Source organism: Vipera ursinii (genome assembly GCF_947247035.1).
Source record: "Vipera ursinii genome assembly, chromosome: 6".
In the NCBI taxonomy this organism is placed as follows: Eukaryota; Metazoa; Chordata; class Lepidosauria; order Squamata; family Viperidae; genus Vipera; species Vipera ursinii.
The window spans coordinates 59,114,442-59,236,337 of record NC_139515.1 but is presented as its reverse complement, the minus strand read 5'-3'; the positions used below and the strand labels follow the sequence as shown (position 1 = coordinate 59,236,337).

Genomic DNA, 121,896 nt, shown 5'->3' with positions numbered 1-121,896 from the left:
GCAACTCTCTAGTGTCTGGCAATACAGAACAACTTTACCACCCTTTAAAAGCAGAGTAAGCAGGCAATGATTCTTTCTTCAAGAATTTCATAATTAGTATATTATTACTGAAAAAAACATGTACTGTATAGCGTACGAAACCTTTTTAGTACTACACCTATAATAGAACTGCTGCTCTTTATAGTAATTTAAAGTGAAAAAAGGCACTTTCAGATTTCTTGATTGTTCAGGGTTTGTCAGACAATTTGATTTGTGCTCAGTAACAAACAGGAAGCTAGTGAAATTGTTTTCATTCCCAGAGCAATGAGATCTCCAAAGTGTACGTCTGCTATTGTATTTTTTATTACCTTTGATTTTCAGACATCTTTCAAGGCAACAATCCACATTTGTCTTATTGAAGATTAGGAAGAAGGTTCATTCACAATAATACATCCATCTGCTTATTAAGATCCATCTGGTATGTACTGGGTGCAATATTTTAATGGTATTAAACAGGGCATTCCCAGAGATAGGCAATCAGAATAAGTGATCAGGAAGCCACGTCCTCTTGGGATGTTGAATGCTAGATATATTTTCAGCTTGGAAAAGAGTAAGCAGATAAGCTATTCAAATAGACAAGTGAGAAAATCGAAGATGAAGCTTTCGCTCTTGGTTCAGAGCAGTGCACTGACGATGCTGATTTCATCAGATGATGTTACACACTAACATTAATTTATATAACAAATGAATGCCAGTTCCCTGTCCAGTTTACAATCTAAATGTTGAGGTGGCCTCATGAAGATACACTCTTGAATACTTTTTCTTCCAAACTTTGAAATGTCAAAATGAGTATTTAACTGATAGCTAATTCAACGTTTCTTCCAAATTTGTGTATTCGGTCCCAAAATCAGTACAGCTCTTGATCTAGTTGTTCAGATTCTAAACAAATTTTTTTTTAAAAAAAAATTGGAACTGTTCCTTTTGAAGTATGCTTTGCCTAAATCTTTTGGCACCAAACCTACAAATATGATTGGGAAGTATTACTAAATACAATAAATATTTATATATAAATATAATAAATATATAAATAGGCTTTGGTATTTGAGACCAACATGTGGGATAAAAATAGGAATAAAATCCTTTTTTTGCTGAATTGTAAATTTTACTTCAAACATTTTAAAATATAAATGTTTCTTAAATCAGTTTTTAAGAAAAATACATTATTTTTTCTTCCACAGGGAGACAAATATTTGATTTTTTTTTTATTTTGGAGTCAAAACTGTTACATACTAAGCTTTATTAACTTGCTACTCATTGCCAAACATGTTATTCTTGCAGTCTCCAGAGGATTTATGAAATTTTGGTTTTTGTGAATATATTCTGTATTTGAAATTAGACCAAAATCTATTCATTTGCAGTGACTCCAGTAGGATTCTAATGTAATAAAATCCTTCGATCCTAAATTGCATGTTGACTTAAGTAATGGCTCGTCTTTTCACAGTTTTTTTTAATTATTGCCCTTAGTGGAACTTTGGCAAAATGCAATTACTTGCAACAAAAAGATAAAATGTATGTCAAGAAAGTAAAGGAAGAACATGGTGAAAGTGTATAAAGTACTGCATGGATAAAAGTAGAACAACTAGAAATCCATTATTTGGTCCTAAAAACCTCAGGTAAATAACTCCACAGGTATCTTAAGAGGTTGGTTTTTGTTTTTTTGCAAACTATAAATGTTAATTACAGTTAAAAATATGAACATTATTAAATACAAGCTTGAAGAAAAACAGTATTGACTATATCTAATGTTCATTAAATGAACTGAATTTTAATTCAGTTTTGTTTTGGTTCCGGACACTGCTTTATTAAGTAGTGCCACACAAAAGCCAAGTGTGATGATGCTTGGCCTATATTTTGTAGAAGAAAACAAAATAATCATTTTTACAAACATAAGCAGAATCTGGGGCATCAAATAACTTTTAAAAACAAGAAAAAAGTTAAATTATGAGATTTCAGGCAGAGATTACAGCATACATAGAGGGTTAACACTTCTCTCTCCAGTTGTATCTGCCTCTTGGAATCATGGAAACTTTTTTAAAAAGTTGTGGTAGGATATTTATATTCTGCAAAGTCTCCCAGAACTCAGAGCAATATCCTTAACCTTCCCCTCACTAATCGGGTGAAGTGATGAGACAAGAGATAAGGACAGCCCTAAATCATCTAACGAGCTTCATGAAAGAACAGGGATTGGAACACTCATCTGCCCAATCTTAGTCCAATATTCTAACACTAGCTTGCACTTCAGTTGGGACTAAGAAAAGGACACTTGAAAACCAGACAGGAATGTTCCTCCACCTGTATTTTAAATGAAAGAAATTAGAGGTTTATTGGCATCAATGTAGAATCTGTCTTCAATCCATCCCAAAAGAAGTATGGGGAAAGACTCATTTTAAATACGAGTAATAAAACGAGTAATTCAAATTATAAACAGCAATCGTGGAAAAATGGCTTGTTCACAAAGAAGTGAAATACATTAAATTCCACAGATAAAATTAGGTTAAAATGAAGTTTATTAGGTTTTTTGTGGGTTTTTCCTTTTAGTTTTTTTAATATATATATGTATATATATATAAAACTGTTTGTGAAACAGCTATTTTATTCCCATGGCAGAGTGATCCGTGAAAGATGCACTAACCCCTTCTTAAGGCCTTAACAAGAGAAAAAGTTTTGTTTTCTAAAACTCAAATGTTTAAAATTACACAATGTACAAACAAAGAAAAAATAACCACGTGGTGTAGGCTGCTAAATTGACATTCCCCCTTCCTCCTTTTTGGAAACAAAAGAAGAGAAGGGCTAACTGAATTTTCCTGGACAGCTTAACACACACTGATTATATCAACATTCAAACATCTGTTGAATGCCCCTTTCCAGTAGGCAAGCCTCATATAGACTGCCTTCAAAAAAGGCAGCAATTCCTTGGAATGATTTGGGAATATTTGTCAGTGGCCAACAATGACCCCAATCTCCCACCTTTTGGTACAAAGTTATGTATATAAGGTTAAAGTATCTGAATATGAAGCAAGTAGAAGACACTCTTTATTTCACAAACCACATGACATAATAGTCTTCTGATGCTTCTCAGGCTTTTCTTAATAAAAATAAATAGTGTTTTTCTTTTTTTTTTTTAAGAAAAAAATGCTATTCACACATACACAAATACAAGCACCCAGCAACCATTCATTCCCACTCTCATCCCTGCAGACAATTTTGCCAGCAACAAAAAACTTGTATTCTTTAAAACCTGGATCTTCTATTGTGGAAAATGGAGCAGAGAAACAAGTTTGATTAAGAAAGCTCATTAACTCCAACACTCCTTCCGAAAGAAAAAGTGATTACATTGTAAAGGCCTTTTCTGACTTCTAGTTAATACACGTTTATGAGCAACTTCAAATCTATGTGGGTCCTACAAATGGAATTTAATGCATAAAAAGGGATAGCGCACCTTTCATTTAAAAGAAGTCTATCAAGACTAAAAATAGATTTTTAATATATATATATTTATCTATATATATATTTTATCCCTCCCTCTTTTATTCTCCCACTTTCTCTTCTTTTCCCTCCCCTACCCATAGTCATTATGAAGAGTGTGTCCATGAAAATAGCTGGTTCAGACTCGTTTTCTGTGTTGTTGTCAATCAAATGTGATGAAAGAATTGATGGAGGAAGTGCTGGCATTGGTAGGCTTGTCAAAAGAGGGACACGACTACACAATGGGAAACAAACGAACTAATCTTGAATGTCCATCGCTTTTATCTCAACAGCCTAACCTGTAAAGAGAGAAAAACAGAATATTACTAACATTGCCAGGTATTATATATCCCATTAATGACAAGATTTCTTCCTTCAGCTTAAACACCATTGCATTTCTGAAGATTGCAAGTAGCTCACAAATAACATATTTTTTAAAAAAATATCACCTATTAGGATGCGTATGTGTGTGTGCATGTATTGTTACTGAAATACAATATGAAGTGGAACAAATTTAAAACTATCTGATAAAGTAGATAAGACAACCTCAAAGTAACCACAATAACACAAGAAAAGTGATAGAAAAAAAATCAATTAAAATTTACTCCAAACTATAATTTCAGAAAAAATAGTACAAAATTTTATTGATATGTAACTCCGTGAATAATTACCAAAGTAGAGAAATCATATATCAGTAAATGTTGGAAATACTACAATGAAAGAACATTCCATTGTATGGTCTCATAAGAAAATCCAGAAGTACTAGAAAGACATACATCAACTTATTCAGAAAATTTGAAATGAACACAACTATTTTATTAAGTATAATTTCAGAAAACATAGGTGAAAAATACCATGGTTTGTTAAGATACATGCCAATAGCTGCAAGAATAAGTTTGGCATAACAGAAAGAAGAATCCTTGGCTACGATACACAATTGAAAGAGTAAAATGGCAAAATGGTCAGGGTATAACCTTAATAAAAGTTTAACAATTCAAGCAAGAATGGCTCTCTTAAATATTGCACTTCACATAGCAAGACAAAATCAGGTATTTGGAATATGGGTTTTAGGAAAAGGGTCATGAGACAAATTAAAAGTAATACAGTCCTCGACTTATGACCATAATTGGGACCAGAATTCCATTGCTAAGCAAGGTGGTTGTTAAATAATTTGTGCCTCATTTACAATTGAACAACTGTCACAGTTGTTAAGCAATCACTGTAACTATTAAATAAATCATGAGGTCTTTAAGCAACTCTGTTTCCTCCCATTGATTTTATTGGAAGCTATCATGAAGGTCATAGTGATCTTGTGGTTCCAGGGCACTACAAGCGTCACAGACACATGCCGGTTGTAAAGTATTCAAATTTTAATCATATGATCTTGGGGATGCTATGAAAGTCATTTAAGTATGAGAACTGGTTGTAAATCATTTTTTTCAGTCGTGTTGTAACTTTGAATGGTTGCTAAATAAGTGGTTAGTAAGTCAAGGACTACTTGTAGATAAAATGACTTAAATAGCAGTAATAGCAGATAGATAATAGCAGTAATTTTCAAACATTCAATGTTTAGTATAAAGTACAAATATTTAGGTGTGGTTAGTGGTTAGGGAAATAAATAAGGGGAGAATGCATCATTAAAGTTTTTCCACAATAGGTTTTTTTTACTCAAGTTTTATTATTGGGTTTTCCTTTTCCATGATTCTTTGTATTTTTTTTTTCTTGGGTTTAAAAAAATTGTTGTAAAATAGTAACATGGAAAAGAATCTTCAAATATCCTCAAGTGTTTTTCTGAAGAGCCACGTTTTCATAGATCTTCAAAAAAGCATTAGGGAAGGGAAACATCTTTCATCCTTCTGCCTTTCAAACAATTAAAACTTAACCAAGGTAGCATAATCATTCAGTTACTGGATCCTGTGTTGGTTCATTATGTATACTTCCTAGTTGATACCTGGTGGGTTAATAGAATATTAATTTGCAAGGTAGTCTTTAGATTTGAGATCCTAGATTGCATAGGGTAACATGAGCATACTTGGGGAAAAGCTGGGATTTGGCTCTGCTTATTGCATGTAGTCCGAAACTGATGTCAAAACTGTGCCAAAACTGCATGTTGCATTGGTATGACTAAGATTGGTATCTGATTGGTATCTTGACAACAAAAAAAATTGCTATTGGAAATCTTGTCGGACAGTGACGTCCAATATTCCATAGGATCTTTTTTGGTAATTTGAGAGTTTGGCAAAGACTATGAAAGAAATGTGGATAAATTGTTAGAGAAAGGGGAAGGATATAATAAATGAAGATAGTCTGATCCTATGAAATGGAGTTGAATATCAGCTACAAGTGGAGGTAGAAGTTTCACTCTGAAAACATGTTAAAAAATGCTCCAGTGTAAGGTGATAATCAAAGAACCATTGATGAATTTTTTGGGAAAAAAGTTTGCTCAACATTCTGAATACAGCGATCAGGGGGGAAACGTTATTCTATTAGGTGACATGAATGGAGAGATGGAAACAAAAAGAAACTACAGAAAACAGATGATTTAAGCACACCATATTTAAATTCTATGGCAAATAGAATATTTATCCGACTATGATTGATTTAAGATAAAAGACTGGAACAATTAGCAAAGGATACAAGGATGGTAAAAGCTTCTGAATGTGACACAGAGCTTTATTTCATACTTTCAAAAGTAGAACGAGGGGAAAAAACAATGAAAATAGAATATTAACAGTATAAGACCTGCATGAAAAATTATTAGAAAATAAATTAATTGTCCAATAAGCTGAATGGAAAGTGGTTATAAGAAGGCAGTTTTGGAAACTGAAGCACAGCAAAAATGATTATTTGATTGGTATCCCATCTTTTCTCCAGGAGCATAAACAAGTAGGCATCAATTTTGTCTCATAACAATCCAGTGAAGTAGATTGGGATGAAAGAGGTGACTAACTATATGACAGAGTCACAGAAGTCTGTAAAGTTACTGAAATGGGAAAAATAAAAAAACATGCTTGGTGAAATTACATAGATGAGAATATGAATAGACTGGAAGAGTGAAGGGATACTGTATAAAGAACAGAAAGGAAAAGATGGCTGTAAAAATGTAGTCAAAGCAAAGGGAAGATGAATGTTAAAAGACATAGAAACTGCAGTTGTTCTGACAGAAATAAAAAATTGGAATTGGGCAAAAAAGAATAAAAATGCTCTCTGACAGTAATATGCTTTTATTGTTCTCTTATACACAGAGAAAAAGAAGACAAAAGCTACATTAGAATTCATTTGTTAACTGTGCCTGGGAACAGCTTGGCAGAATTATGGTTGAAAGAATAAGGAAAGCAACAATAACCTAGGGCAGGGGTGTCAAACCCGCCATGTCACGTGACGTGTTGTGACATTTCACAACTTTTTTTCCATTGCCGGCAATGGGGTGGGCACGGCTTCCATATGATGAAACCGGCCCGTGGGCTGGCAGTTTGACATCCCTGACCTAGGAGGTGCAGCTTGACATCAAATATCTGCCTGTCAGATTTCTGCCTTTTAGCAGTAATTGAGAAATGTACATAGCCAGTATTGTGGTGAAGGTTGATTACAGAATACAGTAAGAGGAATATGATGAAAGCATATGTGAGAATAAATTGAGGAGGAGGTCCTTGGTGTTCTCTGAGCTTGCTGTTTTCTTGCAGAGGTTTCATTACCCAAACTAGGTAACATCATCAGTGCTAGTCATTTTAGCACCGATGATGTTACTATTTGGAGTAATGAAAGTTCTGCAAGAAAAAAGAGAACACCAAGGACCCCTCATGTCAACCCTGAGCTACAAATGAGAATAAATTAAATGCTTAGCAAATGATTCGTCAAGAATTTGTTATACCCATGCCTTAGTTGTTTAATATATTCGTAGATAATTATATTAGAGAGATGGTGCTGAGATCAGAGATATATTGGTTGGAATGGGAATGCCCGTGTACATTTCTATATAAATGATCCTGTGCAGTTTGTTGAGAACATAAATGTTAGATGTTATCAAAGTGCAAGCAAAAAAGTGAGTAGTAGTGAGCAAAAGAAATTAAAGGTATGAGAAAAACAAAGGAAATATAGATAAAACTAATTTATATCAACTTCTTTCATTTTATCTCTGTATAAGTCTATTTATTCATGTCTTTGACCAAATCAATATATTAATTTATATAATGCTTTGTATTCTTCTCACCTCTTCTTTTGAGGACTTCATAGGATAATTCAATAACAATTCTCTTGGTCTTCTCTTTCCTCTCAGTCTTTTTACTTTTCCTGCATATATTTGTTCTGCAACTCAGTAATCATTCCTTCTCTCTAACCAAATCAATTCATCATACTTCTTTTATGGTTATTTATTCAGTACTTATTCTTGACTCTTTCTCAATAATTTTCAGACCTTTTACATATCAGAAACTCACTCCCAGACCAAATATATTTCTCTAATTGAAAAAGCTCATTATTGAAATTAAGCAGAATTGTAATAATTTCAGAAAAATAAAAATAAAAGAAGAGAATGACTGGCATTCATAGTTATTGATTTTTCTGTTCTTTCTGGAATAATTCAGAATATAAAAACAGAAGTATAATAAAGTATAAGAGATGTGAAATACACAGCATTTTTACTGTTCTCTTTTTCCATTCTTGAATCCAGTTCAGAGCAATAGTCCCATTTGCGTTTCGTTTTCATTATATTGTATAGGACTCCATCCCTATCAAGTTCTTAAGTACTGCTTTTATAGGACACATACATAGCTAAATACCTATGTACTAAATCGAATACAAATCATTACAGGGTGTCCTCATTTATTGATCATTTGTTCAGCAAACGTTTGAAATTATGGCTGCTACTGCAGCATCTCCACAGTCAGGCAATCAAAATTTGCATGCTTGGCAATCTGCTCAGACTTACAACGGCAGGAGTATTTCAACTCCCCTGACTTCCTTACCTCCCCCTCCATTTCTGCCTTTTTGACCACCCTGCACTCTGACACATACCCATCCTTCCCCCCCCCCCCGCACTGTTTCCCCGGCTGACCTTTGCTATTTTCTTCTCCTGCTGCTAGCCTGGGAATCCAGGCATTGGGCAAAAATGTAGTCTTGGGATGCATGTGGCAAGCAGAGCTTAGAGGCCCAGTTGGGGAGGGCGTAGCAGAATGGGATGGTAAGGTATGGTACTCTCTGCCACCAGATAAGTCAGGAGAAGTGGCACCAGCTCCCAAGCAAAGGTGAAGGCTGTTCAGGAGGCACTAATTGGGATGGCAGCAGAACTGAAGGAAGTGGAGTGATGAGGACTTGATATACTGTGCACACTGCAGTTGTGTTGGAAGTACTTCTGGAAACTTGGCCTGTGGTCTTCAGCAGTGAACCCAGCACCAACAGAACTGACCCACAGGCCATCTGCTCACTCCTGATCCAGCCTTCTTGCAAAGCCTCATGAAGGACCAACATTTTTCAACGTGAGGGCATGGTAAGAATAGGCAGCAGAGTACAAGGTGGCCCAACTGTAGTGGGGGGAAGATAGGCAGGTGGCAGGGGATTTGAAGTGCTGGTGAGTGTGACAAGGCAGAAGAAGTGAGAGGTCATGTGCTATTTCTGCCTAATGACTGTTTCATTTAGTGATGGAAATTCTAGTCCCAATAACTATAGGACTACCAAGGACCTTGGTGGAGCAGTGGGCTAATGCCTCCTTAAGTAACACCAGCTGCCTGCAATTAGTGCAGGTTCGAGTCCCACCAGGCTCAAGGTTGACTCAGCCTTCCATCCTTCCGAGGTAGGTAAAATGAGGACCCAGATTGTTGGGGGCAATAAGCTGACTTTGTAATAATGCCGCTTGGGGGTGTGTGTGAAAGCCCTAATAAGCAGGCATATACATAGAATGAAGGCTATTGCTAAGCACACTGATTTGTGCTTTAGATTGTAAGCCACCCTGAGTCTTCGGAGAAGGGCGGGATATAAATGGGATTAAAAAAAAAAGGACTACCCTTAGTTATATTTGTTGCCTTCTCTTTATATGTACAAACTCCAGTTTCTCAAGTCTGTTTGCTGTTTATGGTCTATTTCATTTTAACTTTTTGTGTTATCATTTATTATTGATGTCACAATAATGATTTACCTGTTTAGTTCTACTGCCTTGAATGTAAAGTTCCGCTCCAATTGATCTGCATAAATACTAAATGCCTCTATCAGGCCCATGAAAACTGACTTGCTTTCCTCCCTAAAAACGATCCCATAAACAAGGTATAGTACCTTCAGCATGTAAGATAAAACCATAACAGATGATTTTGCAATCATATGAAGTCCAGAACAAATATATCACATTATAGCTAAGCACTATGCATCAAAGCTCATAGAAACTATTTAACAGCCAAAATATCCACCTTTACAGGAGCTGGACTATATAAAACTAAAGGAATAAATCACACAATTAGTTAATGTCTATTTAATTCAATCCTATGTAACCTGGTCTCTTCCAGATATTTTGATTACAATGACTATCATTCCCTAGTTAGCCATACTACACATCTTGAAGGCACCAGTCTTAGGAAACCTGATCCAAAATCCCCTGCTAACTAATGTGACGTTTATCCAATTTAACTAATCAACTAAATCAATCTTCACTATACAGTATCTTTTCAAAGTATTGGCTCTCAATTTTCCACTGAGAAAGCTGAATGTGAATTAAAAATAAAAAACACCTGGAAAATATCAAGTTAAAATAAAACTTGTAACAAATTTTTTTAATGCATTTATTAATTTAATCATATTGTGTATGATTCAGACAAAAAAAATTGGAAATGTACTATTCTCACTCATTAATTTTTGTCCAGTTGTGCACACGGCATTTTTTTCTGCAGTTTAGTACTTTCCTATTCCTATTGTTTCAACGCAAAAAAAAATTGTGAGAGCTTTTTGGAAGCCAGGAATTTAATCCAGATTTGGAAGAGGAGAGAACCAATAAATACGTGCACAAATGTCATTAGTAGATTTGTATCATTGTATCTAGATAAATTGCAAAATTGCTACTCTTATTTCTCTGCTGCTGCCAAAAATCAATGAATGTCTGCAATGTAAGGTTTTAACAACATTTTAGAGACTTCAATTACCAGAACTTCTAAAGAATGAAACATACCAATCTGCATTAGAAATGACATCAAAATGAAGATATACCTACAGCAGACATGTCAAACACAAGGCCCGGGGGCCGGATCCGGCCCGCGAAGTGGTTTCATGTGGCCCGCGAAGCCATCATGGAAACAGTGAGGGAACGGCCCCCACTGCCTTGGCCCTGGCCCAGAGACCCTCCTTCTGCCAGAGACCCTCAGATCTGTCCCACTCCTGCCCAGGCCCCCATAGGCACCCTTGATGCGAATGATGTAGAGCTGGCCACGCCCACCCAGTAGGCCATACGCACTTTAGCCACGCCCACCCAGTAGGCCACGCCCACCCTGGCCATACCCACCCGGCCCCCTGAGGGCAACCGCAATGCTGATGCGGCCCTCAATGAAATTGAGTTTGACACCCCTGACCTACAGTAAGTATGTATCATGAATCAAAACCCATTTCTTGTACTAGATTTCCTTAGCTGTCTACTTAATGTGGGGGGGAAAATCCCTTAATAGTTATATAAGACAACAGATTCATTATCCCTATGCTGAGAGACTTGAATAGATGGAATTCAGCTTTGCTTCCCCTATCTCTCCTATAGAATCCCATTCATACAAAAGTAGAACTGGTGAAAACTAGACTGCGCCTTTGTAATTCTCAGGTCAGATTTAAGATATATAATTTTTAATTTGATGTTCAGACCAAGACACATAAGAGTGCTATATTTAACCGGACAAAGCAATAGTCTCTTCAAAATCCACACATTTATAAAGTGCTCATAGAAAGAGGAGGAGGAGGAGGAGGAGGAGGAGGAGGAAAGCTACATATAAGCAGATTATTTAGATGCTCTCTTCCCAACTATCTTTTGTTTACAATGCAATGAATATGTGTTAAGTACAAGGAGTAATAAATAAATATATAACCTAGGCTGGATTATTTTGATTTGGAGATACGTTAGTGTATGTGTGTGTGAGAGAGACTGTTGCCTTTTCTTGCTTTCCTTATATTTTCAATTAATTCCTTTTTATATCTATATCTTATATATAGACTTGGCATCATCCATTTTAGAAGGAAATAATTAAAACCTTCAGATGCAATATTGCAAAGTCGCATAGCTAACCCTTGTATTTCAAGAGGGATGCATGGTTTGTTAGGTTTTGCATTTCTGAGCTCTGCCAGGAGGAGATAAAACACTTTCCTTTTCAGTTTTCTAGTTGGGCTAAGGAAAGAAATCACAGGTAGATCTTCCCAGCTGGATAGTGTATCAGTAGTTTCAGCCTGGCAGATGGCAGCCTATTGTAATGATTCTTTTTCTGAAGAAAGAAGAGGCCTGCCAAGAAAATTTTAAATTATCTCCAGTGATGATTTAACTGGGAAGCAGCTACTTTTTTCCTATTGCATGGACAGAAAAGAGTAAGAAGTCAATATTAAACTATCCATAAAAAAATACAGCTTCTGGGTTTACTAAGCTAAATCATATACCATTGTGAAAGATGATTGCAGGCCTTTATTCTCAGTCCCCTTCATGGATTACTGCCTTGTCGTGGCAAAAGGGCTTGCGTAATTCAATGAAGCTATGAGCTATGCCATGCAGGGCCACCCAAGACGGAAAGGTCATAGCCGAGAGTTCTGACAAAACGTGATCCACTGGAGAAGGAAATGGCAACCCACTCAGTATCTTTGCCATGAAAACCCTATGGACAGTACCAAAAGGCAAAACGATATGACGCTGGAAGATGAGCCCCTCAGGTCGGAAGGCGTCCAATATGCTACTGGGGAAGAGCAGAGGGCTAGTACTAGTAGCGCCAGAAAGAATGAAGCGACTGGGCCAAAGACAAAAGGACGCTCAGCTGTGGATGTATCTGGTGGTGAAAGGAAAGTCCGATGCTGATTTATTCTCCATAGGAACCTGGAATGTAAGATCCATGAATCAAGGAAAGCTGGACGTGGTCAAAAAAGAGATGACAAGACTGAACATCGACATCTTAGGTATCAGCAAACTAAAATGGACAGGAATGGGTGAATTTAATTCAGATGACCATCAGGTATACTACTGCGGGCAAGAATCCCTCGGAAGAAATGGAGTAGCCTTCATAGTCAATAAAAGAGTAGGAAAAGCAATACTGGGATACAATCCTCAAAATGACAGAATGATCTCAGTTCAAATCCAAGGCAAACCATTCAATATCACAGTAGTCCAGGTTTATGCCCCAACCACCAGTGCTGAAGAGGATGAAATTGACCAGTTCTATGAAGCCCTACAGCACCTTATAGAATTAACACCAAAAAATGATGTCCTTATCATCATGTGGGATTGGAAGCCAAAAGATAACAGGCAAGTTTGGCCTTGGAGTACAAAATGAAGCAGGGCACAGGCTGATAGAATTTTGTCAAGAGAATATGATGGTCATAGCAAACACTCTTTGCCAACAACCCAAGAGACGGCTCTACACATGGACAACACCAGACGGTCAACACAGAAATCAGATTGACTATATGCTCTGCAGCCAAAGATGGAGAAGCTCTATATAGTCAGTAAAAACAAGACCAGGAACTGACTGTGGCTCAGACCATGAGCTTCTCATTGCAAAGTTTAGGCTTAAACTCAAGAAAGTAGGGAAAAGCACTAGGCCACTCAGGTATGAATTAAATCATCTCCCTGTTGAATATACAGTAGAAGTGACAAATAGATTTAAGGAATTAGATCTGATAGACAGAGTGCCTGAAAAACTATGGACAGAGGTTCGCAACATTGTAGAACAGGTAGCAACCAAAACCATCCCAAAGAAAAAGAAATGCAAGAAAGCAAAATGGCTGTCTGAGGAAGCTTTGCAAATAGCTGAGGAAAGGAGGGAAGCGAAAGGCAAGGGAGAAAAAGAAAGATATGCCCAATTGAATGAAGAATTCCAGAGAATAGCTAGAAGAGATAAGAATGTCTTCTTAAATGAACAGTGCAAAGAAATAGAAGAAAACAACAGAATAGGGAGGACCAGAGATCTTTTCAAGAAAATTGGAGAGATGAAGGGAACGTTTCATGCAAAAATGGGCATGATAAAGGACCAAAATGGCAGGGACCGAACAGAGGCAGAAGAGATTAAGAAGAGGTGGCAAAATTACACAGAAGAACTATACAAGAATGAGCTTAATGACCCTGATAATCACAATGAGGTGGTCACTGACCTCGAGCCAGACATCCTAGAATGTGAAGTGAAGTGGGTCTTAGAAAAGCTGAGCAACAACAAAACTAGTGGAGGTGACAGTATTCCGGCTGAGCTATTCAAAATCTTAAAAGACGATGCAGTAAAAGTGCTACACTCAATTTGCCAGCAAATTTGGAAAACTCAACAGTGGCCACAGGATTGGAAAAGATCAGTTTACATTCCAATTCCAAAGAAAAGCAGTGTCAAAGAATGCTTCAACTATTGCACCAATTGCACTTATTTCACATGCTAGTAAATTTATGCTTAAAATCCTACAAGCTAGACTCCAGCAGTATGTGGACCGAGAACTACCAGAAGTACAGGCAGGATTTCGAAGAGGCAGAGGAACTAGAGATCAAATTGCCAACATACGCTGGATTATGGAGAAAGCTAAAGTTCCAGAAAAACATCTACTTCTGCTTCATTGACTATGCTAAAGCCTTTGATTGTGTGGATCATAACAAACTGTGGCAAGTTCTTAAAAAGATGGGTGTACCAGACCATCTTATTTGTCTCTTAAGAAACCTATATGTGGGCCAAGAAGCAACAGTGAGAACTGGACACGGAACCACTGATTGGTTCAAAATTGGGAAAGGAGTCTGGCAAGGCTGTATATTGTCGCCCTGCCTATTTAACTTATATGCAGAGCACATCATGAGAAAGGCAGGGTTAGAGGAATCAAAAGTTGGAATTAAGATTGCTGGAAGAAATATCTACAACCTAAGATATGCAGATGATAACACTCTAATGGTAGAAAGTGAAGAAGAACTAAAGAGCCTCTTGTTGCAGGTGAAGAAGGAGAGTGCAAAAGTTGGCTTGAAACTTAACATTAAGAAAACCAAGATCATGGCATCTGGCCCTCTCAATTGCTGGCAAATAGATGGGGAAGAAATGGAGGTAGTGACAGATTTTATTTTCCTGGGCTCTAAGATCACTGCAGATGGGGACTATAGCCAAGAAATTAAAAGACGCTTGCTCCTCGGGAGGAAAGCAATGGCAAATCTAGACAGCACACTAAAAAGCAGAGACATCACCCTGTCAACAAAAGTGCGTATAGTCAAGGCTATGGTCTTCCCAGTTGCAATGTATGGCAATGAAAGCTGGACCATAAAAAAGGCTGAGCGCCAAAGAATTGAGGCCTTTGAACTATGATGCTGGAGAAGACTCCTGCGAGTCCCTTGGACTGCAAGGCGATCAAACCGGTCAGTCCTAGAGGAGATCAACCCTGACTGCTCTTTAGAAGGCCAGATCCTGAAGCTAAAACTCAAATACTTTGGCCACCTAATGAGAAGGAAGGACTCACTGGAGAAGAGCTTAATGCTGGGAAAGATTGAGGGCAATAGAAGAAGGGGATGACAGAGAATGAGGTGGCTGGATGGAGTCACTGAAACAGTAGGCGTGAGCTTAAATGGACTCCAGAAGATGGTAGAGGACAGGAAGGCCTGGAGGAACGTTGTTCATAGGGTCATGATGAGTCGGACATGACTTCGCAGCTAACAACAACAATTATTCTCAGTATTTTCTAAGCACAGACAAACTCTTTGGAGAGATATAATTTATTTATTGCAATTATGTAACCCCATTTTTATTATGCAAATCCCATCAAGGTAGCTTTCATGTGACATTAATATTTATTATTAAAATTAAATTTTAAGTAAAAGTAATATCTAGAGCCCTATCTACCTTTACCCTCTCTCTTTTCAGGGATTGTTTCTACAGAGTTGTTAATAGTAATAGATCTATTTGAAGAGCAGGGGGCAGAAAAAAATCAGCAAAAAATCAGATTCTGAATGGTCTTCACCAGCCTTCTGTTTCTTGACAAGGATTCAAGTCCAAAACACCAAACTGTGACTTAGATGATATGCCACAAAGGCTGCTTCCTAAATATCCAGTTAGTTAGCTGAGTTACCTTTCTATAATTCAAGTACTGTTGAACTGCATGAACTACCTTGCTGAAACTGCTTTGTTTTCTGTCAATTAAAAAAGCAGATGATTTGATGTTTTCTCAAATCTACATTTATTCTTCAAACAATTATTTGTGTTAGCAAAAATAAATAAGGCAATAGTTCAGGATACTGAAGCAAAGTCCCAAAGTCACTGTTGTCCCAAACTAATGTATACAACTATTAATTATGAAATAATTAGATGACCAGCACCCTAAAGAAATAAACTGCAAGTTAAGATATATGCCTATTTCTCCCTTAAACTGGAGAAAAGGGAGGAGGGGCAACTCAGTATCTTTCCCTCCACTCACCTGTGCTTGCCTTTATTTTCATTCCCACGAACACACTTCCCCCCTCACCCCCGCTCCGACTGCTCTGTGCTGAAGCTGCCTTTCACCATCTTGTTCTGCAAGGGGGGAAGAGAGCAAGGGAGGAGGGGCTGTTGTCCAATACACCAAGGTAAGATGAAAGAGAAAGAGAAAAAGAATATATAGAGCATGAAAGAGATAAAAAGCAGCACCAGCACCACTGTCAGTTTTAGAAATAAATAGATTTTTCAGGCAAGATCTCTGCAAGACAGCATTTGGTATTTTTGAAAATCATGGAATTAGAATACATTATTTCAGTAAAGATTAACATTAAAATTGAAAAACTGAGTCCTTCGGGAGAAGGGCGGTATACAAATTAAATTAATAAATAAAATAAAAATAAATGAAATAAATTTTAAAAAACAGATTTTAGCGATTTTGTTGAACTGACTGCAGTCTCAAATCTTCAACAGCAAACTTTAATGCGCTCTTACAAATCAAACACTAAAGCTCCATTTTTTGTAACTTCCTCCTGAATATCCTGAAATTACTTTTTGCTTGCCTCAAGAACAAAATATTCAATTTTGCTATTTAATTCAGGCACATAAAACTGGAAATAGTTTCATTTTGTGGATAATTCATTTATGACATAAACATTAATATCTTTTAACAATAATCTTCTCCCTCTCAGTTATTTTGAATTATAACTCTATTTTAAAACAGCAACCCTCTTTTCCACTTTAAAACAGCAAGACTTTTTTTTAGTAGGACATTCTTGTAAAAAGCACAAACACCTTAGCATTCCACTGGAACAAATTGGGTTCCATGATATTTCAGTCATGAGCAAAACCAGAAAAAAGTAAATATTGATATTGGCAAAAAACTCAGACAATATCTTATTTTTTCAAACAAATTAATGAAACAAGCACTTTCAAGCAAATTAGTGAAAATGAATGCAAATTTCAAACTCTGTTCAGATCTTTAGCATAAACAAAGATGGTATAAGTTTACAAGCTATTGTATTAGGAGATAAGGCATTGAATATTCTGGATAACTCAGCAAAATAGTGCAAAATTAGAAAATGCAGTCTTACTGCAACAAATAATTCACCATGGAATTATGATACAGATTTGATTTTTAAAGTACGGAGCAAAATTTTTGTAACTGCTCAGTGAAACGGTGTATGTTTACAAATGGAAAATGTTCTTTCAACACCAATATCAATAACTGCTCAAGCTAAACGATAATTTCTTACCAAGTTTCAAGAAAATCTCTACTTCGTAGTATGTTACAGTATTTTCTAATTTACCCTGAAAATGTACTAATTTGCTTCAAAAATTCCATTCTTATTGGAAAATTATCAATTTTGTGTAACAATAGTAGTTTTATAAGAGTTAATATTATACGTGTCAAATGGTTTTTAAATCATATACAGAACCTCTCAATTTGGCAAATTAAGTTTATTCTCTCATAATATTATAGATTTCATTCACCATGACAGAAAGCTGGTCATCAACAAATCTATTTTCTGAGATAAGAAAAAGAAATTCCAAGTATATATTTTATATTAAAAAACATTATTAACCAAGCATGTGCTGAAGAAGCTTCTTGGATAAGTCAAACATCTTCAAAGAAAAGCAAGAAAGTCCAGCTGCTTTGTGAAAAGCATCTTTGGGATTATGGAAGTATATTTTTAGCAAGCATTATAAGGCAACATTTAATCCTGAATCCAAGAAAGGGCAACAATTTAGTTACCTTGTGCTTGGGGCACCTCACTGAGAAATTATCTTCATTTAGTAAACAATCTAGAAGAGAAGATAACAAAATATCAGAGTATGTCTAAGATCAAATGGAACCAAACAATTTCACAACCTGCAGGAAGAAATCTTAAAGGAATATTTAACTATGGCACTGAATGTTTTTCTTCACCTATAAAATAACTGCAGCATAGTAAAAAGTAACATTTAGAGAGGGGAAATGTGCATCTCTAAAACCATGGTAAGCATACATTCAAGCTAATTGTATTAACCAATGTGCTAACTGACTAGACTGGTTCATATACAATTCTGAAACACAGTCTGATGTTACTTTTGGCTTGGTATAGTACATGAACCAACCCATTATAACTTCGCTTCAATGTGCAAACCAACCATTATAGCCTATTTAAACTTAAAAAACCTTGGCTAAGCATTAAGTGTGAACTCAGTAATTCACCTCTCTCCTTAAATATACTTTGTTAGGTCAAACAGAACTTTACAAATAGATCTCCCCCCCCCACTTCAATGCTGTGACAGAAGGGTTTTTTAAAATAGTCAGATTCCATGCTCAAACATGCAACAATAAAAATGAGTATCTTAGGCATTCTTTTCTCAAAATACACTTTCAGATCAAGCTTTAAAGATTTGTATATAATTTTTTCCCACCTGTTCTCTAGGCTGAGCTGAATCTAATGCTAGTAGACTTATGGAATGGAGGCAGTCCTTGCAAAACCTTACAACCACCAGGCAATTTTCATGGTGATTCAAAAAAAAAAAAAACACCCATGTGATATATCACATATAATTATGTGATTTAATTATACCTTACTGCTGTTGGAATCTTTTGTAAAAGTTATAAGTCAGCATGAACCTGGCAAATAAAAATATATAACCTCTCTGATCCTGGCTCAGCTTTGCTTCATTATTATAAAATATATGTTATATATTTGCTTTCAGCTGTAAAAAGAAAGATGGCAAAAGTTAAAAAAAGTTTATTAAGATAAAATTTCTTTCAGTTGGTAGCTAATTTCAAAACATAACATTAGAGATACTAAATGATTCTGTAGTTTGCAGTATGATATCATACACATAAAGAGTTTTCACTAAACTGGAATCTTCAAAGGTATTTATTACATTCTCCCTGTCCCAGAATATTATTATAATTTAAAAAGTGATGGAAACTCAAGTATTTTGAAGCATGGACAATTATAAAATAAATCTGATCAGCACAACAATCTTTCTAGTTCAAACATCATTTTTAAAAAGCCAGCAAATAGGTCATTATCAGAAACTTTTTTCCTACCCTGATTGTTTTCAATTTCAGTACACATTTTTTCTTTCACATGGATGATTTGTTCAAATACTTTTCCTTTAAAAACTCTATTTTTTCTAGGAAACCATTTTTTCCTAAAACGTTTTTCCCATGACTCCAATTAGCAGCAATTAGTTGCTTGAATTAAAGGCTGACTCACTTTTTAATAAATGACTAATAAATAATAATCTATTAGTAGAAAAAGTTTAAATTAATGATGAATCAAAAAAACACTTCTACAGGCTAGCATGAAATGTTTAAAAATATTTATTTTAAAAAAGAGCATTTTCTAATTTTTTGCAAAGCCAAGATACCTAAACTGAAAATGCCAGTTTAGGATTGTAGAAAAACCAATTAGTGTTAAACACTATTTCCTCCTAGACCAGCTTTCTAAACAGAATTTCTAAAATAATTAAATCCTTTAATTCTTCTTGACTGTAAATGTCAATATTCCAAACACAATTATCCTACTGAATCTTCTCTGCAAATGAAATAACTTGGGTATCATTAATTCCAAGTTTCAGTGTGCTGGTTATGAAGTGGAAAAATTAGGCTTGTTGAGTTTCATGTTTAAGTCAACTTCAGCTGTGGGGGCAGTGTTCTTGGGTCAGTTTTTGTCTCTCAGTCCAAACTACCTCAGAGGGTTCTTATGGAAATAAAACTGGAGGGAAAGATACGTAAATTGCAGGCTCCTACAGGAAAAGCAGTATATAAATCTAATAAATATATAGTTGTTACTGCAGATAGCAATTCGCAACAGATTCCATCAACTATTCAATTATTTTTTAATGTTCCAATCATATTTACAAGTTGGATAAGAATCCACAAATGTAAGATATAGTTTGGGGATACGGTTTTATTTCTGGTAGGACAATGCCCTTATGATTAAAATACTAATACAAAATTATATTTTAGCTTTTTTCATATGAGGAAGGGGAAAGGCACAGATTCACAAAATTCTGCCTTTATATCTGGAAGAAGACCTATTTCTATATAAAATACTGTCATGTTTTAATCTTCACTGTTACATTTTAAGTAATACTTTAAAATGAACAGTTTTTCATAAATATTTGTAAATTCTTATATAACATGCCATGTTCTTTATGTAGCATACCATGTTCTTTAATTTTGTCTTTGTAAGTCATTCTGTGTCACTTTAGCAGCAAACAACTTTCTCTCTCTCCCTCCCTCCGTCTTCTCATATTTTCATATCAGTAACTTCATTTTTTTTACCTGCATCAATGGCACATGGATAATGATACCGGAAAGAGCAGCCTTTGTTGTAGCAGCCTAAGGTGGCTCCTGGTTCCTGGCAATGAGAACATTTCTGGAAAAAAAATGGAAATATAGATACTAGCTTATATAAAAAAACTATTTACGTAAGCCATTATGTAAAATTTCACCTGTTGAGTCACTAAGTTCATCATACTTTTTTCTTTAAAACATCAAATCACCTCTATTTCCTTGTGGATCCATCTCTGGATCAGGTGGGAGGTAACAAGAATCTTTTAAATTATGGTGTCCTATCATTACTTTTCCCCAGGACACTCACTTAGTATATGTTGATTTAAATGTAACTATTATATGCTTTCCCTTAAACTACAATTCAAGAAATATTGTAATTACTAAATAATTGTCACAAAAAAGTAACAACGCAAATATTTGAATTACTCATATTCCTTTATTATTGTTCAAAGAATGCTGTCTGGATATCCACAATTCCACAATGAGAACATTCACGATGCTAAGGGGCGGGGTGCTTCATAACACAGAAATTGCCTTGATTGTGGTCTTGGATGATGTGTAGAGAGAGTTAGGGGATTTGAACCCTCCTGGTCCTTCTTGTTCTCTTAGCAGTGTTCAATATCATTGACCATGGTATTCTTCTAGGCCAGTGGTTCCCAACCTTTTCTATACCCTGCACCCCTAGAATGCTTCTGATATATTCTTGCACCCCTTAAAAAAGTTCAGAATAACAGCAACGAATTATGCATATACACTATAATTTTGAAACTTTTAAACCCACGTTTTCACATCCCCTGGAATATCTCACACCCCCGGTTGGGAACCCCTGTTCTAGACCATCTCTGAGGGACTGGACTGAGGGACACTGTCCTACAGTGGTTCTCCTTCTTTCTGAAGAGATAATTCCAACAGAAACTTGGAAACCTTACTTCTGATAGCATTTCTGCCCTCCAGAATTTCTCCCATTTGCTTATGATAAATAATTGCTAGCTTTGTAGTGATTTTGATCATCAGTGGAAAAAAGGCTTGTGTTTGGCAATTGAGCCTGTTCATTATGTTTTCTGTGAATTAGTGGAGCTATTAATAGGGAGCCTTCCATCATTACGTATGAAAAACATTGGTGACCCAACCTTGATATGATGGGAACAGTAGATACATTTTCTTTTTTCCCCTTCCCAGTTTGCTATTATCATTCATTCAATGAAACAAAATAGTTCAAAACTATGGACCACGGTATCCTTCTAGACCAGGGCTTTTCAACCTTTTCACAGATTGTACCACTTTTAGGATATGACAATATTCGAGTACCACCAGTGCTTAGCAAGGTGTCAAAAACTTGATGACTGAAAAAAAAGGGGGGGGATTTTGGATTTCGCTGCTTAGATTCATTTGTTGCTTATAGAAATGGCTAGTTTATAATATTATGGAAAAGTAAAAAGTTGAGGTTCGATGTTAATGCTTCATTCTACTGCAACAGAGGAAGTCGGAAATCAATGCCTTTTCCTTTCCCCTTCTCCTCACTTTTTTTTCTTTTTTTCCTCCCCACTGTGTCCTACTATTTGCTTTTGTATTTTTGTATTTTATTCCATAATCTAATAAAATGTTACAAACTGTAAAAAAATAAAGGAAAAAAGTACCATTTTTAATTTCTTTGGTGGTGGTTCCTTTGCTCTCAGGCAACGTGGAGGACCCCCAGCAGTCTAGGCTCATGGTGTGTGCAGGAGGGCAAAATGTGTGGGTCAGAGGGAGGCTCACTCCCTCTCCATGCAAGGAGCCAGCTTTGTAACCAAAGCATCCTCAGCTATAGGATTGGAGACCACCAGGAGAGTCAGGAGGAGGGAACAAGGGGATGGCAAAAAGGCAGCAGGGCTGGTCGTGGCCAAGTGCTATGGCAGGACTTCCCTCAGACTCTCCCTCCCTCTTATTATAATTTCTTTCTTTCTTTCCTTCCTTCCTTCCTTCCTTCCTTCCCTTTTTTCCTTCTTTTTCTTTGTTTTTTCCTCTTTCCCTTTCTCCATTCCTGTCCCTTCTTGGATGCTCAAATGCAAAAGGGGAAACATTTCTCAATGCCTCCCTGCCTTGTGATCAAATGCCACTTTTGCTAGTAGTTTGTGGCCACTCAAAAGATTGAGAACAAACCAGGCTCAGTTTATCCCATGCTTCCATTTTGTGGGGGCATCTACAGATAACAGTACAGCAAATCTGTCAAAATGGTGGCTGCGATAGTTGATCAGAGCTCCTCCGTTTTTTATGTGCAACAGCTTTAGTGTTTATGAACAGTGGTAGCTTAGTTGCTTTTCTATTAATATCTAATCCTTAAAAGGGCTCTCTTGTAGGGACCCTGCCTTGGTCTAATTCAGACTGGAAATATAGCAAGAAAATATTTTCCCCACTCTGCTTTGTCCTGTTTTCCCCACTAGAAATGGCTGTTAGCAACAAACAAGGAAGAGATACTTTCCTAAGAGCTCACAATTTAAGAATAGCAATGTTAACTTGGATTGCCAACAAAGTTCTGTCTCTGACAAAACAGAACACAAAATGGCTTTCTCCTTCGAACTGGAGCATTTCCAACCAAGTTGCCTGCCTTCCTTCCTTCCTACCCTGTTTTTTTTTTAAACTACCAGAGGCTCCGGGCAGAGGTGGCAGCAGGCAGGCAGTGGTGGGCGGAGGCTTCACATTTTGATTCCTCCCCCCTTTCATTGCCTTTGCGTGGCTCTCAGCTCACCTCTCCCAGACGTGTGTGTGCGTGCACACGCGCCCGGAGGTCTCACCCCTTGCAGCCCTGCACCCTCAACAGAGACCTTCTGCAATGGCAGGCTGCCAACTAATGAAAACTGGTTTTTTTTGGAGTCCTTGTTTCTTTTTCTCAATGTGCCGCTGATCGCATCGAGCCCTGCGCCCCTCAGCTCCTACCCCCAGCCCCTTGGAAGGCTGCAAGAAGCTCCCATCGCAGCTTCTCTTACCTCTCCCGTTCTTTTCCTCCCCAATATCACAGTGTGGGGCTGCAAGGAGTGAGAACCCCCCCTCACATGTGTGTGCGCACGCGCACACACACACACACACAAGCGCAGGTCTGGGAGAGGTGAGCTGAGAGCCACGCAGAGGCCCTTCAGGCATAGAGACATAGATGGGGGGAGGGGAGGGCTGAAAATGGGAAACTTCTGCCTGGAGCCTCGGGCAGCTTTAAAAAATGAACCTGCGAAGCGCTCAGAAGGCAGTCCCTTTCCCAGCTCCTTCCTTCTTTCCCTGCTTCTCTTTCCTTCCTCTGCGTTCAGGAAGGGATGGCATGAGGGGGAGAGATTGCCAATGTTGCCAGTGGCCATGCTGCCGCCGGCCGTAGCTATCCCACAGAGGCAGGTGCAGTCCTGGTGAAAGGGAAGCCTGGTGGCTGCGAGGCTAGGTCAGCGAGTGGGCGTGGCGCTGATCTACTGGTGTGGGCCATCAAAACCAGAATGCGCTCAGCCTTAGATCCACAGGGAGCTCTGGAGCCAGTGAGGGCCCCCATGCTTCCTCTGCCCCATCCCCTGGGATGCAGAGAGAAGGCAGCGAGCGCTTCTCTTGCCTTTTTCCTTTCTCAATGGTCAGCAGGGATGCTGGGCGCTTACCACCTCTTCGCGCACCCAGGGGGCGGAGCAGGACAGCCCCTCGTTGGCCCTTTCCCACCAAAACCTTTTATATCCTCTCCTCTCTCTCCCCCCTCCTTTTCTCTTCAGTGCACCTCCAGATCCCGGAAACGCTGATCAGCTGGAGCCTGGTACTGATCCTGGTGCCTCTCTCGAGCCTTGACAGCCCTACAACTCCAGCTGTCTCTCCCTCAGGCTTGTGAGGCACTGCCGCCACTTCAGCTCATTCTTCTCCCTCCTGCGGCCACTTCTCTAGGACGGTTGCATACCACCTGCCAGGCGCCAAAGTACCACCGGTGGTACACGTACCACCGGTTGAAAAGCCCTGTTCTAATCTAGACTATCTTCAAGGGATAATGCACAAAACCAATTACCTGAAATCCACACGACTTAATGATACTCTCTGCACACTGTGCTCTGGGGCTCCAGTTCCTGTGCCTTACTATCATCAGCAAATACTAAATAAATAGTCTTTTCTGCTAGCTAGCTCACAATGCCATAGGAAAGCTTTCTCCCTCATCCAATGTCATACTCTCCTTCTGTAGTTTTGGTTGACAAATATAAAAGATAGCCTTGGCTGAAAGGCTCCGCCCCTGTGATTCTGGAGAGATGGAAACCACAGAATATGTACTTGTTCATTGTTCCATTTATACAGACATTCAAATAAGATTTATCCCCTCTCTGATCAGCAGTTATCCTGATTGCTTAGATTTGACCTATGGCAGATGCTACTTATAGATGAATTGCTATTTATTACATGGCACATGGCTAGATTTTGTGCAGTAAGCATGCTACATCTGCCAGACCTTGGCAGTTCATATTTCTGCTACATATATTTTATGTAACTTAAATATTACCACAATTTATATATTTTAGGCATTAAAATTAACACCAAGGAGCCTTGGTGGAGCAGTGGGATGATGCCTCCTTAAGTAACACCAGCTGCCTGCAATTAGTGCAGGTTCGCATCCCACCAGGCTCAAGGTTGACTCAGCCTTCCATCCTTCCGAGGTAGGTAAAATGAGGACCCAGATTGTTGGGGGCAATTAAGCTGACTTTGTAATACTGCCGCTTGGGGTGTGTGTGAAAGCCCTAATAAGCAGGCATATACATAGAATGAAGGCTACTGCTAAGCTTGTAAGCCGCCCTGAGTCTTCGGAGAAGGGCGGGATATAAATGGAATTAAAATTAAAATTAAATTAAAATTAAATTTGTAACCTTGTTTCTTTTGAATTTATTAACATCAGGCACAAGGGATAAGTGTTGAGTTCAAAGCACTAAAGTTTTATTACTTGCTAACTATACACGTAATAAATAATTTGTGCTTCAGGAGAACTAAGTGCCTAATCCCAGTTTATTAATGAATTATTAGAAAACATTTCTATTGCATAGCCAATACATTTTCAATTCACTAGCTTTTGTTTTGGAAATACTTCAAACATACCAATAACATAACTTTCTTCAACCTTCCCAAAATGTATTCAAAATTGCAGAGTTGTTATTTGTGTTTCCTAACTTTTTATCCTTTACTTAAAAAAACTATCTAGACTTTGATTAAAAAAAAGTACAGAGATTTATATTTTTCTTTGAATGGTCTACTCAAGTTGCTGTATTATTAAAATTACTGTCATCTATCCATTCAAAAGTAATTCCTACTGAACTGCAGTTCCACAAACTGTACCAAGGACAGCTCATCTGTTGCTTCTTCCAGCTTCCCTGCCCTCAAAATAAGTCTGCAATTTGACAGCTATTGCTGTTTTCCATGGTTTCCTGACAACATAATAGCTTCAATCTCTCCAGTTCTGGAACCAGAGACCATTTGCTTCTCTCAATAAACTATGGGGCACAAATTTCCACACAAAATACTCTCTGACTTTGACTGAAAGGATTTGTTTAAAGCATCCTAACCTTTGTCCCATACCTAATATTCTTTATACATCAAACAAATAGCTCTACTTCAGAAATACCATTGATTTTAATCAGGGACAAGTATCCACTGCCTACTATATTAGATGAGTTGCATGACCTCCTCTAACAATTCCATATACTGCTAGTGAGGATACTTGCTAGTGCTTGTGTCAGTATGGAAGCAGCACCGCTATTTTATTTATCTGCAAATGTCAAGGAAGAATATTTGTATTTATCATGGTTACAAAATTTAGCAATGAAATTTTTTCAGCTGGAAAACAATGGATAAGTTGGAAGCAATGAATAAAACCTGGGGAAAGAATTGTTGATTCCTTTCCTCATTGAAACCAATTTTAGGAAAAACTGAAATATATCCAGAACTTATTTTTATCATCTGAGGTGACCCTTTCTGAATACATTATGATATGGATAATGCATTTTATAAAAACAGTGTATCTAAAATGAAAAACATAATTTATTGATTGAATTTAAAATGTTTTCATTTGTGCTGCAAATGGAGATGCTAACTGTTGCACTCTATAGCACCAGTATTTTTTTCCATATCAAACTCACAACTCCCTAAGTCAGGGGTCGGCAACCTCGGCTCTTTTATGACTCGTGGACTTCAACTCCTGGAATTCCTGAGCCAGCTATGCTGGCTCAGGAATTCTGGAAGTTGAAGTCCACGAGTCATAAAAGAGCCGAGGTTGCCGACCCCTGCCCTAAGTAATATTCAGTAGCCTACAACAATATGATTCCTGCGACCCTGCGCTCTTCTGCCCCAGATGAATTTCTCTGTCTTCTTGTTCCCACCACTGACCAAGTATGTTGGGAAGAAAAAAAGATACCAAAAGCAGCTCCAGAGCCATGATGCACACATTAAGTCCCTTTGTGCTGCACTCTTTGGTAAGGCTGGGCTAGGCTTTGGCTACAAAAGCAAAAAAAGCAAAAAGCAACAGCTTCCCTTGCAAAGACTTGCCTCTGGAAGTGCCTCCTGCAGAGCCTCTGTTGGTGAGCTTTCGCCAGATGCAGTTTCAGGGCAAGGCTTCCCAGGAGTGCTTCCAACATGAGCTGCAGGATGTGTGCTGTGCCTTGAAAAGCCTGCACCCCTCTACTTCCTCCAGTTGTGCCACCACCCAGAACAGCACTTTCCACACAGACTCCAACTCTGCCTAGGGAGCTTCTGGCAGCTCTCCAGCTTCGCCCACTAATGGGGATCCCACTGTTTCTCCCACTGCTTCCTCCATGGCTGGGCCTGGCAAGCTCCCTTTGCAGACAAGGCTGTGTTGCCCTGTCATGTGCACATCCCAGGCCTGCACCCTTGCAAAGCATCTGGATCCTGGGCCAGCAGCAGGACGAAAAAGATGGCAAAGGTCAGGTGTAGACAGTACGGAAGAGGGATATAACTAACCAAACCCCCATATTAACACCACTCTTTTTAAAATGGGCAAGCTGCCATGTCTTTTTTAACATTATACAACAACTGCAGAGGACAAACATATAAAGACACTTTTAAAGAGATGAGAACTAGTTTTGCAATTTGAAGCAGCTTTTTGATAATGAATCTGAAACACTCCATAACTCTAATACAGACATGTCAAACACAAGGCCCGGGGGCCAGATCTGGCCCGTGAAGTGGTTTCATGTGGCCCGCGAAGCCATCCTGGAAACAGTGAGGGAACGGCCCCCACTGCCTTGGCCCTGGCCCAGAGACCCTCCTCCTGCCAGAGACCCTCAGATCTGTCCCACTCCTGCCCAGGCCCCCATAGGCACCCTTGATGCAAATGATGTAGAGCTGGCCATGCCCACCCAGTAGGCCATTCGCACTCTAGCCACGCCCACCCATCAGGCCACGCCCACCCTGGCCCTACCCACCCGGCCCCTTGAGGGCAACCGCAATGCTCATGCGGCCCTCAATGAAATTGAGTTTGACACCCCTGCTCTAATAGATCCAATATACAGTAGAGCTTTTTGCTTATTCCTTAAGCCGCCCTGAGTCTTCGGAGAAGGGCGGGATATAAATGGAATTAAAATAAATAAATAAATAAATAAAATAGTGTAATAAATATTAACCACATATGATAGTCCTATACAGCTGACCCATCTTGGAAATCTTTAAGGTTCCTTAAGTCCAGAAAGCAACATGCATGCATAACATATTTTCATCCTAGCAGTTTCATTATAAGTTACATAACTAAGAAATTATACTGGCATTTGCTTTATTTACATATTAATTTATTTGTAATATTACTTCATGAGTTCAAAGTAACATAGGTAACTCTCTATCTTTTCCAACAGCCATTAGCAAAGGGTTGACAAACAGCAATTGGCCCAAAGTCATCTAATAAGCTATCTTATTTAAGGATGGTCTTCAACCAGGGTTTCTTAGACTGAATGTAAAGACAGCAACAAAGATGATTAGGGGACTGGAGGCTAAAACATATTAAGAACTGTGGCTGGGATTGGGTATGTCTAGTTTAATGAAGAGAAGGACTATGGGTGACATGATAGCAGTGTTCCAATATCTCAGAGGTTGCCACAAAGAAGAGGAAGTCAAGCTATTCTACAAAGCACTTGAGGGCAGGACAAGAAGCAACTGATGGAAACTAATCAAGGAGAGAAACAACCTAGAACTAAGAAGAAATTTCCTGAGTTAGAACAATTAACCAGACTTCCGGCTTTGCATCACGACGAGATGGGACGTAGGAAGGCAGAGCTCTGCCTTTCCTGCCTGATTTTGCCCTGCTACCCCAAAGAGGCGATGAATAAGGAGGGGTACCTTGTCAATCACAGAGATGGCGGTCTCTCTGTTCGAACCAAGGAGAGCACTCTAAACCAGCAGGGGGAAGACTGGCCACACCTCTGCAGCTGGCCATTAGCTGCTGACAACCGAAGAACAAAGCTTTAATTAGCACATCATAAATAGCATGTTTGGACTGGGTGAGAATATTGATCCTTTCTTTACTATTTTACAACTGAATTTCCTGGGAAAGGCTCCCATTCAAACCTCCGGATGTGAATGGAAGCGGTGTTTTAAATTTGTTATGGGGAACAGAAATACACAATACTGAAGTGAAAGTAATACAAAGCTACCATTTTGATAAATCTGAGAACTGAGATAATTAAATTTTCTCTTTTAAAAAAATTATTGAGGTGAAATATAAGAAATATAAGAAATCAACCCTTTGTTTTAAGAGTGGAAAATAGACTTTGACTAACATCTAGTGGTGGATTTGAGTACAGCACCATAACTAGCTCCTTGGCTGCTTGGTACAGCTGGCAATAAAGGAAAATAATTTGGCATATTTATCATCCAGACCTTCTTGGACTATAAATACCTAATGAGCTAGTGGGAGAGAAAGAAAAAAATAACTTTTGAATACATCTGGCTGCAAGGAGGTTGAGCATTTTTTTAAATTATTATCTCAAAAATTCCATTTCTGTATTGAACAGTGTGTTGTCTAGTTATAAAAGTATTAGAATATAATAATCATCACATTCATAATATCAAAATACAATCATATACTAGGAAGTAGCAGTCATATTATTAAAAATAGTATTTCCCACATTAATTGTGTAACTATCAAAGTATTTACTAAATAACAATGGCGACAGAGAACATCCTTGCCTTGTATCCTTAGTTATATGAAAGTTTTCTGTTAAGTCCCCATTTATAATCACCTTTGCTGTTTGTTTATGGTATATTGCCTTAATCGTATTAATAAATTTCTCTCCAAAGTCCATATACTTTAATTGTAAAAACATAAACTGCCAATTCACATTGTCAAATGCTTCTGTGCGTCAAGGAAGATCAGTGCCATTTGCTTTCCAGGATGCATCTCAAAGTATTCCAATGTATTCGAAATCATCTGCATATTATTTTTAATTTGCCTCTTAGGTAGAAATCCATTCTGATCTACATGTATAAAATCATTTAAAAACCTTTTCAGTTTCTCTGCTATTATTGAAATGTAGATTTTATAATCTACATTTAACAATGATATTGGCCTATAGTTTTTTATTTGTAATAAATCTGAATCTTCTTTGGGTATCAGTGTTATATTCACTTCCATCCATGTTTTAGTTATCTTTGCTTCTGACAATGCTTCATTATAGACTTCGAGCATAGATAGGCCTAATGTGTCTTGTAAGTGCTTATAAAATTCTGCCGGCAGGCCATCTGGCCCAGGTGTTTTATTATTTTTTTGTCTCCTAATTGCTTCTGTTAGCTCCATCATTGTTATTCTTTCATTCAACATGGTCTTCACTTCTTCAGACATTTTTGGTAATTTAGCTTTTTCCAGGTATTTTATTTTATCTTTTGATATTTTCTCTTGGCTATATAATTTTTCATAAAATTCCTTTATTATTTTTTATTAGCTTCATTTTGGTATTGAATAGTACCAGTCTCATCTCTCAATCTTTGCACCAACTTCTTTTCTTTCTTACACAAGAAAACTTTAGAAATGGAATATAATATTTGTATTGTGGGAGACTTCAGTACAATTGTTGATGTAAAACTGAACTATAAAAGTAGTAAAAAAAATAAAAAAATAGAACTTTTTTTAAAATGGTGGAAGAAATAGCAATATAAGATTTATGGAGAGAATTAAAACCAGAGAAAAAACAGTATACTTTCTACTCTAATAGGCTCAAATCATGGTCGAGAATTGACATGATATGGATGTCATCGGAGCGACAAGAAAATATACAGGAAATAGAATTGGAGCCGAATACCTGGGCAGACCATAACCCAATAAAAGTTAAATGGAAAGGACAAATAAGAAAACTAAGATGGACATTAAAACAGTCTATATTAAAAGATAAGGAGTTTATACAAAGAATGGAGAAAAATGGATTTCTTTTTTAAAGAGAATAAAAATGGAGAAACGTCCTTGCAAAATGTATGGGATACTGCCAAAGCATATTTTAGAGGATTAGCGATCTCTTATATAGGAAGAAAAACCAAGGAGAAAAAGCAAAAGCAAAAGGGGTTGGAAGGAGAATATAAAAGATTAGAACTAGAACTACAGAGAGAACTGCAAAAACCAAATCTTAAAAATCAAATGGAATTAGTAAAACATAAAATAAATATATTAGAGAAAGAGGAATTAGCACAGAAAATCAAAGCAGCAAAACAGAATTTTTGAAAGAGCAAAAAAGCCTAGAAGATGGCTCGCATACAGACTTTAAAAAGAGAAAGGAGGGTGAGCATTTTGAACACTTGGAACATTGTGGATTACAACCTTGCCAGACTGATAGTTTTCAGGATACTTGAGACAAAGGATTACCATAAAATATTGCTATTAGGACTGTATTATAAAGGCTATATATAAAGACCAGAAAACTAGAGGAAATTTTGTTCCACCCTTACTGAGACTGGTAATACCAAGGATTTCTAGGAATGATGCCTCAAGAAAAAACAAATACCTTTCAGAAGGAAATACTCTCTCTGTTACAGCAAATTCGTCAAATAATTGTTGCACAAAAAGAGGACATAAAAAGAAAACATAATGAGACTAAAAATAACCTAGAAGAGTGGTGGCGAACCTATGGCACGCATGCCAGAGGCGGCACTCAGAGCCTTCTCTGTTGGCACGTGCACTGTCACAACCAGCAGCAGGTCCATCAGGCCTCCACTGCTGCCCGGAGCAGGAGCCCTGCCCAGCACAAAGGAGGCGAAGCGGCCGACTAGCAAGCTCGAGTAGAGATGGTAGAGCAGAGGTCAGCAACCATTGTCGATTGGTGGACTGGAAGAAAAGGGAGGGGGAACCATTTTACATTCGTGCACGCGCGCATGCCGCCGCAAGCAAGCACATGCTGCAAATGGGACGGGGCTAGTGATGGTGTGATACTCACTAGCCTTGCCCAGTTCTTGCCTGGTGCAGTGCCTTGCAGCAGAGTGGCCCATTTTTACGCCCCTGGTTTTTGCGTGCCAGAGACGGGACTGCCCCCCCAAGGCACCATAATGCTGATGCGCCCCTGGCACTTTGCAATAAATAAGTGGGTTTTGGGTTGTGGTTTGGGCACTCGGTCTCTAAAAGGTTTGCCATCAGTGACCTAGAATCTAGATGATATAAAGGGCCAAATCTCCAAACTGAAGCCACAACTGGAAAGATCCCAGACAATGACTACAAAGTCTGAACAAATAAACCAGAAATCAGAGGATGTAGCAGAAGAAATGGATCTAAAGATGGAGGAGATAGGAGAAAGAAAATATGGACTGCCATATACAAATAAAATATTGCAAGACCTACCTATAACAATGAAAATACAAAAGATCCCTTACTTCCTTCTCCAAAATACACCTGAGGACAAGGAAGAAGATTCTAGAAAATGGAACATAGACCGGGTAGGGGAAATGTCTAGGGAATGTGGATGGGCAGGGTTCCCCCCCCCCAAAAAAATACTCTAACTAAAAATTGCCTTTCTCATGCCAAGCAGTTTGCACAAAAATAGAAAGAAAAATTTTGGGCGATTTAATTGCCTTGGCCTGGAAAGCTACTTTGCAAAGAAAGAAACTGAGAGTTAGACTTAAAAAATGGACGATTTGATCTATCAGAGGGGGCACTATCTGTTTAATATACCTGTTTGAATATGATTAAAAGAAAGGATGACCCTTAGATATAACTAGATTTTTTTAAATGTAAGATATGATTTAGAATTAAAATAGCTAATTGTTTTTCTTCTTTTGATATAAGAAATTTGAAAATAGAAGGATTGGTATGAATAATTTTTTTAGTTATATAAATGTAAATATTGAGAAAATCATACTGTAAATATTGATGGGATATCAAACTTTAATAAGAGCATGAAAAACAGGATATTGACTTATGAATTGATATTATTTCTATAATATTAGTAAAATATAATGAAGATGTGTCTATATCTAATTTTGAAAACATCCAATAGTACTAAGAATTGTAATTGTTTAACCAGGGGAAAAAGGAAAAAATATGGGGAAGAAAGGAAGATCAAGGAAAAAATACTGGATTATACAGTACTGAATAGATTTATATTGAAGACATTAATGTTAAATATGTAAATCCAAACAACATGTTGTTTAATAAGCTCTAAAGATTGGAATTTTATAAATCAATAAAACTTATTAAAAAAAGAACAATTAACTAGTGGAACTTGCCTCCAGAATTTGTGAATGTTCCAACACTGCAGCTTTTAAAGAAGAAATTGGACAACCATTTGTCTGAAACAGTATAGGGTTTCCTACCTGAGCAGGGGGTTGGATTAGAAGACCTTCAAAGTCCCTTCCAACTCTGTTATTCTATTCTATTCTATTCTATTCTATTCTATTCTATTCTATTCTATTCTATTCTATTCTATTCTATTCTATTCTATTCTATTCTATTCTCTTAATGATTTCCTAACTATTTTGGACTCATTTCACATGCTAGTAAAGTTATGCTTAAAATCCTACAAGCTAGACTCCAGCAGTATGTGAATCGAGAACTACCAGTACAGGCAGGATTTCGAAGAGGCAGAGGAACTAGAGATCAAATTGCCAACATACGCTGGATCATGGAGAAAGCTAGGGAGTTCCAGAAAAACATCTACTTCTGCTTCATTGACTATACTAAAGCATTTGATTGTGTGGATCACAACAAACTGTGGCAAGTTCTTAAAGAGATGGGAGTACCAGACCATCTTATTTGTCTCTTTAAAAATCTATATGCGGGTCAAGAAGCAATAGTGAGAACTGGACACGGAACCACTGATTGGTTCCAAATTGGGAAAGGAGTCCGGCAAGGCTGTATACTGTCGCCCTACCTATTTAACTTATATGCAGAGCACATCATGAGAAAGGCAGGGCTAGATGAATCAAAAGTTGGAATTAAGATTGCCGGGAGAAATATCAACAACCTAAGATATGGAGATGATACCACTCTAATGGCAGAAAGTGAAGAGGAACTAAAGAGCCTCTTGTTGCGGGTAAAGAAGGAGAGTGCAAAAGTTGGCTTGAAACTTAACATTAAGAAAACCAAGATCATGGCATCTGGCCCTCTCAATTGCTGGCAAATAGATGGGGAAGAAATGGAGGTAGTGACAGATTTTATTTTCCTGGGCTCTAAGATCACCGAAGATGGGGACTGTAGCCAAGAAATTAAAAGACACTTGATCCTGAGGAGGAAAGCCATGGCATATCTAGACAGCACACTAAAAAGCAGAGACATCACCCTGTCAACAAAAGTGCATATAGTCAAGGTTATGGTCTTCCCAGTTGCAATGTATGGCTGTGAAAGTTGGACTATAAGAAAGGCTGTAAAACGTTGTCCATGGGGTCCGCGATGGGTCAGACACAACTTTGCAACTAACAACAAACAAACTATTTTTTAATACAAGTTTTATTATTTTTTTTTAATTTTACATCCAGGTATTTGTGAAGCAATACGGTGGTTGGGTAGTTAAAAGTAAGGTAAAGGTAAAGGTTACCCTCCACATGCGTGCTAGTCATTTCCAACTCTAGGGGCCGGTGCTCATCTCCATTTCAAAGCCAAAGAGCCAGCACTTGTCCAAAGACGTCTTCGTGGTCATGTGGCCAGCATTACTAGATGCCAAAGGCACATGGAACGCTGTTACCTTCCCACTGTAGTGGTCCCTATTTTTCTACTTGCATTTTTACGTGCTTTTGAACTGCTAGGTTGGCAGAAGCTGGGACGAGTAACAGGCGCTCACTCTGTTACGCGGCACTCAGGGTTCGACCCGTCAAACTGCTGACCTTCTGATCGACAAGCTTAGCGTCCTAACCCACTGAGCCACCGCATCCCTAGTTAAAAGTAAACAACAGCAAATAACAAAATCTTCTGTAGATAGCTCATTACATCAACAAGAATTCCCTTTCCGATTCCCTTAGTTATGATAACATAATCAAATTAATACATTTCTAATTGACACAATCAATTAGAACAATTTTCAATATATTTTCACTTATATATATATCCATGTCCTGTTTTTGAATTTTACTTAATTGCAATAGAATATTTCAAAGTAGCCTGTAATATATAGAAGAAAACTTAATTTTCGGGTAACCCACATTTCCCCCATTTCATTATATAGTAATTATCCTGTCTAAAATACATACATTGTTCATTTCAGTGCATTCTTATTTTATACAAGTATATTCTGTTTATCTTAATAGTTCACCAATTACTGAAAAAATATCTTTTGTTCTATCTTTGCAGATTCTATAATATAAATCAATTCTTCCCATAGAAGTCTAGAAATCAAATATAAAATCAGTTTATCTTTTAAAGGTTCCCCTTAGCTCATTAAAAGAAATTTTAAGCTATAACATTACAACAATTATATTCTATTTATCATCTTAATAGTTCATCAATTATTAAACTAATGTTTTTATTATATCATTCCAAATTCTATAATATAATTCAAAGTTATGTTCTGACAGCTAATTTTGCTTTCCCTTAAAAATCTAAAACCTAAGTATAGAATCAGTTTATATCTTTTAGATTCTCCTTAGCCCATTAAAAGAAATTTTAAGCTCTATCATTACATGAAACAGAACAGAAAGACAAGTCCAAGTTTTTAAATCTAACTCTCGCCTTCATTTTATGCCAATCAGGCTTCCATATCGGTGCCTTTAGATTCTCAAATGTGTCTCCCTTTCTTCCTACACACAGTTTGAATCCAGGGAGACCATCCAATTGTCAGTTTTGCAAAGAAAGTGTCCCCTTTGTAATCATTGAGATGTTGCTTTAATGGATCAATTCTCGATGTTTGGTAAGGTATAGATGTCATTAGTTCAGTCTGGTCTTCTTCTTCCAATTCCATCTGGCTTAGGTAAGAGGTGATGATCAGTGTTATAGTTATTATTTGGTTGGCTAGGTTCTCAACATACTGTATTTGAGAGCCTTTGGTATCTTCTGTCTTAGTGTTGCTTTCTTCGGCTTCTATTGTTTTTTGAATTGTAGGTTTTATAATTAAAATCAAGATTTGGGCATCAAGGTTCTCAATAGATTGTTGTTCTTTAGGGTCTCCTATTTTGATGTTAATTTCCTCTTCTTCTATTTGTTTTTGGATTGTCAATTCATCATTTAAAGTCAAAGTTTCATTTGGTAGATTTAAGCTGTCAGATTTATTTTGCAGTCTGGCTTTCATTTGCTCAGTCAGTGCCAGAATTGTTTCAAGTAGTTTATAGTTAAGTGGTGGAATATAATCCTCCATTTCTTTGATGTTTACAGGTAGGTCTTTCGTGGAGGCTATTTTAATAAGAGTCAGTGAGTGTCCACTTCCACTATTCCTAGAGATTGTTTTCAATGCCAGGTGTTCCCAATTCTTATCTTTAAAGATAGTGTCAAAGACAAATCTGTGTTTCAGCCAGCTCTCACAATAAAGAAAAGGCTTACTTGCTATACCAGGTTTTGCCACAATAGCATATAAAATAAGATGTAAAATCTTTTTCCAGACTAATATGAGGCTTTTATCCAATTAATCAATTTTTTTTCTTTTCCTCTTCTTTCACAGCTTAAGCAGAAAATAGGGTAGTAGTCCCCGCAGAAATAACAAGCTTTTTAATAGCCCAGGAATTCCAAAAGTACAAATAATGTTGCTTAATTTTTTAGCTTAGTCATTTGGTTTCTTTTAAGGCTTTAAAATTTTTGTTCCCCAAGTAAGCAGTTGCCGATCTTTCAAAAGAGGGGGAGGAGATTCTCAAAAAGGTCGCACAGGAAAGTAGTTAGGGGAATAAGAAAGGTAAGGTCTCACCCGAATCCTCCAGATTGCTTCGTTGTGCTTGATAGTGCTTTTGGCTTTCAGCAGGGAATGGCTTAATGATCGGCCATCTTAATGGCCAATCTCTTCTTCTTTGGGCCAGAGAAGCTGCTCCAGATCAAACGGAGGGCTGCCTCCCTTCTGTGATCACAAGGAGGGTCTCCTCACAGTGGTTGCCCCTCCAGGGTGACTTTCGACCCTTCGGACAGCGGGAAGAGGGCTCTTTCTGTACGTCCGCTGGCGCCATGCACGCAAACCAGAAGCCAACAACAAACTATTTTTTGTGTTTATAAAAAAATCAACATGGATTTTTTTATACTACTGATCCTCTTGAGGAATCTTTTTGCCAAATAACAGGTTAATATAGTGTATTCAACAAATTTATTTATTTACCGAATTTTAAAACCACCTATCTCCATCAAAGAGGGACTCTGAATGGTGTACAAATACATTGTTAAAAACAAAACAAAACAATACACATATACACAAAGGCAAGCACTGTTAAAAATTCATTAAAAAGCATGGGGAGGGCTTTCAGGGTGCTAACCAGCCCCACAACTTCATGTTCCTCTGTCTACATTCTGAATTGGCTGAATCTTCTAGATACTTTTCAAGGGTAGCCCTATGTAGAATGCACTGCAATAGTCCAAATGGCAGATGAGCAGGGCATGAAGGACTGGAGAGCTATTCTATCCAGAAAAGGATGTAACTGGCACACAGCAGGAAGTTGCACAATAACTTTCCAATAAAATCCAATACTTTATAAGACACCATGGAATGCCTGACTTAGTATATTTTAATTATTTTACTTTTAAGTGTTAGGCATGTATTAAATAGAATTTCTGTGAGTACAAGCCTGCTGATTTTTTTTTTACTAAACTGGCTTTTATTGCTTAATTTTATTGGCTTTTATTGCCTACTACAAGTTAAAAGTTTGCATTCAAAATAACCAAAGATGGAGTCAACAGGAAACAAAATGAACTTCATAAATACCGGTAACTATTTATTTATTAAATTTATATGCTGTTCATCTCACATTGCAGCAACTCTTTGGGAGGTAGATCATCAGTAATGATCTTACTAAGTCCTTTTTTGGAGAGAGAAACAGAATTTTGGAATATTATTGACAGAGTCCTAGTAGAAAATAACGACAAAAAGAAATTCTGGTCTCATTTTTGAAGAAGATCAGGTACAAAAGAACATCAACTTTATCCTTCTAGTCTAGAGAACCCCAAACTTTTTTTCAAGTAGTAAGCTCCAACCACTGGAGCTTTTAAGTCTGCTAAAACAGACACAACATCACCAGAGAAGACAAGAATCAAGGAAAACATTACCCAAATTGATATCATCACTTCTAAGGTGGGTGGATGACTACAGAATTTTGGAAAACCTGAGAACATGTATGCAATGATAGATGAGTGCTTGAAATAGTCCAAGGATAGTCCAGAAAACAGTCCAGTCTCCAAAGTGTTTTAATTTTAAGAATGTGCATTATTTACAAATAATGCAAAAAAAAAATTAAAAAGTACTTTAAATTAATCTTTTTCTTTTGCTACTTGATTAAAGCCATACTATTACATGCTTCAGAGCTGGTTTGGTGTCATGGTTAAGGTATCAGGCTAGAAACCAGGAGACCATGAGTTCTAGTCCCACATTAGGCATAAAGCCTATTGGGTGACTATGGGCCAGTCACTTTCTCTCAGCCTTAGGAAAAGGACAATGGCAAATCATTTCTGAAAGACCTTGCCAAGAAACTGCAGGGGCTTGTCCAGGCACTCTCCAAGAATTTGATATGGCTCAACAGAAGAAAAAGATATTATATGCTTAAATGGATGTCTAAGTGAATGCTTCTGGAGAAGAGCCTAATGCTGGGAAAGATTGAGGGCAAGAGAAGAAGGGGATGACAGAGAATGAGGTGGCTGGATGGAGTCACTGAAGCAGTAGGCGTGAGCTTAGATGGACTCCAGAAGATGGTAGAGGACAGGAAGGCCTGGAGGAACATTGTCCATAGGGTCGCAATGGGTCGGACACGACTTCGCAACTAACAACAACAACAAAGTGAATGCTTAAACAATCAAATAATTCCCATGGATTAAAAAAAATCTTCAATAATATATGAGAAAAGGTGAGAGCAGCTTTCATTTAACTATTAGCATACAATTGTATCAGTGTAAAAGTTTTTAGACACACAAAATTTACCAGGTATTGTGCAAAGTAAATATGTAAAAAATTATATCTTAGCATTTTTAGAAATTTATTTATATGGAGAATGCTACAAATACATAAGGAACAGGATTTTTTCCAGCAGTCCACAAGTCCAGCGATGTTTTCCAATATTTTTTATTTATTTTTTTTTTTTACATTTATATCCTGCCCTTCTCTGAAAACTCAGGGCGGCTTTTACAAACTTAGCAGTAGCCTTCATTCTATGTATATGCCTGCTTATTAGGGCTTTCACACACACCCCAAGCGGCATTATTACAAAGTCAGCTTAATTGCCCCCAACAATTTGGGTCCTCATTTTACCTACCTCGGAAGGATAGAAGGCTGAGTCAACCTTGAGCCTGGTGGGATGCGAACCTGCACTAATTGCAGGCAGCTGGTGTTACTTAAGGAGGCATCAGCCCACTGCTCTACCAAGGCTCTTATATGAATGAGCTGGCTTCTTTCTGTGGCTATCTCCAACTTTTATAATTTGACTAATTTGTGGAAATTCAGTGTCTCCCGATAATGCAAATACAAATGCAGTTGCATCTACTGTTTAAATTATTATTTGTCTTCATCAGTAACTTCTGACTTTGAATTATTTTCTTCATTTTTCATGGCATTCTGCTTTTCTCCTCAATTTTGTCTCATACTGACAACAGTGAAAATACTGAAAATAGTAATAACCTAAATTCCACTGCACTAACGCATTTCTGAAAAGATATAATTATTTAGTCTTCAGATAGATAGAAGTTTCTCAATCTTTGTATTGTAGGAGAAACAGCAATGACAATTCAATTTTCCAATACGAATTTAGCAGTTTCTACTAGTAAGCATGAACCTTACCACAATTAAAGATATCAAGCAGTAGACCTTTGGCTATCTGTCATGAACGTACATTCCATAATTATTAATATTACACTTTCAGTGCTGATTTACATACATACATGAATGAAAGGAGCAATAATTGCTAGACATTATATTTAATGAAATGAGGCTGACTCTATCCAGGATGATTTTCTAGAAAGTCCTCAAAATTTGGTTGTGCCACCAGGTCTGGGTAACCCAGGGGACTGGTGAGATACTGAGGTAGTTGCATTGTTATTAACATCTGGTCTTTGAATAATTTTTCTCTTATAACCTTGACCATCAGTCAAATGCAAAAGCAGCTTTACTTGGAACAGCTTACATCCTTCAATACCTTTGACATCATCAAAATACATCTTCTATCTCAGCTCCTTGGGAAGGACTCAATAGATGCAAATCCAATCTAAACAGCCAGCTGACTGCAATAAACCATAATAATAACAAAACATTTGTATGTATAGTTTTTAGCCATGTTGTACGCCGCCCAGTACCACTTGTTTTGCAAGAAGGGTGGCCATAGAAAATTGATGAATAAATAAATAAATTTAAAATAACAAAAAAATATAATTAAGCAAGATGCCACACAAATCAGTACCATATTTTCCAGTGTATAAGACGACCCGGCGTATAAGACGACCCCCTACTTTTCCTGTTAAATTATAGGGTTTGGGCTATACTCACCGTATAAGACTACCCCTCTTCCAACGCACACCAAATAAAAATTAAAAAACATCAGATTTGATTTTAATATGGTAATTTTATCAAATGCTTATGACATGCAGGTGCTTAGTAGGCAAACTGTCACTTATAAACATAAGGCTGTTTGTCATTAAACATGTAAACATAAAACAGTGCAAGTGGATTAAACTTTTCCTAATTCACTCTAAAGCTGAAAGGAAGGATAAAGACAATAAACCCATGGGAGCTGCCATGCTCTTTGTTTTCTAAGCTGTCAACCAAACTGGAACTGATGATGATAGGAGGAAGATAACAAACAATAGAGAGAGAGCAAGTGCCGGGCAAGTCCCTGGCGAGTCAGCAACGCCCATCGTAATTCCAAGCTATTTTTACAGGATTTGCTGGCGTGACAGTTTCCCTTTAAAAGCCTTCAAAATCCTCCTCCTCTTCATCATCTGATTTCATTAGTACATCAATGACATCTTGTGATACACTTGTAAGGCAGTCATCGTATGGATCTAATTCCGTATCAGATGGTGTGGTCTCAGCTTCGGCTTCCTCTTCATCTTGCCACAAGTAGTCGTCCTCCATACCTTCTAATGAATTTGATATGCCACACTTCTTGAAAGACTTGATTACTGTTTCTGCATCAATATCATTCCATGCTTTTATGAAAAACTTGCACAAAACATCCAACTGTGGAGCACGCATGTTTCCTCCTTTTGTGAATGACTTTTCGCCGCTAACCATCCACTCATTCCACTGTTCTCGAATGCGATCTTTAAATGGCTTATTTAGGCACACATCCAGTGGCTGTAGCAACAATGTCAATCCTGCAGGAATAACTGCCGCATCTGTGTTCATTCTTGCCAGCCTTTGCTTGGTGCTGGGAGTTAAATGAGCCCTGAACATATCCCACACCAGTAGGATTTTGAATAAGTCCACCTGGTCGCCTGCTCCATACATTATCAAGCCATAGCTTTACCCCTTCTTCATCCATCCAGCCTTTTTCATTCACATGTACAAAACAACCAACAGGGAACTTGAGTTTTGGCATTGTTTTTCTTTTAAAAATAATCATTGGTTTCAGTCTGGCGCCATCAGCTGTGCATGCTAGCACCACTGTAAAATTGGACTTCTCATGTCCTGTTGTTTTAATTAAAATTGTTTTTTCACCTTTTGGATGGACAGTTTTATTTCCAACCATATCAAAACTCATTGGGGTTTCATCCATATTTCCGATACTACTTAACGCATAGCCATGTTTATTGCGCTGTTGTATTACGTATCGATGGAAACTAATTACTTTGGCATCAAGATCTGCAGGTAATTTTTGTGAAATTTTTGTCTTTTGCCTCAGTACCAGATTATGCCTTTCCAAGAATCTAGTACACCAGGATACAGTGGCCTTAAATCTTTTGCTGTGATCTGGGTTAGATTTGGCCTACTGAAGTGCAAACAAACATATTTTATTTCTTGTCACTATATAACCGCTTTGGCGATGCTCATTCACCATGTCTATTACATGTTTTTCAAGTTCTGGCCAATGTGGAGTGCCTCTTCTTAATGCACACTTACCCCTTGGCATACTCTTTAATGCTTTTTCATTTGCTTTCCAGTCCCGAACCATCTTTTCTGTTACTCCATATTGTCTTGCAGCAGCACAGTTATTATGTTCTATGGCAAACTTTACAACTTTAAGTTTGAAACTGGCTTCATATTTCTTTCTTCTTACTGGTGGAGCCATGATGGGGCCTTGACTGTTAGCCAGTTGTATGAACAAGTACAGATACTGGTGCTGTGCTGTACTGTATTCACCACCACATGTATCTGCTCACCAGACAAGACTACCTTCCCTCAGAATAACCATTCCCAGTATAAAACAACCAGCCAATCACAACAAGCAATGTATTTCCTGCATACAAAATCTGCTTGGATTGGGTGGGTCAGCTCTCCCTCCCTGCCTGCCCAGCCCTCCCTGTCTCCAAGACGATCTGAGCGGTAGTATGCAATGTGTCACAGGAGTGTTTGGGAGTCAATAAGCTGAAGACTTTGAGGAACCCTGCCTTATAGCAAAGGTAAAGAATCCCAGTTTTATAAAGAACCGGTAGCTCTAATGTGCTTCATTGAGAATTCACCCCAGTAGGAGGAGATGCAGATTCTATGCATATTTACGGTACACAGAAGCGAAAGAAATAACTCAATATTTCACTTCCTGGCACACAATCTGCGTATTAACAACTCTTTTAGTACCCTTTTTTTATAAGTGCCACGATGTTGCTAAAATAAAAGAGGTAAACTTCGTGACCCACCCAGCCCATGCATAAAACAGAAATCAAAAGTCTTAAGCCTTTTCGTTCCCAAATACCAAGGTTTCCCCCGAATTTTGCGCGGTTAAATAAACGGCATTTGCATATTGTTTCTCCACGGACCACCGACAAAATTCGCTCGAATTAAGGAACGTGGGGAGCTAAAGAATCGGGCTATAGGGAATGTCTGGCATGACGGGCAACCCTGGGAAACACGAGGACTGTAGTGGCACCCTCAGTTCGCACATTCCGATCCGGGAAAGCGCCCGGAGCCTCCTCCGTTATGGTATTTCTAACGGAACGTCTCCACGCCCACGTCACATCTGCCTCGCCTTTTAAATCAAGCTCCCTTTCCTCCCTGCTCCGTTTCCCTCCCTGTTTCCTTGCTCCGCCTGCTCTGTGATTGGCCCAGCTTTGCTCCTTTCCCGCCAAAGGGGTGCCTCGCCTTATTTTCTCTGAGCTCTCTCACCTGCTGCGCTGCTGCTCTCAGTTCCGCACTCCGTGACCGGGCAAGCAATTCTTCTGGTCGGCGCGAGTCAGGCAGTGCCTCGGCGGGAGCAAAGGCTCTCCCTTCCTACGGTCGAGCGGGGTGCCTCTGGGGACCGCCTGCCCGTCCTCTCGTCGGAGACCTGACAGCCAAGCATTGGAGGCGCCAGCATGGCCAGTCCTAGAGAGAGCAACGGTGGCGGCTGCAGTAGCCACCCCAGGAGCTGACAAGAGTTTGCCTTCCATCACCCGTTCGCCGTCGGCCACTTAACCACGGGTCGCCATCACCTGCCTCCATTCAGCCCAGGGCTCCAGCCGAGCGGGAGTCGTGTTTCTGCGAAGAGGCGGCGGCCGTGGCGGCGGCAAGGGACTCAAGAAAACTTCCTGTCGCTGGGGAAGGACGACAAAGTCACCCCCGGCAGCGGCTGCCCGAGACGACGGGTGTGGGCTAGTCCCACTCCTCTCATCGGGGACCTGTCAGCCAGCATTGGAGGCGCTAGCATGGCCAGTCCTAGAGAGAGCAACGGCGGCAGCTGCAGTAGCCGCCCCAGAAGCTGACGAGTTTGCCCTCCATCATCCGTTCGCCGTCAGCCGCTTTACCACGGGTCGCCATGCCTACCTCCATTCACCCAGCGATCCCGCTGCCCAGCAGAAAAGAGAAAAGATCCGAAGGGTTTTTTTTTCGGCGTATAAGACGACCCGGCGTATAAGACGACCCCCCAACTTTTGAGGTGATTTTCATGGCTTAAAAAGTCGTCTTATACGCCGGAAAATACTAAATCTAACTTCCCTCAGACAAAAATGTCTGAGTAGGAATGGAAGAAATTACTTAGCAATCTGTTAAGATGTCTTAAGACCTCTTAAAACATGCAACGAAAATCTATTTGCTTCTAAAGCATAAATTATCTAGACAAACCAAGAAACAGCTACAGCAATTGGCACAATGACCTCCCATTCACCTTCTGTGGAAAACAACAGCTTCACAGCACAAGAGTTCAGAAGTCCTTACAAGTTTGCCGTTATTATGTCAAGATGTCAGAAGTTATTTGCATTATGTGATTTTTAAATATATTCTCTCTTCCACCTTGGCTAATATCCGTTAGATCTAGAATCTGAAAAAAGTATTTCTGCAAGGAACAGAGCTAATAAAGTCTATCTTCTGCAGATCAATGAACATGTGGAATTTAAAAAAAAACCCCAACTCTCTGGAGAAGATAAAGCATGTGGCTGTATACACACAGATTCACAAAATCATCCAAGCTTAATTTCAAGTAATTAAAAATGCAAAATTACCCTGAAATGTTAGCATTATATAGAAGATAGTTGAATAATTTTGTTAACAATCTAAAGGTATCTTCTGGCAAATAATTTGCTTTTCCTTCTAATCCTTATATTTGATCTAAACTTTATCTTTTAAAATGTACTTCTTTCACAGATTTACCAGTCTGAGAAATAATGAAGATGTTTTAATATGCCAACAACAAATGCTTCTTTGTATATCAGATTATTAAGACCAGTTAACTGATTCCCATTAACTAAATTTGGCTGATCTAAACTAAATAGGACCAGTCCTGTTTATTATTAATATGTAAGACTACCAAGAAATTACAGAGCTGCAAGGTAGACTAAGAAGTGAAAAAAATATCTTGGAAGAAGGCAATCATATCTATACCTTTTTTGAGTATAGGTAGTCCTTCACTTACAACAGTTCATTTAGTGACTGTTCAAAGTTACGGCACTGAAAAAGGTGACATAATCATTTTTCACACTTATGACTACTGCAGCATCCCCATAGTCACAGGATCAAAATTCAGACTTTTGGCAACTGACTCATATTTATGACGGTTGCAGTGTCCTGGGGTCATGCGATCCCCATTTTTGACCTTCTGACAAGCAAAGTCAATGAGGAAGCCAGATTCATTTAACAACCATGTTACTAACTTAACAACTGCAGTGATTCACTTAACTATTATGGCAAGAAAGGTCATAAAATGGGGCAAAAATCACTTGTCTCACTTAGCAACAGAAATTTTGGGTCCAATTGTGGTTGTAAGATGAGGACTACCTGTACAGTACATGGACATATCATTATCATATCATATGAACAAACATTCAACCTGTCCAAAATGAAATGTTATCTTTTACAAGCATTAAGCCCTGCATTTGTTTAAGGAAATGTATAGCCTAATAGGAAAACAATTATCACAGCATACAATGATTCTATGAATTTCAATCCAAAATAATTCTGAATGATGTAAAATTACGATATTTGCTCACATAAAGAATCCATAAAATTACAGTGGGACAAATATGTTTAAGACATGGCAAAAGAAAATCAGAATGCAATAAATATCATGACATTTGTAAAAGACACATTAGATTGTGTATATATTAGAATACTCACCATCTCTTTAGCTATTTCCACAGCTTCTTGCAGCCCATAAAGCCTGCCACAGACTAGGTAAATCCCATTGGCCCAGAGAATACAGCCCTCATGGACCCAAAATTCATTGCTATCAAGAGGTAGTTCAGGAATTTGTAGCTCCAACTCAGGACCACCTTCAGAAGTAGGTATGGGGGGTTTAGAGTCTGAGGAAGTATTTTCACCAACACTGCCACCCTCCATGGTTGTTTTTTTACAAGCAGCACCTCTTGAAAGTGACCGAGAAGCCCCAGCACAGTCCTCAGAGCGATGTCGTCTTTTAAAACGTGGGTGGGCAGCCAGGCTTCTCTGTTCTTTTTGCTGTTGCTCCTCCTCTTCTTCCTCTGTGTCAGTCTTGGAACCATTAGAAAGACTTTTATGTCGTACTTTGATCTTGTTTTGCATCTCTGTGGACTTCTTAGGAGGGGGATTCTTAGGCAGTGTGGCTGCATAATCTTGTGGATAGAAAGGTCCAAAGAGATCACCCATGTTGCGATAGCTGGCCCATTTGCCACAAAGGCAACAGACAAGATGGCCCATAATAGACGACTCTGTTACAACAGGGCCTTGTAGCATAAAAGAGGAAATAGGCAGTACTTTACTCTCAGCATTGCTAGGAGGTGGCGTTGATGATCTCTGTCCTTTTCGACCCCTCATCAATTTATTCTGCTCTTCTTCTTCTGCATTAATTATTGTGCATACAGCACCCAGCTCACATTTGTTTACCACATGAATGTAAGGGAAAAAAGATTTATTCCTAGTATCAGTTTTATCAAGAGATTGAATAGCATATTTTAGTTTGATTTCTGGTTCTTGAGGCTCCACAATGGGAGCAGCTCGTCTTGGTTTCCGTTTTCGTGGCTGTGCTGTAGTTTTCCTCCTCTCTCTTCGCTGTCTCTTAGGTTTTGGTTCACCATCTACTGCCTCCTCTGATAGCTGCACTGCTTCTGGCACTAATGGAAGTGGTAATTGTTGTTGCTTCTTTTGCTTGTTTACACTACCGATAGGTCTTCCCTTTTTCTTACCAGAAGGAAAATATCCCTTTGGAGGAAAAGGATCTGGCTTGGGAGTCATAATTGTACCTCCATCTTTTTCTTCTGGTTTTGCACTTGTTTCAGGAGCCAAAATATTGGTTGGGGGAATTGATTTTGATTCAGAAAAACTTACAGATCCATCAATTCTTACTTGACCAACAGATTTCTGTGAAGATGCTGGAATCAAGACAGGCATTGAACCGTCTTTGCCAACAGTGGCATGGTCAGAAACCTCTTTTTTCACAATCTCATCTCCATCATCATGCCAATCTTCAGAAGATATTGTCCGAGAAATTTCGTTGGGCAGTACTTGAATTTCTCGATCTAACACAACTTCTTCTTTTATATTTTCTGCTTCTATCTCATGATTGGCCACATTCCCACTGTCTGGGCGGCCACTCTTCAGGGACAGAATGTCATCAAGAGTGACTGCATCTGCACCAGCCTCAGCACAATTTGAAGATGCACTCCTCCTAACACTGGGAGAGGTGATTTTTTGAACAATAGCTTCCAACTTTAATCCACGACCCTTTCGTGGGGGAAGAATTTTTGTTTTAGCTGGGCTTGTGATGGAAACACCAGAACAGTTTCTATTATCAGGACTTGGAAGATTCCTAGATGATTCTCCTTTTGAGAATGATCTACCAACATCTTGGTTTTGAGAGGAATGGGCATAAGAATTGAGAGTTTTATCAACTCCATCCTTTGATGAAGGGAGCACGCGTCCTTTGTCATCAATGCCACTAGTTTTCATTTCCTGCAACTGCCTCTTGCTTGGAATAGGAGAAATGAATGAGCGGACTCGCCTTCTCATTATTAAAGGATTTTGAGGAGACTGATCTTCTTGGCCAGGAATTCTTACCATGGCATTAGCAGATTTAAGTACATCACCAACATCATCACGCCTATGTGCATCGCTATTTTGTGAAATAAATCTCTTCTGACTTGTCCCTAGAGAGCCACTGCTCTTTCCAGGGGTTACCTGACGGGAAAGATCCCAACCTGATTCATGTTGCTGGATCTTTTGATTCATGTGTTTAATTTCCACACACTTATTCTGAAGAGTGCTTTCACCCCCCAATAAACAACGGCTGGTTTCTTGGCACCCCGCATCATGGTAAGAACCAGAATGGAGATACATCATTCCATCCTTGTCATTTTTTAAAGGACTCCTTACTCTATCTAAGAATTGTTGCTGTCTTGGGCTCTTTCTAGCCGTTTCCTGCCTATGCTGAGCTGCAGCAATCACACCCTGAGCAGAGCTGCTACTCCAATCTTTATAATCTTCTTGCTGTTGATGGTATAGCTGTCTTTTATAGTGATACTGAGAATTCAGTCCTTGATTAGGATCACCATAAACATGGGATCGAGAATTACCATGATATGCTGAAGCCAAAGATGAACTTTCAGAATTTGAAGAGAAAGAAGTATGTAAGGAACTTCGGTTGACCCTGTCAGAAAGCACCATATGTGGATTCATCTGGTGAAGATCTGTCCCCGGACCTCTGTTTCTTCCAGGTGACATCTTTAACTTTTCTGCCAGATCATGAAATTGAGAGGGAGATTTACCTCTCATTCCTTCCCGGCTGCTTCCTATTCTGCTAGGTCCTCGTCTCATCTGTGTTGTTCGGCTATCCTGTTGTAGCAGGTAGTCCGATGCAGAATCAAATGTTGCAGCTCCAGGACTAGCATTCCCTCGGTAAGATTCATGTTTAAAACTGGCATGGTGACAATGATCTCCCGATTTTTTGTTGTTAACGTTGGCAGAGGTCTTAGGTTCAAAATCCTCCTCCTTAATCTGCCCACTGTGAGACTTTAGCTTGGCTTCTATGGCTACGAGGCCACCAGGGAGGATGACTGATTGATTTAAACCAGAAGTCAGGCGGTCACTTCTTCCACTCCTGCCATCAGCACTCATATGCCCTCCAGAATGTGGCCCGGAATCTCTAGCAATCTGCCTCAAAGGTGATATATCACAAATAACTGATCTTCTCTCAGAGACTCCTCCACCTTCATGAGCTGTAGAATCTAAGTCAAATTTTCTAGGCATTGGATAGTCTACCAAATTTATCTGTTTCATCTCAGCTGTACTGCCGCTTAATTTTCTATCCCAGTGTCCCCAGTGTGAACTTTCCATAAGAGATCCAATACTTTTATTTAAAAGACCTCTGTTACTCAGTTCATTTGTTTGATTAACCAGAACATTGGGTCTCATGCTACTTTCTAAACTTCCACTGATTCCATGCTGATCTTGGGCATTTCTAGAATATCTCCTGTCAGGATGATGGTGATAGCCTTGTAGAACTTCCTGCAACAGACTGGGAAATTTTTCATTCCTGCCCTTTCGCTCACTATGCACTGAAAATTCCCCTTTATCCTGACCTGAAGGATATTGTGAAAAGGTACCAGAATTTTTTTGCATATTAACCCCAATACTATCTTTGAAGCTGTACCTCAAACTACCAGGGGATTTAGAAGGCTCTGTTCTGCTTGAAAAGCTAGAGCCAATAGCAGCATGACCAGGTGGATTATTTCCATCTTCATTATGATTAGTGGTGCTGTCCCCAGTTCTGCTCCCTTTATTTCCACCTTGTGGCTCTTGCTGCGCTCCTACAAGACTAGTCTCTTTCACTGCAGAGGCAGATGGCAGTACTTGATCACTTGTAGAAGTATCATCTTGCTGGGATTTATCCTGTCCACTTGATTTTTCCACTCTTCCTGACATAGCTTCTCTGGAGACTATCACGCCAACTGTCTTTTCATTGATCTTTGGGGGGACCTCCACAGAAATCAAGGCTTCTTTTCCATCAGGAGGGGAGGCCGCTTCTTCTTCAACTGCAGAGCTGGTAGTGATTTTTGCAGGTTCATTCTGAGATGGCGGTGCTGGTGATGACTGAGTTTTTTCTAAACTACCCCCCTTATAAGTGGTGTCAGAACTGGTGCTCTGACCACTCAATTGTCTCACCCTTTCTCCTTGATCTTCTGAACTACTGGAACAACCACCATCAATGGACTCTGCTAGTGGAGACTTAAGCTGTTCCTCTGCCTGAGAGGAACCTTCTGAGTTTGTGCAGCTCTCTGGTTTTTTTGATGATTTTTTTGAGCTTTTCTTCTGAGGCACCAAAGCATCTGAGAGTAACATGTGCTGAACTGTATTGGGTAGATTAGCTACTTGACTACTCAGGGCACTTAAACTGCTTAGTCCTGGATCTGTAAGTCTTTTTTCCTGCAAGCCTTCAAGCCCAAATCCTTTGAATCCTGCACTCTGAGCACTAGGGCTTGGCATCATGGATGGTGTTGGACTAAGCTGAGGCATCATTTGTAAAATGCGGTTTCTAGATGCTACTGGAATGTTGCTTTGTCCACATTGAAGATTCTCAGCACTTGGCATGAGAGGAGATGGTGTGGAACTGCAGCTTGGAGACTGAACCACAGAGGCAGCTGGTGACGGGTTAGATATGGGACTAAAATTCTGATGGAATTGCATGGGTGATCTTACAGGGACCTCAGCTTGATTGTATTGCCCCACTTGACTTTGAAGAGACAGTTTGGAAGTAGTATTTGAATACTGCATTACATGTTGTGAAGAAGCCTGCTGTTGTTGTGACTGTTGTCCCTGTCCTTGTGCCTGTTGACTCCCTTGGGTCAACTTTGACTGCTCAAAGTTTTTCATTGGCTGTGTCTGAAAGCTGTAAGTTGACTGAGTCCCATAAGCTTGTGCACTTGAACCAACAGCATGTCCTTCATACTGTGAACCAGTATTCACAGTATAATTACCATCATAGTTCTGTCCAGATTGACCAAACCGTTGTGAAGAAGGAAATGAAGAAGAGGAAGAAACAGGAGGCTGATAGTGCTGACTATACTGACCTATTCTTAACGGATAGCTAGAAGCAGATGAAGGCAGATTTGAAGGGCGTTGAATTGACTGCAAATGAGGTGTGTTAGAGGCAGATTGGTTAGAGGCCTGTGGTAAAGGCTGATGAGATTGATAAAGCTGCTGCCTTATTTGCTGCACTTGTTGCTGTTGTTGGCTAGATGTTGGCTGCTGGTACTGAGCAGTGCTAGGTGAAAAAGGACCAGTATAGTCCTGCTGATAATGTGTTACTCCACTAAGTGATGAATGTTGTGTTTGAAACTGGGTCACGTGACTTTCACTTCCATACTGACTCCCAAAGCTGCTGCCTTGGGGTGGTCCATAGCTCTGTACTGGTCCAGAAGGCCTACGCTGAGGAAGCTGTTGTCCTCCTCCGGCTACAGGATCCTTACCGGAAGCCATATAATAGAATTCTCCTGCTTCTTTTCTGAAACCTTGATAACTCTGATGCCCAGAGCTTTCACTACCCATAGATGCAGAGTTTCCTGTTGCTTCACGGCGTCCACTAGTGCTGCTACCTCCTCCAAAGCTCTGAAACATCTGAGCTTGCTGGCGAGTGCTAAATTCCTCTAGCCGGGATGTACCATGTACTTCCTGTGGGTAGTTCTGTTGGTTTCCGTGGTAACTGCTTTGCTCCCGAAAGGACTGCATGCTGTTCAGCTGCGTATTGACAGCTTAACAGCCTGCCTGAAAGAGAAAAAAAGATAAATAAATGAGCAAAACAGTGACCGTCCCCTAAGTCACAGAAATGTACATATTTTCAACTAACTGACCTAGTATTGTTTTCCCCTCAGAAAACTAAGAGCATGAATTTCTGTTATAAAAATAGGACAGGATGCCAATGACTGTATTTTAGAAGAACATTTTATAAGAATGTTTTTATTAGTAATTTTCCACCTACTCCATGTTAGTGCTGCTGTGACAGATACCAAGATGACCCCAGCCCCAACAGCAGTTCTATATTGCTTACAATAATATGTCACACCAAAGGATATTTGAACTGGAGAAACTTTGAAATAGTTTAAAAATATTTATCTGATTTGAAAACACAAGTATCTGTGATGTGAAAAATACAAAATGTACATCAATATTAATCAAGAAGCAAATACCATGTTCTATGAAGATAATTTCAGCTTCAGAAAAATAATCAATAAGTTGAGCATAACTTAAAATCACAAGTGAGAAGTCACCAATGGTGCTTTTGGATTTTATGAAAGATTGCTATATTCCCATTTTCCCACTGTCCCAAAATTCAAATAATATCCCATAAGCACCAATATTAATATTTGTGCACATTCATGCATCTAGCACAGTTAAAAATCTGAATATAAAAAGTGGAACATGTAAATAAAATTTAAATTTAAGCAAAACAAATTTAATGTAAAATAGCTGGATAGTCCCAAAATTCCTTCCCTATGACTTTGTATTTACTATAGGTTATGTCTATCTTCAAATATATGAAATCATATGAATGATTTAAGCATATGTTCATCAAAAACTATAATTTGTTTTAAATCACCAAAAGTTGAAGCAAGTATTAAACAATTACATTGTTCTAAGACTTGCTGGTGAAACCAAATCAATCGTCAAATAAGTAACTGAATAAACTAATTAATTTACTTCGTCAACAATCTTTAGGGACCAGAACTTAACCAAGCTTGGCTGCTTCTAGAAACTAAGAACGTTAACACTTGGATGGGAGATACTTGACAATTCCAGAGCTGTTGACTATAATTAAACAGAATATATGTTTCTGAAAGCTGGTGCTGAAGAGGACTCCAAGAATAGCATGGAGAGGCAAGAAAATAAGCAAATGGGTTATCAAACAAATAAATGCTGAATTCTTACTTAAAGCACAAATGACTAAGCTGAAATTAACCTACTTTGGGTACATTATGCAAAGATGTAGTTCTCTTGAGAAAGTTCCAATGCTAGGAAATGTGGAAGGAAAGAGAAGAGGATGACCAGTAGCAAAATGAATGGACTTGGTTACAGCGACAACGGGTGCTCCACTGGTAAATTGGAAAAACCAAGTTAGGGAAGATCATAAGTGTTGAAAATCTGCCTATGTGGTAACTAACAGTTGAAACGATTTAATGACATATACTCAGGCAAGAGTAAAACAGTAAAGAAAATATCCTAAAACAAGGCATTAGCAAACTCTTAAGTAATTTTGCCAATAACTTTGAATGGATATAGTTAGTTGGAATTAAGCTCACCCTTACTACACAAGAATATATTAACAAATCTATTAACACAATGGCGTGTGATCAAAATTTGAGCAATAGCAGTAGCACATACTTATATATCACTTTTGAAAGTGCTTTACAGCCCTCTCTATGTGGTTTACAGAGTCAGCATACTGTCCCCAACAATCTGGGTCCTCATTTTACAGACCTCAGAAGGATGGAAGGCTGAGTCAACCTTGAGCCAACGAGACTCGAATTGCCAAACTGCTGGTAGCCAGGAGTCAGCCTACAGTACTGCATTCTAACCACTGTGCCACAAGCGCTTGGAAAACGGCATGTACTGATGACAGTTGTAGCATCCCGGGATCACCATTTGTGACCTTCCCACCTTGCTTCTGACAAGGAAAGTCAATGGGGGGAACTGACTATGTAATTCAGTTAAGTGCAGTGATTTGCTTAACAAACATGGCAAAAAGTGTTGCAAAATCAGGAATGAGTTACTTAAAAACTGCCTTGAGAAATATCAGCAGAAACAATTTTGGTCACAGCTGTGGGCGTAAGTTGAGGACTACCTAGACTGTCCGTCTATCAGTTATACTACCCAGCAAGAATATGTAGATTCAGTCATATTTACTTTTTTGAGTGAAATAAATTCCAGTTCCAATTATCTTCATTAAATGTTTCATTGTTGGAATAATGTATTTGAATTCTTATAAGCAGCTAAGACTAGAGGTAAAACACTTGCTTGCACAAATAAATAATACTTCCAAAGTTACAATGGACTGCATAATTTTATTTTAAAAATTCAGCAGTAAGAAGATAAAAGCAACAAGATTGCTTGAGATTTTAATATTCCTAATCAGGCAATACACAGATCACATTTTTGCAAGTAAAAAAATATGAACTCTAAACATCACTACTACTCCCCTCACACATACACACTGATCTACTTCATCCAATACAACTAGAGGCTACTATTGACTTTTTTACGTTACTGCTTTAAATGATGATATTCTTCCAGTTACTACTGTTTATTGAAGTGTCAGTTTAATATGGCTGCTTTTATCACTGTTGCCATTGGGAGGAAAAACACTTTTTACCATTCTCCCAATAGTCTATTATCAGTGACACTGTTTTCCCTGGAGGAACAAAAAGGTGGAATAGAAGGTGCAGGAAGGAGAGCAATAATAAAGGTGAGATTTTAAAAAAAATAAAACTTGAGAAAGGAAAAGAAAGGAAAAAAGAAGAAAAGTGGAAGACAGGGACTAGAAGGAACTAGAATTGATGAAGAGAAATCAGAAGAAAAGTATACTTAGCTTCTAAGAATCTAGGGAAATCTCCCTAGCTTACCTCACATGCTATGACAAATCAGAATACAAAAGTTAGTGTGATGTGTAAACTGTAACACCAAGCCAGAAAGAAAGGGACAACAAAACAAATTAGAGATAGAACGTGTGGATAAATTCCAGATCAATATATTGGCCAATTTTGATTTAAAAAACATTCATCCCCTAAACTGGAAGGTTTATCCACTGCAATATTTCTTTATGCGAACAACGTTGCAAATACCTCAATAATCTTAACTAGCTTCAGCAAAGATAATTTGCATGCCTTGGTCTATCGCTGTATAGAGGAATAACTATAAATTATCAAAAACCAAAGGTTATTCTCTTTATCAAAAGGCCTTTCAGAGTCACACTTGAAAAATTATTGGATACACATGGAAGAGGTTATATTTTTAAAAACATGTAAGAGCTCTTTTATTATTATTCAAGTTCCTGGAATGCACAACTAAACCCGCTATAGAGACACACACATACCGTCCTTCCTCTTCCTCAATTTTAAATCATATATAAAATGAGGGGGAAATTGAAATACACCAAACCAAGAAATAAAGTAATATGCTAAATGGTAAAGATCCTAATCTCCATATAAGCTTCAAACCTCCAGCAAAAAAGGTAAAAATGAATATGCAAAAAAGAAAATACTGTTCAAGTTACTATCGTACAATTTTCATTTTTGAACAAAAGTTATTGCAGTATCATTATTTAATGCAGTTTAATAAAAGTGATTCACTTTTATTAGTACTTGTACCCTATAATATTAAACAAGTACTCTATAATATTGACCACACTGACTCCTATTGTTTGGGATGGTCCATTCTCAAAATATAAGCTTATGTCATCATTCTCATACCATTTCAGACCTCTCTGATAGCACTGTTTTGGGCGTACCAAAACATTTAGTACAGGGGTGTCAAACTCAATTTCATTGAGGGCCGCATCAGCATTGCGGTTGCCCTTGGGGGGCCGGGTGGGTGTGGCCAGGGTGGGCGCGGCCTACTGGGTGGGCATGGCTAGAGTGCGTATGGCCTACTGGGTGGGTGTGGCTAGAGTGCATATGGCCTACTGGGTGGGCGTGGCTAGAGTGCGTATGGCCTACTGGGTGGGCGTGGCCAGCTCTACATCGTTGGCATCAAGGGTGCCTATGGGGGCCTGGGCAGGAGTGGGACAGATCTGAGGGTCTCTGGCAGAAGGAGGGTCGCTGGGCCAGGGCCAAGGCAGTGGGGGCCGTTCCCTCACTGTTTCCAGGATGGCTTCACGGGCCGCATGAAACCACTTCGCAGGCCGGATCCGGCCCCCGGGCCTTGTGTTTGACATGTCTGATCTAGTACATCATCTATGCATGCATGCAAAGAAAAAACCTCTATATTGCAACAACAGCAATAAATAATTGTAACTGGTAAAAAAACTGAACAAAAATATCATTTATTTTACAGTTTCATTCTTAAATTACTTATTAAAATCTCCACCATGTTGCTGCATTACATACACACACACTTGTGTGTATATATGTGAATATGGAATAATTCAACACATTAACATCTTTAACATTAAAAGATTTCTCTACAAATTTAGTCACATATATTAATCTTATTTCAAAAAAATGTCAATGACTAACAAGACCAAATCATATGAGTCAATGACTCCTCATATTTTTTACATTGACAACCAAATTACATGGCAAACCTTTAATGAATCAATTTTAAACTGGAATCCACTGAAACCAATTTAATTATCTTTAAGACCAGCAATCACTATATAACAGTCAATACTTTAAACCCAAACTGTAAATGCCATTATATCAACTCTGGAATTATTCTTTAGTTTTTGATAGAAATATAATGTGGATTAAGTTTTAGACATCAACTCCCATCAAAAACAAAAGCACTTCAGGTTTCTTAGAAGTAACCAAAAGATCTGGTCCATACTGAGCAAACAAATCATGCCTGAGTTGATTACTGTATTTTCCGGCGTATAAGACGACTGGGCGTATAAAACGACCCCCCAACTTTTGAGATGATTTTCAAGATTTTTCGTCTTATATGCCGGAAAATCAGCGAGCCCGGGAAGGCACGCCCTCCCCTCTCACTGTGGAGGAAGCACACGCGCGCGCTCCCCGGCTGTTAAGGAGCAGTCCTTAGCAGCCAGGGAGTGTGCGCGTGTGCAGGACTGCCCTGCCGGCTCCCGCCCAACGCTCTTCCCTCTTGAGGCAGCATCGCTCCCCGGCTGCTAAGGAGGGAAGAGCGTCAGGCGGGAGCTGGCAGGGCAGTCCTGCACACGCCCGCACTCCCCGGCTGCTAAGGAGTGCTCCTTAACAGCCGGGGAGCGCGCGCGTGCGCAGGACTGCCCTGCCGGCTCCCGCCAGACGCCAGTCTGCCCTGCCTCCTCCACAGTGAGAGGGGAGGGCGTGCCTTCCCGGGCTCGCTGATTTTCCGGCGTATAAGACAACTGGGCATATAAGACGACCCCCCAACTTTTGAGATGATTTTCATGGGTTAAAAAGTTGTCTTATACGCCGGAAAGTACGGTATGTGCCACTGTTATGAAATAGGTCGGCCAAATTTTAGTGGAAATGTTGCAAATATGAAATTCCAGTTTTCCATTCGTTCACATACAGGTAGTCCTCAACAATCCAGAGCTAAGAGCCTCAAAAAGAGTGTTTTACAACCTGGCTGTCATAAAACATCACCCCACCTCACATGACTGTATTTCAGGTGCTTAGTAATTGGCTTGCATTTAAAACTGGTTGCTAAGTCATTAGAAAGTCAATGGGGAAGCCAGCAGAGAAGGATGCAAAAAGAGGATGAAAGGGAACTCAAATTCCTTGGTGAGCTCCAGGAATGGAGTCAAAATCATGAAGATTTCAGCTCCATTCCTGAAGTCCCATGAAGGATTTCCCTTCTGTGCATGGAAGAAACCCTTTGATGGGCTGCAGGAATGTTTGAAAGTGAAAAGGCTGCCTGCCAGGAAGATTTCAAATTCACATGAAGCTGAAATCCTGCCAGCAAGCAGCCCTTCGCTCCATCCATTTAATGGTCTGGGACACTGCTTAACAACTGCAACAGGGAGTTTTGTGATTATGGTCATTGTGTGAAACACTTACATGGGTATTTCATTAATCACTGCTTTCCTCAACAACTGAGATTGCAGTCCAACTATGGTCGTAAGTCAAATACTACATATAATAGTAAAAATAATTTACAGACTACCAAGTTATATAGTAACTAAAACATCAGAGAAAATATCTTAAAAGTACCGCAATGAATAAAAGTGATCTAGTAAACAGGAATTCACTCTACACAGGAGAAAACCCAGAAAATACAAACAAATATGTTATTATTCAGATGAAAAAGTACAAATAAAAAATATCCAGCAACATATATTTTCTAAGAAAATTTAAGAGGTGGCTATGAACCAACTTCCAAGACCCAGTCTGGCATAGTGGTTAGAACTGCAGGCTAGAAATCAGGAGCCTGCTTTTGGCACAAAGCCAGCTGAGAGTGACCTTTGCCCACTCTCTCTCAGCCCTAGGAAGCAAGCAATGGCAAACTATTTCTGAAACCTTGCCAAGAAAATTGCAGGAATTTGTCCAAGCAGTCACCAGGAATCAACAATAAGTCAAAGCACGGACATGCACAAAAACATAACCAACCTCACATGTTAAAATAAAAACCACCTGCAGCTAATTGCAGCAAATATGAATTTTATCATTCTCTACATATACTTAGAACAGCAACAATCTCACCACAATTACTTCTCAGCCTCCTCTGATTTGCAGTCTCTAGTTTTAAGCTAGGTACTTAGCCTCTCAGTGATGATAGCAACAATATTTCTGACAAGAACACACTTTCCATAACAGTGGTGTCAAAATACATAACTAACACTGCCACTGGGGATCAAGGTTGTTTATAGCTACTATATGAGCTGATTCTTAGTCCTGCTGTCTCTGCTATTTCTTTATCTAGATTCTAGAACAAAGACAAACCTTAACAGGTTTCAGTCTAACTGAAACCTATTAAGCGAACTGGGAATAGGCAACATGGAAGTAATGGACACCTCTCAATGTGGCAAAAGTGTAAACTACTGATAATGATATTGTGATTCAGCCTCCTCCCCAGGAGGCTGACCCTCTAGGTCCCCAAGAGTACTGTAGTGTCTTCTTCCTTTACAAATTGATTCTGGACCTTAATGGATTCACAGACTTTCTTACTTAGATGGAAAATGTGAAGCATGTTATATCGTTTTCGGTAACTCAAAATCCAAAAGGGAAGGAAAAAGTAATTTTTGGAAGGCGCCACATGCTACAGGAGAGGTCAGGAATTTGGAAGATGATGTGACTAAGGGAAAAAGTACCAAGCAAACTGCTGAAGACATCATCATGCAAGATTAAGTAGAGTCAGTTCAACAAAAACTGCAGCATTATATACAAAATATATGATACGTAGGTTGTAGATATTCTGCTTTTCATTAAAAAATTCAATGTACATAGTTCAACTATAATCACCAAATATAACCACTGCAAGATAGTTATGGCAAACTTACCACTAACACAGCTTAATGGCTGAACAGAAACTGAAGTCACACTTTGGTTAGGACAATCTGCCATTGTCAATTATGTTCTCAATTATATAATTACAGTATGTACAATTAAAGTGTTATATTACTTCACCAAAGACAGCATATATAATATTTTTTATAATTTTATAAAGTGAAGCAATAACAACAGCAACAATAGCAGCTGCAGCCATGATGGTGCAATGGTTAGAATGCAGTACTGCAGGCTAAGTCTGCCAACTGCCAGGGGTTCAATTCTCACCAGCTCCAGATTGACTCAGCCTTCCACCCTTCAAAAGTTGGTAAAATGAGGACCCAGATTGTTGGGGGCCATATGCTGACTCTGTAAACTGCCTAGAGAGGGCTGTAAAGCACTGTGAAGCTGTATATAAATCTAAGTGCCATTGCTATTAAATCTCATAAAAAACTGCGTACACAAACATCTACCACCTAAAAGCTATTTTACCATTCATGAACTCTCATCCAACTGTATCTCTATATTTTCTGCTGTATCAACACTAAATCATTAAATCTTTAATAGGACTCATCTTAGGCAGATTGGTGGTAGTGTCAAAAAGTCATGGAACATATTATTAGTTCGAACAATGCAGAACAGCCTGAAAAAAATACCAAATCTGTAGTTATAATGGCTCAGGTAAGCAACTAAATGTGAGGGGGTAACTTTACTTTAATTTACGTCAGTAAACTATTTCTGAAGTTAGTATTTTTAACTAACAATCAGCAAATGAAGACCTGGCTCTTCGAGCTCTCTGGCCCAGGCTGAGAATTTTAATTTTAATTTTAATTGGGTTTTTTTTTACTTTTTCAGGGACTGTTGTAATTATTTTTAATTGTTTTTAACTTTTGTATTTCTTGTTTAAAATACCCTGTAAACCGCCCTGAGTCCTGCGGGAAAGGGCGGTATATAAATCCAATTAAATAAATAAATAAATGCCGTTATAAAAACATCCACAAATATTTCTACAGAAGTACCATACAAGTGCTTCATTTACAATTGGTGCATTCAGACTAGGACTATTGCCTCAGGGGGGGAAAAAACAGATTAGGAAGAGTAACGAGACCCAACTATTGAAAGGAACGCTATTTTACTATTCCCTTCTCCCCCATGAAATCCTTGAATCCCTTCATTATACTTTCCTCTCGAGACACCTTTCTTCCCTAGAGATGTACATACGTTAAGGAACCAAGCACGGAAGTATGGACAGGGAACTGAAAGGGCTGTAAAGGAACTCCCGAGGGGCGGATTTAGCCGAAATAAAGGACTTTTCTGCTGTCTCCCCACTTCCGATCCACTCGAAGTGTTCCCTTCTCTTAGTAGCCCGCGTTTCTGGTCCAGGCATCTATACAGGCTGGGGGAAGAACACCGATGCTGAGGCCCAGAAACTGCCTGGCACCGTCTCCTTCTCCCACCCCGCCCCTTCCATCAAGGCCCGCAGGACGGCTTGAAACGTATGGAAGTCATTACCCAAGCCTCGTTCTCCTCCCCGCTCCCCCCAGAGGGGAGCGCGGAGCGGACAAGATTTTTTTTCAGTGGCGCGTGGGGCAGCAGGGATGTGCTGCTGTCCGGAAGCGGCTCCGCAGTAACAGACCGAAGGTTTGTCTCCCCATTCTCCGCTCACACAGACACCCAGAACACACACGCAGGAAATAACACGGGGTCAGCTGACCAAGCCCAGCCAATGACGGCGGGACGGGACAGCGCGCGCAAAAGGGAGGAGGAGCACAAGACAGCGGGCGATGCAGGGGTGGAGTTGTGCGTGCGTGCGTTCGTGCGTGCCTCAGAGGCGCATAAAAAAAGTCAGCGGCAGGCACCTCCCTCTAGATCCAGGGGTAGGCAACCTCGGCTCTTTTATGACTCGTGGACTTCAACTCCCAGAATTCCTGAGCCAGCTATGCTGGCTCAGGAATTCTGGGAGTTGAAGTCCACGAGTCATAAAAGAGCCGAGGTTGCCTACCCCTGCTCTAGATCAAGGATTTAAAGAGGCAGCGCCAGTTAAGCGCACCTCGGTCGGTAAAGCTTACAAGTCGTGCTAGTAGTTGCTTGTCACGAAACGCTGTGAAAACGTGGCATTTTGTCGCCTCTGCAGATACCGTTAAGGCTGTAATGCTTTTCGTTTTCTATTCCGCGCGGAATTGCTTGAAAGCAAAGCTTTCAACGACGGCTTTAGAGAATGAAGCTGCAAGTGTGGACAACAATTACGGTATATAGCTGAAATTGCTGCTTCCCACCCAATAACTTCACACCACCGAGAAGTTGTGAACAGAACATTAAAATGCGTGGTTCATCTAGCCTACATTTGAAACCACAGGAAGGTAAACTTTGGGATCTGTTGGATGCCCTCAGAAGTATGCGGCCAAATAAGGTATTACAGTATTCTTTTGCTAAGTTCAACATACAACTATGGAAAATAGCACTGGACAGTTACACTGAAAAAGGCTGGTGTACAAATGGGATATGTTCTTGGAGGCCACTCACATTTCCAAGTTTCTATTTTGCAAACATTTACTGTCAACGTTTGAAACTCAAATACTTTGGCCACCTAATGAGAAGGAAGGACTCACTGGAGAAGAGCCTAATGCTGGGAAAGGTTGAGGGCAAGAGAAGAAGGAGACGACAGAGAACGAGGTGGCTGGATGGAGTCACTGAAGCAGTAGGCGTGAGCCTAAATGGACTCCAGAAGATGATAGAGGACAGGAAGGTCTGGAGGAACGTTGTCCATGGGGTCGCGAGGAGTCGGACACGACTTTCCAACTAACAACAACTGTGAACGTTAATTATTATTGATGTACCAAATATACTGTCTTCCCTAAGATCTAAACTTAGAACTTTGTCCATAATGGTAGCTTTTCAATTGGAAAGTTGATAGGGGACCTGTAATAATATATGATACAGTAGTTAAAAATGAAAAGGAATCAGGTAACACCTTTTTGGCAGATATGAGTATACAGAGTTATTCCTTGACTTAGCACCATAATGGAGTCTGGACTTTCTGTTGTAAGTCATGATGGTCATAAGTTGAAGCACTCATGTGACTGACCTGATTTTACAACCTTTTTTGCAGTAGTACCAGTAGTTAACTGAACACCCCGGTGCTAAAGAGAATGTGCCAGTCATTAAATGAACACCATGGTCATTAAGTAAGTCGATACATTGCGATGAGCATTTTTTCCTGGAAATGTAAATTGTGTTAGATGACCATGGAATGCTTCAATTGGCTGTAAAAGGGAGCCAATTGCTAAGCATCAAAAGTGCAGTCATGTGACTGCATGGATGGGTGTGTGTGTGTGTGTATGTGTGTGTGTGTGTGTCTGTCTGTCTGTCTGTTAGCACTCCAGAACTGGGTCATAGATACGTTCTGGGGATCTGTTGTAATCTCAAACCGTTGTTAAGCGATTGGTCATTAAGTGAGGACTATATTACAGTATTCATGATAAAAACACATTTTGCTGAGGTCCTATTTTGAAACTATTTTGAGAAGTTTCAGGAATTTTCCTGAGGCAAACCCAGCTTTTCATTCTGTCCACTAAGCAAGACCTGCAGAAAACATTCTACCATCAGAATATTTTTTATATTTGTATCCTAATCCTAGAATTATTTATTCAGACCAGTAAACTTTATAAGATTGGTCCCATGGTAAACTGCATACATTATGCAGTGTTTTGTTTAAACAGCACAAATTATTTGAAAAACAGGCCTAATACACCAACATCTCAAATTCCCGAGATACATAGTTTGCTAATAACTTAGTTATTAGTGACGACTCACACCCTGGTCAGTAGCTCTTTAGTCTCCTACCATCGGGTAAGAGATACAGGAGTATAGCCAGCCATACCAACAGGCTGAAGAACAGCTTCTGTCATGGGCTGTCAGGCTCTTGAATGGGAAATAGCTTTATGTATGATAGACTTGTGAGGCCGGTGTGTTGTGCAATTGGCTCACATGGTGTAATAAGATGATGAGTTTGTTGTCACTGTGAGTTGTGTGTGTGGGGGGAAGCATGAAGGGAGGCTCAGCCAATCTCAATGTATACATGTTGTACTTTGACAATAAAGGTTCATTCATTCATTAATATGTAAAAGGAATCTATGCAAAACATGTACTAAGATCATGATAAATATGATTATACAATATAATGATTGTTAGCATAATTGATCAAAATATCTCCAAAAGAATAAAATCAGAATTTCCTTAATAGCAGAAGGACTAGTAATATCTGTGTAGGACCTGTAATGGTTCATGAATTTGGATCACTCAATAATAACAATATGGGAGATCAAGACCTAAGACCCAAAGAAGAAAATCACAACCTAGTACCTGTATTGCATCATGCGTGGAGTAAACTACAGTAAATAGTGCTTTGTTTTTTGTTTTGTTTTGTTTTGTTTTTCTGTTTTGCAAGTTTTAGGACTGAATAAGTTCTTTGAGCTTTGTTTTAAGAATTTGTTTCTGGGATATTTTTTATGTTTCCAGGAATGTGTTTATTATGAATAGGTTTAGCTTGAAGAAAAAACTGCAAGCATAATTCATGTAATCAGTCATTTGTAATTTTGTTGTCAGAATCTGAGGGTTATAAAACAAAATATTAATTTACCTAGTGACTTAGCAATTTCATACAAAGGAGAGGTGTATAGAAACACACTACATTTTATGCTTCGTAACTACGATAATGTGCAGAAGGGGTGATACTACATTTTTTTCCATCCTAATTTCCTTTTTTCTTTAATCACATGATTGGTATTAGAGTAACAAATACCACTAGATAGATACTGGCTAACTTGAACACACACCAAAAAAAGTATCACGAGTTGAAATGAGAAACTTTCTCTTCTCGGACAGCTGCCAGACCAGCAATAATTTTTTCACCCAAGATTTATAGTTACCTGGCAAAAATTGTCCTCAGAATGGCAAAAGAGGGCACTAAGTCAATAAATCTCCATTATCGAAATCATTAGAAGCATCCCTAGTTGGCAGTATACAAAAATGTTATTATTATGAATACTTCATCTTTTTATACTGTCTCTTTTAAAGGTATGCTCAATTACAATATGTTTTTATGCAAACATTGTTTTGGAGATTTAAGCTTTTTTAAAAAGCAAAAGTAATCAAGTCATGGTTATCTTAAATCAGGGGTGTCAAACTCAATTTCATTGAGGGCCGCATCAGCATTGCAGTTGCCCTCGGGGGGGGCGGGGGGGTATGGCCAGCATGGGTGCGGCCTACTGGGTGGGCGTGGCTAGAGTGCATATGGCCTACTGGGTGGGCGTGGCCAGCTCTACATCATTGGCATCAAGGGTGCCTATGGGGGCCTGGGCAGGAGTGGGACAGATCTGAGGTTCTCTGGCAGAAGGAGGGTCTCTGGGCCAGGGCCAAGGCAGTGGGGGCTGTTCCCTCACTGTTTCCAGGATGGCTTCGTGGGCCACATGAAACCAATTCGCGGGCCGGATCCGGCCCCCGGGCCTTGTGTTTGACATGTCTGTCTTAAATATAATTTTAGAGCAGAATAACTCCATCAGGTGCTGGCCGAGACGAGCCAGCAGGCAGCCGCCGTGAGCGTGGTGCTGAGGGGCAGCGGCAGGACGGCCTGGCCCAGCACCTGCAGGACGGCCAGCAGCCCCACGCGCATGCGCAGCAGCAGCCGCCGGCTCAGCAACAGGTCGGAGCGCAGGAGCCGCACCGCCAGGCTGCCCAGGAAAAGCAGCCACACCGAGAGGCTGCACGCCCAGGCCAGCTCCATGAGGGGCAGGGCGGGAAGCCGGCCGGGAATAGGGACCGGGAGCCCGGGCCGAGCGTGCCTCGGCCGACAGTGAGAGGGAAGCGGCACGTGAGTTCTAAAAAAGAGGCTGCGGGTGGAGCTGCCCCGCCCTGCGCCGAATGGGAGAAGTTCAAGGCCTGGGGGGGGAAGCAGGAGGGGCGCTGGCCGTGGCGGGGTGGCGGCTGCCCTCCGGCGCTGCCTGCCGCCCGGGAAACGCTGCGCCTCGGGGGCGGCAGAAGCGCGGGAGCAGCAGGAGGGCAGGCGGGTAAGTATTTTCCGGCGTATAAGACAAAACCTTCAAAATCTTCTTAAAAGTAGGGGGTCGTCTTATACGCCGGGTCATCTTATACGCCGGAAAATACGGTAACTGTACTTTCAGGCCTCTTGCTAAAATGTAACAGGGGTAGGTACTGCCTTGTTCCATAATCAGGGCCTGTAACAACAATGAAGTTATTGATGTTAAGTGCATCTATCTATCTATCTATCTATCTATCTATCTATCTATCTATCTATCATCTCTTTATATATTTACTCATTTAGTTTATAGAGTGCATGTAAGCCAATCTGAAATGCCTGACTCTGGGTAGCTAATAATGATTTAAAATGAAACATTGGGTTTTTACAATAAATCAGTAAATAACATATATGGCAGTTGAGATAAAAAAACACCCAACACATAATTAACACATGATAACACTTAACCACACATTTGGGGCACCAGGCCTTATGAAAGGCCAGAAGGATCAGAGCAAGTCTAATCTCTGGCAGAACTGATGTTTCAGATGGAAGGTGCCATGTAAAAAAAAGGCTCTTTTCCTGGGTCACATGTTCATCCTACACTTAAATGTAACACTTTTTCCCCCTTAGGTAGTTTGATAATTTAAATGTGAATTATATAAAACTAGGCAAGAACTGAAACGTTCATGTGGGATTTAAGCCAGTGGTTCAGAAATACATCTAATATTGTCCACCGATTATGGGAGAAAACACAACTAGTTTCTCTTAAGAGCAATTTGAGTTGTTGATTCACCAACTGAAGTGTTTTACAGCATGAAAATATGGGTTATCAGCTACATCAGATAAAATAATAGTAGTAAGGTAAAAGGTAAAGGTTCCCCCGCACATGCGTGCTAGTCGTTTCCGACTCTACGGGCCGGTGCTCATCTCCGTTTCAAAGCCGAAGAGCCAGCGCTTGTCCGAGGACGTCTCCGTGGTCATGTGGCCGGCATGACTAGACGCCAAAGGCGCACGCAACACTGTTACCTTCCCACCAGAGTGGTCCCTCTTTTTCTACTTGCATTTTTACGTGCTTTCGAACTGCTAGGTTGGCAGAAGCTGGGACGAGTAACAGGCGCTCACTCTGCTACGCGGCACTCGGGATTCGACCCGCCAAACTGCCGACCTTCTAATCAACAAGCTCAGCGTCCTAACCCACTGAGCCACCACGTCCCTTAATAGTAGTAGGATCCTCTAATGAATCTTTCCATTATTTAAAGCCAATCTATTATTAGATTTTAAAAGCTTTTGTTATTCAGTCTGCCTTATAAGATACATTGTTTGACTGTATTGTAGTATCTCATAACTTGCTATTTGGAAATAGCTGTATAATTATATTCTGAAGGAACAGCTGATCACTTGGGTGCATTTGGAATGCATAATAAAGGAAGTGTTTATATTACTGATATTTAAAGTTCTGCTTAAAGAGTGGACATTTTACAGACAATATTTGAAGGGCACAAACTAGACTAGAGACAACTACTAGATATGTTTTCCAGTAATAAAAGCCTACTGTAGTTATTTAGCTGCCTCTTAGCATAAATCTGAATTTTAATTAGTACATAATCAAATATAGCATCCACATGGGGCAATTCCTTTTATAAACGAGGATTATAATTCAAAATTCTTATCTAGGTATCACACCAAAAGAGCGTACATTTTGCCCAACTCCTGACTCTGGGTAGCTCACAGAGAAAATAGAGAAACAACAGCCAACAAACCAGACTCAAGACAAAAGAAAAGAAGAGTAAGATGGCAAACTCCAAAACATCTTACCAACAACATCCATCAAAAGGGTAACAACCATCCTAGGCGAAGGTCTGGGAGAACAATTAGGTTAGAAGGAGCCCTGCCTAATTTCCAGGATAGTGAAGGATATGAGGGGTACCTTCTAAGTATTCCTGGTTGTGCTCCTTGTCTGGACTACCTTGTAAGGCTAAAATCAGCTCTGAGAACATAGGTATTACATGGACATACCAAGGCATCCACATAATTGCTTACCAGGACCAGCTGAAGCTTCCAAGTGGTCTTCAAGGTCAATCTAATGTAGTATGCATTACAACAATTAAGCCATCGACTTCACCCATCATTTTAATGTAGATATTGAATACAAAGGGACAGAGTCAAACCCTATGGCACCACACAGAGAATGGAGCTAGGGCAGGGGTAGGCAACCTTGGCTCTTTTATGACTCGCGGACTTCAACTCCCAGAATTCCCGAGCCAGCATAGCTGGCTCGGGAATTCTGGGAGTTGAAGTCCGCGAGTCATAAAAGAGCCAAGGTTGCCGACCCCTGAGCTAGGGAATAACCTCTCCTCAAACCAATACAACTGGAACTGGCCCTGAAATAAGTCAACCACTGTAAAACAGTGCCTCCCATTCCCAATTCCAGAAGCTGATCCAGAAGGATACCACGGTTGGTGGTATGAAAAGCAAAAGCCACTGAGATCAAGATGCACCGACTCCATCCTAACTCCACCACAGCTTATCTACAAGCAAAACCAAGACTTATATGTACTAAATACCTGCCTGAAATGGATCCAGATAATCTGCTTCCTCCAGGGTTCTCTATAGTGCACTCCAATTACTTTCTCAACAATGTTCCCCAAAAGGGGAAGACTGGACACAAGGCAGTAATTACCTAAAACAGTTGGGTCCAAGGATAGCCTTTGAGAAGGAAGATTATTACCACCTCTTTATGGCTGGAGGCACCTACCTTCCTCGCCCCTCCCCACAAAGCAGTTACTACAGTGTGGATCCAAATACAGATTAACTCCCTGACTGCTTTCCTAATTCAGAAAAGACTTGGATCTCATAATTCATAAGTCACTTTTTCCAGTGCTTTTGTAACTTCAAATGGTCACTAAATGAACTGTTGTAAGTCGAGGACTATCTGTAATGGCTAGATAACTGGGAAAAGAGAAAAGTTTTTTAAATAGACCACACCTACTTTTGTGGCAGAATTAGGAGTGTCAGTCTTTCAAGAGATCGTCCTATTAAATTTAATAAATGCTGCCATCTAGAGATCATTCAGATTAATTTTCTACAGTCAAGCCTTGCATGCACACTGACAAAGTTCAACAATAGCAGTCCTGAACAACACATACATACAGACACAGAGACAGACACACACACACACACAAACTCACAATCACTAAATCAGAAGCATATTGCAACCCAAGTGGAAAGGGAGATTTTTTTCCCTACAGTATGCCAAAAAATACCTGCTAACCAGTTGCTCATTTAAGACACACTAAAGCTACTGTTAGGCATATGGTTATAGCCTACCTGGTTGGGTTGGAAATATATAAACCATGATGTTATAACCTTAAGGTGCTAATTGGCCAATGGGTGTGTAAGTTTTTCCAACGGCTATAAGAGGGAGCTAGGAACGTGGCTTCTCTCTCTCTCTTTGCTCTCATTGTTTTTGCTTTTTGGCTTACTACTATCTTAAACCTTAGGAACTGTGTACTTGACCTTCAGACTAGTAAGAAGACATTGTATTTTGGATACTCTCTGGACTGTTGCTTATCTGTTGTTATTCGTGTATGACCTGGGCTGTTTATTCGGATTGTGTTTTTGTTTTTACACCTAATAGTAAAGTATTTTTCTGTTTATCACAACTCAGTGTATCTGTGTGGTTACTGTGTGACTCTTACTATTCTCAGTACGCTTTTGCCTGTGAAGGTTCCTGATAACTCAAGAAGCACTTTGCTAACTGCTACAATCCCACAATTCTCCAAACATATTTTGCACTCTGAAACACGTAAGGGTATCATCTGGAACTCCCACCCCAATTTTATAAGTTGATTTTGGTACTTTTCTCTCTGTGAAGGGTCCCAGCATATGCAATTTTGTAAGGAAAGGAGAGGAAAAGGCCCTGCAAAGGGGAAAATTATGTCCTTTTTTTTCTCCTACTGAGACTGCCTGCAATGCATCTTCTTGAGTAAGAGCAAAGGAAGAGAAAGGACAGGGATGCTACAAGTACAAGTAGTACTCCAGATACAACCATAATGGAGCCTGCCCATTAGTCATGTCGTGATGGTTGTTGTGAAGCATCTCAGTTAACAAACTTTCCATTCCTGCTCTCCCCAATGCAATTGCTAAATGGTATCCTGCTGCGACGGCTTGGGGGGTTAGGAGTGGGAGGCACTATTCTACGGTGGTTCTCCTCCTACCTCTCGGGCCGCTCGCAGTTTGTATTGGCAGGGGGCAGAGATCTACCCCGAGGCCCCTCACTTGTGGGGTGCCTCGGGTCGGTTCTCTCCCCCCTCCTGTTTAACATCTATATGAAGCCACTGGGTGAGATCATCTGTGGCTTTTGGGTGAGGTATCACCAATATGCGGATGATACCCAGTTGTTCCATCTCCACCCCGAGCCAACCCAGTGATGCCCTTGATGTGATGTCCCAGTGCCTGGAGGTGGTGCGGGTCTGGATGGGAAGGAACAGGCTCAGGCTGAACCCCCCCAAGACCGAGTGGCTGTGGATACCGGCATCTCATATTGTCCAACAAGTTCCATTTCTTTTAATGGGGGGGAGGTATTGCCACCCTCAGAAAGGGCCCGCAACTTGGGTGTCCTCCTGGATTCACGGCTTAACTTGGAGGATCATCTAATTGCTGTGACCAGGGGGGCCTTTGCACAGGTTCGCCTGGTGTGCCAGTTGCGCCCCTTTTTGGACCGAGATGCCCTATGCATGGTCACCCATGCCCTTGTCACTTCTCGCCTGGATTACTGCAATGCTCTCTACATGGGGCTGCCCTTGAAGTGCACCCGGAGGCTTCAGCTGGTGCAGAATGCAGCCGCGCAGGTGCTTATGGGAGTTTCTCAATACTCCCATGTTACACCACTCCTACGCGAGCTGCATTGGCTTCCGGTTGCCCTCCGGGTGCGATTCAAGGTGCTGGTAATTACCTTTAAAGCCCTACATGGCTTAGGCCAGGGGTACTTGCAAGACCACCTGCTGCCATTGTCAACCTCCCATCGCCCGGTTCACTCCCACAGAGTCGGCCTCCTCGGGCTTCCGTTGGCTAAGCAATGTTGGCTGGCGACCCCCAGGGGGAGAGCCTTTTCTGTGGGCGTGCCGACCCTCTGGAATGAGTTGCCTCCGGAGCTGCAGATGGCCCCTGACCTTCGGTCCTTCCGCCGTGACCTGAAGACATGGATGTTCCAACAATCGGGCCTGGACTGTGTATAGTTTTAAATTTGGTTTTATTGGGTTAATTGTTATGTATTTATTACATTTATGGTTTAATTCTTTTTTAAATTTTGTATTTTATGTTTTTTAACTTTTTATTGTTGTGAGCTGCCCTGAGTCCTTAGGGAGAAGGGCGGCATATAAATTTAATAAATTCAATTCAATTCAATTCAATTCAAAATGCGGGCCATAAAGTGGAGGTTGCACAGTATAAGGAAAGCTTCCAAAAGCTGAAGAAAGCTTTTGTAGCACTGTGCAACCACATTAAGACGACAAAATGGAGCACCCTATCCATGGGCTGCACAGCACAATTCTAGAATCCCACCCTACAGCAAAGTGACAAAGCAACCCACTCCATTGCTATGGAAGGCTTCAGAGCGCTTCAAAAATTGAGTTAGGAGGGGTGTGCAGGACCTGGTGGGGGTAGGAATCAGGCCTAAGGCCAGCAGGGAGCCAGTGTGTGGCGGGAAGAGAAATAGTTGCAGGGAGATGCTGCAGCATCTCTGTGGTCAGCTGTAAGGGTGAATGAATGTGGTGGTACTGCAGCAACCATAAATTCAAGACTGGGTTGTCAGTAACTTTTAGGGGGTCTGCAATAACTTCAAACTTCCATTAAGTGACCGATTGTAAGTCAAGGCCCACTTGTAATCCAAATGCCTGCTAAACTCATAACCTATGAAATATTCATAGACTAATGATCATATGAAATTGGTAGCCTGTTAGAAGAGGAATGGAGTAATTAATAATAATGACTAACCAAAATAATATGGCTGTCCTGCCTGTCCACCTCTAAGAAAGTGGTTGATGCTAGTTTTCCTAAGGGTAGGTAACACTGGGTATGATTGGAAAAAATAATAGGGAATCACCTAATTGCTGCCCTGAAACACCCACCCCCCCAATTACTTTGAAGGCACCAACACTCCCTGGCTATATTGCTTAAGTCCTCAACTCATGACTGGTTGTTTTGAAATTACAATGGAGCTCCTTGTGGATACTTACCACTCAACTCTGAAGTTCTGACTGCCACCCTCCCCCCCACACACAGTCACATGATTGCACTTTGGACACTTGGCAACCAGTCCACATTTACAGCCGTTTGCAGCATCCCAAAGTGACACGAACCTGGTTTTGATGTTTTTGCTGAAAACCAGCATTTACTTCAGGTTTTTGGCAAAACTGGCCGATAGTGACCATTCTGTTTACTTAACTATTGCCACAAAAAATCATAAGATTGTATTTAGTCATGTGGGTGATCAGTTTTATGACTGTGATAGGCAGGCTCCATTATGGTTGTAAGTTGAGGACTACCTATATACAATAGCAGACTATGGGGGCAGCACAATTTATGTGGCTATACCAGGGGTAGGCAACCTTGGCTCTTTTATGACTTGTGGACTTCAACTCCCAGAATTCCTGAGCCAGCCATGCTTTTAAAATTTAAAAATCTCCTAATAAAATAAACAGGCAATTCCATGAGTTTTTTCAACCATCTCTTTTCCATTGACTTAAATAAGATAGGTTGTGACTAAACTTACATTTATTATGGAGACTTGAACAGTTGTAGTCATAGAATTTATGTTAACTGAAACATTTTGCACTAACAAAGCTTCCTAACATTGTGGAAAAGACCTAGCTGTCTTCAACATGCACTTAAACTGATACAATGCTGTGTTCTATAATTCTGGTACACTAGCTAAGAACTCAAAATGCTACTGTTGAATTAGGTCTGCAACAGCAAAGCATTTTTTTAAAGTTACAACATTTATTACTGAGAAGAGAACTCCAAACGTCTTTCTACTTTCCCATATGATTAATTAAAAGGAAGATGGGTTCATACACTGTGCTATTAGAAGATTTGTTTGATTTTGGCTCGGTCTATTGGAGAAATTCAGCCACTAATTTGAAAGCTACGGTTAATTCCTTAGAGCACACCAATTGTGGAATTGCTCTGGGTAGAAACCTCAAGTCAGAAAATAGGCTAACACTGGGGTTGTATGATTGTCCCCTAACCAAGATGTTCAGTAAGATCTGGAAATGAAGAAGGAAATCAGAGAAGCATCCCCAAAAACATGACTTGTAATTCTAGATTTCAATTACCCAATTGACTGAGTGAATATATATTTAAACCTTGACAAGTAAAATTCTAAAGATACTATAAATGACTGCACTGGACCAGTTGGTTGTAGGATATTTATGTAGTCCATCTAATTGGGAATAGTAATCATGATGCAATAAAATTAATATACAAAGAAGCAATAATCTATACACGTTCCACATAGTTATTATTTGACTTCAAAAAAGGGAACCTCAACATCAAGAAGACTAGTAAAAAAGAAAAATCAAAGGAAAGGTTGAAAGTGCAAGCTCATTCCATAACCTTTACTGTGGTTTAAAACCACAATAATAGCAGGTTGGTTGTTTTTTTTTAGGAAAATAGCCCCAAAGTCCAAGAAGAGGTCTGCATGGTTTACCAGCATTGCAAAAGAAAGCATTAAGAAAGTGTGGCAAAAGTGCTTTTCAAAAGGCAACTGGACTGCTGAAAACTGAAGCCTCTTCAGTTCTCACCTTTTTGGATGAGAAGTGAAACATTTTCAAGGAAAAAAAACCAAGAAAGTCAAGTTGTCTTTTGAAAAGAACTTTTCGGACAACCATGATGTGAATGGTTGAGAATCTCCACATACATTAAGAAAGTAGAAAGCCCGGTCTAATGAAGAACACAAAAGGAAACATAAACTCTGGCCAAATAAATGCACAGAGTTCGCAAGGGAGGCAAAAAGAAAATCCATGCTGTGAAGATGGATAATAAAAGATTTTTCAAATACATTAGAAGCAGCAACCTGTCAGGGAGATCATTGGTTTTCTGGATGGAGTCAAGGGCATGTTAAGAGGAGAAAAGGAAATTGCAGAGAAGCTGAACAAATTCCTCGTTTCTTTCTTCACAGGAGAAAAATTGTGGCAGATCCCTGAGCCATATAATGGTGACGAGAGAAGTACTAGGTCTTATTGACAAAATTGGGCATCAACCAATCACCAGACCCTGATGGCATCCACCCATTAAAGCTAACATTGTGTACTCCTAACTAGAATAGGTAGTCTGCCTCTACCCTCCACCTTTGAAGTTGAGGACTGGAAGGTGACAGGCATAACTCCAATTTCAGAATGGCTCACAGGGAGATCTGGGAAATTACAGGGCCCTTCAGTTTAAGATTTGTCCTGAGGAAGAAAGTGGAAACTTTTATAAAAAGTAATATTACCCAAAATTTGGATATCCAGACCTTGCTCTGACATACTCAATATGGCTGCACTAAGGGAAAGTTTTGTCTAACTAATCTACTGGAACTTTTTAATAGTAATTTTATTAAAAATCACCATTACAATACAAATATAAAATGAAGAGGAAAAAAGAAAAATACAAGGTACAGAAAAGAAAAAAGTAAGTAAAACAAAAAATAAGAATATACTAAAGAAAAACAAAAGACAAAGAAATTACTTCCTTCTTCATCACAAGTATAAACATTTTAGTAACTTATTATTTCCTTTTAAAATGCAACAAATTATGTCCTCCTCCCGTATTCCATCCCTTATCTATAAACAAATCTTTAAAAGCTTTGCTGTTTCAGTCTTGATGTCAGCAAACTCCATTAAAGCTACATCTATTTTAACTACAAACAAATAAACCAACCTTATATTCTTTTAATTTCTTTTCATTTTTTCTTCGTCCTTTCTGACAAAATTCTTTAAACCTTTAACCACCTCTTTTGTAAAGCTAATATGGGAAAATAATACATTCTCTTGGTTTGTTAGATATATTTTAGATATATTATTTAAATATAGATTTGCCTTTGTAGCTTTCTAGCTGAGTCTTGCATTGGCTGCGTGAACTAGTTAGCAGCTGCATAAAAAGGTTAACTGCTTGGGTATGGTGGAGCAGAGGGGCAAGTGGTGGTGGGGGAGGGAGTAGGCCAGGCTTCATTGGAATGATGGGTCCTGGGTACTCTCTTCAGTTTGGTTGTTTTCTTGCCGATGTTTCATTACCCAAAGTAGGTAACATCTCAATGCTACCGTTTCCCCAAAAGTAAGGCCTACCTGGTAGTAAGGAGTGGGGTTTACTCTCAGTTTATATTCTAGTGGCTTGCCCTGTGAGTGTTGGGTGGCAGTGATCTTGGAGGTTCTTTGGTTGGGCTGTTTATTGTTAACTTGTTTGGCAATTCCTTGATTGAGCTATTGTTTACTTCTTGACTGTTGGCCTGATGTTAATCTTGGTGTTAATTTATGTTCATATGGGTGCTGACTGCTGGTGGGGAGGTGTTTTGATCTTTTTGTTTCCTTTTTGGCTTGTTGATTGTCTCTTTTGCATAATATCTAGGTATTATGTCTATGTGTCTAGTGATGGCTAATTTGTAAGAGTGCCAGGCTTCTAGAAATTACATAGCATTTTTGGACTTGGCTTGGGCTAGGATCACCACAGTTTCCCAGTTGGGACTATGTTTAAGTCTGTCGACAAGTTATGACATTAAAAGTTCATGTGAGTAGTAGTGGAGAGGCAGGAGGCCCACATGCTACTGGACTTAGCTGGCTGAGGATTTCTGGCTTGCAGCAGGTTTTTGTGCACCATTGGGCTTACCCGGTTGAGGCCTCTTGACCCATGCTGCAGTGTGTGTGTGTGTGTGTGTGTGTGTGTGTGTGTGTGTTGCAATCCTCATTGTTGTAAAGCAGGGGTGTCAAACTAGCAACATCACATGACGTTTTGTGATGTATCGCAACGTTTTTTCCATTGCTGGCAATGGGGTGGGCGCGGTTTTGCCATGATGCATCTGGCCAGTGGGCTGGCAGTTCCCCTGTTGTAAAGACAGGCACACTGCCAAGTGCCCAAACTTCAATCACATGACCACAAGAGGTTGCAATGGTTGGAACTTTCGGCAGGAGTACTAAGCCCCCCAAGCCACAGCCGAGCAAAACACCTGCCAGCCCGCCCGGCCGCGCTCTTCCTCCTGTCCGAGGTTTTCATTGTTGTGAGCATTTCTGTTGAGGAGTGGCAGCAGGGGTGGAGGGTGGGAGTTTGGTTTTTATTCCCCCCCCCATCTGCTGGGTGATTGCAGCAGGTTTTGGTCACTTCACATGACCCTGGGACACTGTGACCATCATAAATATGAATCAGTTGCCCAGCATCTGAATATAAATCACAAGACCTTGGAGATGCTGCAATATTCTAGCTGATCGGTGCTTCTTCTAGGCTCAGAAGCTCCAGGATCAGGGCGGAGCTCCAGCTGGAGCCTGGCGCTGATCCTGGCGCTTCCACTGATCCCTGACAGCCCCGAAGCACCGATCAGCTGGAAAGCGGCACTGATCCTGGTGCTTCCACTGAGCCCTGACAGCCCTGCAGCTCCTGCTCAGGCTTGTGCAGTGCTGCCACTGGTTCAGTTTATTTCCCTCCCCCACTATCCCTTTTCTGGGATGGTCGTGTGCCGCCTGCCAGGTGCCAATGTACCACAGGTGGTACCCATACCACTGGTTGAAAAGCCCTGATCTAGGGCAGAGTTTGTCAACCTTTCTGGGTTGGTGGCCTGGAGCAAGGGGAGGGGGGGGAAGGATTTTATGCATGGGGCAGGTGCATGTGTGTGTGCATGCACGCCCACCTGCAATGTTTATGGGACCTCACGTGAGACAGCAATCACCCACAATGAGGCTTGAGCGAGCGGGGCCACAATCACTTGCAACGAGGCTCGCAGAAGTCGGGCACGAGCACCTGCAACAAGGCACGCATGAGTGGGGTTGTGAACATGCACTGGCCAGCTACTCATGCAGCCTAATGGCAATTAGGCCACGGCCTGATAGTGGGCCACAGATTGGGGATTCCTGCTTTAAGGGTTTCTAAAGGGAGATGTTTAAAGTCTGAAAGGATAGATAACATTTAACTTACAATATATGCTATCATAGAAAACTTGCATCTCCATCTTTCTGCTGTAATGATTCAGAGAGATTCAGATGACAATGCACTAACTCAGTATGATAGTATCAAGTACTATATTATGATGGCTCCACTTTTGGACTAAAATATGTAGGCAACCCATAATTCAGAATCACTGTTTTCATTACCCCACAATGCCTCTTGTTCTGTCATTCATACATTTGGAACTAAAATTAGACTCAGTTTGAAAGTAACTTCCAGGCAAGTCTGGGATCCACATAAGACCTCTCTATTTATTTGGAATCCCCTATCATCAATATTACTACCTTGAGTTAAGTTTATGCAATGAATATTATTTGCCCTTAAAAACCAGGTCAATGCTGGCAAAGCTGTCTTTCTGCATCAATCTTCAATATACTGGCAAAATTGCAGAAAATATTAAAGGAAGAATAATAAGTGGCAGAGTAAGGACAGCCAGAAATCAGTTATCCTGGAGGATCTCACTTCAATCTAGTTAAAACCAAAGTCATCCCAGCTGCTATCCTATTTTTTCTTTTTTCTTTTTTCTTTTTTGGCCTGTTACCAGGAAGCACACAAAAGGACAGAGTGACTTTCTGGATGTTATGAAGATAAAGCACAAAATATTGACAGATTAGTATGAAAATAAAAAACACGACTATTTTTTTTATCAGTAAACACCTTCCTAGATGTTAAGAAAGGACAGGGTCCTCTTCAGGAGAGCCCCCTTCACTGAAACACTAGCCTTTAAAATCCTTCCTCCGGAGCCATGCCTTTAGCAGATGCGGAGAGATAAAAGAACGTAGCGCATCCTTCCGCCTTGCGCTCCCTCTCCGTCTTTCTCAAGCAAAGCACAAAATGGTAATAGAAAATGACGGTTTTTTTCTAGGCAACCCCAAAAGAACACACACACACACACCTTGCTGTGTCCCTTAAATGCCTGTGGTTTGATTCTCTTATATGAGTCTGGTTATTACTAGAACGCTCAGGGTAAGCCATCCATCTGCTGTCCGTGCAAATCCAAACCTCTTCTTGTTACAAATGACAAAAAACGGAGCTAAAAACGAGGAGGAGGGGCGGTGAAAGCTTAGGCAAACGCACCCGCCGGCAGGGGAGGGAAACCGAATGTGCCTTGGTGGCAGTTGCCGCTGCTGCTAATGCATCCGCATTGCTATTATAATGTCGTCAGTCAAAAGATGGAGAACGAATGGTGTTTTTTTTTTTGCTTTATCGCCAAAGAATCATCACACACACACACACACACACACACCCCAAATCATCACCCCCCTCTCCCCAAACCGAAGATTTGAGGAATAGGACCCCTCTCTTTCCCTGCGTTCTCTTTGCTTTTGGCAAATTGTTGCCACCCTGGCCCTAAGTAGCCTGCAAAGCAAAAGTAAAACAGAAAATACGACATCAACCTAAGAGGCGCCCAAGCGCAATAACCCATTTTTTGTCACATGCGCAAAGCCGCAAGACAGACTGCAGCGAGCAGCTGCGGCCTTTTGCAACGGACAAGGAGGAGGCTCGTCGCGGCCAGCCCAATAGGACGCTAGCTGCCTGCTTCTGAGAAATGGTCTAAAGCGGCTCGCTCGCCTGCCATCGCTCACTGCCTTCTTCCCCGTGCGCGCACTCTCTCTCTCTCTCTCTCTCTCTCTCTCTCTCTCTCTCTCACACACACACACACAAACACCCTACAGCCGATGGCACCGTACAGCCAGAGCGTCACTGGGTGACACGCGCGCACACACACACATTACCCCCGGCAGCACCACCCCCCTCCCCCACGTGCGCATGGTCTGCAAAATCTGGCCTCTGCGGGGCAACTGGAACTTCCAACCAGAAGCCGAACGTAAAACCAGTTCTACTGTACCTGTTTTCAGGCATCATTCTCAGCTGTTTTTTCCTGCTGCTTCTCCCCACCCGATTTATCTCAGCTCCTGGATTTACGACGGAAGAGAGTGAGGGCAAAGGAAGACGTGCTTTTTTTTTTTTCCTCCCCTCTCTTCTAAACCGTCTTGCACCTTCTGTTTGAGACTGCGAGTGAAGTCACAAGACTGATTCTGTGACATCACACGAAGTCTACAAACACTGGATTGTGACTTCACTGCAGGATGGAGCAGGGAGGATTTTTTAAAAAAGGAAAGGGGAGGGGGGAAAAGGCTCTTATTCAAACACATATCTGCAAGAGTAACAAAGGATCACAAGAAGAAATGCTAGCAAAATATGTTGATGTAAATAATGCACACAAAACACATTTGCACTAGAAAAAAAAATAATTATGAAAAAAAACAGTAATTCAAAAATGGATGAAGGAAAAATAGAAAGAAAAAGCCCCCAAAAGTCATCATAATTAAGGGAAACATTTTACTGTGTCTATGTCTCCTCCCATCTTCAAGAGTAAGTCTAGATTACAGTAGCAGTCAACATCGGTAAACATTGAGGGGTAGGAAGAATTGGACAAAGAGAATCGGAGAACATATTAAAATCAGCAGAACATGTTAGATGACTAGAATAGTTGCTGTAACAACTATTGTAACAGTGCAGAAGGCATATAAATGACAATAAAAGGTGGATTTTTTGAAGGTCAAAAAGATACATGAAAACCAATCTGCTGCTACCAGAAGGACTAAAGTCATGTACATACCAGGGTTCTAAATTCCAAGGCTCAGGTCTATCTGTGGAATGTTGCCATCAAAAAAGACTGCAAAGAGATTTGTCCTCAACAGAAAATATAGAAATGAACCAAGGAAAGAAAAAAGCAAACAGCTTCAATTTGCTATTTACTAAGTGACATTCTTGTACTGTATTGGCTAGTGGCACTGATGCTAAGCGGAAAACAGAGACAACAGCATTTTCCAATAATATTTAATAGCTCTATAGTACATGGGTATACAAATTATTTCAGGCTAAGGGCAGCACTTAATCTTTCAGTGGTGTACCAGGAGCCACACTTGAAAAAGTGGTACAAGCAAGAAGAAAAAGTAAATTGAGGTAATCATTTCTTGTTACTTTAAGACATGTCACCTTCTGACACACTAAATATAAAACAGCAGCTTTGGGGGGAACTGTGGAGGCCAGCACTATAGAACAGAAGGTCACACTCAGTATAAACTTTCAGTGCAAAATAAGAGAAAATATGCACATATTAAGAGGGGAGGACAGAGGACAGAGAAAGGTTTTCTCTTTTTTTGCAAGGTTTTTCCAAATAAACATAGAATTTTTTAGAAAAGGACTATTAAACAGTAATCTAAAGAATTCCTCTCTCATTTTCTGTCAGTTTAAAAATGCTCAGCTGAATCCTGGACTGTTATCAATCCTTCAATTAGACTTTTCATTTTAGCATATTTTTAAACACCACCTGTTTTCTTACAGATGTCCTTCAATTAACTTCACTGCTATTCAGTGAAACAATCTGATTAAGGTGAAGTATCAATTAGTGTGGTCACACAACATGCAAAGCCATTTGGTCTGGCTTAACGTATCATCTGAACCTGACTCTGGACTCGGACTATGATCAAAGTAGACTTCTTTAATTACAGCCCACGTTAATTAACTTAAATTATCTTACCTTAATCACAATCTGACATGCAATCCAATTCAGGTAGGAAATGGTTGACTCTCCTTTCTGGCCTTCCAACATAGATGTAATAACAGGAGAGACCATAAAGTATGGTGTCCCTGCTACTCTGGCTTTGTTTTCATTCCCTATGGCACAGGTGTCAAACTTGCCATATCATGTGACGTGACGTATGGCGACTCCTTTTGCATTGCCAGCAATGGGGTGGGCACAGCTTCGGTATGATGAAACCAGCCCGCGGCCAGCAGCTTGACACCCCTGCCCTATGGGAAGATATTTAACCAAACAAAACTTGTGCCACATGTGAGCTAAGTTTCCACCCCCAATTTGGCTATTATGTATCTTTTACTTTTTTCATTTACTCAAACAAAAACAAATCCAGACCAAACCTTACTAAGGGATTAGGACAAGCAAATCTAAATTAAAACATTATTATACTGTTTGTTACATTATTTGTTAGGCATTCTTTAAGGAAATTATTTATGACTAATACTAAGCCATACTCAGCATATTCAACGTCATGTGTATGTGTGTGTATAATTTCCCAAGATCTAATTAGACAAACTACAGCACACAGAGACCTTCTTGCGAATTACTATTTTTTATTTATTTGTAATACTGAAATACAGAAAAAACTGGTTTCTTTCAGGCTTCAAGGCTAATCACATAAACAGCATTTAGCTTAAGCAAACAAATCCCCATCTTTTTTCCTAGCCCACAAAGACAGGCTGGAATATAGCAACTTGATTTATAGCTGTATTCTTTAAATTTATTTAGGTTAGAAAAAGAGGGTGGGCACATAATCAAGAAATAAAAAGCATTCATGACAATCCAAGTCCAGTTTTATCTCTGCCTTCAAAAGGCACACATCTGCTACTATGTCATGGTATCTATTGTTAAAGTATAACTACCGGTATGTGTGCAATTATAACTAAAGTCACCTTCTTAGAGTCAATCAAGGGCTTTAATTATGTTTTATCTGGGAATCTTTCATGGCTAAAGAGAAATCCTTTTCTCCCCTTCAAGACTGTGGGCTTCCTTTAAAGCCACGCTGATCTTCTCATCATCCAGGAACTCTTTCAGCATACCCAGGAAACTGCAAATCTTCAGAAGCAAAATTACTGTATAGTTTGCTAACTATCATCATCTTTTCTAAATTGCTTTTTTGCCAGCTCAGCAGGTCATTTTCATTTCTGTTTCCTCCCACCCATGACAACTCTGTACATTTGAAAGACCCTAATCTGCTCCAGGTCGGTGCTTTTCCAGATGAGTTTAACACCCTCCAAATGCAAGCTTGTATGTCTGGAAGATTGTGTAACAGGATGGTAGATGGTGTTTAGCTGCCCCTTAAGTTACCAAATCCATATGTTTAATGTGTGTTGTAGATAGTAAAGTAGTTTGGTTACTCGCTTTTGGGTTTGTTTATTAATTCAATTTGTATAGCCACCCATCTCAAACCAATGACTCTGGGCAGTGAAAAATCATAAAAACAATTAAAACAGTTAAAACACAATGCAAGAAAGAAATTAAATTCAAATAGCAGCTGAGCAACATTATAATCTGTTGGTGTCAACATAACCAGGAAATGGTAGCCTTACACATACTCAGGATCCCAGGTGCAAGTACATAGCTAGGTCTTCAATGCCTTCTGAAAGTTCAGCAGGGTCGGGACCATCCTAATTTCTGGAGGGGAAATGTTCCAGAGGGCAGGGACTACAGCAAAGACAATACATCTCTTGGTCCTGCCAGACAACATTCTTCAGCTGATGGGACATAGCCATCCTGCTAGACCACAGGTCTGCAACCCGCGGCTCCAGAGCCGCATGCGGCTCTTTCAGCCGTCTCCTGCGGCTCCCAGTCCTCTGCTATGTGTACTCCAAAAAAAAAAAGTGAGACTAAAAAAGTTCAACCAATCAATTCAAATATGCAGGGTAGGTGCATATCTCGCCTTGGCTCCACTCTTCAGTCAAACTCTGTTCTGCGCATGCGCGCATGTATGCACATGCACACACATTTTTTTGCGGCTCCCAGTTTTTCCTTTTGTGAGGGAGCCGGTTCCAAGTGGCTCTTTCACTGTTTCAGGTTGCTGACCCCTGTGCTAGACTGCTGACCAGGTAGAAGCAACTGAAAGAAGACAGTTCCTCAGGTAACATTTACTATCCTAATTCTCTCAGGTATAGAATTATCGTTACCACCTCTTATTGAGTGATACTATATTGGGCCTGCTGTTCTACTTATTTAAAAGCTAAGCCCTTGAGTTCTTCCAAGACTCAAAAAAGTGTTCCCCCTGTGCACATTTTTACAATAACATTTAAAAAGCAATGATTTTTGTTTCAAAGAGTAAAGATTGTGGATTGGGATGTAACAATGTTATTCAGGAGAAAACTATTCTATTTGAAAATTGTTGTGAGAAATATAGCTGTTTTAAAATTATGGCAATGATAATATAAAAATAAAAGATAGGACATATTTCTAAAACTTTCTTAAGTACAAGAAAGCTTTAGAAATAGGTCATATCCATTATTTTTGCATTTAGTTGTTGTAACATTGATGCTTATGGTCGGACCCACTCTAAGATTTACAACTGGGAAAATAATCAAAAACAAAACTGCAATAAAATACCATTATATATACATTCCTTTCAAACCTATTAATACCCCCACATTCTCAGAACTTTCTTATATCAATGTACTCTTACACTGAACTCAAGCAAGATGGAGTTGCTGTTTGTTTTCTGGGGCTTTATGTCAGTTTCCATGTTGTGTCTCAAAGAAGCACTGCCATCAAAGAAATAGGTCCATGACCTGTTCCTCTTGGACTCACAACTGCTGTAGGTATCTAATGTACCAGGTAGTCCTTTTTAGGTAAAAATGGGAGGATCTTGCCGTGTTAAATCAGGCTCTCATCAAGCCAGATAGAATACAGAAATGCAGTCTAAATGGAATTACCTCAGAAGTTCACTCAAAAACTTCAGGTGGTACAAAATATGGTAGTCCCACTATTCACTGATCATAGTTGCTAGAAACATATTACTGTGGGCCCTGCACTGCTTGCAGTAGCTTTCCGGATATAACTCAAAGTGCTTAACTTAAAAAGTCCTATATAGTTGGCACCAAAATATTTTTGGGACTGCTTTCTCCAGACAAAGTTGACCTATCCTATTCCCATCCTGGGAAAAACTGTTGATAATTCCCTACTTTTTTGAGGTAATAGAGAACAAGACTGGCAACAATTGTTTTTCTGCTATAACTCACTGTTGTGGATGTTTCCTTGGAATTTAGAAATTTTCCATTGTTGACTGCCTTCCAGAATCTGTATACCAAGGAGCCCCTGGGATCAGCAAAAAAAGAGAAGATTATCTGGGAATAATTGTATCAGGTACTTCCATGTCTTTTGTATTCCAGATTTTGACTACGGGCGTAACAGCTCTCTGGCAAAATATTGTGAAATTTACTAAGTGCCCTTTGAAGTTCATAATGTATACCAGACATGTGAGGCAGACATTCCCCCAGCCTCAGAGATTGATAGTTCCAGCACTTTATAGTTATAAAAAAAATAATCTGCCCATGATAAGAGCCAATAGAAATGCCTTTCACCCACAGATTGCAACTCACCTATTTCAATATATTACTATATCTAATATGTAGCTTCCTGTTTGAGAGAGGCCCATAATAACCTGAAGCAGGCCCATCATTGTAATAGTGGTCATGAATTCCCAAGATCCAGCCTCAGCAAAAAATAATTTGCAAACTGTCATTCTGGCAATAAAGTCAAGCAGTTAAGAGAGGGATGCCACTGTATGGCTAGAATACTATACACCGTAGCTAACCTATCCCTTAATCTGACCACACAAACAGGAATTCATATTTTAGATGATGCAAAATGTTATCCATTCATGGCTTATTTGCCTTCTTGTGTGGTCAGTTCACAAAGACAGTTCTTTGTGTTCTTATTGTTTCTTATGTGGTTTCTTGTACTCTAGCCCCAGGCTTTTCAACAAGTGGTACGGGTACCACCTGTGGTACATTGGCACCTAGCAGGTGGTACGCGACCATCCTAGAAAAGTGGTAGCGGGGGAGGGGAATGTGGTAGCACCGCACAAGCCAGAGCGAGAGATGGCTGCAGCTGCAGGGCTGTCAGGGCTCAGCGGAAGCGCCAAGATCAGCACCAGGCTCCAGCTGGAGCTCGGCACTGATCCTGGTGCTTCTGCTGAGCCCAGAAGAAGCGCCAATCAGCTGGAATGTTGCAGCATCTCCATGGTCTTGTGATTTACATTCAGATGCTTGGAAACTGATTCATATTTATGATGGTCACAGTGTCCCAGGGTCAGGAGAAGTGACCAAAACCTGCTGCAACCACCCAGCAGAGGGGGAGGGAATAAAAACCAAATGACACCCCACCCCACCCCCATTGCCAATCCTCAACAGAAATGCTCACAACAATGAAAACCTTGGACAGGAGGAAGACCGCTGCCAGGCGGGCAGGCAGGTGTCTTGCTTGGCTGTGGCTTGGGGGGCACTTTTTTCAGTGCCATTGTAACTTCAAACAGTTACTAAGCGAGCTATTGTAAGTCGAGGACTACCTGTACTTGACCACTTTTTTCCTTTTTTTTTTGGTCATCAAGTTTTTGACACCTTGCTAGGGGACTGGTGGTACTCGGATGTTGCCATATCCTAAAAGTGGTACAATGGGTGACAAAGTTGAAAAGCCCTGCTCCAGCCTCCTAGATGAAAATTAACAATACCTGCTATTTTTCCCATTACTATTTCTGCTGCTCCTCATGCTGGTCTCTGCCTTTCTCATTTTGCCTACTGACTGGTGTCTAAATGGTGACACTTCCTTAGGCACAGCAGGCATAGTCACTAAAACTATATCTCTGGTACTATTTAAACTGTGTGGCTGTCCACATTCTTTGACCAGCATGATTTCTACAGTATTTGCCTACTTTTTCCTCTTGGCCAGAATCACACAAGGTATAGCTCCTGGCCATAGTTCCTGCTTTTCCCCATTCGTTCTTAAAAAGTCTCCATTTCATATGTCTCCTTCCATTTTCCTATCTTGTCTTCTTCTTGCATCCATACTATTTCTCAACCATTCCAGATTCTGCAGTAAGTAATATAAACTGGCACTGTTCCATACTGAGCTGAAACACAATCATAGCGGTAGTTGGGAAGTCTGTCTGTGATAATATGCCTACTTAGCCTTCCTCCAGATTGTAACCATTGTTATGCACTTGAGACAAAATCCCTTTCACTTTTAGTCCTTTATCTCTAAATTCCCCTTTTTCAAAGCAAAATATACATACTGTATACACAGAGAGAAAGAGAAAGAGAGAGAACAAGAGCAGCAATGAAAGGCATTTCGATGCAGTGGTGCTATAGAGAAACACAGCACAAGTTGCTTTTGCAGGAGCACACAATTGCTTTTAGGAGATAGAACCCCAACTATCTATCACATTCCTTCTTTCCTCATTTTAAAATGGCACAAAATAATAAATGATAACATGCTAAAATAATTTATGAGATGAAAATTGCTATCTTCCAAATGGCTCTCTGGGATTCAACAAGTACTGTCATAGATACACGTAGTCCTCATTTAGCAACAACTGTGACCAGTTGAGTCAGTCACTAAATGAGGACATGTGTCTATTATGTAAATATTTAAAACATGTGATTTTGTAGAGATCATAAAGATGAAAGTCTTCCTTCCCCCAAAATTGATGTAGGTGCAGTAGATATGCATCCTTTCTAGTCAGTACTAATAGACAAAAAGGAATTTTTAGTACCAGTGATGTATATAGTACGGTTGTCCTTTGTTTATTTTATATTTTATATAAGGTCATGTATATGTATGTGTGTGTGTGTGTGTGTGTGTGTATCTATGTATGTATATGTATAATTAATTGTATATACAGTATGTATCATATGCATTTATACATATACATATAACATTTATATATCCTTCTCCTCCTCATCCACTTGTAATTTTCTATTTTCCTATTGTTTCTTCTGTCCTTATTCTCTCTCCTCATTTCCAACACACACACCCATCCAAATAAAACCCAATTCAGGATATACATATATACATACATACATACATACACAATACTTACTGATAGCACCACTAAGTTAAAAAAAAAACCCTAATACTGTTTATATAATATAATAGTGGCCTGTAGTTGAGGCATTTGTGTTGATTTGCAGAAATAGTAAATAACTGGCTATGTTCTTTATATGGAGATAACATCATTAATTTATTGAATTTATTTATTGAAATATGTCCTTCTATACCAGGGGTGTCAAAGTGCCGGCCCACAGGCTGGATGCGTCATGCAGAAGCCAGACCTACCCCAGCTCCAGCCAGGGGAAAAAAGTCGTGATACATCGCAACACATCATGTGACGTGACAAGTTTGACACCCCTGTTCTATACTCACCATTGAAAACTGCACATTAAAATTGTTAGCCATCAATATATCACAGGAGGTGAAAATGTAAAAGCCTATGCCCTTAAAGGTGTTAATCTGTAAAAGTTAGAGCTTTGTTTGGTATTTGAATATTTATTCCAAAGGAACAATATTTGTAGATATAAATATTTCAAACTGATAATCTCAGACTAATATAAATATAAAATGGTAGTTAAAATACCAATTAGGTAAAAGGTAAAGGTTCCCCCGCACATGCGTGCTAGTCGTTTCCGACTCTAGGGGCCGGTGCTCATCTCCGTTTCAAAGTCGAAGAGCCAGCGCTTGTCCGAGGACGTCTCCGTGGTCATGTGGCCGGCATGACTGGATGCCAAAGGCGCACGGAACGCTGTTACCTTCCCACTGGAGTGGTCCCTATTTTTCTACTTGCATTTTTACGTGTTTTCGAACTGCTAGGTTGACAGAAGCTGGGACGAGTAACAGGTGCTCACTCTGTTACGCGGCACTCGGGATTCGACCCGCCAAACTGCCAACCTTCTGATCGACAAGCTCAGCGTCCTAACCCACTGAGCCACCACGTCCCTTTCCAATACCAATTAGCATGTGGAAAAAGATATTAAATATTCCCACCTACCCGTGGGCTAATAGGGATATTAATACTTTAGATCAGCTTATGTCAATCACATTTTCAAACTACTTGAGTTATTGCCAAAGGAATTTGGATTGTTCTAAAACTGCAGAATAGTATAATTAATTAAAATATCTTTTGATTTTACAATTTCAGTCCAGATATATTAGTAATTGCTAAAACTTTTGAATTACCATCAACATAAAAATATGTTTTGGATTATTCTAAATTTACAGCATTTTTAAAAGCAGTTAAAAGATACCGTTAACATGGATATAAATTATTTGCAAGAACACTGGAATAAAAAGTTAAAACGCCTCTTATTAACTTCAATGATTACACATGAATTTTATTAACAAAACATTTTCGTATTTGTTACCCACTTTCAGCAAATGTTTAAAAAGAATTGTCTATTAAATTCATTACACTGAAAGAGTACTGTAAATTGGAGTATGCTTATTCATATGATATGGACCTGCTTCACTACTGTTTTATCTGTAAACTTCTTAATATGGTTTGGAAAGAGTAACATGATTGAAAGATGTGAATGTGAATTATAAAGCAAAAATTTGGGAGGCATTAATATATGTTGAACTATGTATTCATTGAATCTGAAGCCTAGTTTTAAAAAAACCACTTTACAATGGAAAAAGTACCAACCAAATGTACATTTCTCATTTAATGATATGTATTTGTTTTATCAGCCTAACAAAAGAACCCAATTGCTATTATTCTGTGTGTACAAGGTTTAATGCTGTTTTTTTAAAAAACCACAGAATGTATATTCATGTATACATTCACACACACCTGCATACACATATGATAAAAGATTTATTTTTAGATAGATATATAATTTATTTGTCGGATTTATATGCTCCTCCAATCTAACATGTAGTATAAAAATGACCTTGCTTTTTTTTCTTTTTCTTTCCTTTTTCCCCCTCTTTCTCCTTTTTCTTTCTTTCTCCACATCAAAGCAATAAAAATAAAGAAAAAAAGAAGCTAACAAGCAATAAAAGTTAAAAGTTACCATAAAATGAAATGCACACAGAAAACATTCATATATGGAAATCTCACTCCCACGGTGGGTATATTACTATTGGATTTCACCAAAGTTAATAATGAATAGGAACATTCATGTGAGCACTGAACCACAATCATTGCCTGCTCCCTCTTTGCCTTTATCATTAGTTCTTTCCTGAACAGAAATCCAGTAAAATACCTGAATCTGTCATATACTTCAGCCCACTATTGATAAACTATATGTATTTTTTATGTTTGAATTATCAGATCTATTTCCTTTCCAGACAATGAATATTGCTGAATAAAAATGTAATCTTGTCTCTCATTTCAAAAATCTAATGAACACTGAAGTCATTTAAGAATTTACCTCTATATCAACAGATACAGTGTATAGAAAACTATATATTTATAGAAGTAGGAACATTCACAGACATATATATTAATATTTCTAGATTGTGTATTTCTAAAAATATAGTGGGCATTAAAGTTGGGCAGCAACTATGATAGAATTATGCTTGGAAAATTTTCCAAACAGCTGTTTGATTGAGTGGTGTAAATTTCTTTCAGATCATATATCAATACTTGGAGATCTCATCATTCCTTTCCTTTTACTGTCACGTTATTCACCTCCTTTTGCAATTAACACACTGCTTAACTTAAAGCAAGTTTAATATAAATCCACTGCAGCAGTGTCTGTTAAACATATGTCAATTCAACAATGGCTCAAGAGGTAAGTTTCAGGGTACCTCTTTCTTATGCAAAGGTTCTACCTGTCCCACTCCCTTCCTTAAACATAAGTTCGCAATTAATATAGAAGGAAAATATATTTATGCACAGAAGACAAAATAAACCCACTTATAACGAAAAGTGAAATATAGAAATCTTAAATTCAGGAACATAGTGCTCACTTTTCTCTAATACAATGTTGGATACATACCTGATGCTACATCTACGGCACCACTCAACTATATTAGAGGCAATAATATTCCTTTGGCATCTTTTTACTCATTCACAGGACCATCTGTTGGTTTAGCTTAATCATTATTAAAGAAAGAACATAATTCCTCTAAACAGGATCCTTTGGCTTATAGTTACTTTTCTATGTAACAATAATCTGACTCTTCACAGGAATGAAATCCAGAATTAGTCACTTTGGGAGATCAAATCTGATATTCAAGGTTTACACATTGCCATTCACCATTTGCTAAAATATGGCATTCTCTGATTCCAAGCCCACAACCAGAAACCACAGGAAATAGTTTGCATTTTAAAAGACGGTGAAATAGATCTAATGCTACAGACAACTCTGTTTTCATCTTGAGGCCCTTGATTTGGCTTGCATAAGATGCTTTTCCATTTACCTTTCTAAAGATGTGCTTATTTGGTTTACCAGGTTACTGAAATTGTCTGTCATAATGACAATATTTCAATAAATGCATGAATTCTTCTCAGACCAAATACTGAGCTTCTATTGGAAGCATTCTGAATAATGCCAAATCAGTACCAGCTGGAATTTATTACTATCTGCATCCTTTTCTTTCGTAGGTAGAAACAAAGATGAGAGATTTCCACTTCTTCAGGCACTTTTCCCAGTAGAAGATCAACTGTAAGGCAATATTTCACTTACTGTTAGGATGGGTGGCTTATGAAGAAATCATGCTTCTCTGGCCATGAGAGACTAGCTGCTCCACTCTATCTGGTGCCTTTCTCACAGGAAGTAGGCCTAGCTGAAGGCCTAGCTAATATTGCAGAAGGTTTGAAGACACTCTGTGCCACGGGTAGGGTTCTTTGAAGGGGAAAGCAGAGAAAAGAATGTTGTGCTCTAAGTAGAAATAAAAGGAAAACAAAGAATTGTGACCTGCTGATGCTGAATGTTCTTCCCATTCAAAAAGAAAAAGAAAAAATAGAGTAGAGTAGAGTAGAACAGAGCAGAATAGAATATAGATAGAAGGGACCTTGGAGGTCTTCCAGTCTAACACTCTGCTCCAGCAGGAGACCCTATACCATTTCAGAAAAATAGCTATTGAATCTCTGGTTAGAAACCAGTGATGGAGTGCCACAACTTCTGAGGGCAAGCTGTTTCCAATGATTGATTGTTTTAACTATTATAAAATTTCTTCTTATTTCTAGGTTGGTTCTCTCCTTGATTAATTTCCATTCATTGTTTCTTGTTCTGCTTTGGAGAATAGGTTGACCCGTTTTTCTTTGTGGTAGCCCCTTAGATACAAGAATACTACTATCATGTCATTCCTATCCTTCTTTTCATTAAACTAGACATAGCCAATTACTGCAATCATTCTTCATGTTTTAATTTGTAGTCCCCTAATCATCTTTGTTGTTGTTCTCTATACTCTTTCTAGAGTCTCAACATCTTTTTATATTAGAGCAACCAAAACTGGATGCAATATTTCAAGTGTAGTCTTACCAAGGCACTAAAAGTGGTACTAACACTTCATGTGATCTTGCTTTTATCCCTCTGTTAATGCATCCTAGGACTACGTTAGCTTTTTTTTGGCAGCTGCAGCACACTGCAGACTCATATTTAAGTGAGTCTCCACTAGGACTCCAAGATTCTTCTCAGTTACTACCAGTGAGCCAGGTACACCTATTGTTTACTGTATATTCTATATTGGCTTTTCTTGCCTAAATGTAGAACCTTTCTTTTCTCACCACTGAATTGTATTTTGTTAGATGGGATCAATGTTCAAGTCTATTGAGATCCTTCTGTATCTTGAGACTATCTTCTGGAGTATTGGCTATTCTTGCAAACTTGGTGTCATCTGCAAATTTGATGTATTCCCCTTTTATCCCTTCACCTAAAATGTTTGTGAAGACATTGAAAAGTACTGGGCCTAAGACAGAGCCTTGAGGTACCCCACTGCAAACTACACTCCATATAGATGCAGTTCCATTAAGAACTACACATTGAGCATATTTGGTCAGCCAATAACTAATCCATGTGGTGATGTCTAATCCACATTTTTCTATCTTATCAAGTAGTACGTTTGGTCTATTTCATCAAATGTCTTACTGAAGTCCAATAAATTATATCCATAGCATTTTCCTGATCCACTAATTCAGGGCTTTTCAACCAGTGGTACGGTATCACCTGTGGTACATTGGCACCTGGCAGGTGGTATGCGACCATCCTAGAAAAGTGGTAGCGACAGAGGGGAATGAGCTGAACCGGTGGCAGCACTGCACAAGCCTGAGAGACAGATAGCTGGAGCTGCAGGGCTGTCAGGGTTCAGCAGAAGCGCCAGGATCAGCGCCAGGATCCAGCTGGAGCTCAGCGCTGATCCCGATGCGTCTATTAAGCCCAGAAGAAGCGCCGATCTGCTGGAATGTTGCAGCATCTCCAGGGTCTTGTGATTTACATTCAGATGCTTGGCAACTGATTCATATTTATGATGGTCACAGTGTCCCAGGCTCATGTGAAGTGACCAAAACCTGCTGCAACCACCCAGCAGATGCGGGGAATAAAAACCAAACACCCCCCACCCCACCCTTGCTGCTAATCCTCCACAGAAATGCTCACAACAATGAAAACCTCGGACAGGAGGAAGAGCGCCGCTGGGCGTGCAGGCGTCTTGCTTGGCTGTGGCTTCGAGGACACTTTTTTTCAGTGCCATTGTAACATCAGTCACTAAGTGAACTGTTGTCAGTCGAGGACTACCTGTACTTCATCACTTTTTTCCTTTTTTTGTTTTTGACACCTTGCTAGGCGACTGGTGGTACTCGGATGTTGCCATATCCTAAAAGTGGTACAATAGGTGAAAAGGTTGAAAAGCCCTGCACTAATTTAGTCATGTTTTATTGGTCTCCGTGGGCCTATGCTTTGATGTGATTACCTGGTGAGAAGTGAAAAAAGATTTGCAACAATGACTAATATTTCATGGAATGTTTTATTTATTACAAATGCTTTTAAGCCATTCCAATCAAACAAACCTTACTGATTTTTAGATCATGCTGTATGCTGGTCTCCAATCTTTGTTTTTTCTGTGGTTTAAGAAATTTTTCCATTAGACTTTTAATGTTTTCCTCAAGTGTTTCTATTAGTTTACATTTGGTACACATATAATTCTTGGGTGTGAGTGTATACTTTGCATAAACCTTACAAATTAGAACAGTGTCAGTCTTTGTTATTCATTACTGCTTTTGGATGCAATTTTTTTAACCATATTGTCCACTCTACTATGTTTCTATGTTTTATTTTCCACCAGCACCATTTTCATCATCTTTGAAGTGAGTTATCAGAATGAATTCAAAACTGAGAAGCTTAGTTTTTGCTGGGCCATATGCAGTTTTATACAGTGATGCTTAACATTCCTAAACCCTTTTGAATTTTCAATAGTTCTACATAAATATATCTTTGGAAGGTATTAATTACCATTACAAAAGACCTTTCTGGTTTGAATCTGGGGTGTGGAATACCCCTGCTGCAAGAAATAAATATTTATTGATAGAAGTGACAATTAGATGTTTTAAGAATATCCTGTAGAAATCTGATACAGTACTTAAGAAATATATATAGTAAAAACAGGAAGTGTTAGAGAGTAAAGAATAAACATAGGTGATAAATATGTAAAATATGTAAAAAGTACACTGAGGTGGTTTGGATATATACAGAATGAATGAAAAATTAAATTGGAAAATACAGTATATATAAAGGAACTATGACTGGTTTCAGAGCAGGAGGAAGACCAAAAATATTTGGATGAACCTAACATGATGAGAACTGAAAATAGGAGATACGTGTTTAATCCTCCTCCTCTCCATCTCAAAACATGAATCAGTAGCAACTGTGTTGACTAAGTATTTGTATTAGTCCTATAAATTTCTCTTTCTCTACCGCACAGGGGGACGGACACAGAGATGTTTTTAATGACTGCCACTAAAAGACAGAAAACATTGCAAGATATCATTTATAACAATAGCTATTTTTTCAATTCAGAAATACTAGAATTGATATAAAAGGGGATGTGAAGGATCTTCTCATATATCTCTTAAAATACAGCAGGAATCTAGCCAAAAACAATTCTGTCTCCACCCTGAAGATTAAAAATCTTTACTTGAAAGTATATCTACTGCTGAATGCATTTATAAAACATGCTTATGCTTTCATCCTTACTCAATCACTAAAGGATAATTTAATATTTTGGAAGACTTCAAGAAATGCTAGTTTAATGTATTATTTTGGCAGGCAGTCCTGTTGTTTGTTATATAAATGCAAACTCATGAGACAAACTATATGATATAAAATTATTACAATACATTGCAAGAGCATGCAATAATTGTACCTTTCTATTGCCACATTCTTGTAGCACTTTTGGCATGTCATTTCCATGTGCCACTTTAAGAAATGCAGTATTACAATACAATCTGAAGTGCAATATACAGTTAGGATTGGAAAAACTTGTCACCAGCCAATTTTGCTTTTCCACCAGTGTCTACTCTCTTTCCTATTAAAACAGGAAATTCTTAAGCTTTCTGAAAGGAGTTTAATTATATGATGCTGATAAACACGTATGGAGCAGAAAGAGACATAAATGATTAGGAGTTGTGGGATATTTAGAGTGACATTTATAACTTGAAAACTGCTGCAACTTCTTTGCTGATTCTTCACATCTGATTTTTGGCATAGATAAAATTTATATAATTATGTTATTTTAAGATAAAGATTTTGCATACTCTTTGCACGATAGGAATAACCCTACATTCACTATCCAGAAGAGACAATACTTATAACCCAAATCTAAAAACAAAGGATACTTGCTTGCCACCAATTAAAATTTAATAGAAAATATTGTAGTCTTTTTGTTTAATTTTCCTATCTAACCATTCAAACAATCAGTGCTTGATCTAAGCTAAGCAAGAAAAAAAAACCTCAGATTGACTGGATAAGTCATTTTTTCAAATCTAATAGCCTACTACAGACCTACTACAGAAAGCATCTCTGTGTATATGTGAACAGGTAAAGTATATTTTTCAGCCAATTAACTGGTAACTCTGTTATGTAGTAGGATGAAAGGATCCGCTTTGAAGGATGGGCTGGTAGGTGAACAGATCATTAGCAATGCTCTAAAGCAGTGATGGCAAACCTTTTAGAGACCAAGTGCCCAAACTGCAACCCAAAACCCACTTATGTATCATCGGGTGCTGGGTGGGCATGGCCCATTGGGTGGGTGTGGCCAATGGGTGGGCATGGCCAATTGGGTAGGCATGTCCCATTGGGTAGGTGTGGCTGCGGTGGTAACGGCAGACTGGGTGGGACTAAAAAGTTCAATCAATCAATTCCAACTTTGCAAGATCTTTTTCCCCCTGCGAGAAGTTGAAATAGATTGATTGATTGAACCTTTTTTTTGCATAAATGCCATAGGTTTGCCACCATGGCTCTAAAGGAAGGGCATGTGGGAGCTCTGCTTCAGGCAGCAAACTGTATTGGGTTTGATACCAATTCAGAACTAGGAATGGGATTTAGAAGACAACATTTAGCAAATTGATTTGCCTACCACCCACTTTTTTCTTTTTGATGTGGGAAGAAAGTAAGTCCCAAGAAACTAACATTTCTCTATGGCAGCAATTATTTAAAGCCATAAGGGCCTGTCCAAGAACCAAGGAGCATGTTCACAAACAGAAGGGAATAAAATTCCATGAAAAAAGTACTCCTTTTTATAAAACTTTATGAAAGGGAAATGTATTAGTAGATCAGTCAAAGCTACAACTACTGAATAATGTAATTATTTTTATAACACCATATTAAGTTACACAAAATGTGAACATCTATTGAACTGTGAATGACAACACATGTCATAAATCACAAATGCTGTGCTTTATGTACTTGTCAGATACAATACAAATATGCAACTGCAGCATTTGTTTGATATCACAAACTTGCCATTTTGATGTCATCGTAATTTATTACAGATACTATCATATACTGACAGTTTTTGAGTATTTTTGAGTATTTTTATGACAATTTCTGGACTTGTTTATTCCTGTTTATTTTGAATTCTTGCCACATTTTAGCTCAGACATTACACTCTGCTGCAATAAACCTTTTTCCCTTCCTCTCTCTCAACAGAGGTTTAGTGTTCTATTAACGGAGCTTCTCTTTTCAGGTATGCATTGTTTATCTTTCCCCTCCCTTCCCAAATCTTTAGCAATATATAATCATGGTCACAACTGCTGGGAAAACATTTATTTGCAAAACTGCTCACACACTACTTTGCAAATTATACAAGGGCTTTTGAAAGTAACAAAAGTACTGGTGCCATAGCACAATATAAACTTTAGAAACTTACAATTTATTTTTATTATTTTTATAATCTATCATAAACCAGTCACTGATGAGTTTTCCAAAATAGAAATTTAGAAATGCATGGATCATAGAGGAGGGTCAGCAATTTTGTTACTCCATTCCACTGATAGCTCAAATATGAAACTATTTATTCTATTTATAAATTTAAAGGTAGACTATTTACATATTCAATACATGATGGTGTTGTAATTGTGATGTGCTTTTTAACATTTTTGCCATATGCTAAATAAATAAATAGCTCAGGAGAAGGGCTCTGATTAGATTAAAACATTTCACACTCTCCTACTGATCTTCTAAAAGTGAGCATTAATTGGCTCACGATGTTGTCTGCGAAATATTGAATTAGATTCATACATGCAGACCAGCATTTAAATGTCAGCAGCAGAAATTACAAACAATAAAAAGATTATGGAAGATGTAAATACTCCTGGTGTAAGATCAAGGGTCCATTGTGCACAAGTTTATAGCTGGTAAATATTCTTATAGAAGATGAGGCCTACAACACAAATTAAAACAATTAATGGAGGAACTAATGCAGACCCAGTGACTAAAACATTTGTAATAAATAATGTAGAGAATATAGTACGATGAATCAGGGAACTGTATATATTACTCCAGATGCAAATGTAACAAAGATGTGTATAAGGACATTAATGATGGAATGATTTGCTGTAAGCATCCTAATAACTTATGGTAGGTTTCTTAATAGAGGATTAAGCTGACATAGTTCCCTGCTATCATCCAATAACCAAGGCAAGTATTCTACTGAAGAGACAGAGAGATTAAAGGGAGACTAGTAGCTACTGGAACCTATTGTGTTATCACTAGTCAAATGCTTATGTTACATTGCTGCTCAAAAGAATCCCAACACAAACCAAAGCAAAATATTCTTAGGAGGACAACACATATGAAAAAGATGTACTATCTGCTCTGCCTTGAGTGGCCTGCTGCCCCTAGAGATGTTTTAACAACTTTCAGCCCCTTAGTTCTTGGCATCCTAAAAAGAATTAGATGCTGCCTATGTTGTAATGAATTCCTCTTCTCAAAATAAACAAAGCAATTGTTGAGGGAAAAATCTTCACCAGGGTCCAGTCCAAACTGGGAATAATCAAAATGGAGACTGCTTTAGAAAGAAGGTTGCAGTTTATTGAAGAGGAGAGCCAGACAGAAAAATGACTCTGGAAAAACAACTGACCCATGGCTCTTGAGGTTCTTTCCTGAAGCTTTGTATTTCCTGTGTCATGTACTTTGACCTGAGTCTGAGTGTGCCCTTTTGGTATTGGTAGGATAATCCTATTATGTCTCCTGTCCTTAGAGTTTGGGTAGAGTATGTAGATCTTAAGGGTCTTTGTCTTCCTAATTTCTTCAGTTTCTAGCTGGAAGGCTCCAACCTTTCTGAAGGGATTATTGAATTTTCATTTCTGAAAGCTGGCTTCTGCCTAGGGGACTGGGCTGATTTTGGGGGGCTGGTTTCTGTCTTTTTTTAAAAGATCTTCTCCATTATTCCTTTGGGGAAATATATTCTGCCTTTTTAATATTTCCCAAAATATTTCTTTCTCTGGATTCTTCCCACACTTTGAATGGAAGTGAACATTTCAAAGTCTGTTAGTAGCTCATGACTTCTCTATCACAGCCCATCCTCCCCCTGAAGCTTTTTTCCTTAGGTGTAGCTTCCCCCTCTTCTTGGTTTTATAAACTGGACGTTAATTTAAAATAGATGTAATGCTTTCTTTTCTTTTCTATAACATGAAATCTTGTACATGTATTATACCTTCTTGTTATATAAGAGAAATCTTGCTGGATCAGACATGCAAGTAACATAGGATCTGCAAGATCAATAGCCCTCAATACACCTATCCTCCATGAATTTTTCAAATCTCCTTGTGAAGTCATCCAAGTTAGTGGCTATCACTATATTTTGTGGTGGCATGTTAAAAATTATGCACTGTGTAAAGAAGTGGTTCTTTTTCAATTTTCAATTTGCTTTTAATTGGATGATCCTGGTCCTAATGATCTGTGACAGAAAAAAAACTGTTTCCCTGTCTACTTTCTCCATGCTATGCATTATTTTATGTCTTTCAATCATTATTCTCTGTTATACTTGTTCTGTACCAGCCTGCTACCGGCCCTGCAGAAAAGGCAGGGACAACCCCTTTTACAAGAAGGCAAGAGGCTGAAATTACGCCTGCCAAATTTATTGCTACAAAAACAAACGGAACAAGACAAACCAAGAAACAGGAGCTTTAAGAAACAGGAACTATCCAAGCGGTTGCCTTCAGCAAACCAGCCCTCCAACACATTCCCCTTATATAAAGTTCAGGGCGTGGCTTCTCTCTGCCTCCTTCCAAGGAGCCCCATTGCCTTCCTCTGTTTACTCCTAATTGACTGCCTCCTGCGTCGGGCGTCCTTGAACAGGGCCAGCTGTGGGTCATCTTCATCCACGCTGTCAGGCTCACGCAGCTGGGTCTCCGTGGTGACCAAGTGGGAGGGGCCTGGCTGAGGGCTCTTATCAGCAAGATCTTCAACCCCCTCAGCAAGCTCTTCAACACCCCCCTCCTCCTCCTCTGAGTCGTCCGACCCAACTGCCGAACCCACAGGCTGACCCTGAATCACAACAATACTCCTTTTTTCCCAAAAAATCCCAATCCTTCTAGGCCTTTCTCATAAAGAAGATATTAAAACCACCTCTAATAATTTTGGTTGTCCTCTTCTGCATTTTCCAATTCTATTTGCATCCATATTTACACAAAGGGGAAAAAACAGTCCAACCTATCAAAATCAGTACTAAAAAACAGAAAAGAAACACAAGTTAAGATAGGCAAGAAAATGGTAAGTGAGCACCTGTCCACACAAGATGAGTTCAAATCACCAGGACCAGATGGATTATACCCCAAGGTTCTGAAGGAACTGGCAGATGTGATCTCAGAACCACTGAACTATATCTTTCAAAGATCCTGGAGCACTGGGGAACTACCAGAGGACTGGAAAAAAGCTGATGTAGTTCCCATCTTCAAAAAAGGGGGAAAAATGGATCCAGGAAACTACAGACCTATCAGCTTGAACTCAATACCTGGGAAGATCTTGGAAAAGATAATCAAGCAACAAATCAGCAAATACGTAGAAAGTCGTTACCAAAAGGCAACATGGGTTTGTCAAAAACAGATCATGCCAGACAAATCTTATTGCATTCTTTGACCAGGTGACAAAATTAGTGGACCAGAGGAATGTTGTGGATATAATTTACTTGGACTTCGGTAAGACATTTGATAAAGTAGACCACAACCTACTACTTGATAAGATAGAAAAATGTGAGTTAGACAGCATCACCACCAGATAGATTCGTAGCTGGCTGACCAGCCATACTCAGCGTGTGGTCCTCAATGGAACTACATCTACATGGAGGGAAGTGTGTAGTGGAGTGCCCCAGGGCTCTGTTTTGGGCCCAGTGCTCTTCAACATCTTCATCAATGATTTGGATAAGATGTTGAAAAAAAGATCCTTTTTTTGTTGCCCAAGATGGCGGCGGCCGCAATCTGAGCTTTGGGCGCTCCACGAGGGCTCCAAATGGGTCAGTTCAGGGAGGCCCACCCGCGGCACGGTACGATGGGGCGACTCTGGGGGTTGGGGGGTGCAAAAACAGCTGCTGGGCGCTGTTCTCCGCGGCACTGAGCCCCCCCCTCCGAATTAGCGGCGTTTGGAAATCGCCGGCCTGCCGATCTGCTGAGCAATGCTGCAACGCCATGACAGTTCTGGACGTCCTTGCCTGCCTTTCCTCTTCTGCCCGCTCGCCGTGGATACCCTCTGCTCGTTCGGAGGGGCAGCGGCGACGATCCCACCGGCTGGAGATTCGCTTATGACCATCAGCTGGCAGGCGCCGTTTTCGGCAGCGCGGAGCCTTTTTCTCCTCCCGGATGGCGGCAGCGGACTGTGGGCCTGGTCATCGGCCTCGGCGGACGTGCTGGCGAATGCCCGGACTTGAGACAGCTGCCGGGAATGCCTCTCTCCGCCGCTGGAAGACCGTTTGGACTGGCGGATGGGGGTTTGGGGGAGAGAATGCTTTTGCCCTCCCCCCCCAGACTGGCGGCATTGGCCGGCGACGCGAGGATCGACAGAGGCCTGGCCTGCCTGCTTTTTGCTTTCTCTGCTGACAGGCAGGCATCATGGCTAGCTCCATGCCTGGCGGGAACTAAGACCCCCCCTATTGACAGTCCAGTTTGGCTGGGACTTGACCGTGGTGGGAGGACGGTTTTGGACTGGTCAGTGACCACCTCACTGGTGTGAGAGACCAGCTGGGGTGGGCTTGGCTCAGGACTCCCCTTTTCTCTCTACTCCAGATTGGACTCCTCAGCCAGAGTGAGAGGACGGCTGAGGCTTCCCTTTTGATTGCCATCTCAGGTGAGAGCTGAGATGGTCCTGTGGACTGAGAGATATGCCTACTGGACTTCTTTTTCCATCTATACAATATCATTGAGCTACCCTTTGGACATATTTATAACATCTGCCCTATAAGACTATTCTAGCGCTGTATGGTTTACCTCCGTTACTCCGAAGCTGATCTGTATGCCCTCAGGGGGGTTCCTGCCTCCTGGGCGCGACCTAACGCCTGTTTCCACACTCCCCTTAATGACGAGCCCAAGTGTTGGGACTCCGAGAGGTGGCTGGGCTTAGATAGGGGCCTCGAGTTGAGACGTGCTAAGAGGCCCCTGATAAAATTTTTAGCCGGTTATTTTAAAAGGTTAGGGAGGGGGAGGGATAGGGGGGTAGGGAGGGAATCTTTAACCGGCACTCAGTCTGGACCTGTTAGGGGTCCTGACGGGACGGGGTCGGGGGAGGTGGCTGCTGGTTCTGGGAATGTGGGGGGGGCTCCAAATCCCCACGGCGATAGGGAATGGCAGCAGGTGCTCGCGCGGAGGGCCATATCAACACCCGGGATCGCGTCCCCGCTATCTCCGAGCGGTGGCGCGCTCTGACCCTCCGGTTAGCACCCTCTTACCCGGGGATGAGGGTGATCAGGTCCCTGAGCTCAGGTTGGTCTATTTTAACGCTAGATCCGTAGTTAACAAAGCTCCCCTCATCCATGATCTGATCGAGGAGGAATGTGCGGATCTAGCGTGCATCACGGAAACTTGGTTGGGTTCGGAGGGAGGGGTGCCTCTTACCGAGCTATGCCCTCCAGGTTTCCGGGTGCTGCACCAGCTACGGGCTCAGGGCAGGGGTGGCGGGGTGGCAGTAGTTATTCGGGAGACTTTGTGTCCCCGGGAGGCCACCATTGTCCAGATGGCCGGGAGTGAATCCCTCCTCTTGAGATGTGGTCCTCGGGCTCAGTTGGGCTTGTTGCTTACATACCTGGCACCCGGCTGTGTGGCAACAGTCCTGCCCGAGCTGCTCGACACTCTCTCAGGGTTGGCGGTGGAATTCCCCAGGCTTATAGTCCTGGGTGACTTCAACCTGCCGTCACTGGGAGGGTCGTCGGAGTTAGCTCGGGAGTTCATGGCCTCCATGACGGCCATGGGCCTGGCCCAAGTTATTGAGGGCCTGACTCATGTGGGGGATCATACTCTCGACCTGATGTTCCTATCTGGACAATGGTTGGATGATCTGGGAGGGGGTTCCTCGTCCATCACCCCTCTGTCATGGTCAGATCACTACCTCCTGAGGCTGGTTTTCTGTTATGCCACCCCCCGCTGCTGGGCGGCGGAACTGACCAGGTGGTTCCGCCCCAGGCACCTAATGGACCCGGATCGGTTGCAGAGGGCGCTTGGGCCTATACCTATCACCCTTACCCACAGCCCAGTCGATGCTCTGGTGGATGCCTGGGAAACAGCTGCCGCCAGGGCACTTGACTGCGTTGTACCCATGCGACCTCTGACCCGGCGCAGATCCCGTTGGGCCCCATGGTTCTCTGTGGAGCTCCAGGAGATGAAGCGTCGGAGACAAGGTCTAGAGAGCGGTTGGAGGTCCAGCCGATCCGAATCCGACCGATTGCAGTTAAGAACCTTTATAAGGTCTTATCTTGCGGCGATAAGGACGGCGAAGTCTAACTACTTTGCCGCCCTTATTGCGTCCGCAGATAATTGCCCGGCCGCCCTGTTTAGGGTGACTCGCTCCCTCCTTAACCAGGAGGTGAGAGAGGATCCCTTGCGGGGATGAGCCGAGGAGTTTAGTCATCATCTGGCAGACAAAATCGCTCAGATCCGGACCGGTCTGGACTCTGACTGGGCAGAGTCTGATGTGGAAGAATCGGGCGGTCTTGAGCACGTTATCTGGACTGAGTTCGACCCTGTTTCCCCTGATGATGTGGACAGGATCATGGGGAGACTGAGCACCACCACCTGTTTGTTGGATCCGTGCCCTTCCTGGCTAGCTTATGTGGCTCGGGAGGGAACACGAGGCTGGTTCCATGCAGTAATAACTGCTTCTTTGAAGGAGGGTGTCTTCCCTGCCGCCTTGAAGGAGGCGGTGGTGAGACCCCTCCTCAAGAAGCCTGCTTTGGACCCGGCTGTTTTAAATAACTATCATCCAGTCTCCAACCTTCGCTTTTTGGCGAATGTTGTTGAGAGTGTGGTGGCGCATCAGCTCCCTCTGTTCCTGGAGGAAACTGATTATCTGGACCCGTACCAATCGGGTTTCAGACCCGGACACAGCACGGAGATGGCATTGGTCGCGCTGGTGAATGATCTCTGGAGGGCAAGGGACAGGGGTTGCTCCTCTGTCCTGGTCCTATTAGATCTCTCAGCGGCTTTCGATACCATCGACCATGGTATCCTGCTGCGGCGTCTCAGGGGGTTGGGAGTGGGAGGCACCGTTTTACGGTGGTTCTCCTCCTACCTCCAGGGCCGCTCGCAATCGGTGTTGACGGGAGGGCAGAGATCCGCCCCGAGGCCTCTCATTTGTGGAGTCCCTCAGGGGTCGGTTCTCTCGCCTCTCCTGTTCAACATCTATATGAAGCCGCTGGGCGAGATCATTCGTGGTTTCAGGGTGGGGTATCATCAGTACGCTGATGATACCCAACTTTTTCTTTCCACCCCGAACCAACCCAGTGATGCCCTCGCCGTGATGTCCCGGTGCCTGGAGGCGGTTCAGGTCTGGATGGGGAGAAACAGGCTTCGTCTCAATCCCGCCAAGACTGAGTGGCTGTGCATATCGGCATCTCGGGCTAACCAGACTATTCCACCTCTAACAATGGGGGGTGAGGTGTTACCCCCTGTTGATAGGGCTCGCAACTTGGGCGTCCTCCTGGATTCACGACTCAATTTTGAAGACCACATAGGAGCCGTGACCAGGGGGGCTTTTGCACAGGTTCACCTGGTGCGCCAGTTGCGTCCCTATCTGGACCGAGACGCCCTACGCATACTCATGCACTCGTGACCTCCCGTTTGGACTACTGTAACGCTCTCTACATGGGGCTGCCCTTGAAGACCATTCGGAGGCTTCAACTGGTGCAGAATGCGGCCGCGTGAGTTGTAATGGGGGTCTCCCGATACTCCCATGTAACACCTCTACTCCGCGAGCTGCATTGGCTTCCGGTTGCCCTCCGGGTGAAATTCAAGGTGCTGGTTATCACCTATAAAGCCCTACATGGCCTGGGTCCGGGGTATTTGAGGGAACACCTGCTGCTGGCATCAAATGCCCTTCGCCCAGTGCGCTCCCACAGGGAGGGTCTGCTCAGGGTCCCACCGGTAAGAGATTGCCGGCAGGTGACACCCAGGGATAGGGCCTTCTCAGTGGGGGCGCCTGCCCTCTGGAACCAGCTGCCAGTGGAGCTGAGGATTGCCCCCGACCTCCGGTCATTCCGCCGGGGCCTGAAGACCTGGCTCTTCGAGCTCTCGGGCCCAGGCTGAGGAGTAATTTATTTTAACCGGGGTTTTAATTGCACAGGGTTAGTTTAATCTTTTTTAAATTGGTTTTAACTTTTGTATTGCTGGTTTTTTAACTCCCTGTAAACCGCCCTGAGTCCTCAGGGAAAGGGCGGTATATAAATGTAATAAAATAAAATAAATAAATAAAATAAATAAATGGGGTATTCATCAAATTTGCAGATGACATCAAGCTGGCAGGAATAGCCAACTTTTCAGAAGATAGGCTTAAGATACAGAAGTATCTTGACAGACTTGAACACTGGGCGCTATCTAACAAAATGAAATTCAATGGTGGAAAAAATAAGGTTCTACATTTAGGCAAGGAAAAACCAAATGCACAGATATAGTAGGTGGTACCTTGCTCAATAGTAGCAACTGTGAAAGGGATCTCAGATTCCTAGTGGACAATCACTTAAATAAGAGCCAGCAGTGTGCTGCAGCTGCCACAAAAGCCAACACAGTGTTAGGCTGCATTAACAGAGGGATAGAATCAAGATAACGTGAAGTGTTAATACCACTTTACAACGCCTTGGTAAGGCCACACTTGGAATACTGCATCTAGTTTTGGCCACCACGATGTAAAAAAGATGTTGATTGTAGAAAGAGTACAGAGAAGAGCAATAAAGATGATTAGGCGACTGGAGGTTAAAACACATAAGGAATGGTTGCTGGAATTGAGTATGTCTAGTTTAATGAAGAGAAGGACGAGGGGTGACATGATAGCAGTGTTCCAATATCTTAGGGGCTGCCACAAAGAAGAGGGAGTCAAGCTATTCTCCAAAGCTCCTGAAGGCAGGACAAGAAGCAATGGATGGAAACTAACCAAAGAGAGAAGCAACCTAGAACTAAGGAGAAATTTCCTGACAGAACAATTAATCAGTGGAACAACCTGCCTCCAGAAGCTCTGAATGCTCCAACAGTGAAGTTTTTAAGAAGAGATCGGACAGCCATTTGTCTGAAATGGTATAGGGTTTCCTGCCTGAGCAGAGGGTTGGACTAAATGACCTCCAAGGTACCTTCCAACTTTATTATTATGATTATGATTAATGCTGTTTTTTTAAAAAAACACAGAATGTATATTCATATATACATTCACACACACCTGAACACACATATTATTTAATTCCAGTGTGACTATCAGAACTGTATAAAGGTACTCCTCGACTTACAACCGTTCTTTTAGTGATTGTTTGATCACGTTACCATGGGGATGCTGCAAAGGTTGTAAATGTGAAAAACAGTCATAATTCCGTTTTTTCAGTGCCATTCTAACTTCAAATGGTCACTAAACAAATGGTTCTAAGTTAATGAGCATCTGCACCAGCAATTCTTAATTGAGGAGAAAGAGAAATCCTTTATGAACTGTTTTTGAGAAAAATAGCATAAGTAAGATTAAATGGGATAGGAAAAGGAATGAGTATGGATTAAGGATGTGTGGCAGTTTTTCTTTATGGGAAATGTGTTAATGCCATTCTTATATTTTTAGCTTCCCTATTGTTGGTTTACCTATGCTATTTTTATTGTATTTGCATTTTGTTTAATATATGCTTTTACCAATGATTTAAACTACTTTTTTAATTCTATGGTAAACTAATTCAAGTTTTTTATTGGAATATCAATAGAGACAGATGATGGATGAATATTTTTTTTTCCTTTCTGACAAGTCCTCTTCTCCTTGGATCACCTTTGTGAGGTCAAGATGAACTGAAAATCCTGTCGATGCTAAATGATTGAAGTCTTGAAGCAGAGCACCAAAGAGCATGCTCCATCAAGATCTTCATTCTGAATAGTAGCTTGAACTGTTTATTCACCAAACACATACAAAATGCCTGTGAGATTTAGCAAAAAGAAATTGGAAATTAAAATTTGACGTTTTGACTTTGACCTGTATTATAAATAAGACAAAATTAATAGATTGCTATAGCAAATCCATTACCTAGAAAATTATAAAATGATAGGACGACGCATCAAAACAAAGGTTTGTGCAGTTCTGTAACTCAGTAAAGGCATTTAGCAATTTAGAATGTGAGTATATAGTTAACATCTTTTAAAGGATATTGAACATAAAATCGATCTATATGACCCCCAAAAATGGAAATAATTGAACATGGTAAAGTGTATCTTCATATAAGGGACACTGTAAGAACATTTGACCAAGTGTTTCTACCTCTTTACAGCCACAAGTGCAAGTTTCTAAGAATAAGGAGCTCATGAAATCTACCTTCCCCACAACACACAGAAGGAAAAGCATTAACATGGGCTCTAGAAAAAGACCATCTATATTTACTCAGTGTCAGACAGTATAAATACCCCACAATAGAAGGCTTGCAGTAATCTTAACATTTGATGATGACATTCAGGAAGGTGAGGTTATTCTGATGATCAGTGTTCTAGTTTATTGCTTTACCACTGATTTGGTTCCCATAAGGGTTGATTGACCTATATTTTATGAAGAAAGACTGAGATTGCATAATTTCTTCATACAAGTTTGTTACCAATAAGATCAGTTACTTTTTGTAAACAGCAGAGGTAACAGCCCATTAGGATCAAACAGGATTCAGAGCCATGAAGATAAAATCTTGGAAAAAGCCTCAGAACTGCATTAGGGTCACATTTTGAAGAAACAAAAGGAGTTCTAAGGAAGCTCAATTAAACAATTTCATATGCCCATAGATTTGTGAAGGGACCAAATTATATAACATAAAATAGCTGAGCAACTTTATTTTAGCAATAAACAATTTAATTGTCACTGGGATGTGGCAGAATTATTCAGAGATGGTAGTGTCCTAGAAACCTGAAAGAGTATTTCCAAATATTTAAAACATTGAACTTGCTCTAGTTTATAAGAATCAATTATGCACCTATGCCATTGTCTTTTCTTGGAAAAATCTAAAAGTTTGGATTTATTGTAATTGATGACTATTAATGTTCTTTTGTAAGGGACGCGGTGGCTCAGTGGGTTAGGACGTTGAGCTTGTCGGTCAGATGGTCAGCAGTTTGGTGGGTCGAATCCCAAGTGCCGCATAACAGAGTGAGCGCCTGTTACTCGTCCCAGCTTCTGCCAACCTAGCAGTTCGAAAGCACATAAAAATGCAAGTAGAAAAATAGGGACCACTACAGTGGGAAGGTAACAGCGTTCCGTGCGCTTTTGGCGTCTAGTCATGCCAGCCACATGACCACGGAGACGTCCTCGGACAAGTGCTGGCTCTTCAGCTTTGAAATGGAGATGAGCACCGGCCCCTAGAGTTGGAAACGACTAGCACACATGTGCGGGGGAACCTTTACCTTTACCTAATGTTCTTTACAATAAGATTACAGAGTTCTTAGAGCCCATTTCTTACCTATGGGTAGGTAAGAGAGAAAAAAAGGATCGGGAGGTCAGCTAATTTGGGCACATGGATATTGACTCTTTTGAGAGTTTTAATTAGAGAGTTAATGTCTATATTATGAGAAAAATAATTATATATTCACAGAAAGAGTAGTGGAAGTTTGGAGCCCCTATGCCTTTCTGGAGGCCTCCACAGGGATGGTGAAGACTTAGGAAAAGATGCCTGAAATAGAGAAGCTGGCTGGAGCCGGGTCGGGACTGACCAACGAGACTCTGGCTGTGGCTGAAAGCAGCTTTGTAACCCCACTGGCCTCGACACGTCCTAAGAAGCAAGTTGAACGTGAGGAGCCAACCCCGACCCTGGAATTGATGGGTGGAGCAGTGACGTTCAACCGGCCTGATCTGGAAAAGTGGTGAGAGGAGTTACAGAGAGCCTCCGAAGCCGAATTCTCATTGTACTGTCCTTAGCCTGAATTGGGCAGAGAGCTGGAGTGGTGGGAGCAAGGAACCTCGAAGTGAACAGCCCCTAAGGAGTGCTCCTTGCCAAGGTGCAGCAGCCAGTTTGTGAAGCAACTGAGGCAGAAGTTTAGCAGCCTAGAGGTTTGTGGAGAAGAGCCAGGGCAACATTTGAGGGAAACCCCAAGGAGCTGGCGTTGTTCCTCAATCAAGTCTGGACCCACCTTGACCAACATGGAGAAGACTATCCTGATGACAAGGGCCAAGTGGAAGTCATGGTGGCCAACCTTGAAGGAGAGGCGGAGGAGTGGGTAATAATTCTCCATGATGAAGGTGCCCCTGGGCTGGCAGACCCAGACACATTTCTCTGTGGTTTCAGAGACTGATTCGGGGACTCCGCATAGATCCAATGGGTGGAGGTAGAGGTTCAGAAGGTCAAGCAGGGGTGTAGACCTGTGATTGAATACATTAGAGACTTCAGGAGGATTGCGGGGAAGCTGAGGCACTAGCCAGAGCAGCTCTTGACCCAGTACTTCCAAGAAGGGCTGAGCCACGATCTATTTCACATGTTCCTAGCCTGGCTTAGTATAGTCACCACCATAGAGCTAGACCTTGCAGTATACAAGGACTGCAAGAGCTTCAGACTACAATCGAAGAAGAGCCAGGAGAAGCATATGCTGGGGAGAAATTAGCCAATAGCTGTTCCTGCAAGACTGTCCAACCACACTCTTATCATGTGCTTTTGCTGCGGCCAAGAGGGACACTGGGTAGTGATGTGTCCAGCGTCAAACCCTTGGATGGCTTCCCCAGAACCGACCCCCTCAAAGTCAAAGTCAAAGACCCTGAATGCAGCAGGGAGCATTGGAGGAGAGAGAAGAGCAGCAGTCCATCCCGAGGGAGTATCGAGATCTCATGGAAGCATTCAGTGAGAAGTGTGATGTCCTACCCCCTCACTGCCCCACAGACTCTGCTATTGAGATCCTGCCCAGGGCAAAACTTCCTAAGCCAAAGATGTACTCCATGACTCTGAAGGATGAAGGAGCTGAGGGAGTACATTGACAAAAATTTAGCAAGGGAGTTTATTCAAGCAGAAAAATCCTGAATAGTGGCCCCTGTGCTATTTAAAGAAAGGAAGATGGGTCGCTGACATTATCCATGGATTTTCGTGGGATCAACAGTGTGTGTGTGGAGTACATGTATCTTCTCCCTCTTATGAAGAACATTCTCTAGGCCATTTAGCCACAGGAAAAGTGTTCAAGAAATTGGACCTGAGGGACACATACTACTGAGTGAGGATCAAGGAAGGTGACGATAGAAGACAGCCTTCAACTGCCCCCTTGTAGCTACCAATTCAAAGTTATGCCATTTGGACTACAAGGAGCCCCTGCTGTATTCATGCAACTCATAAATGAAGTGCTGCATGAGCATCTTTATAAGGGGGTTCTAGTGTATCTTGATGACATCATCATTTACACTGAGACCATGGACGAGCATGTGAAACTCGTACAACAAGTACTGAAAAAGTTATCAGCTGCAGAGCTTCCTGAGTTCTGCAAACTTTTACCGGCAATTTATCCCTTCTTTAGTCATGATTGCCTTACCTGAGTTATTGAAAACTGGAAAGGTGGGGGGAAGAAGCCACAGCCAAATCAGCCCTTGAACTGGACTCTGGAGTGCCAGGCGGCATTCAAAAAATTGAAGGGGCTGTTTGCTGCTGAACCCGTACTAAAGCACCCAAACCCCAAAGAGCATTTCATGATCCAAGGAGATGCCAGTAATGTGGCTGTGGGAGCCATCCTCTTCCAGCGGAATGGGGAGGGGAACTTACATCCATGCGTGTACACATCTCACAAACTTAATGAAACAGAACGGAGATGGGCGCTGTGGAAGAAAGAGGCTTTTGCAGTGTGGTGGGCGCTACTGAATTGGAGGCAATTCCTGGAGGGAAGCAAAGCCCCGTTTGAAGTGTGGACTGACCATAAAAACTTAGAAGCCCTCAACCCTCCTGCAAGCTTTCTCCTAAGCAAGTTAGATGGGCGCAATATTTCAAAAGGTTTGAGTTTGAACTAAAATACATCCCAGGAGGGAAAAACTTCCTACATGATGCCCTGTCCCGCATGCTCCAATACAAAAACACCTGATAGGAGGTGGTGATTTCTGTTGTTCTTGATAGATATCAAGTGGGGCAAGCAACAAACAGATGGCAGGAGAAAAAGAGAAGCTCACACCACACACACTGATGCAGATAAGATCTAAGATGGCGGACGTGCGGGCGGATCTGTTTGAGTGAGCTCTGCAAGTCTCAGAAAATAGGTGTCCTAGGAGCCCCCCAGGGGTGTTTACACCCTCTGGGTTGGGGGGATAGTGAGCGCAATTGTTTAGGCAGCTGAAGGATGAAGGTTTTGGACTCCGTTAGCTGCCAGCTCTGCCGTTTTTTCGACTGGATGTTGGCGGCCCCTACCTGCTCCCTCGGGCGTTTTTCGGGTCGTTTTCGCGGGCCTGGTGGTTGCGGCGGCCGGCGTCTTCGGCGGCGGCGTCTTCGGCGGTGGCGGACCCGGCGTTCACGGGAGGTCCCTGGCTGCTGGCGGCCCTGGTGGCCTTGGCGGAGGCGTTTCAGGCCGTTCCGGGCCGCTTCTGTGGCCGGCTTGGTCTTTCGCGGCTCTCCCTCGGCTGTGGCGACGGCGGCGTTGTTGGTACGTTCCGGGGACGACGGGGACGGCGGCGGCGGCGGCGGCGTTCTCCGGGGCCGTCCTGGGCCTGCCTTTCCATCGACCGTTCGCTGGGCGTCCTCGGCGGTTGCGGAGCCGGCCTTCGGATGGTCCCTCGCTTCTGGCAGTTTCGGTGGAGGCGTTTCGGGCCGTTCGGGCCGCTTCTGTGGTCGGCCTGGTCTCCCTCGGCTGTGGCGGCGGCGGCGTTCCTGGCTCGCTTGGATGGCGACGGGGATGGCGGCGGCGGCGGCGTTGTGCCGGGGCCGCTTTAGGCCTCCCTTTCCATCGATTGTTTATTCTCGGCTCCATCAGCGTCCTGGCGGCGGCAGCAATGGCGACGGCGTCTGCAGCAACGCTCTGGTGGTGGCGGTGCCCCTGGTGGCTCAGCGGCGACGCTGTAATCAACTTATTGTTTCCTCTGCTTGCTTTGCCCTTTCTGGATGGCCTGGTACTCTTACTGCTGTTGGTGGCCTCGAGGGTTCCTGGGCTAGCCGGTTAATGCCGGTGGATCCCAGTGGAGCCCAGTGGTCCCTTGAAAGATCTATGTTTCCCGTGACACCAGTTGTGACTCTGGTTGGTGCCATTGGATTTGTGGACCTAAAAGAACTAGATAATTTGGAAGACCCCAATGGTTGCAGAATTGGCCATGATCAACTTTCTCGAAGGACAGAGCAGCGGAGGATTTGGCCACCTAGTAGTGCAGACTTTGATGATGTAATACACTATCTCATCCCTGCCTTCGGACTGTTCTCTATTGCCATTCACATATCGGCCCCAAAGGATTCAGAGTTCCCTGGGTACTGGCCACAGTGAGAGGGTGGCCTGAACTTACATCTGCTGCCCCTAGAGGTGAGAGCTCTAGGGGACATGCTGTACCCAGGATGGATGTTTCGGACTATTCCCCTCTTGTATAGGCTTTCCAACTGTCGTGAGAGGGCGGTGGTTGGCCTGTCCTGGGGTGACACCCAGCTGAGTGGCAGTGGCTGGGTGGAGGCTCGGGACATCTATTTGCTCTCTGTTTGGTTCCTCCTTAAATCAACTGATTATGGACTGCCTATATCTGGACTGCTTTATGCCTTGTTTTAGGTACTCCTCTACGGACTTGCTCGCCCTCAGGGGTGCTCCCCCTTCCTGGAGGCGGCCCGCCTTTCCAGCCGAATATAATCTCGAGGAAGGTCCCATCTATTGGGATCCTGAGAGATGGCCGGGCACGGTTATGGGCCTCCGACGTAAACCTAACAGGAGGTCCTTGATTTGTTTTTTGTCAAAATTTTTTTGGGGGTTAGGGAGGAGGGAGGGTTCTTTTTTTTGGTTGTTTGGACGAGGGGGGCAGTCCAACTACCTTTGTTCAGGCTAGTGCTGAGGCTGATCGCGGAGGGGAGGAGCGGGGGTCGGCTGCTTCTGGGGCTCCAGGGCCAGTCGTGGGATTGTCCATTCCCACGACGATAGGGAATGGCAGCAGGTGTAGGAACAGAGGGCCGTATCGGTCTCAGGGAAGGCCTCTCCGCTGCTTACAAGCGGTGAGGCACTCCGACCCTCTGGTTCCGCCCCGAGGTCCCGGGAGTGAGGATGTGCAGCCTCCTGAGCTCCGGCTGGTGTATTTGAATGCCAGGTCGGTCGTTAATAAGGCTCCTCTCGTTCGAGACTTGGTCGAGGGTGAGCAGGCTGACCTGGCTTGCATCACGGAGACCTGGTTGGGCCCAGAGGGCGGTGTTCCTCTGGTTGATCTTTGCCCACCAGGTTTCCGGGTGCTGCACCGGCCTCGGGCTCAGGGTAGGGGTGGGGGAGTGGCTGTTGTTGTGAGGGAGACCTTGTGTCCGCGGGAGGCCACCGTTCCCCAGACAGTCGGTTGTGAGTCTCTCTTTTTGAGATGCGGCCCTGGTGCGCAGTTGGGCTTGCTGCTGGTGTACCTTTCGCCTAGTCACGCAGCAGCAGCCCTGCCTGAGCTGCTTGATGTCCTCTCTGGGCTGGTGGTTGAGTTCCCGAAACTTATAGTTTTGGGGGACTTCAACCTACCATCGCTGGGAGGATCATCTGAGTTGGCTCGGGAGTTCATGGCTTCCATGACGGCCATGGACCTGACGCAAGTAATTACGGGACCGACTCATGAAGGAGGCCACACCCTTGACCTTGTTTTCTTGTCTGGACGGTGGTTAGATGATCTTGGTGGGGGCTCTCCAATTATTATGCCCCTGTCATGGACCGATCATCATCTCCTGCGGCTGGTCTTCCGTTTTGCCACCCCCCGCCGTGGGTGTTTGGAACCACTCAAATGGTACCGCCCCAGACGCTTAATGGATCCCCAGAGGTTCCAGGCGGCGCTGGGGTCCCCACCTGCCTCCCTCGCTCACAGCTCGGCCGAGGCCTTAGTGGAAGCCTGGGAAAGGACGGCCACTGAGGCCCTTGACCGAGTTGTACCCTTGCGGCCCCTGACCCGGTGCAGATCCCGTCGGGCTCCATGGTTTTCTGCGGAGCTCCTGGAGATGAAGCGTCGGAGACGGGGCCTAGAGAGCGGTTGGAGGTCCAGCCGATCCGAACCCGACCGATTGCGACTAAGAGCCTATATTAGGTCTTATCTCGCTGCAATTAGGGAGGCGAGGTCCAACCACTTCGCCACCCTTATTGCGTCCGCAGATAATCGCCCGGCTGCCCTGTTTAGGGTGACTCGCTCCCTCCTAAATCAGGAGGTGAGGGAGGATCCCTTGCAGGGACGTGCCGAGGAGTTTAACCAACATCTGTCGGACAAAATCGCTCGGATTCGGACCGGTTTGGACTCTGATTGGCAGAGTCTGACGATCAGGACACGGGCGGTCTTGTCGATATCATCTGGGAGGAGTTTGATTCTGTGACTCCGGAGGAAGTGGACAGGATCATGGGGAGGCTGAGCACCACCACATGTTTATTGGACCCGTGCCCTTCCTGGCTGGTTTATGCAGCCCGGGAGAGGACACGCAGCTGGTTCCAGGCAGTTATATCGGCTTCTTTGAGTGAGGGTATCTTCCCCGCCGTCTTGAAGGAGGCGGTGGTGAGGCCTCTCCTCAAGAAGCCTGCCCTGGACTCGGCTGTATTGAATAACTTTCGTCCTGTCTCCAACCTTCGCTTTCTTGCGAAGGTTGTTGAGAGTGTGGTGGCGCATCAGCTCCCTCTGGTCCTGGATGAAGCGGATTATCTAGACCCGTACCAATCGGGTTTCAGGCCCGGGCACAGCACGGAGACGGCATTGGTCGCGCTGGTGAATGATCTCTGGAGGGCTCGGGACAGGGGGCATTCCTCTGTCCTAGTCCTATTAGACCTCTCGGCGGCTTTCGATACCATCGACCATGGTATCTTGCTGCGGCGTCTCAGGGGATTGGGAGTGGGAGGCACAGTTTTACGGTGGTTCTCCTCCTATCTCTTGGGACGTTCGCAGTCGGTGTTGGCAGGGGGGCAGAGGTCGACCGCGAGGTCTCTCATTTGTGGAGTTCCTCAGGGGTCGGTCCTCTCGCCTCTCCTGTTCAACATCTACATGAAGCCGCTGGGTGAGATCATTCGTGGCTTTGGAGTTGGGTATCATCAGTACGCTGATGATACCCAACTTTTCTTTTCAACCCAAACCACCCCAGTGATGCCCTCGACGTGATGTCCCGTTGCCTGGAGGCGGTTCGGGTCTGGATGGGGAGGAACAGACTCCAGCTCAACCCCGACAAGACTGAGTGGCTTTGCATATCTTCATCCCGGGTTTATTCGGACATTCCACCTCTAACTATGGGGGGTGAATTATTACCCCCCGTAGATAGGGCTCGCAACTTGGGGGTCCTCCTAGATTCACGGCTCACCTTGGAAGATCATATAGGAGCCGTGACTAGGGGGGCCTTTGCACAGGTTCGCCTGGTGCGTCAGTTGCGGCCCTATCTTAGCCGGGATGATCTGTGCACGGTCACTCATGCGCTCGTGTCCTCTCGTCTGGACTACTGCAACGCTCTCTACATGGGGCTGCCCTTGAGGACCACTCGGAAGCTCCAACTGGTACAGAATGCAGCCGCGAGAGTGGTGTTGGGAGTCTCCCGATACTCCCACGTTACACCTCTGCTCCGTGAGCTGCATTGGTTGCCAGTTGTCTTCCGGGTGAGATTCAAGGTACTGGTAACGGTATTCAAAGCACTCCATGGCATGGGGCCGGAGTACCTCAGGGAACATCTGCTGCCGGCATCAAGCTCCCTGCGCCCTGTGCGTTCCCACAGAGAGGGCCTCCTCAGGGTGCCACCGATCAGAGAATGTCGATTGGTGGCCCCCAGGGGGAGATCCTTCTCTGTGGGCGCTCCGGAGCTGTGGAATCAGCTACCGGTAGAGCTCCGGACGGCGCCCGATCTTCGCTCCTTTCGCCGCGATCTCAAGACATTTTTGTTTGTACAAGCCGGCCTAGCCTGAGGGGGAGTGTTGGGGTTGTTTTATCTTTTGTTTTTTAATTTTTCTGGGGGTTTTTAGCGTTGTATTTATATTGTTTTTAACTAGGGCAATTATTTAATCTGTTTTTAATGTTTGTATCGGTTATTTTATTCTGCCCTGTGAACCGCCCTGAGTCCTCAGGGAGAAGGGCGGTATATAAATGTTATTAAATTAAATTAAAATTTGCACAGCAGCTGAAGCAAGAGCGGCAAACCGCTACATGGTTTGTGGCTCCTCAGAAAGAATTGACTATGAGGGAGGGGTTGGCGTGGAAAGGGGACATATGTATATCCCACACCATCTGCAACTGCAAGTCCTGTAATGCAGCCATAATGCCAAGCCAGCAGGCCACTTTGGATTCCTGAAAACACTACATCTCACTAATCATCAGTTCTGGGGGCCAAAGATGAAGAAGGACATTGAAGATTATGTGGGGAGCTTGCTGTCTGTGAAGCCAGAAAAAGGTTACCAGGGAAAAGTCCAGGACTGTTGCAGCAGGTGGCTGACCCAACCAGACGCTGGGAGGAGATAGCCATGGATTTTATAGTGGAGCTACCAGAAAGTGGGGGAAATACTGTAATATGGACTGTGATAGACCTATTTTCCAAGCAAGCCCATTTCATTGTGTGTGCTGGACCAGCTACATGGGGCACTTAAATGCATCATTTCAGACTGGGGGGGGTCCAATTTACCGCTAAGTTTTGGAGGGAGTTCGTAAAGATGATTGAGTATTCCCAGGGGCTCAGCTCTGCTTTTCATCCAAGTACGAATGGATCTGCAGAATGAGCTAACACAATAGTGGAGCAGTACCTGCATTGCTTTGTCAATTATCAACAAACAAACTGGTCAGAGCTTTTGCCATTTGCAAAAGTAGTGTGTAACAACACAGTGCACAGTAGTGCTGGTTTCACTCCACTTAAGGTAGCCACATGGGTGAAGTTTGTGCCCATTTCAGAGTGCTCACAAGAAACCCCCCCCCCATCCTCAATCATCCCAAGTGACTGGGTGTGTTCTTTCCGAAGTGTTTGGAGTGATGTGAAGAAGGCTTTGAATAAGGCAGCTGAAAGCCAGAAAAAACAAGCGGGTAAGAAACAAGCTCCACAGGAGACATTACACGTAGGAGATAAACTATATCTGTCTACTAAGTATCTTAAGTTGAAACAAAGTTGCAAGAAGTTAGGACCAAAGTTCATAGGTCCTTTCCCTATCGCAAAAGTCATAAACCCAGTGACAGTAGAATTAAAACTACCAAGGCTGTTAGGTAAAGTGCACCCAGTATTTCATTGCAGCTTACTGAAGCCACACAGGGGGTTCACAATGAGACCAATAGAGGAAGCACCCTTAGCCACAACAGTGGTAGAAAGGAAAACACACTATGAGGTCAAGCAAAACCTTGATTCTAGAACCCACAAAAGAAAGTTGCAGTACTTAATCCAATGGGAAAGTTAGCCGATGTCAGAAGCTAGATGGGTAAAAGCCCAGCATGTATAAGCAGATCGTTTGGAAGTATCTCTGGAAGCTGGGGCCAACGCAAGGGGGAACTAACAAGCAATAATGTGTATTCCTTTTGTTTCCCAGGTACCTTTTCCCTTTTAGGGAGCCAGCCTGTCAAACTATGAACCTTACTGTCTTTAGGACCACCGTAATGCTACTAATTTTCAAATAGTTATGGGGAAGGGGGAAGGAAGAGTTTGGGATTCATAGGTGCTCCCTTCAATGTCTTAATAACAAGAACAGCTGTGAAAAAAGAAAACATCTTGGGCTTTCTATAAAGTGAGAATTATAAACTCTAAAAAAAATTGACCTTTCTGAATTACAAATACTAACTCAACTGTGACTCTAAAGCTGTTTGCAGAGAAAGGAAAACCCTGATTTTTGGCTATCATGGAAAACCAGAGATCTGCAGAAAGAATATACCAAGAAAAAACAAATACTTTCCAGAAGGAGATCTATGCTATGTTGCAACTAATCCAAACAACAATTTCAAACCATGAGGAAATTAAACATAACCTTGAAAACATAAATGAACACATCTCCAATTTAACTTTACAACATAAAAATTCTCAGAAAATAAAAATAGAGAGTGATCAGAAAAAACAGGTAACTGAATACGAGACAGAGGAGAGAGATGGACTTTAACAATACAAGGAAGTATGACTTAACCCAGATGGGGGAAAAAATACAGGAAACTCTGGACATGGAAAAGACAAATTATACATTAAGATTACAAAACCAGTTTGAGGACAAGAAAAAAGATTTGGCAAAATGGATTTTGCCAGAAGAATTACAAGAACTTGAGAGACAAAAAATAATAAAGAAAATCAAGAAAGAAAAAAAGGAAAAGATTTTCAATGAATATGAAGGGACGAAACCTTCCTATAAAAACATCTTACCTGTTTTGTCTTTTGTACCTGCAACAACATTTATAAGATTATGGGAAGATTCTTTGATTCATCGAAGCATATTGAAAAGGGAAGATGTTGGGCAAAAAAGGGGCTAAAGTGAGAATTAAGAAATTACATGATGGGAATACAGGGAGTATTTAAAAAATAACCATTTGTTTGAATATGGTTAAAGAAATAGAAAGATTTTGAATATAAATAAAGGTAAGTTTAAGAGAGATGAATCCCTCAAGTAACATAGTATGCCTTCTTTCTTCTTTCTTTTGTGTTTGGTTTTTTGACATGAAAAATATGCAAATGTTGGGATGGTTTACATAAAAGAAATGTTTTCTCTGTTTTGTCTTTTTCTCTTTCTCTCTCTTATTTTTGTTTAAGATATGAGAAATGTAAAAATGTGGTGGCTTGTATGAGAAAAAAGACTTAAATACTTAAGTGTAACTAATTTTTAGAAAATCTTAACCAGTTAGAATGTTTTGAATATTGTGGGGAAAACAAATTTAAATAAGAATGTAAACAGGATTTATGATGAGGTAATCAAGATGATCAATGAAAAGAAACTTTATATTGATGTGGTTATTATTTGCAGAAACATGAGAAAAATATTTATATTCAATTGTTATTTATTTAAATAAGAACTGTATTAATTTAAGATTGGCAAAAGAGAATATTATTGGAAGAAGAGGAAATCAAGTAAAGCTACTATATGGATTATAGAATTATGGAAATTCATTGTGATTGTTTTTTAAACAGTAACCCAGACATGTTTACCAAATATTAAGGTGTATGTTAAAAATTAATAAAACATATTTTTAAAAAATCAATAAATGCTGCAAATAGTCAGATCAGAATGATTTCTGTTTATCAACTATATGAGGTAGCATTATGCATTGTCCTGATTGGAAACCCATTTGCTTGGTATTGCTTATTCCTTCAGCTGTAACCCAGAAATTGAGGTTGGTGAATTACTTGGTAAGTAATTTGTTAATGATGTACAATAGGCTAATTGGCCTGTAATTAACTGTGTCATTCCTATTGCCCTTTTTATACAGGCAAACAATTATTTTTACCTTCTACTCTCTGGAATCTTATCTGTGAGACTAATATATAAAAAGAGAGAGGTCAATACTGGTGCCCACCAATCAGAGTTAGATTTAATTAGCCGGGGGGGGGGAGGAAATAAAATTACTAGAGGAATTTACCACACTTATGTTGGTTGATAATATTTTTACTTTCTTGCATGTGACTAGGATAGTGAGGATAAAAAAGACACATCCATCATTGAGGTATTATCATGAGAATCGTACTTTAAATTTTGAAGTTTCATACCCAGGTATTGCAGGGATGGCTGCAATAGGTAACACTAGTATAGGAACAATTTGTTATAATATGCCACAATAGGGAAGGTATTTTTTTCTTTGTGGCTTTGATTAGTTGCAACCAATTTTTCTTCTGATCAAGAAGTTTCTTTCCTCATTCCAAGCAGGGCCTTTTATTTTATTTTCTGCTCCTTTAGGATTTGAGTAGAATCTACTAAACTGGCCTGTTGGAAGATTGTGTAAGACTCCAAATGCTGCCATAGATGTTATGCAGGTTTGTCAAACTAATTACTGGAATGGTGCACCCTCAAGTTCGAATTGATATTTGTCCTCTTTACAAAAGGTTAGGTTAATCTTAACTCTGATAACTAGAGCATGATATACATCAAATACTATCTTGGGTAAAGGATTCAGAGATCTGAAAAGTGTGCACCTCCTTCTTCAGAATGAAACTACTAGACAATCCATTTCTAAAAGAGACATTCCATCTGTCTCTATGAAAGCCTTTCACCTTTAGGCAGTTTAAATGGGCCTTAACTTGATTCGTGATTCAATCTTGCATACATTCACAGGTAAAAATTAAGAGGAAAGTGATTACTTTTGGACTAGGGCCTATGACAAAGTAGTTAAGGCTTAAGGCATTCAGCCAAATTGGCAGAATTTATTAAATAATTATGGTAAAAAAAATTATGAGCTGACTAACATATATATTGCCCAGGAAGCCATTTAACATTTGTATTTAAGAGTATTTATGAGATTCATCAACTTTAAGTCAGCTAAATTATATTTGACATCAACCAGATTAAAATGTTGGGCATAGGGCTTCATATAGAGGGGTTTGCTATTTTATTCAACTCCTCAGAGTAGAAGATCTCAGTCCAACTTCAGGCATTTATTTAAGGATATTCAAGATCAGTTTGCCCTTTTCTCTCTCTCTCTCTCTTTCACTCCCAAAGAGACCTGCTAAATCTCCCGCTGGATACTTGCATTTACAAAGATAGATGGGAGAAGATAATGATTCCATGATGCATATCTTGGTACAGTATATGAAAGTTGCTTTTACTTGAGTGGGGGGAGGGTTATAGTCTAACTGGCTCCTAAGTAAGTTGGAATCCCATACTTTGTTGTGAGAAATATATGTAAGGGAATGCAGTTACTTTAGATCTCTCTTCAGTACTATCTACCAGTTATTTGGACTTTTGTATCCACAATTTGGTAGCTTGTTATTTAACGTGAATAAAATGTAAATTAATAAGTACATAATTTCTCTTGACTTCTCACAGATATAATACTATTGATGAGATAATCTAATGGTAATCTTGAATTCAGCCTAGAATTTTTATTAGAAGTGCAAACAGAAACATATTAAAATAAAAATAAAGTAAAAACAAGATAAAATATTAAGATTGGTGGTGGATTCATCAATGGACAAAGTCTGTCCACTTAAAGGAGACTGAATCATACTGTTCTGATCAGTGCTTTTTTTGTAAAAGAAAAAGGTGCCGGAACTCACACATGTCATACAACCCGCCTTGCCTCCCCTACAAGGTTCCATCCAAAAAAGGTGCCAGAACTCTGTTCTGGGTGTTCTATGACAAAAAAAGCCCTGGATCTGATAATAATAAATGTACATATAAAAGATCAAAATTTCCCAATGTTTTACCAGGTAAGGAGTTATAAGATGGGTCCTCGAATGCTTACAGAGGTGCAGTATAGCAGGACATGATCTCAATAGCCTCTTGTCCATATGGGCACAGTCTCAGCTCACAGGAAACTTTTTTGTATCAGCCCTCCAAAGCTCGTTACCCTAAATGCAATCACATGACTGTAGGGAGGAGAAGCCCAATTGCTGGAATTTGAGAACCAGGTTATAACTCCATTTTTCCAGGTAAGTTTGAATGGTCTAATCAAGTGATCGAAAGTTGAAGACTGTGTACAGCACCTTTGGTTGGATGGATAGTGTTAGGATCTAAATCAGGGGTGTCAAACTCAATTTCATTGAGGGCCGCATCAGCATTGCGGTTGCCCTCAGGGGGCCGGGTGGGTGTGGCCTGGGTGGGCATGGCCTACTGGGTGGGCGTGGCTAGAGTGTGTATGGCTTACTGGGTGGACGTGGCCAGCTCTACATCCTTCGCATCAAGGGTGCCTATGGGGGCCCGGGCAGGAGTGGGACAGATCTGAGGGTCTCTGGCAGAAGGAGGGTCTCTGGGCCAGGGCCAAGGCAGTGGGGGCCGTTCCCTCACTGTTTCCAGGATGGCTTCTCGGGCCGCATGAAACCACTTCGTGGGCCGGATCCGGCCCCCGGGCCTTGTGTTTGACATGTCTGATCTAAATCAATAGAACTCTAGTATCTCTGGAAACAATTATATTAGTTATTATTATTTTATTGTTTTACTATTGTTATATTTGTTATATTTAAATATATTTACATTCTACTGTTACATTTGTTATATATACATTCCACTGTTGCTTGCCACCCAGAATAAACCCAAAGCAAGATGGATAGCAAATAAATTTAATAATAAATAAAAGTATACAATGCAGTGCCCAAAACATCTTCCACCAAACTGTGACCCACTTAAAACATATTGTGAATTTTAATTCATATGTACCGTATATACATTTATCTTTTGTGCTCCATAATTCATTCAGCTGAGTTTAAAAGCCATATTTATGATATGTAATCTCAGTAAAACCTTACCCTTTATTTGAAATGGCGGTATTACTCCCATTATAAAAAAATAAGGGTATGAGTAATGACTATACTGTTCTAGCTTGCACTGAAGTCACTTTCATACAGGATTTTTGTTTTATTAAGAGCCAACTCTAGGCTCCCATATTTGGTAACGTAGCTGACCTCATTTATTTCTGGTTCAGTTTCAGTATACCCACATTTTCAGTACAGGTAGTCCTTACTTACAACAGTTTGCTTAGTGATCGTTGAAAGTTACAATGATACTGAAAAATGTGATTTATGACTGTTTTTCAGTTCCAATCTTTGCATGGTCACATAATCAAAATTTAGAAGCTTGACAACTGGTTCATATTTATGATCGTTGCTGTTTTTCAAGGTCATGTGATCAGCTTTTGTAACCTTTTGCCAAGCAAAGTCAAAGAGGAAGCAATAATCTCTTAACAACTGGATTACTAATTTATCAACTGCAATGATTCACTTAACAATTGTGGTAAGACATGTCATAAAATGGGGCAAAATTCACTTAACAAATGTCTTAATTAACAATAGAAATTTTGGGCTCAATTGTGGTTGTAAGTCGAGGACTTCCTGTAGGAGTGTAGTTTTCACAGCAGCTAATTGAGAGGTTATTTCTGTTTAATCCACAGGAGACTAGTATATGTGGGTTAATAAAGTTCATTGTCTAGCATGGCATTACACGGAAATAATTTTACCCCTATGATTTATTTTCTCACTAGAAGGAACACCTTCTTATCTCCACCCTCACACACTTCCTGGCCCTTGACCTACTGATGTAACATCTTGATCACAGATCCTAATGTGATGGTTTCCCTCACATTAGCAGCTCAGATTTTTTGGTATACAATCAATTAAATGAACATCATCTTGTAGTTCCACTTTAAAATACAACCAGGCTTCCTTAGGGCTATTTTGTTTTTGCAGATAGTGAAAACTGTTTTGGCAGATTCAGTAGCACAGTTAAAGCAAGCCAAGGTGAAAATGATAAGAGTTTTGTTGGTTTCTTGGTTTTCTTCTGCAGGAACCAGAAGGGAACAAAATATTCCCTGGTGCTTGTTTTTTTTTTTTTAGGCTTCCAGTTTGTCACGCAGCCACTGTGGACGGCTGGGAGACTTGCTCTCTCTCCCCCGTCCAGTTTCACATCGCTTAGGGCCCCTAAAAGGAGCCGAAAGTCGCCCCGAAGAGGCGACCAGCAAGGAGGGGCGCTCGCTGGATCACGGGAGAGCTGCAACTCTCCTCTGAGACCTGGTGATCCCTCCAAATTGGCAGACGAAAGGACCGGCCATTATGGCTCGTCCCTAGGCTGTGAACAGCCGAAGTCACATTTTCCACCAGGCAACTCTTAAAAGCTGCGCGGAAGAGACTGGGTGAGATCCACCTCTTTTACACCCTAATTACTTTCTGTACCTCCTTAAGCTGCTCAGCATTTTCCTCCCTGCAGTGAGGGAAGGGGGACTTTTGCCCTTCCTCCAGAAAGAGCGGCGACTAAATACCCAGGGGCATTTTAAACGTTGAAAAAGTAAATGAATCCCAATTGGAACTTTATTTCTCAAAGCATGTGGATTGAAAGTTTTTTTATTTCCTATTTTTCACTGTCTACTTCTGTTGGAAATCTGGATTCTTTCTTATGAAAAAAAAAGAAAAACTGAAAAGATTAAGACAATGTTGGGACTCAAAGGGAAACTTTAAAAGGGGCCTGGCTGACTACCCAGGGAAATAGATAAGATACATAACCTTGAGAACTTTGAAACAACAGCTGTGAAAGGCTTTGTGTTCCCTACCTAGAAAAAATAATTCTCTCTTTTGGATTTTCTAAGTGTAAAGCCTTTAGCTTAAAATACCAATATGGAAGAAGACCAGGAACAAAATTTATTTATGGAGGAAGATCAACAAACTCTCGCTATATTGAAA

At 40.9% G+C, this 121,896-nt stretch overlaps 1 protein-coding gene across 6 annotated transcripts; it reads right to left on the bottom strand.

The window, feature by feature from the left end:
• Nucleotides 1-320: 320 nt before the first annotated feature.
• TCF20 (transcription factor 20) lies at nucleotides 321-78,219 on the bottom strand. 6 transcript variants are annotated; one of them, XM_083366389.1, is made up of 6 exons: nucleotides 77,677-78,219; nucleotides 45,615-51,230; nucleotides 20,380-20,473; nucleotides 17,833-17,882; nucleotides 16,081-16,208; nucleotides 321-3,803 (listed from the first exon to the last, which is right to left on the bottom strand). In XM_083366389.1, the coding sequence occupies exons 2-5, from the start codon at nucleotides 51,192-51,194 to the stop codon at nucleotides 16,125-16,127; spliced, it is 5,808 nt and encodes a 1,935-aa protein (XP_083222515.1). In that variant the 5' UTR covers nucleotides 51,195-51,230; nucleotides 77,677-78,219; the 3' UTR covers nucleotides 321-3,803; nucleotides 16,081-16,124. The 6 variants fall into 6 exon arrangements, with proteins under 6 accessions (XP_083222515.1, XP_083222514.1, XP_083222518.1 ...); XM_083366388.1 differs by lacking the exon at nucleotides 77,677-78,219 and adding an exon at nucleotides 60,116-60,264; XM_083366392.1 differs by lacking the exon at nucleotides 77,677-78,219 and adding an exon at nucleotides 60,116-60,264 and having other exon boundaries at nucleotides 16,081-16,175.
• Between the last annotated feature and the right edge of the window lie 43,677 nt (nucleotides 78,220-121,896).

Excerpts from the sequence above, each read along its gene's own strand:
- TCF20 (XM_083366389.1), bottom strand. The coding sequence starts at position 51,194 with ATGCAGTCCTTTCGGGAGCAAAGCAGTTACCACGGAAACCAACAGAAC. Across the intron at positions 17,883-20,379 it reads TCCATGTGCCATTGATGCAG|ATTGTTTACTAAATGAAGAT; the intron begins GTAAAAAAAATG and ends CTTCTCTTCTAG. Across the intron at positions 16,209-17,832 it reads TGAGGTGCCCCAAGCACAAG|CCCCTCCTCCCTTGCTCTCT; the intron begins GTAACTAAATTG and ends ATTGGACAACAG.